Source organism: Cyprinus carpio, chromosome A11 (genome assembly GCF_018340385.1).
Source record: "Cyprinus carpio isolate SPL01 chromosome A11, ASM1834038v1, whole genome shotgun sequence".
Classification (NCBI taxonomy): domain Eukaryota; kingdom Metazoa; phylum Chordata; class Actinopteri; order Cypriniformes; family Cyprinidae; genus Cyprinus; species Cyprinus carpio.
This window is the reverse complement of record NC_056582.1, coordinates 13,701,097-13,845,275: the sequence shown is the minus strand read 5'-3', so window position 1 is coordinate 13,845,275 and position 144,179 is coordinate 13,701,097. Positions and strand designations below refer to the sequence as shown.

Sequence of the window (144,179 nt, the reverse complement as noted above, 5' to 3'; positions counted from 1 at the left end):
CACCAGAAAGACAGAGTGTGTTTTGATCGCTCAAATGCACACAACCCACACACATATCCTCTCCACCTGGGTGGCTGGTACTGCCGAAGATACGAGTCTTACTCTGGGAGGTTTGTAGGCCACAGCTTATCTTTTGTTCACACAAGGCTGACTAAAACACACGGTAGCTAAAAGACTTTTTCCTTTCCTGATACACCACACACACACACACACACACACACACACACACACACACACACACACACACACACACACACAGACATACTCTCTCTGTGATTACCAATTACTTCGCCCCAAATGGAAGTTACAAAATACTTTTAAAATAAGACTTTGACTTTTTTCCCCGACAGAGAAGCTTTCTGACACAGCGGCAAGTATTTTAAATTGTGTATCGACATAGTGAAACTTGTATTAGCATTTATTATGCAGACCTAGTTATAAGTAGGTTGGATATCTAGCACTCCAAGTCCATTTGCCCATCCGTTCGGTGGCTTTTTCTCAACAGCTCTCAGTGGCTTCTTGCTAATTCTGTTTACTCTGTTGGGTTTATCTCCTTTTCAATAGGTTTAAGCTAAAATGCAGGCTCTGGATTTCCCTAAATCAGGTTTAAGCCTCTGTAAAAAGGATGCTTGAGTTTTAGGCACTAGTTTTAATAACAAAAGGGGCTAATTTAGTACAGAAAGTCTTGATATATGAATAAGAGGGGTTTGAATTTATGTAAGAAAGTATAGGGTTACATAAAGTGCTTGGCTCATCTCTCATCTTCTCTGGGTGTTTTGATCTCACAGCAGGCCACCATAGATTTAGTGAGAGAGACAGATTAACCTCAATACATCCATAACATTAAATCCTTACAACAACTACTTGCAACATGGATCCCTGTTTTACACTTCACCCACGTGGCATTAGCCTGGATGCGTATTTTCCAAATTAATTGGAAAATATATACTAGAGGTATTGGGTTGGTGTAGATAGCTGTTTGTTAAAGCAGCCCTCCTGCTTCCCCTTCTGATCAAATGTGGTATGTGATATAAATACAATTTCTGAGACCACATATGGTATTTTTAGTAAGCCTGCATTTAGGTCTAAGATTACTTGCACTAGTGGAGCATGTGTTCTCTAGTTAAAGGAGGATGTTAAAATACTTACTTCAAAGCAATATGATATCAGAATAATTCATATAGTTTTTCTACTCAAAGCATTTGTGCCTGGTTGCTTTGCAGTGTAGTAACTAATGACCTTTATAATAAAGTCAAATAGAAATAACAGAGCAGTTCAATCAGATCTCTTTTATTTGAAAATATAAATTAAAAAGAAAAAATACAATATTAAATTGATTATAACTTTTAAAATTATTATGTTTAGATTTTTATATTACACACTTATATATTATAACATTTCAATAAAATTTCTATTAAAAATTTTATTTAGACGGATAAAACAGACAGATGATGCTTTTTTTCTTTATTTTTTCTTTCTTTCTTTTTTTTTTTACTTAAACATCACAAATCATCTTGCAATAACTAATGATGGTTTGTTTCTTTTTAGACCAGGCACTGCCAAAAGTCATCTTTTTTTCAAACCACATCCCTTCTGCTTGTTGTTCATCTATATGAATTTCCTCTAAGATATTTTCTAAGATATTATCCCAAAAATGAAAACTGGCTGAAAGCGTACTCTAATTTGAAACAATAAAAACACAGGGTGTGATACAAATAAGTCTGTAACTCTTAGTAATGAAACAAGGTCATAGCTTTTAATGTGCACTTAGGAACAAGATTAGCCTTTGTATAATTTCGATTCCAGCATATCAGCCTTGTGACACTGTAACCTTGAGCCCAGGAATGAGGGTGAGGGAAAAAATAAAGATAAAGATGCTATTGGAGCCAGGGATTACGGTTTTCAATCACAGAGCTGCTGAGCGGAACGAGGCCTGAGAAGTGAATTGAAATGTACTAATTGCAAGTGTGCACCTTAAAAACAGGAACACACCTTTTGAAGCAAGGAACAGCTAAAACATGTTGTCTGGAGCAAAAAGGGCTTGCATAACATCAAAATAATGTTTCTGCTCTTTTAGTCATGCTGTTCTGTGCAATTGCTAGATACAGTATCTGCACTGCATCACCGCTCCCTTAGGTGAACTTGCTAAAGTCATTTATCATTCTATCCAAAGAAAGACCATACAATAAATGTGCACTTAATAGTTTCCACAAAAGCCCTGGCAAGCTTTTTGAACTGCCACATATGATTTGAACTTTACAACCAACATTTGTCATGTTTTAGCAACACAGCCATGGCTATTTATGGTGAGAGCCAATCGGTAGCTGACTCACCCATCATGCAACACTGGTGCGTTAATACTTTGTAATTAAACCGCCAACATGGTTTTTGCAGACCTAGCAAAAAGGCACTGGAGATGGGATCATTCCAGTTCATGTTTTCTGAACCAATTTCATGCACAATTTGCTCTGCACTGGAAGGGAGCAGTGTGTGAGCATGCCACTGAATCGCTGGCCTGTCTTTCTGACACAGAAGAAGATCCAGTCTGCTTTAGAATGCCATTTAACTCAATGATGGTGCTCTCAACGGACTGCAGATTTGATGGAGTAGAGAAAAGTTGTCTCTCTGAACTGGATGTAGATTTGGTCTGCTTTAGAATGCCAATGTTTGGTCACTTTAAAGTATAGTCCACCCAATTTACTCCCCTTCAGTTCGATCCAAACCTGTATTTGACAATGTCTGGCTTTCCTTCTTCTGTGGAACATTTTTCATATTTTTACAAATGATTCAAGTGTACCTCATTGACTAATTATATGGATTAAATCATTTTTTTTTTTTTTGTAAAAAATTAAAAAGAGAGATTTTTTTTCTAAATATCTTTGGAATGACATCAGGATGAGTAAATAATGACATAATTTTAATTGCTAAAGTTAATTATCTAATTAACGTTTACACAACACCATTTTTAACTAAAAACTATGCATTTTGGCTGTTCATTTACACAACAATGGCTTTCTGAGTAGAGGAAAACGCAAACTTTTGAAAACGTGTTTCAAAGTGCAACTTTTCAAAAGTTTTGTGAAAACTTTCATAATATGAATGCTAATTATGTGTTCAGTTTATAGGTATGTGTGAATTTCTTTCCAAAGTGACATGGCCTGGCATGCTTTTTCACAGATCTGTATAAATGGTATGAATAGTTTAGACAGTGCTCTCATTTGTACACAATTTTTTAAAAAAGCTTAAAGAAAAAAGATTTTTTGCTTTGTAGTACATCATTGAGGTGTAAACGTACCGAGAGTGTTAATGCTAATGTAGCATGTTAATGTTAATGCTAGCTAGGTTGTTATGGTATTCTGGTACTATAGGCTCAAGTCTATAGGATAATTTTCATCTGTTATCTGTTCTTCAGTCTCTTCACTTAGAAAAGTAATAGCATATCTCTAGAAAGTCTCTTATGCTCACTAAGCCTGCATTTTTTAATGTATTTTTTTGCTGAAAAATACAGCAAAACAGTATTATTGTGAAATAATTTGTAACATTTTAACATGTGATTTGTTCAGCAGTTGTTTCAGCAGCCATTAGTCTTCGTTGTCACTTGATCCTTCAGAAATCATTCTAATATGCTGATTTGCTGCTCAATAGGGGTGTGACAAGACACTTATCCCACGAGACGAGACAAGACACGAGACTGGGTTCACGAGAACGAGACAAGATTTTTAGACTTTTTTAAAGAAATCCTCAATGATGAAATATATAGGGAAAATAGTATTTTATTGAACTGTAAAACACAAAATGCAAAAGATGTAGGTGCATTTTGAAATCACCTTGTACTTTATGAAATTAAACATCTAATTTAATAAATTTTATGCAGTAATAAACAACATGTAAACACTGCAGGTTTTGCCACAAACTCAACTGACAGACAAGTAATTGCACAAAAATTATAAACAGTATAAATAAAAATAAATAACAAACAACACAAATATCCCTTTAAAGTGGAAGTGAAGCAGTCAGTAAACTGATTTCCACTTTAACAAAAAATACATATAATAAACACTATTAATGTATCCATTTAAAAGAATAAAGCAGTGGTTCCCAAACTGGGGGCGCAGTATAGTTAGGGCCCTATGAAATCCATTTTATTTTTTTCCTAAATTTTGTTTTATTTTTTTTTTCTAAATTCTGTTTTTTCCGTTTTAATTGTTCTGTTTTTTTTTTATTTATTTTTTTAAATTAAAATTAACTACTTTTTATTAGTTAAATTGAATTTTATTAATTAAAAAGCATGTCTAATTATTTAAAATCATGAAACGTATACATTTTCACATCAATTTATTAAAAGTTTTTAAAACAATTAAGTTTAGGGAAATATTAAATGTTTTATTTTTTCTCACTATATTATTTATATTTTTTATGGTTACCAAATTCTGTGTTTTAGTATGTCTAATTATTTGAATGTATAAACTTAATTGATTAATATAATTTTTTCTTAAAGTAGCCATATGAATTTTCTTTCCCTCAGAAATTCTGTGTTGTTTGTTTACATTTTTCTGGTTATCAATTGAAGGCATAAAACATTAATTTCATTTATCATTTATCTTTTAATTACTGACAATTACGCAAACTTTATTTTTTGGCAAACAAATGGAATTTACTATTAAAATTAAAACATGGAAGAAATGTTGTGTGATTAATCCTTAAAAAAAAAATAATGTTTGTTTCATTTTAGTTGTAGTGGAAGTAGTATTAGGCTATGTATATTCTACTGAAAAATAGGACCGGACTTTTATTTTGATGGGTTGTGGCGAATACCTTTACAGTTTTGTGTATGTGATATGCTAGTTTTACTCAAATAAAATGGTAAAGTGCTCATGAAGTGACTCTCAGAGCAGTTTTGGAGATGTTGTTCATGTGTTTCTGTCCTCATTTATTGAGACGACAGACGCTGACATCACCAGCGAGAGTCAGGCGCGCTTAGTAAGTTAAATGAAACCACGCCTCTGCGCCATTTATTAATAGAGACACGCAGAACTTGCAGGAATCATATTAAAATCGACGGATTTATATTTACAGATACATATTGTGATTTGATTTAAGTATAATTACTTACTTTTGATTGATTAATTAATTCAAAGTTTGACAAATTCCGTGACATTCCGCATTAAATTGTGAATTCTGTTTTTATGACTGGATAAAGACTACACTGCGCAATTTTACCACTTATCATGCGTCCACTTGCCTGATGTGAACATAAAATATCTTACATAGCCTACTGGTGAAAGGGCCAGTGTAATGGGCCGTACACACCGGGACGAATATCGGCGCGCGTTATTCGCCAGCGTTTTTCAACGCGTTTTTTGTGTTCACACCCAAGCGATTTTCGCTGACGATGAGCCGAGTGAACATGCAAATTCATTCCCTGACATTAGATGGCGCTTAATGTAAAACAGAAATACTAGAAATACTAGTTCTCTTTTATCAAGATTTTTGTAATCGCTGTCGCGTTTGTCATATAGATTCTTTGTGTTCCGACACCAACGAGACCAGCAACTCTACATTCATCTTGCCTTGCATCTTCTTCATCTTATTTCTTCCCGGCAGTGTAGACGCTACTTGGCGTATATCTTCTTCGCCGTTACGTATGTGTGCTCAGCAAGACAGTTTTGTGTTTGAGCGCCCCCAAGTTGTGTTTTACTGTAACTTCAGAAGCTCCAGACACGTGTGCAAAAGCGCCATTCTCATTGGTCTTATAGTTTTTGACGCGGTGCGTCAAACCAAAAAAACGAACCCGAGGCGTTTTTTAAAAAATGACGCTTTTACGCGTGGTTTTTTCGCGTCGATGTGCACACTCACATTGGCGCCCTTTGTTTAGTCACGAGGCGTTAAACGTCGGCGAATATCGCGCGCGAAATTCGTCCCGGTGTGAACAGGCCTTATTTATTGCGTGGGATATTGGTGTGGGGGAGGGTGTAATGGAAACTTGTTTGGTTGTTATGGTCGTGGATATTGTCATGTTATCTCGTGAGATCTCGTGCCACAAGATCTCGTCACACCCCTACTGCTCAATAAACATTTCTTGTTACTATCAGTGTTAAAAACAGTTGTGCAGCTTAGTTTATATATATATATATATATATATATATATATATATATATATATATATATATATATATATATATATATATATATATATATATATATTAGAATTCTTTGATTAAAAGATTTTTTTTTAATTGAAATCTTTAATATAAGTCTTCACTGTCACTTCTGATCAATTTATGACATCCTTACTGAAAGTATTGATTATTAAAAAAAAATCACTGACCTAATAAGAACAGTAGTAACAGTATTTTTGTTAACAAACAGCATTTACTTTTACACTGCAATGTAAAGTAAAATGGTCTCGCTTGTTTTTGTGGTGTGACCATAATATACATGTAAGTGTATGTGTGTTTCAGCTGCATGTCCTGGTTGAGTGTGAAGAGGAGAGGGAGGGTGTGCAGTTGGCCTCTGTGCTCCTCTGACAATGAGGTTAAATCTCTTCTCTCCTCTCCTGTTTAGCAGCTGCAGCAACACAGTGGGGAGCCCACAGGCAATCTGGTCCAATCACACCCTAAAATCCCAGCACTACGTATTATCCAGTACACACACACACACACTGGCCATTAAATGAGCTTCTTCCACAGAGCCCACCCTTCATTTACTGCCTGTTTTATTTATTTATAAAAACAAAAACAGTTGGTCTAAATCAGAACAACTAAAGGGCATCTATTTCCTAAAACATTGCGCTGAAATCTGAACAGCTGCAGAATGAACTCTTTTGAGACTCATATTGAATGCACAAGCTGGTCAGATCATTTCGGACAGTCAGTTTTAGATGATCTGCAAACATATGCTAAAATGTACAAAAGCACACAAGATACATACACACACTGAAGGTTGATTCAAAGGGCAAACAAACTTGCATTTAAAACACACAGGGATGGGGGAATAGAGGAAGACAAACCTACAATTAGGAGAGTTGAGCACAGTTGCCAAGTCATTCCCCTTGAAATCCCCCTTCAATCAATCATAGGGGGAGGGTTGTTGTCGAGAGGTGTTGTCATGACAGGTAATGAATTACCGACTCTCGTTGTTTAAAAAGACCTCACCTTGCAATGTGTTCATGGTTAGTAGCATGTGGGGATGATTTGGACAACAGAAAGAGGCCAAATGCAGATATCAGTCAGGTCACAGATCTCTAGTTTCACATATTTTTTTTTTCTTCTTCTGTCCACTATTGCAGGGGATTAAAATGCAACTCAGTTCCAAATATAAAGCTCCATTATATGTTACCATTTGGTGCAGATTTCTGAAAAAAAAATAAAATAAATGTCCCTATGTATTCAAAACTGTGACCACCTTAAAGGGGTAGTTGTCTCAAAAATCCTGTCACCATTTACTGAGTTGTTCCCAACATGTATGCACTTCATTCTTCTGCGAAACGCAAAAGATGTATTTTTGTTGAATGCTGGTAACCAAACAGTTAACAGCAGCCATTGAGTTCCATAGTATTCTTTTTCTATACTATGGAAGTCACTGACTACCAATAACTGTTTGGCTACCAGCATTCTTCAAAATATCATTTATGTTCAACAAAACTCATACAGTTTTGTATCTTTAATCATTTACTTGTTCCAAATCCAATCCAAATGACTGACTTCCTTCTGCAGAACACACGCCCAGACAGCAAGCAGTTTCGGCCCAGATCCAGCCCACATCTGGCCCGCATGGATTTCACACGGGCCAGATGTGGGCCGGATCTGGGCCGAAACTGCTTGCTGTCTGGGACACAAATGTTTTTTTTTTTTTTTTTTTTTTTTTAAGGTCCCCATTAACTTTCATTATTTGAACGCAAACAGATTTTTTTTTTTCATGTCATACAGCTTTGAAACAACATGGGGGTGAGTAAATGAGGAAACAATTTTTTTTTATTTATTTATTTTGTGAACTATCCCTTTAGCAGTTATGGCCCTGCTTTAAAGTCCGCTTAGGAAACACAATTGATCAAACAACATTGATTTATCTGATTGGGTGTAGAAGACAGCTTTAATCAAACCACACTTAGGATGGGTCAGCCAGATCAATTCAGAATTTCCAATTACTTTTAATTAGTTCCTTTCAATCCTTTAGTAAAAGATATCTTGATCCTAAACAGTATATCCAGAAGAAAGGACCAAAAAAAGGCAGTTATTCAGGAAACGCTTACTTTTACGATTCAGAAAAATTAAGTTGACAGCCTGGCAAAGAAAAAAATATGAATCTCTTCAGTGATTCAGGTCCAGTTCATGTTGTGATTTTAAACTGTTTTAATGTCAGCACACTCTTGACAGTATTTGGCTGGATTCTGCACGATAATCAATTTTCACAGTCACGCTTCCCTGTGTCAGGGAACCATTTGGCGTGGCATTATAAATATGAAAACTATGAAAACTACGAAACTACGAAAAATATGAAACTGCTTATGCTCCTCACTTATGGAAAACCACTCCATGCAGGTGAAGCGATCCAGTGAGCACAGAGATAGATGGAGAAATGAGAGAAAAAATGGGAATGAGAGAGTTTGGTCACAAATAGGCCTTGTCCTAATGACAACAGCATCCTCTAAAGGTCAGAACGGTTACTTCAGTTGAGGAGACTAAGGGAGACAAAAAGCAGAGGGTCATACAATGTGCACTCAGTATATACTTCCAAAGTGGAATAGAATGGCTTCCTGTAAAGAATACTAAACTTCTGCAATGACATTGGCTATTAGCAGTGCTTTCTAAGGCAAGCATCTCTATTGCTATTAGTCATACTTGGGGATTTAATCCAAACTTGATTAAACTAGCAAGTAAGATGAAATAGAACATTATTTTGTGTTGGTGTTGACACTAATAGTTATTGTTATAGTTTTTATATTTGGTTTAAATGGAAAGTATGGTGAAATAGGTGATTATTTTGTGTTGGAAGTGAAACACCACTCATTTAAAAATGTAAAATTGGTCTTATGTTTGAACTTATGAACAAAAAAACATCCTTTTGTTTCACAAAATCCATTTGCAAACAGAAAACATGTTCAAATTCTTGGACCCGAAGAGTGGGTGCTGGTTTAAAATCAAATTTAGCACCAATTTATGGATAAATTGTGGCCTCAGGCCAATGTTTTCATATACTGTATAGTTTTTAATGTTGTACAATGTATATAAGCTGTTGTATATCCCATTTCTTAATTAAACCCAGAGATACAAGATTCATTAAGGTACAAGGAAAACAACATGATTACTAAAAAAGCAGCTTGGAGGCAATAATTAAATAATACAATCATTAAACACAGCCTCATTAACGCAGAGTTGTGACTCTTTATATCATAATAATGAGAGTGTCCTTGAATAAGTGATATTACACGAATAGCACCAATGTCTGTCCATCACCTGCACTGGGGGCACTTGAACCCTCATCAGCATTTACATAGGTAACATCAAAGGTTAATGTGAAGCTGCTTAACTAATTAACTAACAGTTTGACTTCTCTGGCTTGCCTTTGTTCGGCTACAGACCGTCCTCTCACCTCGTGCCAAGGTAATTTTGCCTTCCACACAACTATTGAATGTATAAATGGTTTTTCTTATGTGGAACAGATTGCTTGGTCTTGGTAATGAAGCCATCTTATTTGGCGATAATGGACTTGGGTTTTGAGTTATCTCCAAATATTTATTTTATGTTATCATAATTACTAAGCGCCACCAGGGGAGGCATGGTACCTTTCCAGAACCTTGATGGAAGTGAAGCAAGGTCACACTGACAAATAAACCGCTGGACTCAACATCACTTTCACATCCTGTGTTGTGTTATGAATTACATGTTTAGGCGTTAGGTGTTTGCTCAAGTTGTTTCTTGTCACATCTTACCATGCTGACAAAGCTCTCATGTGGTGAGCTTTTACCATGAGATGTGCTCTCACGCAATTCATCTGCGGAAATAATGTATAATGAGGTCATGAAGAAAAGTTATACTTTAATGTGTCAAATGACCTTTTAAGAACTGCTTTGTCGCTATTGTCAAAATTTGAGAAAACCATATAGTATTTCAGTTTAATGATCCTTAAATTTTTATGGAATTAACACATATTCAGCAAGAATGCATTAAATTGATCAAAATTAACAGCAATTTAATGTTACAAAAAACCTTTAAAAAATGTTCTTAAATTTTCTTTTCATCAAAGAATCCTAAAAATGTATCATGGATTCCACATAAATATTAAGAAGCACAATTGTTTTCAACATTAATAATAATAGGAGAACCAAATCAGCATATTAGAATGATTTCTGAAGGATCATGTGACACTGAAGACTGGAGTGATGGCTGCTAACAATGCAGCTTTTCCAGGAATAAATTACATTTTAAAACAATAAAACATGCACCAGTTATTTTGCATTTTAACAATATTTTACAATATTACTGTTTTTACTGTAGGCTACTTTTAATCAAATAAATGTAGCCCTGGTGAGCAATAACAAAATCTAATTTAAATCTCTTTAAAATTGCACTGTCAAGTAACATAAAAATGTGCCAAAATCACAATTAACTGGTTTTTGTTCAATTCAAATAATAATATAATATGACTGACTGTCAACCTAACAATATTAAATTACACTAGTGAATAGTTTATTATAATAAGGGTTAGATTTAGTAGAAATAGTCCACTTTTTACAGTGCAGTGCCTACAGATTCATTTAAATTTAAGATTAAAATCCCTATCCAATTTGCAAACACAGGCTGTATGTAATTCAAACACATATTACATCAGCATCAAGCAGCTCTCTTGATAAAAATGAGGCTGTAAGCATATGTTTAAAGATTATTACAAAAAACACTCATAAGCACGTTTCTGCATGTTACTGTTCTTAATATTTTTTTTTTTGAGAAAAAACATACTGAAATAATCATGCGTATAATTCAGCCTTACTGTCAAACTGAGTGCTGTTTCTAGCATTCATTCTGCATGCATGTGTACTTGTGTTTGTGTGTGCGCAAGTGCTGTCATGTGTCTAAATGTTCCTTGGGGCTTTATCTAGTGTCACCAGACATCAGACAGACTAGGCCATATACACCCTGATTAGGCTTCCCCCATCTCCCAAATGTGCATACTGACAGAAGGAATTGGACAAGGTCACTGAATGTTACCATGACAACCAGACATGCAAGCTGGAAGGCTTCATAGAGATCTCCTCCCATTCTCCTGCATATCATGTGCGTAAGGCAAGATAAAAAAGCCAGTATTTGAAAAGAGTATTCCCATGTCATATTGTGGTGAATATTTAATATATTCTGTTTTATTAAGACTTGTGCAATAACTTTTAATTTTAACTTTTTTCTCTCCTTTTTGCCATGTAGACTGCTTTAAAATAAATAAGAAGGTATTCTCTCATTCTTTGTTTGCATTATTGTTGACTACCAGTGAAGCGTCAGATTGGAGCTGATGTCTGTGTCAGTCTGATGTGATAGATGGAGCAAATCTGGATTGAGTCTGTCACAGTTTGACTGATACAGCACCATCCACCACACACAACCCCAACATCTGTCACTCAAACTCAAAAACCGCTCCACAAAATACTCTGTATTGTTTTTGCAAATAAAATAGACACTGGCCGCAGCATATATGTCAAAATAAACATTATAGGCCTACAATGTAAAAATGATGTTTCAAAGTAAAACAACATATAACAGTCTTTCTACTTCAAATTTTTGAGTGAAAATTATTTTAAAAAATTGTGAAATTTGTCCAAACTGAAAATCAAAAATTCTAAATTGTTCCTATTTTTAGAACTTGGCTTAACTACAACAGTGTACATTCATTCTGAAAATTCCCATAGAGTTAATTATTATTTTATAATATAATAAATTAATTTATTAACTAAAATGACTTTTCCAGGATTGTTGAAATCATGTTTTTTCAAATGTAAAATAAATAAATAAACACAAATAAGATATTAAAATAATAAAACATTGAACTGAATTAAAAAAAAAAAAGATCCTTATTTTAAGTTGTTTCATGCTTGTTTTGCCTCAATCATCTTAAGGCCCTCTAGAAAGTCAGTAGACCCTGACCCCCAGTTGAGAATCACTACTATAAGCCTATACAGAAAATGACTTTATTCCAATGATTTTCACCAGAGTAAAAAGTGTGAAAACTAGCTTCAGTCTCCCTTACATTCATCAGAAAATACACTTTATCAATATCCTTATGTTGCGTCATAACAAAACACACAAGAATATAAACTCTGGATGTGTGTTAAATCATTACAAATATGAAGAGACAATTCAGCTTGTGTTCATTAAAAGGGAAGTTTATGAATGTGAGGATGTACAACTAGGCAAAGGGTGCACATATGCAAAGCATTTGACTTCTTAAGATTCAAAATCCCAAGTTTCTTTCACCCCAGTGTTCGTGGTTTTCACTGCAAGTTTTCCAGCACGCCTGTTTGGGGACCGGCTGGGTTTGATCACTCCAACACATCCCTGAAGCCCAAGTGGATTTCAGATATAGTTTAAGCTTTAATGAGCCTGTGCCTGAGCTGCTTTCCCTCCCATCCTGCTGCTGAAAAGCATGCTCCATTATTTAAAGCCATTACTTCATGTCTGAAGCACTCGACTAAATGAATACTGGTCTGGAAAGGCAGTCAAGAGTTGGATCCAACAAAATGAGCTATTAAAGCCAACACAAACTCGCCAAAGCTTCAGTAAGTCAGTCTGGTGATAGATATTAACACTAAAACATCTGCCACTAAAAAACAAAATGGCATGCATTGCAGTAAACTTAAAAAGTATGAATGGTCCAAATGGATTTTATAAAGTACAGCACAATGGCCTTGTGGTAAGGTCATTAGTTGCTATTTGAAAGAGTGATCCATGCAGGAAGCCTCAAAAGCTCTCTTTAGCTTACCACATTAAAAAGGTATGCATTACACTAGTCACTGGATTGCACCAGCAAAACTAGCTCAATACAACATTTTACAGGCCTGCCTGAACAATAAGGATGGCCCACTGACCTGGGGTCAGTGTGAGAGTGTTTCGGCCGAGAGCTGTACTGTCACTGAAAATTTTATGTGAGCTGATCCTGAACATGCATTTTTATGCTTTGCAAACTTAAACATTTGGTTTTCTGTGATGTATTTTACAGAGTGGTTGTAAATTCTGCTGATTAATAAAAAAATTAACATAATATCTAACATAGATGAAGGCTTCAAAATAGAAACAATGTCTTGATAGTATTGAAAACATCAATATAAACTACAAACCAACCAGTATAGCACATTTTTCATATTGTAGATGTATTAATTGCAGGTTGTTGGCAATTGCCTTTGTGAAGTATTGCAAATACAATTAAAAATTTTTTTTTAATAGTATACTTTTTAATACATATTAATATAAAGTGTTAAAATCTATATAATATGTTAAAATAAGAAAATGAACATATTTACTATATATTAATTGAAATAAAATGTAAATGTTATTTCTATATAAATACACGGCTAAAAATCAAATTTATCATGCTCTTGTGGTAGGGTCAGTAAAAAAAATTGCAAGTAAAATGAACTACTGCCCTTATTGGCTAGCAGAAGCTGCATTAAAGTGATAACTTTAGTTTAGAGAACATCAAAATGAGTCTGTATAACAAATCTTATTTGTGATGACCCCACAAACAATTTAAGAGGAGATTTCAGAGGTGGAAGTCATTGATAAACTCAACACCTCATAAACATCAGTGCAGTAACTACACCACTCTGCTGCCAAAAGCATCCCAAGGCACCCACATTATATCACTGACAATCGTGATTACTGCACGACTGAGCTATTAAAACTGCTTTGAGGATTTCACAGACAACCTCAACAGGGCTTATTTATTAGTTCATTTACCACCTTATTGGTGCAGCCATTAGTGAACTACAGGTGAACTTATCAGTTGTCTTTGCAGAGACATCTTTCACGGGGTGAATTTGTAAGTTGTGTTTTAAGAAATGACGGAGATTGGTTCCGCCCGGACCATAATTCTCAAACACCGGGAACTCCGGGAAGGGAAATCAGGGTTTTATTGATCGCAGGTGGATAGATGAACGGGGCGATCGTGGATTGGGCAGTATGAAGAGAAGGAGGAGTATAAAGAGGGCCTCAGAAACTGCAGAAGAGAAGGAGGGGAGTTCTTTGTTTTATGTGAGCCGATACGGCGACCCGGACCCTGCGTGAGTTGGAGGGTTCGGGGGAGTACAGTGGAAAGAAGGCAGAGGATATTGTTGGCTGGGCAAAGACGGAGACAAGGGTTTGGCAGAAACAGAAACCGGGCTGAGTATATTGGGATGTATTCTTAACTGTGAAATGCTCCATGGATATGTGTAACAAATTCGGAGTGGTTGAAAACAGGAAGACTCACCGGAAGTATCGCCGAAGGAGGCCTTTTCGACAGGGCACGTGGCAGCAGGAGAAGTATCCAGGAGCTGGAAAGAAGAGGGAAAAGAGACCTCGTGTTAGTAACGGTGTGAGTACCCTAAACCATCGTACAGCAGTATAATCATCTAGAGTGAACCATCTGTGAGCGTTTTGTGAGTTGTGGCATAGTATGTGAGCGGCCCCACTGGGGAGGAGGATTGTGGGTGAGCCGGGACCAGTGAGCGAGAGGATGTTAGGTTGTTGTGGCGGCAACGTATAAATCTGAATATTCGTGGCATCAGTGTCTTCACGACTTCCAGGACGAGTCTTTGGTCAGACGGGGTTTTGACCCTAAATTCACCAGGAGTGTGTGGAGTGCAGTGGGTGAGTCTTTGTCCTTTGCTGTGAGTGTATACACTTGGAAATTGCAGTGTTGTGCGGTGTTGTGTCGTCAACAACCACTTTTCAGGCCCGACGAAATCCTGTGAAGGAAGCGAGTACCGAGGCGGGCGAAGAAAACATCTCCAATTATATGCCGTCAAATGACCTCCTGACCCTTCTTCCCCACGTGACGGTGGTGGGAAACAATTTCAAGTAAGAACAGTGTGGATCTATTGGGAAGTATTAATGGTGAGGAGTTGGCTGCTGTGGGAGGAAATCAGCTGTGCGTGTATTATTACCTGCTGAGGAGTTCTTCAAAGGTCAGCAGTTGGTAGAAGCCTCAGAAAAGGAACGTCTGACGTCTATTCCCTCGAAGGTCTGTGAGTTACATCACTTCCCGTTTCCCTGTATATTCACCGTAAGCTTATGCCCAAAGCTAAAGCCAGCATATTGTGTTGTACACTCGCGTGTATGCCCAAGTGAAGTCCCAGTTACCTTTGATGTACTTACCTTATGCCCAAAGCTAAAGCCAGCATATTGTGTTGTACACTCGCCTGTATGCCCAAGTGAAGCCCCAGTTACATTTGATGTACTTACCTTATGCCCAAAGCTAAGGCCAGCATATTGTGTTGTACACTCGCCTGTATGCCCAAGGGGAAGTCCCAGTTACCTTTGATGTACTTACCTTATGCCCAAAGCTAAAGCCAGCATATTGTGTTTTACACTCGCCTGTATGCCCAAGTGAAGTCCCAGTTACATTTGATGTATTTACCCTATGCCCAAAGCTAAAGCCAGCATATTGTGTTGTACACTCGCCTGTATGCCCAAGTGAAGTCCCAGTTACCTTTGATGTACTTACCCTATGCCCAAAGCTAAAGCCAGCATATTGTGTTGTACACTCGCCTGTCTGCCCAGAGTGAAGTCCCAGTTGTATTGGATGTACTTACCTTATGCCCAAAGCTAAAGCCAGCATATTGTGTTGTACACTCGCCTGTCTGCCCAGAGTGAAGTCCCAGTTGTATTGGATGTACTTACCTCATGCCCAAAGCTAAAGCCAACATATTGTGTTGTACACTCGCCTGTATGCTCAAGTGTAACCCCAGTTGTCTTTCCTACGGACTTACTTGTGCCCCCGAGTGAAGAGCCAGCGGCCCCTCTGTCCACTAGCCGTGTCCAGTCCTGTTACACTTACCTTTATGCTCTTGTGCAGATCTAGCGGGTCCCTTTGAAGCGTCTACCTGCATGTCGACTTGTCACTCAGGATACAGAGACCGTGGAAACCCCCTCCCGTACACTTACCAGTACGGTTTTAGTTGGATCCCGGCAGCCCTTGGGCAGTTCCCCCAGCATCTGGACGACCGGGAGTATAATCCGCTGGGTCGCCTCGGAGTTCGTCAAAAGTAGCAGCAGGTATCCATTGTGCATCCAAACTTTCAATACTTACCACTTGTATCTGTTACGTCCAGGGAAGGAGAGGGCCCTGGACAGTCGTCCTGCAAGCCAGAACAAAGGGGCACTTGTGAATAAGCTGATTGTCGTCACATAGCCAGAAGGAAAGAGGAGTGAAGGACTCACCTGAGATCTCCCGTGACGGAGTCTAAGAGACTCGAGACTGTTACTCTCCAAAAGGAGGGTTGGATTTTAGCCTCCCTTCCCCATACCCTTTTTTTTAGTAATTTAATAAAGTCTGTTTTAATATTTACTTACCGGCTCTCGTGTGTCTGGTCATTGGGGTGTTCTTGGGACCTCCTCGAGGTGGAAATTAGGAAGGGGCGTGACTCACAACATCGGTGGTCAGCTCCGACCTGTGACATTATGAGTTGTCTTTGCAGAACCCTTGGAACAGCAGGCAAAATCCAATTGTAAATCCAATCAAGGCAGTCATTAAACAGCTATTAGTGGCCAGAATTGAGATCTCAGCAACAATCTAATCGGTGACATCTTTCCTTAGATGACCCAAGCTATTACCTCATCAGTGACCCCTCAGAAATCTCCACTGGTCCCCTCACCAGTGACCATATCATTTACCTCACTGATGGTTTAATGTATAAAACCTTACCGCATACCACATTATCAAGTTAACTTGTGGCTTTCTCAGTTGAGTTACACCGTGAATTGAACTGCATGTCAGGTCATATACAAGTAGCTTATATTTGTGATCCTTACCTGAACTTTTATAGATTCAATTTGTGTTAATTCCATGCGATGCGTGCCTGTGGACTGCAGATGCAAACGTAGATGACCCTGATGCTGAGAGGAGCATACTGTATGTGCGGATGCCTGACATCCCAGATGCTGTGGGAACAGTGCCCTCACGAGGACTTCGTAATGTATGCATAGCTGGCTTGTAAATAATTTCTGTTTTTATACGAATTATAAAAGGACATGTAGCCTATATTTCAAAGAACAATGTACTTTGCAGTCATTAAAGCACAATAAGTCAGGTAAATAATACTTACTTCTTACTAAATAAATAATAAAAAAATAAATACTAGCAATACGACAAATCCAATCCAGAAATATTACAACCCAAGTTTTCTATGGTCAATTAAGATGACGTATTTAGCTATTTACAATATAACATGTAGGCCTATTCCTCCATTCCTCACTTTTCTTGCTATTTGTCGTCGGTTACGACCGATGTTTTAGTTTTCTTGCTTTAAATGGGGACTCTTAAAACTGTAGTCATTTATCAAAATGTTTTTTTCTCACCATAAAATTCTTAAAAATGTAGTCCTACAACACGGAGCCAACTTCACGTGGAGGCGGAAGGATACGAGAGCAGCTAAGAATGTAGCGCCGGTCCATAACGCTTTTTTTTCTCGTTCAGGTGGCACACAACAGAATAAAGCCTTCAATATTATGTAAATTTAACTAATCACTACATAACGCAGGAATCTAAGACAGAATATTGGCCTTTAAAAGTCCGAGTTTATTTAAAATATTTGTAATCATTATCAAATAAATATCCATGGTAAATTGGACAGAAGAGTTAAGGATTGACAATGGAAATGTTTAGATACATTTGATGCTTTTAAATAGCATTAATGGCTTCTGTGTGTTTGTGTCATGCAAAGTGTTTATCAGTAGTTTGTGAAATTGTCAAATACCATATTAAACCTAAAAGGATATGCTACCAAGGGTCTTAAAGAAATAAAGAATGATTAAGAACAATAACTTTCCAACTGCATTGAGATTTAAGCAGCAAAAACTTTTTTTTCAAATTTTACTTTAAACGTTATTTAAATAATAATAATAATAATAAATAAACAAATAATTTGACAAGAAAATAAATTAAAATCTATATTGTATACGTGTCCATAGGCTACTGAAGGGATGCAAGGCCATTTAAAGAGACCACTGTTTTCTTTTTTAACCACAAGATGGCAGTAAATGCATGATAACAAGCGCATGATAATGTCAATCCTAGCATATTTTCATTATCAAATAATTTAATGCAAAAGGTTGTAGGTGATGTGGGTCACATGCCCACTATAAAATCCATTCAAATTCAGGATTAACAGGACAAAACCAAGATTAACAGGACACATTTAAAGGCTTTTATATATTTTATAGCATATAAAGTGCTTCAAAATCATTTTTACAAATATAACTGCCTTGGGGATTTGTCTAAAAAAAAAAAAAAACACTAGAAAGTGTCTGCTCTGCACACAGCCCTGATCCTGAGGGTCTGCTGAAGCCTTTTGTAATGAGAGGGAAATGAGAGTGATTCATTTGAAGGGGTCAGTATTGAGTTGAACTGTGGATGCTCATTTTCCCCACTGACTTCCCATGTGAACAGAGAAGCCTCAGAGCTGCTTCTTATAACACACACACACACACACACACACACACACACACACACACACATAACACACACACACACACACACACACACACACACACACACACAACAACAACAACAACAACAACAATTGAACACACACCCCTCACCACGGCCCCCACCACATCCTGCATCCTGCTAAAGCCCAACCGCTCCTGTCAGGAAGTAGCTCACTTATAAGCAAAAAAGCTCCTGTGGATGAGGGTTGAGTCTCTCTAGGGTAAAGGAGGGAGGTTATTGTGTATCTACGGAACTCAGTGGATCATCACCCTGTAATCACGATGAGTTTGTTTCCGCTGGTCTGAGATTAATGTTCTACTCTGCAGTAACAGCTACATCAGGGCTTTGACTAGCACACATGGTCTTGTGATAATAAAATGTCATTAAATAAAAATTTAATAAAAAATATATATTCTTTTTTACATGGAAAGCAAAAGAAGACGTTTCCTAGATTGTTCATAATGCAAAGTGAATGGGGACTAAGGTTTTGAGCAATAAAGTGGAATTTAAAGAACCATAAAAACAGTCTACACGATTTTGATTTTTGTCTGTCCTTAAGTTATTCACTTATTCAATATTAACCAAAAATTAATTACTTATTACTAGATCAAACTGACATAAGAACGAAACTAAACTAATAAAATAATTGTATATGCAAATTAAAATACAGATCTGCATTTATAGGACAAGTATTTATTTTAAATCACTTTAAATATTTTAAATAATTATATTAAATATTTTTAAATAAAACAAAACAAGAAAAAAATTCTACAAATATTCCAGGTGTTTCTTTGTGTTTCCTTAAAAACTTTATTATAAAATTACAGAGATCACTCAAAGGTTATTTAAAAAAAAATATATCAAGATGAACTTAATTTTGTGGCTGGGCCAATGAGTAGGTGACCTTTGTGTATAGCGGTTACTGCATAACAGGAAATACCTTCTTTGTCACTCTCTTCCTCATACAGGTGTGTACAGATGCAATTTCAACATGATGTCCCAACACAAACACTCTCCGTGTCAGGCCTGAATGTGCTGAAGTCACACTTAAACAAAAAGGCACAATAATAGGCCCATTATGTTATGTGTAGCAGTGCAGTGGCACAGGCAGAGGCGAAGAGAGAGTGGGAGGGATGGTGGAAACAAAAATGAGTGAGCGAGCATGTAAATGAGTGAGTGAGGGAGTGAGGGAGTGTGTGTGCTCTGACTGCACGCTGAGGGCCAGAGCTGTACATCCTGTGCTCTGTTCTGCTCACATTTCACATGACCTGAGAGGATGTTGAGAAATCAGCAGGCTCTGCAGAGGTACAGTATAAATACACACGTATTCACATTCACAAGATCAAAAGCACCTTTGGAATGCACATATGCAACAAAAAGAACATATGGACACATTCATCTCCACTAGCCCTTTCACACGCACATGCAAAATAAATAAATAAATTACTTAAAAATAACATCTGGACATTGCCTTGAATACACACCTTCCAATACTATTTTCCATGAGCAACAAACCTGGTGGCATTCCCAACTTAAGACATCCCATGTCACACCAGCCCTCATAAATACACATGCATTATGCTGACTCACCACATATCAAGTGGGTAATTGACATAAAATTTTAAACAGAGACGGCAGAGTCCTGTGGTATAATCTATAGTGTATACACTATATATTTAATCAACTGAAGCTAAAAATTTACTTTCAACCAAATGATTATATCACAGATTTTCATTAAAAATATCTTAATTTGTGTTTCAAAGATCAGCCAAAGTCTTATGGGTTTTGAGTGAGCTAAAAGAGCTAAAGTCTCTGTGTCCATATCTGTAGAAACAAACAAAGAAAAAAAAAGTACATGTGTCCAAGTAATGTTCATTTCACAAATGAACAGTTCAAGATAATAGAATCATACAGCTAAATTAACATTAATTAATTTTGGCCAGATGCTCATTAAAGCGATATAAAGTGATTATTGGCCAATATATCGGTGCATCTCTACTTATCTCCTTCTCCAAAGTGTCTGTTTTTCCTGTTGTGAGAGATTTTGAAAAAAAAAAAGAATTGGACTTAATTGTAGTATACACATAAATGTCTGAGATCAATACCTTAAATAACAACATTATAATTTTCATTAAATTTACGTTAGCTAAATGACAAAACAGAAAAGTTAATTATTTAAATTGGATCAGGTATAAAATGTTCTTTATTTCAAATTTTTGTGTAATTATTAGCTGTGCATGCTTAAGTAAGCATTACTATTGCGCATGCTTAAGGATCAAAACTAACCCCAACACTAAGAAAAGCATAAATCATCCTTCACCATTTATGCCACAGACATGAAAGACACTTCAAATTATGAGGAGAGATGTGTTATCATTTTTCTAAGCAAAAGGATTAGCAATTTTCCCATGGGAGGGGATAACACACACACACACACACACACACACACACACACACACACACACACACACACACACACACACACACACACACACACACACACACACACACACACACAAACTCTCTCTCTCTTTCTCTCTCTTTCTCTCTCACTCTCTTCTCTCTCTCTCTCTCACTCTCTCTCTCTCTCTCTCTCTCACTCTCTTTCTCTCTCTCACACACACACACACACATCCCATTAAGTTACACTGGAGGGTAAAAAAGTAATATATTGAAAATATTTCAGGTACTTCATGTTTTTCTTTTTTTTTAAAGAGAAAGAAAGCAGGGTGATAATATAAAAAAATCAAAGGTTGTTTAAAAATATCAAAATTAACTTGCACAAAATGTTCCATTATGTGCATTCCATAATCATGTTTAGAAATTAGTATTTTAAAAGAAACAACCCATTATAACAGATTAGATTTCATTACCTGCAGCTCTTTATAAGTGCTGTTTATGTTCTATGGAATAAACGAGAGCCTGTCTACAAAGCTGCAGTATGTGCACATTACACAATAGTGTTTGTGCATGTGGAAATTTCTCCAGCAGGCCAAGGGCTGTGTTTCGGTTGACCACAAATAGTTTGCTGATTGTTTCTCAGTGAGAGACTTAACGCTTCTGGCATGGTCCCACACTAAAGAAGGAAATACAAATCATGACCTCACTCACCAGTTATTCCCCAAATGCTATATACATTAAAGGCGAGCATATAATAATGTTGTTTTGTATCTCAAAATGACAGGATGAATGCTTTATACAGCCCTGTGACAACGAACAGGAGAATACAGTCACATTTGTTAAAACTGAAAGTTTAAAACTTAATAAATCATGCTTTATGGATTATGTCAGACAGTTGAATGAGTGCAGACAAAGGCTAGATCCACAAACACGGGAGGAACTTGGGAGCAAGAACATCAAATGAAAAGGACACAACAGCATGACAGCGACAGGGAAATGTGACTGTTGCATTGGGGCATAAAAAGGATAGGGAAGGACAGAGTCTTAGGCAATCCTGACTCAATGGGCCATGACAAAGATGGCTTTGTAAGCATGCAGGACACTCACGTATTGTGTGAACACTATGGAGGGTGCGTGTGGTCTGCAGAACTGAGGTGGTGTTCAGGTTACAGGGGACACCACAGAGAATAAAGCACCCCACCCAAACCAACTTAACCAACTCCATCTTCTTCCCAACCTGTTCCCCCCAATCGCACCCCTCCATCTTCCCCCAACCACCTCACATTTGCACATTTTCAACAATAGCTCCAGTGAAAGCCGCTCTTCGTCATTTTCTCTGTCTTTGCCAGAGGAACAAGGAAATTGAATTGTGTTTATCTCCAGAACAAACAGCAACCTAAAGATAGTCCTTCAAAGGGAACACCCTGTGAAGAACGTACTGTGTACGCTAATTGAGATAATAGCCTAATGAAGGGAACATGATGTCTTATGTGGGAGGACCATCAAGCAAAGTCAAATTAATAAATCTTGTCTTGGAAAACAGATGCCTTCCTGCAGTGGTAACAGTAGGTATATTTTACATGCACTAATATTTTGACAATCGGAATAAAGACAATTCGATTTCAGATTTTGAAAGTTATTTATATTAACCCCAAATGTACACTGTTAAAGTGATTTTTCAAAGGTCCTTGGATTACATTTTACAAGAAAATACTAATACAGTTTTTCTACTTCAAAATTTTACATTTAAAGGTTTAAATGAATGCTGACAAGAAGAAAAAATAATTGGCTGTCTATGCAGTATAAATGCATCTCTGCTACATGGCTAGAGAAAGCAGAGAAAAGGGCTGTGGCAAAAAGGTAGGACAACTTAAACACCCATAATGCACTGATTGATCGATTGACTGATTGATACTAACAATGTAACCATACTGGTTGAAAATGAGTGAATTTACTCTTTAATTCCCTTTAGTTTCTTTGTAATGAATTGTAAAATTTACTAGAAATTTCTGACTATACCAAATTTTTTTCAGTGTATTGCCATGTTCAGAAACAGAGAAATCCAAAGTGATAATGTCAGCAGAGCTACCACAAGTATATTAATAGTTTTTGCCTTGATGACTTTATTTCAAAAGAACTTTTTTTTTTTTTTTATCAAATATTTGGTACATATTCAGTCATCCACTGATCAGTTTGTAGCAGTAAATAAACATACACACTTTCATATAATGTAAAGTGCAGGTAAACATACAAACCACAGGACTGCAATTGTGTGCAAGATATTTTTGAGGTATATTTTTCATTCGGATCAAGCTCCATTGAATCAGTTGAAGGCATTTCATGAAGGCATTTCAGTCCAATTGAGTCATCAATCTGAAAATAAATGGATTATTTGGGTGCATGTAAACATAGCTAGTGATGGATAGGAAAGCACGGTGAGTTACTATCTCTGTACTGCTCCACAGATGGGTCTGTGATGAAAATATAGCAGACAGACATTACCAAATGACTCTCTTGTCTAATGATAGGTCACATGCTGAGTTGTCGCAATCCTGTCATCATATTGCCCCAGTGATTGCAGTATTATCACAAACCAAAATCATGACTGGAATGTCTTTTTTAACACAATCAAAGAAACTTTGTCAAAGAATGTAAAAATGCACTGGGAATTGCAGTTGATTTCAGTCGTTGCTTCGCAATCAGATGATAAATTTTTCAGGTCAGCTACCTTTTTATGCACTTTTCTGTGCGATGTTTACAAAGTCTCAGTGGGTGATAAATGGATTGGGTAAGTCTCCGTTGAGCTCTGGGAACTAGGAAGTCCAACACATCCATGGGGTCAAAGTTTGACGTACTACACACATTCGACCTTCTATGACACAGTGAGAGTGTAGACTGCTCAGTTCCCACTATGGGAAACACAAAGCTTCTTTATTAATAGCCTGGACCGGAATGTGTAAACACTGGCCCCTTCACACTGTGCATGAGCACACATACACGTACAAAATCCAGTCCATAAAATCATCTACATTGTGGTGCATACAGAACATTACATGATCAATACATAACAGGAATAGTTTATTTATACATAGGTAGAATTTCATCTAATTTTTAATGTGCATGTTTTGTGCTGTAAGTTTACCTCCACCTCTTAAATTTTATGATTTCCTTGACCAGTCCAACCATTTCCTGTTTTTAGCTCTTCCTCTTGCCTATAAGAGGTATTTAGATATTAGATATTTTATCATATGTTGTATTATTTAGATCTTTTTATTTGCTTAAAGGTATGCATACACACATTTTTTTTATAATAATGATATCAGGACACAATGACATCTTTACTTTTGTCCTCCCAAAAATATGTATAAAAAAATATGTACATGAAAAAAAGTCAATACTGCATTATTTTAATTTTAGTTTATATTTCTTCCACTTACTTCTTCTATATTTTTCCACCAATGAAAATAGTTTGAAAGCCAAAGCTGAATAAACTGCTGTATGTCTACTTCGTTTTCCTGAATCATAGAGGTTTATTCAAATCATTGTATTTTTAATAAATCATTATATAAAACAAATTATTATATAAATATTAATATGAATGTATTAATATATACAAATATTCAGTCAACCCATCAGCTATCCCTTAAATGTATGTGTTTGTGTGAGAAAGAATTTCAGAATCAAAGAGTAACTACATCTGTATCACCCAGTCAGTGATTAGTTTAGTAAAGGGCATAACATGACGTAACAAGCTGATTTGATGATTGGAGTTTAACTAGATTTGTTTCACCAAGTATTTGATTATTTAAGTTTGGTATCTGGGCTCTGGACATGAATCTCATGAAGAGCTCACCTAAATGTGGAAAGCCCTCTACACATCCTCACTTCCATCAATGTTGGTGTGGCCAAGGTGTACGTCAACATTCCTCAGATGGAGCATGTGGTTGTGGTGCACCTGTGCCTGCAAAACGCCACCACCTGGAGGAACCGTACGCTCCTCCCATCCAAAGCCTGCAAGGTCATGGCTATCCTGCAAGTTCACCAGATCAAGGAGCTTACAAAGCTGCACAAGGGTAATTCTGACCTGGGGTTGATGCAGAAGCTGTGCATGGAAACTGACTTTGCCCTTTGAGCAACTAAGGTTATGACGTGGTCCCTTGGGCAGGTGATCCCTACTATGCTACTATCGCTGGCTGAACCTAGCTGAGATGCGGGATGCTGATAAAGTCTGCTTTCTTGATGCCCCCATCTCCCAGGCTGGCCTCTTCAGTGACAATGCAGAGGACTTTGCCCAGCAGTTCTCGGCAGTTCAGAAGCAGACGGAGGCCATAAAGCACATCTTGCCTCGGCGGGATACTCCGGTTGCCAAACAGCTGAGGTCTGGGTCTTCGACTTTCCATTGCCGAGGGCCACTAACATCTGGGCCCCACCCTCAGGGGTGAGGCAGGGGCATTCACCAACCATTGTTGCCTGTTCCACTGCTGATCCCTCAGTCAGCGGTACCCACATTCTCAAAAAAAAAGAGCAATTTCCTTCATCTCAACACTCTGCTTCCTCACTATCAGTCTCGACACAGTGTGTTCATTTCACAGGTCGACATTACCCCAGTTTGTCGCCGACCTTTTCAGCCGGGGGTTTTGCACTGTATGCAACAGGAACACAGCTTCGGGGTCCTGGATGGGACCTTGACTGCAGTGGCACATCAATTGCCTGAAGTTGCTGGCAGTACTGCTTTCTCTTCACCAGTTTCATCCATTGTTGCAAGACAAGCATGTGCTTGTCTGCATGGACAACACTGCGACGGTTGCATATATCAACCATCAGAGTGGGGTACACTCCCGTTGCATTTTGCAACTAGCCTGCCATCTCCTCCTCTGGAGTCAGACATGGCTTAAATCGCTGCATGCCGTGTCATGTTCAGAGGGAGCTCAATTGTGCAGCAGATGTGCTCTAACAACAGCTTACCCATCCCCAGGTGGTCCAGCTGATTTGAAGTCGATTCGGGGAAGCTTAGGTGGACCTGGTCACTTCTCAGGAATCCTCCCACTGCCAGATATTCTACTCCCTCACCGAGGCACCTCTCGGCATGGATGATCTGGCACACTGCTGGCCCCTGGGGTTTACACAAGTATGCATTCCCCCAAGTGAGCCTCCTTGCACAGACCCTGTGCAAGATCAGGGAGGATGAGGAGCAGGTCTTGTTGGTTTTACCGCATTGGCCTACCTGGACCTGGTTTTCCGATCTCACGCTCCTCGTGACAGCACGTCCCTGGACAATCCCCCTTAGGAGGGACCTTCTTTCTCAGGGGCAGGGCACTATTTGGCACCCATGTCCCAATCTGTGGAACCTGCATGTTTGGCTTCTGGACGTGACTCTGCAGATTTCTCTGGCCTCTCACAGGCTGTGATAGATACTACCACTCAGGTTAGGGCCCCCTCTACCAGGCAGACCTATGCTCTAAAGTGGGGTCTGTTCATTGACTGGTGATCCTCTTGATGAGAGGACCCCCAGAGATGCCCGGCAGCATTGTGCAAGTTCCAGTCATTTAAGACAGCATTCCTGGTTGCACTCACAACCATCAAGAAGGTTGTGGACCTGCAGGCATTTTCAATCAACAAATTATGCCTTGAGTTTGGGCCAGCTGATTCTCACATTATCATTCTATGTTGCATCCTCCTGAGCATTGGCGCATGGTTACTCTCTAGCAGACATCTGCAGCAGAGCTGCAGGCTGGGCTACACCTAATACCTTCACAAGGTTCTATAATCTCTGGGTGGAGTCAGTTTCTTCCCGTGTGTTGGGTACGAACAGGTCATTTGCGGGAGGTCTGGTTGGTGTCTTGCTTGCAGCACCATTCCTCTGGTTAGGATATGTGCGCTTATCTTCTGCCAGTAAGTTCCCAGCCTGGTGAATCCTGGTCGATTCCTTCAACACCCTGAGGCATTCAGACTTAGCACAGGAGTCTGTTGCCATGTCCAGTATTTGGGTTGCATGCCATTACTCACCCTTTTTACTGGACTTGGTGCCATACATAAGATTCCCTTGGCAATCCTGTATGTTTTTTCACGGTATGGTTTCACTTGGTAAACCTGTGTCTTCCCTAACAATTTGTTTACTGTCAGATTCTGTTGTCTTCCCCTAAATTGGGGTCACAACAGTTTGTTTGACTGTTTGTCTTACTATGCACATTCCTATTTGGATGTGTCTCTGCACCCCAACGGTTGCTGAAATCCAGTATTGTGAGAATGTCAGAACAATCCTTTATTTGGCTTCCTTGGTAAGCCCGTCTGCTTGTTATGTGATCTGACTTATGGGGTGTTGGGTAGGTTATGGATTGAGGTGCATCTGTCCTGACACACTTGCTTGTCAGCACCTGCACATTAAATTTTCATAACACAGTTCTGGTTGTGGCGCTTTCCATAGGGACCCCTAACATCATTGTCGACATAATGTCGAACATGACTGACTGAAAGGGAACGTCTTGGTTATGTATGTAACCCTCGTCCTCTGAAGAAGAGAACGAAGACGTTATGTCCCTCATGCCACAACCGTGAACTGCGCTGAATGGCAGGACGCTTTCTCGGCTCCTCAGCACAAACCTGAATGAGTGGATGCACGCCGCCATCTTAAATACCTGTATGTACAGGGAGTGGCTTGGCATGCAAATTCCCCTCGCCAATTGTCATTGGCCATTTCTCGTAATGCTCAGAGGTGATTGGGGCTCCCATGTGAGACCCCTAATGTCAGTGTCGACGTAACATCTCCATTCCCTCCTTCAGGAAACGAGGGTTCCATACATAACCGAGACGTTCTTTATAGTGGAAAGGGTTCTTGAGATTATTTAAATATTCTTTGGACTAAAAAAGAAAATTCACTGAAAGATTGTAAGTATTCTATTGCTTTTATTGAAAAGACCAATAATACGAGAAGTTACAGTGAAGTGACACAATTGACACTGGTAGGTCAAAAAAAAATACTGCATCAGAAGTGTTTCCCTGCATGGAATCAAAAGCTATGTAAAATTGAGATAAACTGATTTAAACTATGTCTCTACACAAAGTCTTTCCTATGTCAGTTTCAACTTGAGTCACATGGAGAGGCAGTGTTTGTGTCTTTGCATGTTTTTATGCTGCATACACCTAGTGACAGAAAAAGCCCTATGGGTGGTGTGTGTGTACTGTCTCATCTGGAATCAAGAGTGTGTTGGCGAACACAGCAGTGCTACATTCTACACTAATATGACATTTTGAAGCCTTTAGTGCTCCACAGATTGTTCATACAGCGACAGCCGGGTCTCTGTGAATGCTTCTAGAATGACTTATACATTTAGGCAATTCTGCACAAATCGCAAGCTGCCATCTTCAGGAAGGAAAGCACAATCTTAGAAACAAAACAAGGCAATAAATCAAAGCACGAGACTGTTGCAAACAGTGTCTGTGATTTGAATTTTAACTCACTCACTTATGAATGCAAACCCAGAGCCAAAATATTCTACTGAGTTGCAGTTAAAGTGTAATTTTAGATATTATCCAGGAAAAAAAAAGTCAATAAAATAGCCACAAATTGCAATGGAGGTCAACTAGGATCATGAAAAAGCCAAAGAGAAACCCAAAGTTATGATTATTCATCCACTATTATGATACTGCGATTCATGGAATGACTAATGCTTTCTGACAGGTTCAAACAGCAGCCCACATAAAACTCCTATGCAACATTTTTCCAGTGAATGTAACCACTAAAACTAAGCCAGCCAGATTTAGACATGTCAGTCTTGATAGGGGAATACCAATCAATGTAAATGTAAAAAAACTAAAGAAAAAAAAAAAAACTTGTTCAGGCATTGCTCATGAGAAGAAGGGAAACCCTGAAAGTTTCTTTACACTTCCTTATTCTGGAAACCACAGGAGCGACTGAAAAGGGCCATGAAAAAGAAAGAGACTTCCACTTTAGCCTGAGGTGCACTTCCTATGTACCTTGTGCTCTTTGAATTACTGTCTAAATTACCTCCTGGTATTGCTTCACTTTCCTACAAAAGCTAAGTAAACAACTGTTCTCTTCTAAAACTTAGTGAGCTGCAGCATTATGCAGCATAATAGGTGCTTTAAAAAACACATAATTAATACATTCAAAATTAATTAATTTAGCCAAAAAGGGCTTGTTACAAAAAAAAAAAGGAAAAAATTATGATGGTGCACATGTTAATAATTAATAAATTAAAAATTTATGCAGTATTTTTTTTTAAGTACAAATTTAAAAAAATAAATAAGGAATGGACATTCAAAAATGGTTATTATGCGCCATGTAGTTGGCTCACTAGGTTTCTGAATGGAGCTCAAGTCATTAAAAACAGTAACTTTGCAGTTATCAAAAATATTATTATATTATGAAAATATCTAATTAATATTAATATTAAAATATTATTTGTTTATATTTTTTATTAAATGTATATTATATTAAATGGAATATTTTATTTTAGCTTTATTTTCATTGTCATTTTATACCACTGCATTTACTGTAGCTCAAACAGTACAGCATAGTGCTAGCAAGGAATTTGGTTTGATTCCCAGGGAGTTCATGAACTGAATCAGATTCACTGATCTAAAATCAGCTTTTCTCAACTATACACTGTTAAGAGCCACACACCCAATCTGACTTCATGTCGGCATCTTGTGCTAACAGTGTCAACATCAATCTCATCTGACTCACATCCTGCAACTCCCATGCAATCACTTAAAAAGTGCTTTTTCTCCCTGTTGTTACGTTTACCACATGACTGACCCTCCTTCATTCATCCGAGTTGGCTCACTTTACATGAGTGTGTGGAGAGGTGAGCATTTCACTGTTGGTCATCGTTGCACAGTGATTGCAGATAGTTACGGAATGGTTAAAGACAGGCCCACATTTATTGCATTGAGAGACAGTGCTATTGCCTGGAATTGCATATGATCATATATTGTACAGTGATATCTGCCTGTTGTGTCATCAGACGAATTTAATGCACACACACTTTGTCACTCAAAGCACTCCGAGCTCTTTTTAGTTTGACATACTGTACAGCAAGGCATTTGCAAGTACTTTTGGGCTTTAAAAATGTCACACTGCTATTTGAAAGTAGAGCATTCCAAGCACGGTGCAAAATTCAATTTCACAAATAATAGCACGTGTATAGCTATTTATATTAATTTCATTAATCTTTTCTTTGTTCTGTTTCTCACCCTCAAGCTTTCCTTTATGCCTTTTCTCTCTTTGATTGACTAATTCCATGACTACCGACTCATTCGCCTAAACCAAGAATTGCCATCTATTTCCAGTCAAGGCATTACTGTGACCTCCTGAGCAGAAGCTTCTGAGATCCACAGAACCGCCTCAGACCGTTGGTTGTGCAAGCCTTCCCCCTCCCCTGCCAAGTCCCCGGGGGCTGGATACACTGTATGTACACAGCATTACCTCACCTCCGCTAGCCGCATGTCTCGCGTGTCTAGAAGAGCTTGACTTACAGGCATGAACTGAAAGAGAGAGGGAGGGAGATCGCACCTGAGAGAGAGAAGGGCAGGGTTACGCAATGGCCCTGGGATTGCTCAACCTTCTCACTGCCTACAGGAACTATGTCGACACATCAGGCTGGGAAAAACAAAGCTCGGTTGAGAGGTGACTATGGCGACTATCGGTACACAAACCTGCCATTAAATATTCCAAACTCCGGTGGGAACAAATGATTGTTATAGCTTTAAAGGAATTGTTCACCCATTATGAGGTTTCTTCTGTGAAACACAAAAGATATGTTTTTTAGAATTTCCTGGTCTCTGTATTTTCACAGAATGACAATGAATGGGAACTAGAGATTCCAGGCCAGACTTTAGAACTAAAGAACTAAAACTATTAAAGGGGTCCTATTATGGTCTTTTACGAAGTCTTGGTTTTGTTTTGGGTTGTACTAGAACAGGAACTCATACTAGGTTGTTCGAAAAACACATTCTTTTTCACATATTTTACATTATTTAAACACCTCTCTCCCCAGTCTGGCATAAACGGCTCGAATAGTTCCTGTCTCAAATGAAGGACCACCTTCTGAAATATGCTGTGATTGGTTAGCTGGGCCAGTGTGTGTTGTGATTGGTTAGCTGGGCCAGTGTGTGTTGTGATTGGCTCCACTCGGCCCCACTCGAAAATGTCATGCCCCTTACCATAGCCACCGGCGAGCTTCAGTGTAAATATTGCATCAAAATCAAATCAATTTGAGTGTGATTTAAACCCGGATGATTGTAACCACTCTAAGCCTGTCTGCCTTGGGAAAGCTAGAAACTCTCCGACAAAGTGTTAACACTCGTTGCCTTCTCTAGTGCAGCTCAACCAGGTCAAGTCCCATTCGTCGATATTTGTGATATCACAAATCCCGGAAAATATATCCGTTGTAGTCCAAACGAGTCGTTCATTGTAGTTTTTGAAAAGCAATTTCTGTTAAATAAAATATCTCCTTTTGAATTGGACTTTGAGCTTTGTAACTTTGCAGATCTTTTTTATGCTCAAACAGCAACATTACAGACTAACTAAAAAATGTAAAAAGTGAAAAAAACAATAGGACCGCTTTAATAACTTTTTTTTTTGTTAAATGAAATGTTAAATGAATACATACATTTGAAAAGTCTGACATAAAATAAGTTTAAGCAGAAATAATAATAAATGAAAGCTAAGTAGAAGTATTAAAAATGGCATAATAAAAATGAAAAAAAAAAAAATAACATATGACAAGATAACTGAACCTTAAACTAAAATCAAAACTAAAAAATATGAAAATAAAAATATGCAAATAAACAAAAATAAAATAATTCAAAATATAAATAAATACTGTAATAATATTAAAATTACAGGTTTTAAAAATTATGCAAAAGCACAATAAAATATCCTAAAAGTACTATATAACATATATAAGCTTTGTAATAGCTTTGTTTAAAGAAAAGATGCAAATTTAAGTTGTTAAAAAAACACACAATTCATGAATTGGACATCAGAATTTCTACAAATTGTACATTTGCACATTTATAAAGCTTGAAAGATCCAGTTCCCATTTACTGTAACTGCAATAAAAAAGTGACTAGTATATTATTAAACATTTAGATTTTGTGCTCCACATACAAAAATAAAAAAATGAAAAATAAAAGTTGAATCTGGATTAACATGAGGGGGAACAAACAGACAGAATTGATATTTTTGGGTGTACTATCCCTTTAAGAACTGATTATGCATAATACCTAATTAGCTGCTTTGTCATGGTGGTACAAGGTGTTTAGTCAGCTGCGGGTCAGTGTTAGGTAAATGTTCTCTGGGTCAAAAGTTGAATGAGGCATTTGCACCAGGTTTGTTATAAACATGTTAGACCTTCACATCCACCTCTGCTTATGTGTGTTGACAGCTCATTGTGAAACCACTCTGGTTGAAATGAGGAAATTACTAGGAAGACAATATCCTGGAAACAGGATTCTGCACAGCACTCATATTTGCAACATCAAAACTGTGTGGGATTTCCATGAAGATTTCACAAATTATTTTTGAATGTAATATAATTGGGAGTTGGGAACTTTTTTAAAGGCATCACATTTTTTGGAGACTAACTTTCCTTGCTAATGGCAAAGAAATGCAGATCCTTTTATATTTTGTTGGTAGTCGCTATCATTTTAATCTAACTGATATGATGATATTAGGATTGCATCATACAAGGCATGCTCTGTTTTTTTCCCAGCTGGAGCTCTGCACTGGAAAAAGTATGTCTTTGAGAGCATGAACCCGCTCAGATGTCACAAGCATGCAATTTTGATGAGCTGCAATGGGAAAGCAGAATCATTCAGTGAGTGACAGAGAGTGCAAGAAAAAAAGTTGCAAAGAGAGTTGAGAACAGAAAGATTAGAAAGAAAGAGAGATGGAAAAGGACAGAACAGGAAAGTAAGACCTTCAGTATTATAAATACCACCGTAAAGCATTACAGAGAGTTTCATCAGAGATAGATACAATGTAGCTTGCTGCCACAACCCTGAGCTAACAAGCTGTCTTTGGATACTGCTGAGCTTCTGTTACATTTGGAGAAAGGATGATAAAAGCCTTCTGTAATACTATAATAGAGTTGAGAGGTGATGCAAAATAGCATAAATCATAACAAGCGTCTTCTTAGCCAGCAGGCATAGACTAACATATAGTAAACAAATTATTTATAAATGTGAAAACTGTAAAAACTATTGTGTCCATGGAGGTTCTTAAAAGTAATAGATCTTCCAAAAAGAATATTTCTGTCATCATTTACTCACCCTCATGTCATTCCAAATTGTTTCTTTCCGCAGTAGCCTACAAGACAGATTGAGGACTCTAGCAGAAAGTCTAAGCTGCTCTCTTCTCGAATAATGAAAGTGGACGGGGACCATAAAATATAAAAGTAACCAATAATCCAAGGAACATGAAATCTAAGATGCTATCTCTACTAAGAGCATGTCGAATATTCTTGACATCAACATGGTTATGCTATTGTTAACAAATACAACATATATATTTAATTGAATTAGCCTATTAATTATGTAGTATTATTATTTTTATTAATGTATTTTTAGTAATAATTTTATATATATATTTATTTATTTATTTAAAATGATTCATTTACATTATCAATTTAACATAAAATAAATACATGCTAATTTTTGTATATATGTTGGATATCCTGTATACATCCTGTATATTCAGCTATAAATTTCCCCTTTTGTGTTTCATAAAAGAAAGATAATCCAAACAACATCCAAAATAAAAAATAATTTAACATGTAATTATTATGTTAAATATGATGTTAAATGATTAATGTAAATGATTGAATGAATTAATAAATAAAATGACATTATTACTAAAAACAATATTAAAATATAATAATACTAATACTATAATAAAAAATAAATTTAATATGTTAACAAAAATGAAACCATGTTGATATCTAAACATCTGACATGCTCTTAGACATAAGGATGCATGTTAGATAATCTAATGTTTGTCTGAGATATCTGTGCTGTTTTTCATTTGTCTATCTCACATACAGATATAAGCACAAACAACATCCTTCCCCTCCTTCCTCTCGATTGGCCGACAGGATCACACTGAAATGTCATGACAGGAAGACATTCCGCAGATACCAAAATAAACAAGAGCAGAGCACCACAACTTACAAAGACATGCTGCTATAGAGGAAGCGAGTTACACACAAACACTCATGTTAAATTAATACTTTAAATTGTTTCCATTTATAATTAAAAGGAAGACACATATTTTAAGCAACTACTTTGTTTTTGAAACTGAAACTTTCTGAGTTGGAAAGTCCCCATGCAACCTTTCATGATGATTATCAACTAAATATTTATCAATCATTGACTGAGATGTCAGCAGAATGTAAGGGCAAAACCTGAAAGTTTTTTTTTTCATTGTGCATGGTGTGATTGAAGAAGCGCTCAGACATGATTATCTGCTTTTCCAGGAAAGAGAGAATATACATGCCTGTCACACTTAACTGTATATTGCTTTGGTTGTGGTTGAATTGTTTGGGTTACAGATAACTTTTTATCATATATTACTGATAAATCAGAAGAAAAAAAACAGAGAGAAAGAGAAAAGAGGAGTGAATGTATACAGGCCTAAAGGAGCTAAAGGACTCTGTGGCTCCCCAACTAGCAGGGAACATTCCCATAACTTTCACTAACCTTCTTTGAAAGTTATGTTAATGTTAGGATAAAACAGTCTTAGAATAATGTTTATCGAATGTTCTTATAATGTTACTGATAGTAATTACATTCTCGTAATGTTGAGAGAAAATGTTCTTAGAACAACGTTCTTGGAAAATCCTTATGACGTTAACTGTACATTGTAATTGTATGTTAATTGAATGTTCTCATAATTTTAAGAGAAAACATTCTTAGAATAATGTTCTATTCTTGCATCTTTATGATGTTATTAATATTTGAAGAATGTTTTTGGAATGTTTGCATTAAATGTTGTGAGAACAGTTTTAATGAAATGTCCTTAGAGTGTTATTTGACAAAGTCAATTTGTTTTGGTATAGTACTTTTCACAGTACACATTGTTTCAAATCAGCTTTACAGAAAACTATGATTTTATAATGCTTATAATATCTTAGAATCTTCATGCCTTATAGTCACATACCCAGCTAACAGGGAACACTCTCAGAACTTTAGCTAACATTCTGGCAAAGTTCTCTCAAAGTTATGAACAAACGTTCTTCTGGTAATATTAATAGAATGTTTGTTGAAAGTTTTCTGGTCTTTAAAAATGTTGGCACAAAAACATTGTTTATACATCATTCATGGAACATATTTTTTAAAATAGTTTAGTTGGATGTTCATCTAACATATTTTAAATGTTACTAATTTGAACATCAAGTCAGAAGACATGCACGAGGAATAAACAATGACTGCATGTTGTATATATGACCCTGTCCTTGAAAACCCAGCTAAATGGCCTAATGTCATGGCCTAATGGTTAGAGAGTCATAGATTCAAGGCTCAGGCCTGGCAGGGATTGTAGGTGGGGGGAGTGAATAACCAGCGCTCTCTTCCATCCTCAATACCACGACTGAGCTGAGACCCTTGAGGAAGGCACTGAACCCCCAACTGCTCCCCAGGCGCCGCAGCATTGGCTGCCCACTGCTCCGGGTGTGTGTTCACAGTGTGTGTGTTCACTACTGTGTGTGTGCACTTGGATGGGTTAAATGCAGAGCACAAATTACAATGATACTGACTTCATCTCAAAACATTCTAAGAACATATTTTTGTTAGCTGGGTCCTTGCTTCCTGTTTCCCACTAACGCCCGTGGAAGTGCGGCCCTAGAGGAAATCCTTGTACTATAAGATGGACCTGTCTGAACTGGAAAGCCTGATAATTGTATCCTGAGTCCTGACTGCTGTCCCAGCCCTGTCTCCTGTGTTCCTATCGACAAGATCTGGTCACTTCCCAAACATTCCTCTGCAGCTGATATATGCTCAGTTGTACCATATGGTCAATAGCAAAGGCTAATAGATCAGATATCTGTACTAATAAAATGCAAGCTCACAGGGGAATCTCCAAGTAAGGCTACACAAGCAACATCAGCAACACAAGAAATGGAAACTTTGGATTAAATCTGTGGATTAGCTCAGCAATACAACAGAATTTATTTTGCAATACTACATATACAAATGAAATTGTCCAGAAACAGAACATGAACAGCCAGAAAAAAATCCCTCTCAAGGGCACATCAGTGTTAGATGTTTAAATACACACAGCGGAAGTCGTGGTTTCCCTACATTTGAAAAACCAAACCACCCACTAAAAAAGTGAGAAAGAAACGGAAAAGCTGCCAAGTCCGTTCCTTGTTTTTACACTTCTCTTTTAATTTCCCAGCATCACTGGTTATCATGTTTAATGATGGTAAAGAGAAGTTTTTTTTTTTTAAAGACCAAACGAGTAGAAACCTGTTGACACTGCACTTTAGCATTTTTTTTTTTTGTCATACAAAATATTTAAACACTCTTAATTTATTAACATTTTGTTATTAATATAAATTTAGTGCCATATATATATATATATATATATATATATATATATATATATATTTGTCTCTTTTTGTACTGTAAATCGTTAACACTTTACTATCTGATTTCATTTGTTAACATTGGTTAAATACATTAGTTAACATGAACTTACAATGAAAAATACTAAAGCATTTATTAATTTTAGGTAAGGTAAACATTAAAATTAAAAACGAAAGGATTTTTTTTTTTTTTTGATGGACCTGAGCTAATTCTTTGTTGATAATGTAAACTAACATGACCTAATAGTAAAGTGTTACCAATAAATCTAGTATATAAACACTTTAATAGAACAAAAACTACATTTTAAACCAAAGTTAATATGCAAATAAAAGACACGTCATGCTAATTTTTTATTTATTTTATTTTTTTGCATACAATAACCCACATTCTAAAAAAACAAACAGGATTTTTTAGGGACTCCCAGTGTAGACTGCTGTCTAAGCAAGAACAATTTCCCTATTTTGTAATGTCACCACAAAAGAATTCCGGCTTTCATGACAGTAACTGCTAAGCCACACCTTCCCTATGCGTCTTTCTCTCCACTAATGCTGGTCACCGGGGCATGAAGAGTAAATCACATGAGCTACGCTGTACTAAACCTTTGTGGTCTCACAGACTGGAATCCAATCCAAAGTTCAGTCAGAAAAACATAAAAGTCATCCTACAGCTGGCATTGGCTAAAGAATATTCTGTGGTAAATGTGTTAATGTTTAAATCCTCCAAAATAAACGTCAAACATTTCAACAATTCATTTCATAATGAAGAAAAGGCTGCACTTTCGGGTTTTTTGCCCAGCTGCATGAGGAAGCAAAAGCACAGGCGGGTGAAAACACAAGAGAAAGTGTCGAGGGACAATGGCAATTAATGAGGATGGGATTGCTTGTGAAAGCCTCTCATGCTCCTGATGTCAGTGGGGTTTAGCAAGGCTGTAACTGTGACAACAATGGCTGCTTCCCTCTCCTGTTAAGGGAAATGAGCATAATCTTTTTAACTTTCCTTCTCTGTTTCTCTTGTTTTGCTCTCTCTCTCTCTACACTTTAATGTCAAGCAACTTTTGACTCATTCCAATTGGCCCCTGGTTTCCTCACATATATTTTGAAAGGCATGTGATTCAGAGAGAAACGGAGCTGACTCAAAAAAGCTGCTTATGTGTCTGGAAGTGGGATGGAATTCGCAATGTGTCTCGCTCAATATAGCATTACAGCAATGGCAAACTGTGAAAGTGGACGAATATGATAAAAACAAGACTGCATTTGTAGGGCTGAAAGCCTGTTTTATCCACAGTAAAACAAGTAATCATACTGATTCCATATGAAGCTGGAAGTATTACACTGGAATCACAATGAAAAGATACTGATCATTGATCACTGATCACACGGACTGCAGCTTTTTAAAACAATTGAAAAGTATTCACTTTTTAAATGCCTTGTAGGAGAGAGTATAAGAAACTGTGGCTGACTCATCCAAGAGTCTGACTATTAGAATAACCCACGCCTGTTCTCTGCAAAGGAGCAGTTTCTTAACAGTACACAGTGTTAAGTTAACAGTACTCATGTGCTAGCTGCTCTAATATGATGGAAGAGAGAACACATTGTTGGATTTTTCAACCCTGTGTTGAGTTCATATCTCGCTCTCTACAAGAAACAGAAACATGGAGGTGCCTCTGGCAAGAGTGTTTGTGATTTCAAGGAAAACCTCACCGCATATACCACACACCAATTATCTTGATCTCAGAATGCTTTTGAAACAGCTCATCTTGATCGCAGGGCTTTTGTAACATCTGGGTTTAACGGTGTCCCTCATTGCACTTTACATAACTATGAAACTCTTATGTAATATTGCCAGTTTAACATGATAAAAATATACACAGTTAATCATGATCCCTTTGACTTGTACACAATTTAAGCTCTTAATTTGTTCCTGTTTTAAAAAGTCATGTTAATGCTATCGTCCCATTTGCTGTTGGAGCAAATATTAACATAAAAAATATCTTCTTTACTCTCCCATTCACTACTACAGCATGCAACACTCGGGTTCTGGCAGTAAAAAAATCCATTCATTTTATCCACAGGGGTATTCATTTTTAACAATATCTTATAGACAGACCTACTGTGAGTTACAAGGTGTGTTAATATCTGTTTAAAAGTGGAATTCCTGGAGAAAAACTACAATACCTATGATTCTGCAGAGAACTCTCCACCAATCAGAGAATCATGCAAAACTGTAAATCTCACTCTACTTATATATTTGCATAATATACATATTTTGCGATTAACGTAAAATATACTGTTTCTATATATAATAAGCATATTTAATTCAAAAGTTTTATATTTCTCAATTTTTTTCATTGAAGTTCTTTTCTTTCTGAAAGTCATTTGGTATACATTTTTATACCTTTGTCTTTTTGAGCAAACTATTTTACAATTTTGGGGGGGAAGTCGTGGCCTAGTGGTTAGAGAGTTTAACTCCTAACCCTAAGGTTGTGGGTTCGAGTCTCGGGCTGGCAATACCACGACTGAGGTGCCCTTGAGCAAGGCACCGAACATCCAACTGCTCCCCGAGTGCCGCAACTGCTCCCCGAGCGCCGCAGCATAAATGGCTGCCCACTGCTCCGGGTGTGTGTTCACGGGGTGTGTGTGTGTGTGTTCACTGCTGTGGCTGTATGTATACTTGGCTGTATGTCACGTCTCTTTCACTTTCACTTAAATACAAAATTACATAATAGTTACGTTCAATGATATTTAGCATATATTGAGACTATTTTTTTTATTACCCCTTTATACCACAGAGAGACACTTTTTCATGTCTCTTTAATGTTTGCTTTCTTGAATTATATTAAATGCCTTGAATTATATTAATTTGAAGGCTTTTCACAGCACATATTTGACCCTGGACCACAAAGTCATAAGGTCAGTTTTTTGAAATTGAGATTTATACATCATCTGAAAGCTGAATAAATAATATTTTAATTAATGTATGGTTTGTTAGGATAGGGATACAACTTTTTGAATATCTGGAATCTGAGGGTGTAAAAAAATCTAAATATTGAGAAAATCGCATTTAAAGTTGTCCAAATGAAGGCCTTGGCAATGCATATTACTAATGATAATAGATTTTTGATATATTTACGGTAAGAAATTTACAAAATATCTTCATGGAACATGATATTTACTTAATATCCTAATGATTTTTGGCATAAAAGAAAAATAGATATTTTTTAATGACCCATACAATGTATTTTTGGCTATTGCTACAAATATACCCGCGCTACTTATGACTGGTTTTGTGGTCCAGGGTCACATATGGGATTAAATGTAATCAGCTCAATTAATTAATCAACTTTGTTAATTAAAATATTTTTTTCATGTATTGTATTTTCAGAAAATGTCTAAAAAGTACAGCTATCAAAAACCTACAAAAATAGGTCATACCACAGAAAATGTGTGACGCTTTTAAAATGACTCAGCAAGAACGGTTATGACTTTCCATAGTTGTTTCGCCCCCTGTCTGATATACTAAATAAAGTTCAAAACCTCTCTGTTTCTCTGGAGAGTTTTGGTTATTTCACACACATATCACTACAGCATCAATGTGGAAGGATTCGATGCTGAGTTGAGAAAGTTTGAGAAAACTGCTAAGGCAAGCAATGTGTCGTCTGCTGGAAGATTAAGTAATCGTCCAGCCTTAATTTCCTCTAAATAGAGACTTTCTACTCAGCAGAATGGGAAGTTAATCAATAAGATACTTTTGTGTCACATTTCTTATATGTAATATTACATAGTGAACAAATTTGTCCTTGCATCCAATCAAACTGCCACATGTTAAAGCTGATACCTCAATTTACACTGATGGGGACAACCAACAGTAATATCCAGTGATGCGAACTACTTGACATTTTTGTCAATTTTTTTCAGTTTTAAAGGGGACATCAGATGCAAATATAAAAGTTTCTTAGCAGTGTGTGGACACAACCACCCTACAATGATAAAAATCCATTCACTCCTTTTTTTATTCTTCAAAAAACCTAAACAGTCTCAATCATCAAGCCGTTTTGATTTTTTGAGCAGTATGACATCATACTGTTTAGGCCCCGCCCATGACCGCTGATGGACAGTCCCGTATTAGCATATCTCCACCCTCAGCCAGTTGCACGCTGTCTGCCATTTTCTCTGCACTCGAGCAGCAGTAGCGAGAACAACGTCTCGTAAGCAATGCAGGTGTATTATAGTTGGATGTAAAAGTTAACATAAGAGTCTTCATTTTCTCCCGACATCAGAGCCACTGAAGATGCAGTGGATTAGTTTGGCTTTTGATGGTAACACGCCACCAAATACCCAAAAAATGGAAGAGAAGGGTGGGGTGAGCAGTAGTTCAGTATCATTTAACCCCTTAGCATTCCAGTAAAAATTTGTCTAAAATGCCTAAAAATGGCATACCCAAAGTAAATTGTATGCTGTTCTTGAACCATTTGGAGTATATGCATGGTTCTGGTCACTTTGAAACGTGACACTCTGAGATTTGTTCCTAAACAGAGCAAACCTCAGAATCACTGTAAGTCTTACTGGTATTGAGAAATAAAACTTTGAACACACTGAAAAAGGGAAAAAAAAAAACATTCTGACTACATTTTCTTTAGTAAACAGATGCCTGCAGATGACTATAGCTGGGAAACATTAGCTGGAAAACACTATGGGATCACAGCATGAAGCCTTGTTGGCGGTCTGACAAAGACACTGACTGTACTGATTGTGTTCATTGTATCTTAAAATTTGCATAATTCGAATCACAAGAATCTCAGCTGTCCAAAGATGTTACATGTTTGCCCTTTTTTTTTTTTTTTTTTGAGGTTAACACGTTAAAGAGACTTGCACCGAAACAGGTCGCTGTGAACAGAGCTGTTTTTGACAAGGTAAAAAGGGTGTTGTTTTACACGACCACTGAGGAATTTTAGGTATGTTACAAACAATTCATGAAGACCCTGAAGAATCATACCAACTTGTGTAAAATGGGCATCCGATATCCCCTTTAAATTGAAAATATAGCAATCATTTATGTAATTCATAACCGAATGGGACAAGATGAAACATTTTGCATTTGACATATTAGGCATACAAATAAGAGTGAATTAATGCCAAGTGTGAAACAAGCATATAGTGTCTTATAGCAAACATTCAGTTCTTCTTGTTTATTGGTTTAGTGCAGTAATTCAGCAGTTTAAAACCACAATCTACCAGTGACTCAGCAAATTATAACACAACCTCAGACTGTTTGTGCAAGTTCAGCAGGTCCACTGAAAACACCTTCATAATCACAATACTTATAGGCCTATATTTGAAATTCACAATGAATGCAACTTTACATAAATATTTTATGGTGTTTAGAAGTGTTACCCTAATGGTTGAAGGTCTGGCCTAATAAAACCAAAGTTACAAATGATTACAATCCTGCTATCATCACTGTGCAAAGATTAAGACTATATGGGACTGACCTCAAAATTAGTGTCCTTTAAGTTGGATGACACTTGCAAAGTGCAACTAACTAACTGTAAATGCTGCTATCAGACTACTAGGAAACAGAAAAGAGATAACAGACAGGCGGATTGAAAATAAATTATGGTTGTTTCCCTCACACACATACACCCACCACATGCTGAACACCAGTTTCTACCCACTCACAAGATTACTGTGCAAATGGCACCAGCGCTTTTTTCTAAGAAGCTCTCTTTGGTATATATAAGTGAAGAAAGCCACAGACAGCTAATAAACAACACAGTGCCCTTTACATTTAGCACAGGCGACACATACAGAGAAACTGCTTGTCACTTGTATTGAGCATGAGTTAAAAGTCTAACAAACAGCACAAAAAAACTCATTCAAGCAAGTTTTGAATTCACTATCTCTTAGGCAAGAGAGATTTCTTTAAAACAAGATCTAACAAAGATCTGATGTGCTCTGTTAAGGAAGAAATTCTAGTCATCCAGAGTGAACATAAACATGTGTGTGCATGCGTCACCATAGTGATATTTTTAATCATGTTGCATATTCAAATGTTCATCCGTGTACAATATGCAATCTACTATTAGCCTGGAGGGTACGACAGCAACGCTACTTCCAGCAGCCTTACAGACTGTGTACACCTATTTTTAGATCCGAAACATAAGAGTTTGATCTATCACTGTGTCAGCAAGCTTGGTTTACAAGCTGAAGTGCCGTGATCATTTAAACTGCACGTACACCCTCAAAATTATTTATTTATACCGCCATTAAAACGCCCGCTTAAAACAATGACGCCCAAGATTACAAGCCAGGACTGTATACTTAATGCTCAGAAGCAAGTGGTCAAGAGTGTGTGAGAGAGGAGAGATGGAGAGAGAGGGGGGGGGGGGCAAAGCCCAGTCCAGACGGAAGTATTTAATTTATTCATGTCTCAGAACAGCTGTTGCCAAAATAACTTCGTGATTAAGAGACCAAAGGCTTAAAAGGACAAAATCTTCCAGAGCAGCCAGACCTGGTGGTTACAGTCAACACACGGCTGGACGGAACAAGCAATATAAACATCCAAGAGGTCATTAATAATAAACCTGTGAGCATTGTTCATTTCAGTCAGCATGGTCTTGATGTTTCACACTGAATCCAGTTCCAGTCTGAGAGGACATGCCAGTAAAAATGTCTTATGTATATATCTATTTTATAAATGAATAACTAACAAAAAATAAATAAACAAACAAACATATAATATATATTTACTAAAATGTTACAAATGAGCTCATTATGCTAATTACACTCCATGTATGCAAACATACATGCTTCAATTAGACCCTTTTCGAGAATTATCTCAAACACAGTTATAACTATATTATCTTATTGTGTCAATGAGATGACTGTTGATTTAAAAAACCAAGAAATGTAAAAAAAAAAAAAAAAAAAAAAGTTATAGCCATATTTAGAAAAGATTTTCTTTCATCCTTTTGTGAATCCATTAATGACCCATTAAGAGGTCAGTAAAGTCAATACACATTTAAGCTTTGAAATCAGATAGGGCTGATGGGCCAAACAACACAGAGAATGCTTAACTGCTGGAAATGAAAAGACTTGCCACTTTACACTTGTGATCTAGAAAGATAGGGTGCAGGTCTGTTTACAGAGGACCGCAGTGGAAACTTAAGCAGAATAAAGAGGATCCCTGAATACACAAAGCAAAATAATCAAATGACTCCACCTTTGGAGTTGATATTATAACTGCAGTTTGTTTGTTTTTTTTTTTCCCCACAAAGCCACTTTAAGACATTTGAAAAACCCAAAACACGAGCACAAAGCCATTCAATGTGCCATTTAGAGCTCTGAGTAACTTGTTCATCAGAAAGACTGCTCATAGCTGAGGAATTCAGAGTTTCACAATCTTTCAAAAACACGGCGGATGATCCACAGTGAGACTTAAAAAAGGAAATAACCTGCTGACTGCTGGCTTTCTATCACTCTATAAACTTCACGTGATTTCATTAAAAGAACTTGCAACAGAGTGACACTATCTTCCAGACATGGCCTTTTAGTAGCTGATTTCTGATCCTGTTCTAGTCCAAGTTGCCCAATACTCTTCTATGCACTTGCTGCTCTGTGATGTATAATTGGGTTTGCTGCTGGGAGAGTATTTTGGTTTTGATTAGAAGTAAAATGAGAATTACCCACCCATACTCTCCAAAAACCACTCTCTTAGTCTTTATAGTGATTACTTCAGGTGTGAGTTTCTTTATGTTTACATTTCAGGATATGCTAATCTTGACTATAGCATCTTTTTCAGCCTTGGCTCACTGGTAAAACGTGTGTCTATACTTAAATTTATTTTAGCAATTACTAAAGACTTTTGCATAGTATTTGCATGGTTCCTTGCAAAATTTTCAACTAAAACAAATGAATACATTTGGTGTTACATAACCAGCTGCATATGAATGGCTTTTCTGACCTAGTAAGCTTGCTCTGTAGCTCATCTGGTACACTTGTCATACAGAGCACTCAACTACTGTAAAAACAAGCCACGATAAAACAACTTAAAGAATCACAGAAGCAGGCTAATATAGCATTGTTGCATCATCAAATACACTTTTACCTCAAGTTTTCTTTTGTTAACATTATCAGTTATTTTTAGGGTAAAGTTAAGTGTATAGATGATACATTATTTTCAAACTTGATAAAGCATTAACCTTTTATCGCCACTCACAGGACGTTTTTTCCAAACTGCCGTGATTTGCACAACAACCAATGTAATAAAAGATTCCAAATTCACATTCGTCCGTTTTGGATAAAACTCAACTTGCTTTTAGCAGCACTTACTGGAGATTTCACTTTAAAATAGTGAAAAGTTTGAGAAGCAACATATAATTTTGCACAAAGTTCTCCACAGGCACATTTTTAAATGTGCCGGGATGATCTTTTTTCTAGTTTCACTGAAATCAAAATGTTAAAATTGTTCAGTACAAAAATTCATCTTTGTGTCTCCTCTTAACTTCCTATAAAGAAACAGTTACAAAGTGAAGTTCAAATAGTCTCTTTTAAGTGTTTCTGTTATGCTAATAGCATTTCTACTAACAAGATTAGCCAGTTAGTTGCGGAAGTGGTGGAGTACGTCCTCTAGAGAGACATCTGTGAGCTTATAGCATAACCCACTCAATCACACAGCTAATCCAATTAGACATTGATATACAGGTCTGGCCCTTTTCGTAAACTAGGCTAATTCAGCAACGTGTCTGTGGCTGAGTGTATTTCTGTCTGCGTGTGAGAAAAACTGATGCAGGACCAATACAAATAGGTCAGCATGTCTTTCATCAAAACTTAGATATAAAGAGAACAAATGTGCCCTTTTTGCTCAAAGGCTGTCATCAGCTGTTGGAAACTGGAAGGAGGATATTCATGACTTCCTGATCACTTTGGACCAGCGCTTCCATGGCGGTAAACCACCATTAGTGTCCATCAAGATCAGACAGAGCCTTTGTGAGGACATTGCTTGTTCCCATGGTGACAATATGTTTCAATCCAGAACTGGTGACATCTGTGTAGACACAGACAGGAAGGAGATTTCTTGGAAATAGAGTCATGTTTGTCCTAACAATTCCCTCTCTGTCAACACGCAGAGAAAATGCTACACTTTTAACATTCAGATGGTGATATATTAAAATGTCACAACTCAGCTGTGGCTGTTAAACCAAATGATTAAATGAAAAGAAATCCCCTGAATATCCATCCATCTATTTAGTGCATTTTGAACATTTGCGTCCGGTGTCTCAATGTGCAAGATTAAACGATAAAACACACCGTGCAGCAGAAACATTTCCATTTTAAGGAGTTGTTGGTCTCCCACTCAGACCTCTGATGGTGGAACAGCCCAGGAAACCTCTTTCCACCCACACACACGCATGAAACCTCTGACTCAACTTGAAACCATGAGCGTCGTGGAGGCATCCTGCTGACTGCCTGGTGCACCCTGCCTCAAGTTACAGAGTTTGTCACAGCAACCTGCTTACTGTAGGTCATCTGTGAGATAAACATGCAGTGTACTAAATAACCAGAACACCAGCAATAATACAGACTGAAATCGAATAACACAAAATGCAATTGCAAAACTTAACATGGAATAAGGTTAAGATTTGTAATAAAATATCATTAGCTCACTGAACAAGGAAAATTACCTCAAGGAGGCTTAAACGAGTTTCATTTAAGTTGTATTTCAATTATTTCAAAGCTCGACTAAAAGTAGGCCTAATTGTTGACCAACAATATAAGTGGTAAAACTTATATGGATACCTTTAAATTCGGGAGAGTTTGATGAAAAATGTTTGAAATTATATCGAAATGTCTGACTTTTGGTATCTCTGCAAATCTGAACACAGTTTGAGGCATTGTTGGCATAAGCATAAACATAAGCTCTCCATTTAGTATTATTATATTTAGGAGAAATTGTGTCCTACATAGGCCTATTTCTTTTCTATGGGTTCGTATTATTAAAAAAAAAAAAAAAAAAAAAAAAAGCTCTCCATTTAATATGATTTCTGTTTAGGAGAATCAACACATATTTCTTTTCTATGGGTTCGTATTTTCTGTCAGCTACCTGCATGTCACCCACCTGACAAACACTTGATGTGCAACACCAACACTGGTATTGAGTCATACACAGGGGTGGGGCATTAATGGCCACAACGGGAAAAATACCAAACTTAACCTATATATAGCAACACATATAGCACGGTTTTCGCACGCTTTCATGTACATTTACACGATCTACCACATCGCTTTGTTTCTTTCCTGCGTTATTTTTCCTCGACGTTGAATTTAACAATAGTATGCTACGTTGAAAGCAAACTACACTGCGCACTAAATATTCGCTGGTTTGGAAACTGTCAGTACTGTGGTCAATTCAGCGGTGTTTACTTTGTAAAACTGGCTTAAATTTTCCATTAAACGCCGTGCTTTGTGTTTGCAATCCATCCCTTGCAAACTTCAACAGTAGTGCGTACTATTGCGAAGCTCTGGACTAGATGTCGTCAGACCCGAGGGGCGGAGCCAAGATGTCGCAATCCTACTAAGAACAGCATCATCGAGTCAGGCTGGTGTAACGCGCTGAGCATATTAGTCGTGCCCAGCCGAAGTGAGACTTTACAGTCGACCGGTCAGGCTGAGGGGCCACGTCTGATTTGTTATCTCATTACTAAAGGGACCTCTATTTCGGCAGCAACAAAAGACCAACTAAAGGACTACTTTTTTATTTCTGTGCTGTCACCAATTCGGACGCGTCCTCTATAGTTCAACTTTCTTCGGACATTTCCTTGTTTGTCGTATCGCAAAACTTAAAGTTAAGTACGTTTAACTGCATCTTATCAAGTTTTATTCGTCTGATACTCAACGTGAATGATAGGACTTCATTGCGACCACTAAAGGACGTCTTACCAACAGTGAAAATCAAGATCCAAGGAAATACTGTCCATGCAGGACTTGTTCATTCAGCGGGACTAAGGAACAAAGACATTCGTGCCAACAACTGGAGACCTCTTGGTGTTGCCGCCAGATTCACAAGTACCAATCTGCTTAATCTACCAGACAAAGAAAAGAACATATTTCACACGAAAAGAGGCTAAATGTGCACGAATATCTGCAAAACACACTGAAGTCGGAGATACTTTTTAAACAATCTGCTGTATAAGGCACGCGCGTCCTTTCAAAGACTCATAATTATTCTGCATTCATTGGAGACGACACTTTCTCTCTTATGCCGAGACTTAACTACCTACGGCTGACAATTTCCCAGTGTTCATTTCATAATATTTAGTGTTTTTCCCCGGTGGAAATGTTCTCTGACAAGTAGACACAACTAACAGCTAGTTTTCATTGTTCTGTTTTGGAGAGGAGCGGGTCCTTTGTCTAAAGCAGCGAGGTAAGTCCTGTAAACCTTTAAGCGTCACATTCATCTCTAGAATTCACTATTTAGTATCTCCAACCAAGAGTCCTTAAGATTAGTTCAATTATTGACCAACTTTACAGTTTAAACCATTATTGAGAAACACTTTAGTGGTTAAGCTTTACATGGAAAGTGTTGTTGTTTGAACTTTGTCAACTTGGATTTCACATCCATCTATTGAGCGTATTACTTAAATGTTTATGTTACTGTGAACTTCGGCGTAACGTTAGTGGTTTACGCATAAACAGCGAATTCTTCGCGATGACAAAAAATATTGAAACTAATATTTCTATTAGGAAAAAAAAGTTAGTTTAAAAATGGTGAAGTGGAAGAAACTAGGCTACGTCATTCTATGACGTATGCTTGAATGTGTAATAACTTAAACACTGTATGACTCACACGCGCCGAGCAGCATTTCGAGAGGAGCTTGAGTCAGTATTATCAAGCAGCACTGCTCATCACATAGTCATTCAACAGTTTTAAATTACCTCCTTTTATTACTCAATATTAATGAACCTCCCATTCTTGTTTAGTTTGTGAGAGATTGTCCCATGGTTACTGAGTGTTTAAGTGTGTGGCAATAATCATATGCACTCATTTTTATCAATTTTTCCTGTTACCTTTGTGCATAGACTCTGCATTCTTTATCCAGTCAGCCTTTATGGTATGTTAAGTCATGCTGTCACAAGGCAATGAACTTACACTGGCTTGTTTTTGTCACAGATGAGTATGAACCTGTCAACTTCTACACCTCCGCTGCGGCTGAAGCGAGTAGACTTTGAGGACTCTCACAACACTGATACCTTCAAATGCAAGCGCCGCAGACTCAGCCAGCCTCCTTCCCCGGGTCTCGCGCCCTGTCTTCACCCCCTGTCCCAGAGCCTTAAGCAGCCGGGGTCAGAGAAGCACCACGTCTCACGCATCGGATCCTACATCCTGCTGGAAGCTACAGAAGGAGCTCAGACGTTCAGAGCTGTTCATCAGGTCACTGAACAGGAGTACACATGCAAGGTGATCATAGATGCTTCATAACAGTGGATTTGAAATATCTTCTATTAATAAATGTTATGGTGCTTTTATAAAATGAACTATCATTAATCATCTTGCTTTGGTATGTTCCCACCAGGTGTTTTCCATTAAGAAGTACCACGAGTTCATAGCACCCTACACTCGTCTGCTTCCACACAGTAACATCTGCAAGATTTCAGAGGTGGTGCTCGGGGAGAACAACATGTACATATTCTTGGAGCGTAACTATGGAGACATGCACTCGTATGTGCGCACCTGCAAGAGGCTGCAGGAGGATGAAGCAGTGCGCCTGTTCGGCCAGATGGCAGCCGCGGTTGCGCACTGTCACGAGAATGGCGTCATTTTAAGAGACCTTAAACTGCGCAAGTTTGTGTTCACCGATCCACAGAGGTCAGTAGCTCAATTTTATTCTTTAATTACTAGTTAGTCAATTCAAATCTGCACTTGATTTTTAGTTATCGGCAAATAGAAGTTGTTGTTTTTTTCTAGAATTTCTCTGATTTCCCGTTTTTAAAATTTCGATTACCTTTGTTGTCATCTAATGCAAACGTGATGTTTATTTTTTAATTTAATAATTTAAGCCTCAAAATTAAAATCCATTTTTATACTGTACATTATATTGTTGTAAGATTATTTTTGTATTCCACAAAGTTGCTGTATTGAGAAATAAACATGTTAATAAAGAAAAGTTTTTTTATATTAACAATTAACTACTATATAATCAAATATATTATATAGCTATATTAAAATTAATTTCTAATATTTAATTTAATATTCTAATAAAAATATTCATGTTATGTACATCATTCCTTAATAAAAGTGGACGTGCATACTGTACAATGTTATATTTACACTAAATACAGCCTGTATGAATTGCATAAGTGTAAGCTTGTCTTGCTCATCAAGCAAATATTTTCCCTTCATAAACGTAGAACCTAGTTTTCAGGTGGCTGATAGATGTTCTTTTGTTTCCTCAGAACAAAGCTGGTCTTGCAAAACCTGGAGGACTCCTGTCTTCTTAGCGGGAATGACGATTCGCTGACGGACAAACATGGCTGCCCGGCCTATGTCGGCCCGGAGATCTTAAACTCACGGCACTCGTACTCAGGGAAGGCTGCCGATGTATGGAGCCTTGGCGTTGTTCTCTACACCATGCTAGTAGGACGTTATCCATTTCAGGACGTGGAACCCACAGCACTGTTCAGCAAAATTCGCAGGGGTGCGTTCACCATCCCAGAGACTCTTTCACCCAGGGCTAAGTCGCTGGTGTGTTGCATGTTGAGGAAATCTCCCTCGGAGAGGCTCGAGGCTGGAGATATACTCTTCCACCCATGGCTCCACTGTAACAACAACATACCCCTCAATCAACACTCCAGCACCAGACACTCGACAGATCAGATGGTGCCTGATTTTGAACCAAATGATAATGGAGATTGTTAATGATCCTTCTTCATTCTGTTTACCCACAGTCAGGGGATTGGAGTCTATGGAGAAAGACCGATTGCCTCATAAGATATGCCGAGTTCAAGAGCATCAAATGGAAGAGATTCCAGAAACGATAGCAGGTTAATAGCAGTGCTGTTTTTTACCCAGTGAGGAACTGTTGAGGTGTTTAGGACAGGCAAGAGACTGACCTTGTAGTCTTTACAAGCAGAAGTAACCGTGTTTCTTACCTCTGAAAATATCCATGTGATTATCTCTCCAAGAAAACGACACCCGGAGGGCAAAAAATGCTGCTTTCCTAGCAGACGTTTGTTCGCCGCACAGCTTTGGTCCTGAAAGAATATCATGAGGCTGGTGCACACAATTTTAACATCAGTGTTGTCTAATCAGTGCATGGATTTCCCATTGTACACCCATGTTGTGTAAATGAAAGAACCTCTAACTTAATTCCTGGTATACTTGATGCACACTTAGTGCCTTTATGTACTGTTTACATATTTTTGCAGTGGAAAATACAGGTTTGACTATTTAAAGTGCCTTTTTTTTCCCAGTAAAACAGCCAATGTTGTTGTTGGACTTGTTAAAGTACCAAAGATTTGAGTTCCCCCCACCAGTCCGAGTGTGTGTATCTGCAACGGGTCAGCACAAGTGCTCCTTTTCATGTGAAGAATTCAAAAGGGTTCTGGGTTTTCTGCGATACTCTTTTGTAAATGTCTTTCCATCTGTTAAACTATGTATTTGTGCTGCAGAGCAGGTTTAACCCTGAAGGGATGTGGGGCACATCATGCGCGACAGGAAACGTCCATATAATGGTTTAGAGGTGTGCCTGTTGAGTGAAACAAAGGCTTTACATACGTTATCGTTTGTTATGCCTGCATGCAATGCTTTGACCCTTTGTTCGTTAAAGTACTTGTCCTTTTGTAGATATCTTTTTGTTACTAGTGAGATATGGACACTACATTTGTTGTTGTTTCAAGGGGTGATGTACCTACAAAAAAGTATTTTGTTGTTGCCAGTACAAATAAAATGAAAATCAAGACTCCATTGTTGCTTATTAATGATTCATTATCAGATATGGCTTGCTTAATAATATTAAAATATTCGCATTTAGCACAAAAATCTCACAATTGTCAGCAGTACTTACTGATCCCAGCACAGTTTTGTAACAAAAATGTTTTCTCAAGTAAATATCGAAATCAGTGCACATTAAGTCAGTAGATATTTATTTGACACAACATTTTGAAAATAACAAATATGCTATTTAAAAGAATATTCATAAAAATATGTTAAGCTGCCAAGAAGGAAGTGTTAATGTATCATAAATGCATAAATCTGCATCCAATGGTGCTCGTCCTTGTTTTCTTGTTTGTTTGTTTGTAGGACTATTACTTTAAAAACATTTGTAGAAATAATCTATGAAATTAACACCAAAAGTGATCTTACATTTCTCTGCTCATATTCTTTTCTTATACTGGTGCAACTCTGTAATACATAAAAGTGCTCGAAATTACATACATTGGTCAGAATCAAATCTTAAACAAAAGAAATTAAGATTGCGACTTCACATATGGCCAGATCTTTAAGAGGTCCTCCAACATATAACAGTGGACAATATGATCTATAGCAGACATTGTAAGTGTAATTCAAGCCAGAGTAGAAAGACTAAGCAACCGCACTGAATCTGATCAAATTCTTTCAGTATCAAACTATATGATGTCAAATGGACAATAAAGTTCAGTAACAGCCACCCAATCAAAGTTTATGGATATCAATATCCTTGCACAGAACCATGTTAGATCTACAGCTATAAACACATCTGCAAAGAATATAAAGAGTAATTTTAGTCAAATGTGTTGTCAGACAATGGAAAACAAGTCACCACAAACAGGTCTTCATGAAAGAAAGCCGAAGTACAATGTTTACTTAACGTTATACACCTCACAAATGTTACAAATCCAAATAAGAAACAGTAATAACAAATCAAAGTTAAAACAAATAAAAGTAAACTTTACAGACCCATCGTGGTTTTCCTTTTACATTTTTATTAGCATTGGGAGCTAAAAAACTAAAAAGGGAAGTTGACTTGTATGTCAAGACACCAATAAATCTACCTACCAGGTGACGTTTATGCTGATATCTGTTTAAATATCATTTTTCCTGAGGCAATAAAGTTACAGGAAAATGTTTTAAGTCCTACAAAACAAAACTATGTTGGGGTTGGGATGCTGATATAATAACAAAAATATAAGTTATGAGCATGTGTAAGCCTAACAAATATGGAAACTCAATTTTAAATGTTAACTGTGACATCTCAAAAAGGTCAAGCAGTAAAATAAACAGTCAAAAATGACCAGAGGACAAGTGACAAAGATGTTGAAGGATGCCACCTAGTGGAAATACTGCTGTGAAGTTCATGGAGCCAAGAAAATAAGTGTAAATAATGAACATGAATAAATAAATGAGGTTTGGGTAACTTGCACTCGGATACAACAAAAAGTGACCTCTTTGGAAATTAAAAAAAAATGACCATAAAAATATCGCGACACATTATCACAGAGGAAAATTAAAATAATGCAATGGAAAGTACACCGAAAAGTAAAGGAAAATGTTAAAGTGCAATGAATAGCACTTGAACATCTCTGGATTACAACACCTCTCCATTTCTAAGAAATGACCAACAGTATATAAAATGAACACATAAGAAACAAAAGGATAACAGGCATTAAAACTCAGGCAAGGGATGCTGGCTTCAAAGGACAGGGACGAGGGCTTCATCAGGCAAACAGTGCACCATACCTGTGGAAAGAGCCATCAATCCATCACTGACTGCAAGGACACCAGCCACTGCTTGTCAGGCTAGTAATATCAGAGTCATTGTTTGCAGTTACACTGCAATGATGCGTCTGGCTGACTGTTGGCCCTCCACTAGCAAATACACTGAAACCACATGATTTATGTGGTTTATGTCATTTTTCTGTCACATCTGAATGACGATAAAGCATGTGTGGGTGTTCGCAATGCAGTACTTCCTGGAGAAGTGCTGACAAATAATAAGGGTGCAGTCCGTTTAGTTCCTCACCTCTCTTCATCCATGTTTCCCTCTTCCTCTTCCTCATAGCTGCCTTCATCCAACTCCAGATCCAGTTCAGTGCCGATGCCAGAGTCTCGTGGAGCCATGAAAAGACTAAAGGACCACAAATACAAAAAGTTGTACCTGCTGATTTTTTATAAGATATTTCATAATAACAATATTAATTATAATAATGTAAAATATATCGTATAAATAGACTTCCATTCAAAAGGTCAGTAAGATTTTTTTTTTTTTAAAGAAGCCTGTTATGTTCACTAAGGCTGCATTTATTTGATCAAAAATGCTCTAATGAAAAATTAATACTATGAAATATCACAACAATATAAAATAAGTGTTTTGTTATATATGTATGTATTTATTTTTTAATTGATGCTGAAATCTTTTTTACATTATAAACTAACATAATATACATTATAAAAATTATAAAAAGTAAAGTATAATAATACATTATAAAAAGTATTCTTCCACCCAAACATAATACGCAATCTTTAATAAAGTCATTATCTCTATCATTAAAAAAGATTGTTTTATATGTTTTTTCATCTTTATATGTTGATGCTGAATTGCTTTCTCCCTGACCTACAGATCCTCACCTGACAGAACGGCATGTAAAGAACACAATCCTCTTCAGTCTTTTGTTATAAAAGAAGTAGTTGAAGGACCACAGGTTGCCTTCTTCCCCATAAGGGTCTGAATCCAGGTCTGGATTGTAGCTGTCACAGAATGCAATCAGAACTTTTTAAAAGCATGCTTAATAAATTCAAAATCACTAGGACCAGAACTATTCAAAATCAAAAGGATTCAGCGAATTCTAGGCAGGCATTAATGTATTTTTTTTTAGAATGATTATTTATATTTTTATTTATAAGATTCAGCAAGACTGATCTCCTTGTCTAGGGCCTCCCATAACTGAGGCTGTAGGTGACTGTAGGCCTCCCCAGCAGCAGCAGACAAACTGCTGTTCACTGCATTAAACACCTGTGGAAATCATGAACCAGTTAATAAACCTGGGTTTTAAAATAGTTTAAAATAGCTTATAATAATTATTATTATATATATGTATATTTTATTTATATATCTATTCTCCAAACCACTTATCATCTGGGTCCCAGAAATTCTTATTATTAATAATAAGAATAAGTATAATTTATTTACATTTTTACCGTCAATTGCTAGTTAACATTGTGTTAAATTAGTGCATATGTTGTTTCAGAAATTGTAACCATTATATGTCAAAATTACCCAGTTAACACTGGGCTCCTTGCTGAAATCGTGGCCTCTGGTGCGACTGAAGTCGTAGTCCGGCCGGAAGGATTCATTGAGAGTGGCAATCAGGTAAAAGAGCGTCTTTCTGCTGCACTTGTCAGAAAGTGGACCCTCCCCATCATCCAAACTCTGACTCAGTCTGAAAATAAAACATATTTCAGTGAATGTGCAATGACCTGCTGGAAGATATTTGTGCTGTGTTTATGTAAGGGGGTTGATGACAGTGTCTTTGACTTACTTGTTGGGGCTGATTCCTGAGCTCTGCGGAGGAGACAGAGCCTCCAGCACGTGCGGCTGCCCTTCCTGACAAAACTGCTTAAACATTTGTTTGTCATCACCGGCCATCTTACAGGAGTAGCTCTCAATACTACAGAAACATCACAACAGTGTCAGTAGTCACATTGAGAAAAACAAACAAAAACACTGCACATAACACCAGAACAGTGTGAATAACACGTTCTTTCCTCTTTATGTGATCTGATAGTGTTCAGATATGAATGTCTTAATTTTATCTTATGAAAACAAGCACTGAGCACTTACCGTCCAATTATCTTACAGTCTCCTGTTTCAATTGTGAGCAGACTGTTTATGGCCTCAAAACTTGAGTTTTCCAGGAGCTTCATGGTTTATTCAACTATATTATATATTTATTGACAGAACTGCAATGACTCTTTACCGGCCCTAGATGTCAGTCTCTTTGATAAACAACCATCGGCCAGTTATTCTGCCGTTACACCAAACCAAAACAATGTTTATAGCGCGTTAGTTTGGAGAATAAACGGCACAAACAGAAAATTATCAATAATAAACAACTAGCCAATACTGGGTTATAACCGAATAACCACTAACCTCGATGTCTCCTACAGAAGCCCCTTTAAAAATCTATCAATTTCGACAACAAACGGCTCTCTATTATCTTCAAATGTAAAAATAAAAATATAAATAAATAAGCCTCCCTTGCAGATTCTTACGACCGCGTGAATAATCTTCTCCGGTTGCTTATTGCACTTCTATGTCTAATATATATCTCTTCCTTTTTACTGTGAAATTTCCAATACCTGCCATTAAACAAGCTAAAATTTAGAGGGAAATTATGCATCCCAGCTATTGAATCAGAACTTGAGGAGAACTCCAAGGCTTATAAAAGCCTTAATCCTCGGTTTATGGTTGTCTATTTGTGTGGAAGAATGACAACAGCAGAAGACGAGCGTTTGTGTAGCAGTTTTCAGTCGCGATAATACGCAGTTGTCTTTTTCCTGTTTTTTTTTTCGGTCAGGATGTCAGTGATGCAGGTGTTACATGTTTACTGCCACCTGCTGGCTTGGGGTTTAATAGCGCTTCTCTTTTTCTAAAAATTGAAGAAATACATAATTATACATTTCGAGGCTTCCAATGACAAACCAACCAAACCAAAACCAAGGTAAAATAAAGTATTAATACAGACTATTACTATACTTTTGTATTTCTAAATTTTGGAGTATTGTGAAGCATACAAAGGCTTTTTGTACTGTTCTCATATTGTGGAAATAAATAAACCTGGGGAAAAAAAGTTAATATATTTAAACACACAAAATAAAACATTAAAATATATTATGCGGTCTGAAACACAAAAAAATTTAAAACTACAATGCATAGCAAAGCTTGGTTAACCATGTTAAAAACTGAAACTAGTATTTTCTCATAAAGACTTTTTATTTACATAGATGATTTTGAAGAGGTGCAACTCAAGTGCAGGCAGCGTCGCAGCACAAATAACGCTCACGTTACATACCCTCAATGCATGATGTCACTGAGTTAAGGTGAGTAAAAACAAAGATGAGGAGACATGGGTGTGCAGGACATTTCCAAAGAAAACACAAAAGATACAGGTAAGCAAAGCTGAAGTATTTCCCTGAGAGCACTGCTTCATATTTATGCATTCAGAAGTCTGAGAAGGAACTTCCCTGCTAAAATTATGTGATATTAATTTCTCAAGCTGAAAAGGTGTAGATGGTCCTCAAGGGAATTTCTTTTAGCATGAAATTTGTGACAGAAATTATGAAGAAATGAAAAAGGAAACCATGCCCTTCAGCTATCTGCCAGAACGTTAAACCATAATACCATAAAAAAAATTTGTCGATACTAAATCAAAGGTGAGCGAAATGACCTTTTCAAACAATGTTGATAATGACGGCCAAAGAACATTTAATGGATCATAAATACACATGACTCAAAATGAAGACTAAGTAAGGTGTGGCCTTGATGTGCCGCTCTAATAAAAATAATTTTTTCAGCATACACAGTACACAACTGAAAACTTCCTGTCTCTGTAACACATAATGAGGGATAGTGCTATAACACAACTTCCAACACAATCATTATACCTGAGGCTGTCTTATAATGGCTTGTTAATACCTGCAACAGCCAAATAAGATTTTTCCCTTTTTTTGACAGTTTTAAGAAGTCAACTAAAATAAAACTATTTGAGAAAGAAATCATATTAACATCAACAAGAAAAAAAAAAAAAAGTAAAAAGGAACATTAAAACAGATTTATTAGAGTTTGAAAATATAAGTCTTAATTTAAAATGCAGTGGGTTAAATGATGTCACAGTCCTTTCAAATTCAAAGTGGCAGTGTTTTTGTAAAGTAAAGGGATGACGTCGCTCTTGTCTAACTGTCAATCATCTCTGAGAGTTCTAAAAGAAGGTCGTCCTCTCCTTTGCCCGAATCCAATTCCAAGTCATCCTCAAGCCGGTCATCAGTAAATTCACCTAACAGTTCTTCAAAGTCATCCACTGATGAACTGGTAACAGCAGGAGCACGGCCAGAAGTGGTGCTGGACCGCCGAGAGCGCTGCATGCTTGGTGTTTTGATCACAGGGCTACAAAGGAACATAACAGAAGAGAAAATAAAAATCCCAAAAAGTAATTGTGTGTGTGTGTGTGTATTAAAAGTATAAGTATTAAGTCTGAAATACATAAGAAGATTTCCCATACCTTTGGGGGACCGCATCAATTTCAGGTGATGTAGTACTGGCTGGCTCAACGCAGCTCAGAGGCACCATTTGAATATCCTCTGTGTTGGAAGGCACCCGCTGAGTGTCGGACTGAACATCTTGAGAGGCAGGTGACGCCACCTGAAAGAGTATTTTTACAATACAATGACACCAGACTTGGCTAAAAAAAAAGAAATTACATTTACTTTAGAAATAATTAACTACATTAACTCTCACCTTAAGACGCTTGTTGGGAATAACCAGTGAGGAAGGTGTATGACAGACAGTGTTAAGAGGTTTCACTTCAGCAACAGCAGAATGAGTTTTTGCAGCTTTCCTCTTTTGGGTGGGCTGGGCTGCCAGCTTCACTACTGACGGCTTCACATTCACCTTGGGCTTCACTGAAATGCAGAGAAAAACAGCAAATTGAGTAGAACATTTGGAAGAGAGTTCATTTTAGTTTATAAATACATGAATTTCAGATTATATTTTATTAGTACTGCTGTAAACATTACTGGCATTTGATAATTAATTTCATTTTGTCATCACCATCAATTCATGTTAAATTCATACCCTTGGCCTCTGTTTGAATAGTTCCCTCAGCCAGCTGGATAGGTATCACAGGAGAGCTTGAGGGCTTTGGTGTGTTTGTCGATGGAGACCTGTCTCCAGAGTGCTCTGGGGAGCTTTTCTGGGGCACTACAGCAGCAGGGAGTGGAGAGCTCTTGTGTTTGAGGGCGATCCGCTGTCTCACTGTGGTTTGGGGCTGGCTAGAGGGTTCAGAGGCTGGCGGTGAGGCTGCAGGTGCAGACAGTCCTGCATCCTTCTGGGTGGTGGAGGTGACTTGCTCCTCTTGTAGCTTGCGGAGTCTCTTCTCTCGCATGATCTCCTCAAATGTTTTCACTTTAACAGTCTCACTGGAGGGTTTGCCTTTTCCATTTGTCTGCGAGTTAAACAGTGCAAACAATAATGAATTAATCCAGAAACAATAATATTCTCTTAGGCCTGTTGTTTTGTGTCTTACCTCTGCAGGAGGTTCTAGTTTCTTATCAGGCGCATCTGGTTTCGTCTGACCCACAGTGTATGCAGTTGCTGGAAAGAATTGACAGCTATGTGAACACACTTCTTTTCACATATGTGGCCATTTTTTAGACTAGAAAAACATGAATGTGTCTGACTTACGAGAGCTTTTATTAATGCGTAGAATGCGCTTCTTTGGAGGCCCACTTGCCTCAGCTTCAGTGGAGGTTTGGGTTTTATCGTCTGTGGGCTCTTGAAGCTGTGCCTGCATCCGGGCTGTCTTTTCCCTGCGTATCTCCTCCAGCGTTTTTACTCGTACCTCCCCAACTGTCACAGGAGCCTTGACTGCAGCTCCGGTAGTGGAAGGTCCTTCATTCCTTTCTGGGCTTTTGGCTGTTGTATTCACTTCCTGGCCTTTTTTCTCTTGATTTTTTTTCTTTTCGTGCAGGATTTCAGAAAAGGTCTTAACCTGAAGTCCGCCAGCGGGTCTGACACTTTTTTTGGATGGGCTCAGCTCCTTTGCCGGCACAACTTTACTCGTGTTGAGGTTTCTGGCTGCCTTCTCTTGCCGTATCTCCTCCAGAGTTTTTATATGAATATCTCCAGATGATTTCGGCTCGCTGTCAGTGCTAGGTGGCGCGCCAGTCAATCCAAGTCTTTCACGCACTGGTTTCTGAGCTGAAAATAGTTAGTAACAAATTATTTTAGATTAGATTTTAAACACCTACACAACCACAGCTGGCACTGTGATTAGCAAACTAATCTCTCACCTTTCTGTGGTAGCACGTCTGTGGAAGATTCAACAACTCTACCAAGACGTTCAGCAAGGCGTCGTTTCAATGGTAGGTCTTCCTCCACAGAAGCATCTAAATTAAATATCATCTGTCAGTTTTTATAAAAAGGGACCACAGATACATAAATGTACACCCACAATGTGAAGCAAACCGTTTCCATAAACTTACCTCTTTTCAAAATTCTTTCCCCAAGTCTGTCTGTAATTTTTCTTCTTCCAATGTCATTAACAGATGAATCTGCAACCGATTTTAAAAGGGTTTTTAAATTATTAAATGGTTCAATACTGCAAAAACCAAAGTTCAACCTTATGGACAGCTTACCGATGCTGGCATTGTTAACTTCCAGACGTGAGAGAGATTGAATGTTTTCCTTTTCAATAGCAGTTCCTTTGTTTTGGGCTGAGCTTTGCATGGTGGACTGCCCTGCAAACAAACGAAAGAAGGGAATATTAAAACAATCCTTCAGATGACTTCACAGATTACCCAAAAGAAATAGTGCTGAGGGTTCATTTACCAGATTTCTTTAGACTGGCCATGAGTGCTTTCCTCAGTCTGATCTCCTCTAGTGTCTGGATACCAAAGTTCAGCGAATCATCTGCATGACAGATGATGATTTAACGAAGCTCTCAATAAATAAAAGAAAATATGTACGGAACATAGAAACTGTCTTTACTTTTGCCTGTGATCATTTTCCAGGGTGATCCTCCAAGAGATTCATCTCCTTCCTCTGAGAATTGATCTGCAAATATTGAAATAAAAGGAATTTAGTATTTCTAGAGGGATGCTAAACTCTGCCCTTAAAGGTCCACCTGCAGACCAAAGCTCCAACTCTAATTAAACACCAGAACCAGCTAATCAAGGACGAATTAAGGGTCGGAACCAACAACGAATGGGATTGGACATCCCGTTCTAGTTAAAACATCACAGAAATGTAAGCTTACCATCTTCATCATCGTCATCCACAGGGTTGATAACCACTGGAGGATGGGTGGGGCTGGGGACATTCTCTTGGGTCTCAGTTCTAATGACCCCTCTTAACTGCGGGTTAGTGGGGTTTGCAGTGGGCACAGAGACTTGGTTGACTTGATCCTCGTATGGGGTCTCTTCCTTCTCCTTTCGCACTACTTGCCCTGTTAAAAAGGACAATTTATATTATTTTTATATAAATAAATAATAAAAACCAGTATAGTCCAAAACACTGTTAAGACAGTCAGATACCTTTGTCTGGGGCAAAATAATTCCCATCGATGACGCGTGGCTTCTCATGATGGAAAGCACAGTGAGCTTTCTGGCAGCCAGCTGGCTGGTTCTCCCAATAGCATGCAATTTCTTTGCGGTTTTTCTAAATAAATTAAATAATAATAACAGGGTGGATCATTATTGAGGTCCCATTTCAGAAACAATGGAAAGATCTCAACAGAAAGGGGTTTTGGAAGTGGACACCAACCTTTATTTCCATATGGCGAAACATGCAGATGTTTCGGAAGCACCTTTGCTCTTGCCAAAGGGTGCAGACCGTCTCGCTACCCATGGCAGCCTCGCAGTGTCGAAAAGGGCAGCTGTCACCTTAAAAGGCAAACCACAACACAAAACATTCATTTTTAATTATGATCATTATCATGTGAAAAGTGAAAATGACGTGACATACAGCCAAGTATGGTGACCCATACTCAGAATTTGTGCTCCGCATTTAACGCATCCAAAGTACACACACACACCGTGAACTCACACCTGGAGCAGTGGGCAGCCATTTATGCTGCGGTGCCCGGGGAGCAGCTGGGGGTTCGGTGCCTTGCTCAAGGGCACCTCAGTCGTGGTATTGCCGGCCCGAGACTCTCTAACCATTAGGCCACGACTACCCCACTTGTTTTTTGTTTTGTTTGTTTTTTTACTTAAAAACTCAAAATCAGCTTTCAACAACAGGGAAATTTCAAAATGCACAGCATATATGACTTTTTACACTTACCTTAGTACAGGTGGAATAATAGTAGAAATAGCAGTCATCTCCTTGCATGGTCATTCTGGCACAAGTTGGTAGTCTTCTAGGTGGAGCTCTTCAGTGATGCTGCGATCTCGTCCTGGACGCCTGCGACAGGGTCCACGTGAATCTCCCTATTTAGAGTGTTACAAGCCTATTCATGCTCCTGTAGATCCTTTCACATTTTCACTTTCACATTCTGTCCTGAATGATGCAAAATGGCCGATATTTTAATAGTGGAGAGAGAATGCGTTGCAAGAACTTCATTCACCTGCAGTGGCTGAGACGTTCCCTGGTGATCTCAAGCGCTTCTTGAAGGGTCGCTCCGCACTGTGTGGATCCTGAAGGAACACTTGACTGATGAGTAAAAACTGAACATGGGGAGGATGGGGCAACTTTTGCCTCTCTTAGAGACTTGTTCCCTTCAGACTGCTGTGTTAAAATTGGCAGGTGGTGGAAAATGTCTGTTTTTTTTTTTTTTTGTTTTCTCCAATATTGTTGATAATTGAGTGGTGAGTGGGTTTGGGGGACTTTAAAAATCCTCAAGCAAGACGTTGTCAAAAAAGGAGAGCCGAGGGCAAAACATGGGACTGGATATCTTGGAGATGTTGGAAAGAAAAAACAAAAAGAGGGGATCTCTTCTACGTCTCCTGAAGGCGGGAGGAAAATTTAAAGGGGGGTAGACTGGAACTTTAAAAAAAAAAAAAATGCCCAATAGAGGAAAAACAAAAACCAATGGTGAGATTAAAAAAAGCAGCAATCTTCAGGGAAGCTAAATCATTATCCAAATCCAGTTATCCTCTGGAATGAAGGACAAGATCTTGCATAACCTACATTTCAAAAAAAGAGACAAAAACACTCCCCATGTGCTGAACAAATCGTTATTTGAATAAGGAACACAATATATTTTAATACATGGAAAATATTTTCAGAGGAGACAGAACATGTTTTTAGATTTATATAACATGTGATTTCATAGTACATAAACAACCTGAGATTGTGTAACTAGACAATTCAGTATTTTAACAAATGTTGGTTCTTGGTGTCTTTTAAGAGCATGATGAGCCACATTTCTCAAGTTTTAAAATTGGTATTATCTGAATAAATATTTCGCAGATTTTGCGTCCGCACCTGTAAGTTTAGGGTGCAGTTTACAAAATCCGCGTTTTTAAAACTTAAATATTTTAGAAACATTTTTACAGATGAAAAATATATTATTACATAATCTAAAAGCTTATAAATAACCCCAAGCGAAAGGACAGCAGAAACAATTGTGATTCGAATTACTGAAAAACGCTTTTGTTTCCATTTATTTTTTCAAACGTTCGAATATGACGTAAAGTTACATTTTGAATAAAACCCACTGTTCACAAGATTTTTTTTTCTTCATTCGTCATGTTAGGCCTTAGTGTCGTGTTTGGTCTGACTCGTTTAACAATAAAGGTTGTCAGATTATAAACACTGAGACAAGACACGTTTAAAGAACACATAATTTGTATATTATTAAGCCTAAAAGCTGTGTACGTTAAAATAACACAGCGTTCTATGACTTTCGAATAGCATGTTGATAACTTCGGGTAGCATGTTGTTAACTTGAGCACGACTACTACACTTAACGTTAACTAAAATAAGTAAATGAATGAATAAATACAATGTTCAATTACTTCAAATAAAGCGTATGAATTACCAGTTTATACCGACTGGAATTAAGTATGTTCGGTTTGGTGCATGTAGAGTGGTCGACGCTCCTGGACAGGATGTATCCCTTCTCTGCTTCTCAGGCGAACAAAATGGCGCGCGGCTGTCCAGGCAGGAAAGTGCTCGCGGAGACGTCAGTCTGACGGACAGATTCGTTAAAGGGATATTTCACCAAAAAAATTACCCCTACGACTTTCTGTATTCTACACAAAGAGTGAAATTGAATTCTGACAATTGGGTCAAACCAGACGAAGAGATTGTGTGAGGAATTGCTGAAGACTTATTAAAAATAATATTTATTTTGTGTTAAGCGGAATAAATATATACATATTTGGAAGAAAATGAGAATGAGTAGAATTAATTATAATTAGATTAAGAATTACAAATAAACATGAGTCAGTGTTTAAAAAAAATAGTCCCACTATATAGTAGGCTACTGTGGGATAAAATACTCTAATGAAAAGAATAAAAGCAACATTTTGTATGATGTAACTGATTCTAAAATCACACAGGGGTGCGTTTCCCAAAAGCATTGTTAACCAACTATGGTGGCAAGTTCCACTATTGGTAAGAACAAAACTTGTTACCATGCTTTCAGGAAACACACCCCTGATCAGAATAACAAAAAGGTCACCTATAGACTACAACTGATATAAAATACACAGACAATGTTGCTCTCTTAGATTTTAATGTATTATTTTTAATGACACCACCGATACAATGATTAAAAATACAAAGAAAACTAAAATAATAATTATCTACGTTTTCCCATAGATGCATACTATATATTCTATTTCACATTACATGTGCAAAGGCAATTTGTCAAAACAATTTGTTTTAGGAACAATTTTGTTTTAGCATCCACTCTAAAAAAATTAGTTGCTTGACTATTGACTAAAATAGTAAATTAGGCAAATTTTTAAGAATTAAGAAACAATTTCACAGTAACTACTCACAAATACTCCACATGCATCCATATGTAGGCTACGACCTGTCGTACATTAAGCTAATACAGATTTTTAAAAATTGTGCTGAGCTATCTTTCCATATGTTTTATATTAAATCAGTACATTAAAACAGGCTATGCCACCTGGCAAAGAGACTTGCACTTCCTAATGCAATAAAAATGATCATTTGTGATGGTTGTGCTGCCCCAGAATTATTTGAAATGGAAGTGGTGCACCAGGTGATGTTTGTCATTCCTCCAGTACATCTATAAAACGAGTTAAGGGAATCCATTCTTTGATAAAGTCCATCTGATCTGTTTGCACAGAACTGACTTGTCAATGCTGGAAGAGAGCTGAGAATCTTCACACATGTTGGCGGCGATGAAGTGCCCTTCCCAACTGTTGCAAAAGAGCTTGTAGTCATAGAACCATCCAATTCATCTTTTGCTCCTGTAGCAAATAATCATATATCAGAATCTGAAGATATATAACCATTCTAAAAATCAAAACAATGTACTCATGCAAATCTCACCAAGTATTAACCATTTCTTAAGATGGTTGATTAAAGGGTAATTGCCTTGTCCACAGAAATATCCAGAAAAGTCATCCAGGTCTAAAGCCCATACAAATGCACCCCCAAAGCCATGTTCCTGTAAGTATTTCATTTAACAATAAAAAGCAGAGCTGTTATTTTTCATGTAACATAACCTATGAATTTAAACATGAGAATATGTGACAGAATGTACCTTAATCTCAAAGCTCATCAGATTATCAAAGCCCACCCAGTCACTGCCTTTAATAGAATAAGGAACTTTCTGGTCTTCTATCCACTGTACTACACCACCATTGAGGAAAAGACAAATCTTGAAAAAAGAAAATATTTCTTAACTTGATATCCCCAACAAGCATTTGCAATGAATATGAAAAAATATCAAACTAAATATTTTGTCTAGAAAATGTTTTTCTTTGAGATTTACTTCAAAGTAAGACCACAGGCCCATCTCTTGTGTATAAGGGCCAGGAGAAGCCAGCTTATTAGCTGGGGCTCCAGCTCCCGTCTGAGAGGAGGTGAGGATGAAGGAACGTCCATACGTGGCAAAGCCCATCAACAACTTTTCAGCAGGAGCTCCCTGGACTCTCCAGTATTGCAAAGCAAAATCCTGCATCAAAGATGAAAACATGCAAACTACCCAGTAGCAAATTAAAGTCGAATTAAAGCCTGTGCTCATTAAAGAGTCAGTCTGCTTACGGTGTTTGAGTTAATGTCCTCCTTGTCAAGAATGGCACTGTACAACGGGCTGTGATGTCTTGCAATGCCATCTTTAAATGTATGAAAATCAAATGTCTTGACGCTAATAAGGTCCAGGTACCTAAAAAAAAGTTTTTACATTTTAAAATAATTCGTTTTTCTTGTGTGATTTTTGTAACTAAGACAGCACTGATGCTGAATGACATGCTGCTCTTACTTTGAGATCTCAGGAATATTGTAGCTCCTTTCAATAATTTCCTTCTGTGCTGAAACAGTTGCTGTTAAAATCAGTCTTGCATTTTTGGTTGACTGGCCTTCAGCTAGAAAGGCTTCCAGAAGTTCCTGAAGTTTCACAAAAGTTTATTTAGTGCTTTAGTAAATAGTTTTATTATTATTATTATTATTATTATTATTATTATTATTATTATTATTATTATTATTAATACACAGTTTATTTTATTCTAGCATAAACCTGAAGGATCATGTGACACTGAAGACTGGAGTAATGGCTGCTGAAAGTTCAGCTTTGCCATCACAGGAATAATTAAATTTTTTTAATATAAATTGAAAATGTATTTTAAATATTCACAATATAACTGTTTTCACTGTATTTTTGCTGCCTTGGTAAGCTTAAGAGACTTATACTTCAAAATATATTTAAAAAAAAAAAATCTTAAAAACCCCTAACTTTTGAATGGTATTGTATATATTTACGTGACCTGTCCCACTAAAATTTTACACAGATAAGGTTTCTCTCACATCTTATGATTTAATGGAAAACTTTTGGAGCAACATATTAAAAGGTACTTTTAATTTTAACCTTGCACAGTAGAGTGAATTTCAGCTTTTCCTCTGGACGCGTGTCTGAAGAGCCTTTGTGTTCCCAGTCCAAATCCAGCCCATCAAAGCCATGCTTCCTCAGAAATTCTATAGAAGACTTGATGAATGTCTGACGGTTTGTCCTGTTGGACAGCATAATGGAGAATCTGGTGGAAACAAGTAAATTCATGACTGTTTATTTCACTATAACTGGTAATGTGACTTAGAAATATTTCAGATTAATTGCAAAATACATTCATTTAGGAATAATCATAATCTTTGTTGATAAGCCATGTTTTTGTATAAAACAAACAAAAAAAGTTTTATAAGATATAAAAATGGTATGTTACCAGTAGAGGGCGACATTTATTCAGAAACAGAAAATGAACACTTACTGGTTTGAGTCCTGGTCTCTGATGGACAACAAGGTTATCAACTGAGGATTTCTGAAACAAACATTTATGTCAAGTCTTTGTCACGCAGCAGACATTTGACGAATCAAATATAAATACAAAACTAGAAATAGGTGTCTCTGAGCTACAAGCATCCTTACTGGTTCTTAAGTGCATTGAAGGTTGAGTAAAGGGCCACATCATTCCATTCGCTGCCCGCTATGTTATTGGCATAGTTTATAATGGCAAATGCATAGATCAAATGAGTACACAAGTTTGGGTCCACATTCTCAGGAAGGTATTTAGCAGTTCCTGCTCTGTACTGAGACCAGTTTGTAAAGTAACACACCAGTCTTGAACAGGTTACTGAGCAAAAAGGGAATGAAGATACATACAAACATGTCAGCAGTAATTTGTTTGTAATGTAATTTGAATGAATAATTCTCAATCTCACAATGCAGAAAAAATAAATAAATAAATAAATCTCTTTCATGCAGTGGATAGAAATTCACCTTACCTAACTGAAAGAGCAAATTCAGGCCTGATAAAAATGGGAAAAGATCATTAGTAGATGCTTTTATTTGAGATTAATGTATTTACCCTCCTGTTGTGTTCAGAAACATAGTAAAACTTTTGTATCAGGTGTCACGTTGGTTTCCATGCAATTTGCCCAAAATAAACACTGTGAAAAACACTAAAGATTCATGTAATAACAAAAGACATCTATTGTAATAAAAATATAAAATATGTGAGAAATGTAATAATTCCCATCATTTTTATTGTGTTATTTCTATTGTGTTATGGATCAATTTGACTCACATGTTTTATGTTCAAAAATTATTTGCAAAGGCACAAAATAATGTTCTAATGTTTTTGATGTCTTGACTACTTATAATGAATATTTGCACACTGAGGTGCAAATAACTATAAGTATAAATTATATCTAATATTATTTGTATTTATCTATTGCTGTTTGTTCTTCCGCTGCTTTTTAATTAATTTTTTTTGTTTTTTGTGTGTATTATTATTTGTATTTATCTATTGCTGTTTGTTGCAACAGTTTAGTAATTGAGATCCAAAAAAAAAAACTAACAAGCAAAAACATCCTTTGACAGACTTTTCGACTATGAAATTCAAGCAGATGAAGAAACAGCAAATTTTCCTGCCGTGTTTTAGAACACGTGTCTCAATTTCAAGTAAACTTTCGAGTCTTAAATTTTATAAGTTATCATGCTTTTCATATTTTAGTGTTTACCAAGTTACAGTAAAGTTTTCTCTTTGTTGATTTTTGGCAAATTCCATGGAAAACAATGGGAGTCAATGATTTCTTTCAACACAAAGAAACATTTTTTGGACAGCTTTTCTAAAAACACACATACATAACTGTGCAAAAGTCTTAGGCCATTAGTATTTTACCACACAAAAAATGGTTTTAAGCCTGTTATGTTTATATCTTTTGCTGTAGTGTGTCAGTAGGAAATATCAGGTTACATTTCCAAACATTCCTTTTGCCATTAATTGTAATAATCCAGTTAGATTTTTGTATGCACAAGGAGTCTGACAACAGCCAGTGCTCCACACAGAGATTTGATTTCACCATCATCCAGTTTGCCATTAATTGTAATAATAAAGTTAGGTTTTTGTGTGAGATTGGTTTCAGAAGAACTGTGGCAATGTCTCCAAGACACCTCAAGAAACCTACCTACGAAGAAGCAGTACTGTGGAAAGTTTTAGACACTGTGACTACCCTTTTTGCATTTAAAACAGCTTTTGTCCTAGGTACACTTGCACATAGTTTGCAGGTAGTTTCTTCAAGAATCTTGATTGAGGTGTCTTGGAGTCTGGAATTAATCTGTCTCAGTTTCTTCTGTTTCTTCTTCTAATCTCAGATGGACTGGATGATGGTGAGATCAGATCTCTGTGTGGAGCACCGGCTGTTAATGTGTCTCAGTTTCTTCTGTTGTGGAGCACCGGCTGTTAATAATCTTACTGGATTATTACAATTAATGGCAAATCGAGTGTGGTTCAAATTGACCCCAACACAACAGGAGGGTTAAAGAAACATTTAAATAAAAATAGAAAAAAATACCTGTTAAATGTGTTATTCCCCTATTCATTTTGTTGCTGCTACATGTCCCTTTTGTTTTGTGTGGGGAACTCCGCTTAAAGTAAAATGAGGGGTGGGGAGAGAGAAAGGAAGGGCTACATATGTATAACATGACACTAAATGTCAGCTTTGATTTTTTTCTAGCCTATTAATCAGAAATTTAGTCAGATTTGACCAGTCAAGATTTACCTGATTGTAGTAACAGACCAATCAAGATTTATTTCTTTCCTAATTTATTGTTTTGAATAAAGATTTTTCTTACTTTGACAGACAGTGAAGATTTAGTGTATCTCTTATGGTGGAATCAATGGTGTGGATGTCCATTCCCTTGAGGCTGTTCACAATAGAATGGAATGATACGCTATTCAAAACACTTGAGAATACAATGACAACTGCAAGACACTTTATTTTGAGATTGTGTAGAGATAAATGCTCATGCATTTAAACCTTACACATTTATTTTACTGTAAATAAAAGTCTGCTATTAAATGTGAAGCTCTTCAGATTTAAACACAAACATCATAAATTAATATCCACACATTTTATCTTGTCGGAAAGTCTTCTTGTCTTATCTTAAAAGAAGAAAAACAGATCTGATTTGACCTATTTTCAGTTTTACCTCAAGCTCTGTACCATTATTATTTCTTTTTTTTCTTCTTTTTTTTACTGAAACTAGAAACTCTAGTAGTGTAACTAAACAGCAGTATTGTTGCTGAAGTCACAAAGTTTGTCATCACAAACATGATATGTTTTGGTGACTTCAGGCCTGTAGAAATCTAGCATGTGGACAGACAAAGATTCATCACATTATCTTCAACAGCCTTAGGATGAATCTAAGACACACTGATGCTGTAAGATCACACAGGGACACTATAGATTTCTAAGCTATTATTTATGATAATATATACCCAGTGTTACACAAGAAAGTTACATTTAGTTATTGTTCAGTCAGATAGGGGTACATTTGCCCTTATAGTGTACCTTATTTTCGGTGGCAGGTGCGTTTAATCTAGACAGGGACAAGGGTCAAGGTCAATCCTGTTATAAAAAAAGAAAAAAAGCAATTAATAACACAATCACCTGCACTTGCACTCCAACACATCATCTTTGACGTGTCCAAACACCTCCAACAATATTAGTGAGACATTACAAAGGTATTAATTACTAAAAAAAAATTACTGTATATTTTGATTGTTTGATATTGATTTAGTCAAGTCTTTATATCGTAATGTAATCATAAATCCCTCTTTATTTTAATTTGTGCACTACCAGTCAAAAGGTTGGAATAATTAAGATTTTTAATTGTTGTTAAAAAAGTCTCTTATCTTCATATATAATTTTAGCAGATATTACTCCAGTCTTCAGTGTCACATGATTCTTCAAACATTTATTATATATTTATTTATTGCTCATGTCTTCAGTGTCACATGATTCTTCAATATTTACGCTAATTTCTTCTCTCACAAGTTCACTTGCCCATCCGAAACCAGTATAAATTAGGTTGCTGTTGTTAAAGGATAAGCTTGATTCTGTTTAGAATCTGTTTAGAATTTTGAGTCTGTTTCTGTTTAGACTCTACGCTAACCCGAATAATTCTTAGTGCAGAATTTGATCAAATTAGGATGCTGAAAAGGGAATACCATCTCTACAGCCGTTTATGAGCACTATTCATTCATAGCACACCTTTAAGCTGAGCTTTTAAAAACTCATGGTGTGCACTCCGGTCTTCAGTCTCACAGTGTCCCGGACAACAACATTTTAATGATTCAGAAATGATTCAGTGTGGTCAACTGAGATTTGGTAGCTATGCAGATAAAGGTTGGGATGATTATTTTTTCGCCATCATATCTCATCAGAAATAATAATAATAATAAATAATAATTATTATTATTATTATTATTATTATTAATAATAATAATAATAATAAAAAATATTTTGTCCAGCATTAAGAGCCACCAAGGCCAGCTATCTTGTTTGAGTTTCAGTTTAACTGCAGTTTGAAAAAAAAAAAAGTAACACAGAAAGGGGCATTCTGACCTCATAGTTTCACCATGCAGTCATGAATGAAAACAAGTAGACAAAAATAGTCAGTGCATACAAACACTCATGGTGGTTATATTTAGATTTTAATACCTGAGGAAAAGTGGCCTACCAGTGGGAAGTCCATGCATTAAATGAAGAATTCTCTCCCATAAAACAAGTCAGATGACAAGATTGACAAATGTGTTGGGTGACAACCTAAACTGTGCAATTACATTCATGTTAGCTGTTTGTGAGGGTCTGACCCAGGTTCAGAGCTTGATTCCTTGCTCATCACCATACAGAAATAGGTTGGTGGGCTTTCCAAAAAATAATCTCTTTCCAAAATTAGTAGTTTCTGTAACGCAAGTGACTTGTTTAGGTGTGGTTGAGGTTCTCTTGGGAGTGATATTGAAAGTGGTGGCGGCAGGAGGATAAGCATTTTCAATGATCTAAGGATCTTATCATCCATCCAAGGTCATCCACATCAAGGGTGCCAACAAAATTTTATTAGCCACCCTTGGCAACTTGGTCCAGACTGTTAATTAGGCTCATTAAAACATTCCTAAGTTCAAAAAGTTATTTGTCATCACACTGGTAAAGTCTAATCGATAATTGCCTGGAGACACTTAATGTGTCTTAATTGTTAATTGTGGAGACACTTAATTGTTAAATGTGAGCCAAAATCATCACAATTAAAAGAACCAAAGACTTAAACTACTTCAGTCTGCGTGCATTGAATTTATTTAATACATGAGTTTCACAATTTGAGTTGAATTACTGAAATAAACAAACTTTTCCACAACATTCTAATTTATTGAGATGCACCTGTATATATATATATATATAGATGTTTCTTTTCTCTGACTTTTAGTTTTTATTTTATTACTCCTATTTTTATTAAATATGTCTACAATTTTATGTTTTTAGTTGTTGTTCTGTACTTGTCACAAGTTCACGTTCAAGCTGTTTGGCATGAATAAAGAAAAAAAAAGTTCCAGTTGATTATTAGCCAGTTTATCAAAGTGTATTTGGGTAAATACATGTTTTGGAAAACTAGATTTTTTTGAACCCTATTTAAAGCAAGACCCTGGGATAGGCTCAAGACCCCCGCGACCCTGCAGTGCACACGCAGTATGGAAATGGATGGATGAATGAAATTGTAAATTCTACAAATCTGGTTTGAGCTGAACATTTTACCACATTAAAATGTAAAAACTCAATTGTTAAAAACTATATTAAAATAACAGACATGTTGTCATTCATGGTCGTTTTACTACAGCAGACCCAATTTTTATCTTATCTATGTATTAAGCTTTACACAAATTGTGCTAAGCAGTCCAAAGGTATTTTATTTTCTACGTTATTGTCATTTCAGTTCATAGTTTACTTCAGATACCATATCTTAGACCATCCTCATAAATTCTCACATGATGGCATATAACAAACTCCTATAAAAACCCAGGGGTTTTGATGTTCGTCCTCTCTTTTCTCTTGAGGTTCCCCAGGTAAATAACCACCAGGGATTTCTATATTGAGAATTCCATTTAAAATATTAGTTTTGGCATTTTGTTTATTCTAATTGAAGAAACTATTCTTTATTTCTTATAGAAAATTGGGGGGAAAATGGGGAGACTTACGCTTATAGCAGGTAAGAAATAGTACACACTACAAAGTGCAATCTAAAATACACTAGTGTGTTTTACTAATTCTTTTATATTTGTCATTTACATAATATCATTGTATATTTTAGGATTGGGCTTGGTGCTCTGCCATGTTGGTGAGTCATTGAGTATTTATCAGATCACATTGTCATATCAAACCTCTCTTTTTAATGAAATATCTGTATATGATTGCAATTTTGAGATGAGAGAGACAAGTTTAAGGAGTGCATTTTAGTTTGTAAACGTATTGTCTAAGAGCTTCTTTGTGTATCAATATCCAGCTTTCTCCATGGAAATGGGCTGTTATTTCACCAACTGGTCTCAGTACAGACCTGGAAGTGGAAAGTATACACCTGCAAATGTCGACCCTTTCCTTTGTACACACCTAATCTATGCTTTTTCAATCATCAACCAAAAGAACGAGCTTGTCACCTATGAGTGGAACGATGAGACTCTATACAAGGCCTTCAATGAACTCAAGAACACGTATGTATTAGTTGAAATATTATGTAAAAAAGACGTTGAAATACCAAAAAAGTAACACTGCAGTTAGACATGCTAACATGAAATCATTATATATTGTTATATATTATAAAAATATCCTAAAATATCTCCATCAACCTCACAGAAATCCCACTCTTAAGACTCTTTTGGCTGTTGGTGGATGGAACTTTGGTTCTACACAGTAAGTATTTTCATTAGTTTATCACATTAGTTTGGTGGTCAACTGAAATGCCTCAACATCTAAGATTTTTCCAAAATTTCATCTTAGGTTCTCCATCATGGTGTCCACTACTGAAAACCGTCAAACATTCATCCAGTCTACCATCAAGTTCCTGAGAACTTATGGATTTGATGGTTTGGACTTGGACTGGGAATACCCTGGATCAAGAGGAAGTCCACCTGAAGACAAACGAAGATTCACACTGCTGTGCAAGGTGGGTCTGATTGTAATACAGTGTCTTTTAGGCAGGTATTGTGGAGAACTTATTCTATTTTAATTTTTATTTATCTATGTTTGTCTTTGCAGGAACTTGTTGAGGCCTATGCAGCTGAGGCCAAAGCTACTGGCAGACCTCAGCTGATGCTGACTGCTGCTGTATCAGCTGGCAAAGGGACAATTGATGATGGATACGAGATTGCTGAAATTGCCAAGTAATCCATTCATCCATTTCCCAAATCTCTTGGCCCATGTATGGTCATAGGATACTGTTTTTGATCGCTGATAAAAAACTAATTTTTTATTTTATTTTATTTTTGTCTCAGTTACCTAAACTTCATCAATGTGATGACTTATGACTTCCATGGAACTTGGGAAAGATTCACAGGACACAACAGCCCCCTGTACCAAGGCTCAAAGGATGAGGGAGACTTGATCTATTTCAATGCCGTAAGAATTTATACACTGTAAAATAATTTGCCATGAGATTTTCAAACTTCCCAAATGAATGCATTTTAAAATGACAACTCTCCTCCTCATTTAGGACTATGCTATGCGCTATTGGAGGGACAAAGGTACCCCTGTGGAGAAACTTAGAATGGGATTCGCAACATACGGTCGCACTTTCCGTCTGACATCTTCAGATACTGGCGTCGGAGCCCCAGCTAGTGGACCTGCTTCAGCTGGAAGCTACACTCGCGAGGCTGGATTCTGGTCTTACTATGAGGTGGGAGATTTGAAAAAGTAATTTTCTCCTAAATAATGGAATTTATTCTTTAAAAGTGCCTTTTGAAAATTTCCAATATCTAATAGTCAAAATCTGTATAGATCTGTGGATTTCTAGAGGGAACCACAATCCAGTGGATTGAGGATCAGAAGGTGCCTTATGCCACGAAGAATGGCGAGTGGGTTGGATTTGACACCAAGGAGAGCTTCGAAACTAAGGTGCTTTTGAGATTTGAGACTTTACTGTAGTTAGGTTTCATTGTCAACATTTGTCAGCAACGGACTAGCAGCTCACTACTTTTCTGTCAATTTATAGGTCCGTTATCTGAAAGATCAGAACTTTGGTGGAGCCTTCGTCTGGGCGCTTGATCTGGATGACTTTGCTGGACAGTTCTGTAATCAGGGGAACCATCCTCTCATGGGCCATCTGCGCAATCTTCTGGATATCGGTAAGAATTTTCACGAGATGTCTTTGCAACACTGGTTGTATTTGAAAAATGTATTTGATGTATTTTTGTTGTATTGGATTTGCTTTTTCCAGAGTTGCCTCCAAGGCCTTCAACCACCACCCCCAAACCTGGCCAAACCACAACACCCACCACAACAACCACCACCACCACCACCACTCATGCTCCAGGACCAGGATTCTGTAATGGAAAGCCAGATGGACTCTATCCTCACCCTGAAGACCCTAACAAATATTATAACTGTGCAGGAGGTCATACCTTTTTGGAAAACTGTGGCAAAGGCACCGTGTTTGATGACAGCTGTAAATGCTGTGTTTGGCCCAAGCCCTAAGGGATCACCTTCTGAGAGACAACTGCAAACAGTGAAACAGTGCACAAATGACACCAAGCATCAATTGTTTTATGTAAAGTAACATTAGTGTAAACTGAACGTTTCTTGGTCATTTTCTCCTCTCTTTAAAGAAATTAATAAACTGACTTGTCATCTGTGGAAATTGTGTGTGTGTGTGTGTGTGTGTGTGTGTGTCTATATATATATATAGAGAGAGAGAGACTGGTGCAAGTAAACTGCTCCACATCCACAATCTCACTCAGATGAAAAACAACACTCCAAAGCAACCAATTTTCAAAGCAAAACAGAAAATACTACTACTAAATAAATAAATAAAAATAGGCTACATAAGGAACAGCCAAATTTAGAAACAGAAGTCTGAAGTCTGATTATCATTTGATGGCTCAAGTAACTGACAAAACTATTCAGAATCATTTATTATGTAGGAAAGATAGTAAATCTGTTGCATGTGCAAAAGATGAAATCACATTAATAAGGTCCATAACTGGAAGCATGACAGGATCAAATAATAATAATAACAATGAATAAAAACATTGTTCAATTTGTGTGAAGTGCAGTTTTATCACTAATGGTGGCTTTACAGTGATAAGCTGGATGCTCCAAATATAATCTACCATACATATTTTTATGGTCTACCTATAAGTAGTCCAATGAGAATATTATATTAAATTATATTATATTATATTATATTATATTATATTATATTATATTATATTATATTATATTATATTATATTGAGAATATTATATTAAATTATATTATATTATATTATATTATATTATATTATATTATATTATATTATATTTAGTGGTGTCAAAATTAGCGCGTTAACGCAGGCGATTCATTTTTTTCAGCTTAACGCGTTAAAAATATTTAACGCAATTAACACAGGGGCGGGGCTAGAGTTGGCCACCCCACTCACAATGGCTGCTTCTGACACTTTTTCTCTTGACAAGAAGTCATTTATTGCATTCATTCAGTCGTAGAATGACTGAGAACGGGAGACTTTTTAGACGTGCACTCCAACTTCTATGGCAAGCCAAAGTATTCATAAACGCCTGCTCGGGCGTCTGATTGCACACTGACACCTCAAAAGCGTGCGATTTAACAGCAAAACGCGTGTCCTTGACAGACGATTTATTACCGTTCGCCCAAACAGGCGAAAGGAACGTGCTCTCTCATAGTGTTTTCAAAATGGCACATTGAAAGCGTGTGCTCACTTCATAGGGCAGGAGTCTGTACTTTGTCCGCTATATATGGGGTATTACGGTAAGGCATTGCTGCTGCATACATATTATTATATAATCATATCATATAATTTCTTAATTCAAAATAAAACATTAATGAATCCAACTCTGACAATCCCGTGTTGCTATGGTCACGCAGGTTTGTTTACGCATGAAACTCGTGGCCATGAGGAAAATATGTCATTCCCTCAACATAAGAAGTTGTGGCCACGAGAAATGGATATCGTTGCCTCAACATAACATCTGGAGGCCATGACATAAGGATGTCGTTACCTCGACAAAATGATCTCATGGCCACGACATAATATCACATTCCCGCGAGTTATGATGTCGTGGCCATGGTGGTCATCTAGGTGCTACATGGTGCTACAGAGGTAACATTAGATAGCAGCTAAAATGAACAACAACTTACATCATGTAAACTGTACCACACCACTGATCTATAATAGAGAGTGTATCAGACCCATTTCTTTAATGAAGCTTAACCACATAAAATTAAAATGTGTCGTTTAAATGACATAACATCCCTCATTTTGACCGAGTGGAAAAAAATAATATGTATGCGGCAGCATGCCTTACCGTAATACCCCATATATTGCGGACAAAGCATTACAGACTCCTGCCCTATTAAGTGAGCACACGCTTTCGACGTGCCATTTTGAAAACACTACGAGAGAGCACGTTCCTTTCACCTGTTTGGGTACTTAAAAAGATGTTTGCACTGCCAGTTTGGTTTACCCGTTTACATGTTCAAAACATGTGTTTTGTCCGACTCAAAACACACGTATTGGACGGCCGTTTCTATTATGATAAAAACACGTCAAAAACGTGCGTTTTCAGTGACTCCAAAGCACGCGTCAAGAACGCTCGTTTTTACAGCAAATCACACGTCGGGGAGGCACGTTTTGATATACAAAAACGCACGTTTCTCATGTGCGTTTTTTGCAAATCCCAAAGTGCACGCTAAGAACGCGTGTTTTTATGGCAAATCGTTTTGCTGTTAAATCGCACGCTTTTGACGTGTCAGTGTGAAATCAGACAACCGAGCAGGCATTTATGAATACTTTGGCTTGCCATACACTTCAGCGCCAGGCACGAATTAAAGCAGCGCGTGCTCTTCAAATGCACTTACAAAGTCGCCGGCGCACTGTAGACTGTATCCTTTTATATCAAAGCGTGAAATAAACTACGTGCATAATGTAGTGGTTAGTTAAGTCATGAAGTTACCAAAAAGGCGATTAAAGCTGCTTTAAAACTGTGCATGCATGTAATGTATTTTATATGAGTCACATTTAAGAACATGTTTCCAAAATGGTTTTCAAACCTGTCCTGGAGCAGCCCAGCTCCATCTCACTCATCTAACACACCCTATTTAACTGGTCAGCTCATTAATAGAGACTTTATGACTTGAAGTGGGTCAGAAAAGGTTAAAAGAGTTGAGAGAAAATATGATGCCTGTCAGATCAGCGTCATGTTCAGCACAGGTGTCCTGACATTTTTTCCTACCCCTCAGATTTTCCTACCAGGGTTTACTGCGCATGCGCACAGGTAGCGTTTTTCGTTGTCGTATTGTACTACCCACTGTTTTAATGGGAGGTAGCAAAATCTGACAGGGTAGCACAAATCGACAGAACACCGGCAGCTCTTAAAGAAATAGCAGCCAAAACAACCAAATAAACAGCTGCTGTAATGTCTATTAATCAAAGGACAAGGAAACAAAAAAAAGAGGAAAAATAACTTTTATAGCTTTAAGGATTCAGCTATATTTATTTTAGAATTTAGTGTTTGATAACTTCAATATCAGTTTCTGTATATTTCTGCTAAAGGTCACAGGCAAATATGACATTTATTATAATGGGTTTATGTGAAGATTGTTTTAGGTTCACTTAAAGGCACAGTATGTAAGATTTTTTTATTAAAATATCCAAAAACCACTAGAACAGTGTTATATATTTTGCTGACTCATGTGCTTACATTATCCCAAACGTTTCGAAGAATCTTTAAATCAGGAGAAATAAGCAATTTTAACTAGTGACAAGGACCATGTCCATAGTGTTATTGTGTCGCCTGCCAATGACGCCATAACCCCTCGATTTCCTTGATTTTTTTGTATAAAACATATGGAAACACCAAAGACGCTTTAATATGTTGTGCGTTTTAATAGACCAGTGTTGACCACACAGAGTAGCATTATAACAGAACTCTCAAAAGTATCTAGTATGATAAAACTCCGCTGCTTTCGAGCTGTCGCACTCGTTCAGTGGCCTCGTTTCGCTTCAACGGCTTTCAGCCTCACCCTGCTCAGTTCTACTACGGTAATAAATCATAAGCTCATCCATGAACATGATTTCTGCCTGAGTCCCATAAGATTGCATCGGCTGTGGGGATGAAGGCGACAACTCCCATGATTCCACACTCAGTCACGGCGTCATCAAACTGCGCTACCTGGTCTTTGTTTATTTTTAATACGTGCCCTCTAGTGGCGAAAAATTACATATAGTGCCTTTAAATTAAAAGTTATTTTTTTAAGTCTAATAAATGTTACAATTGATAGTTCTCAGTTATACTGTGATGTTGAATGGCTATAGTCAATGGTTAAATATTGGGGGGGGGGGATTTTTATAGAGAAATCAGTATTGGTATAATTGATACTGGCCTTCAGTCATAAAAAAAGATGCCATTAAACAAATATTAAAAAATATACTGTATGTTGTTTGTACATTAATTTGAAGATTGAGTGTAAAATTATTGCAATATAAAAGTATATTTAAAAACTTTAATGTTAGGTGGGATTAATCACGATTAATTTCAGAAAAAATGTGCAATTAATTAGTTAATTTTTTTTAATTGATTGACAGCGCTAATTATATTATATTATATTATACTTGTTGAAATCTAACATTAAAATAAAAAAAGAACATATAAATAACTACATATGTAACATTATTATTAAATGTATAGAAATGGACTGAAACTTATAAAATGCTGTATAAATATTGATCATTGCTATTTAATTTGTTGCATTATTTCATCTTTTACAAAACAAAATGTCATCTTTCATCTCATGTTGCCTGCAATACATAACAAATACAGACATTATTTAGTTGCAAAAAGAACAACATGAGAGTGTGTAAATAAAGACATACTGGCTACCAGTTCTGTATTGATTATAAAATATTGCTGTTTACTTTTAAAGCCTTAATGGTCTAGCTCTTTTGTAGTCAGTCAATCTTCTACCACACTACAATCCATCATGCTCTGTCAAAAAAACGTTAAAAGTAATACCATCTAAGTCTACTAAAGGATGTAGAGGTTTTTGTATTTTGCTCCTTAACTCTGAAAAAGCCTTTCTGATAATGCCCGGGGCTCAGTCACACTCTCTCTGTTTAAATCTAACGTAACACATCTCACAGCTTTGTACTCCAATTATATCTGGTTAAATTTGTGCATCTGATTAAACCTTTTTGTTTTCCTGTTTCTATGTACATGCTACATGATGTTACTAACGATATTACTTGTATTATCTCATAGCAGTCTATTACTACCATATGGATATTACTTTGACAGTAGTAACCCATCTCTGACTGATAACAGAATACTTCCTTATTATAACACTGAAACATGCTTTATCTGTGAATGTGCTTTGAAACGATATGCTCTGTGAAATTAAAACTGAATTGAACATAATTGTAAAAAAAAAAAAAGAAAGAAAAAAAAGAAAGAATAATTTATACATTTGAAGATTAATTTATTGCAATTAAATGACTTTGATATGGGTGACGAGCATCAATTCTTTAATATATTTTAGACTACACTAAAATGTCTAATTAACTCAGAAACCTCAATTCATAACATCCATTTGCTGCTTTAGATTAAACCTGATTAAATTCTTCATTCACATCACTTCATAAGTATATTTTTTTCGCAATGGAAGGTGACATTAATATGGATATAATTTACTCAGTGAAGACATGAAGGGATCATTATAAGTGAACAATGGTTATTACATAGGATAAGCTGATATAAGGCAATCAGTAGGTCAATAAAAGTAACACACAGTAGGTAAATGATCAAAGGTCTTAGTCACCAGATAAATAGCGTGTTTCTGCATAAGACATAAACTGGAGATGTAACAGGCAATAAATTAATCTCACTAGGGTGCTTATTACTTCAAATTTGTGAGGGTCAGCTTGGCCCATTTAGCAAACTAGGTTTATGACATAAAGTCTTTTGATATTTATCAGCAGTCTAAATATCAGCAAGTATAGTAGGGAGTTTTAGGAGGTTGTTGGGTGCTTTGGATTTTAGTTTCTTTGCATGCTGTTTCTGTTTATCTGTGTTCTAATAGTGCTGTTCAGTAAACTAACTACATGTGGTGAGGTTTTTTTTCATGCTTGAAGTATAGTTTAAGTATGACTGTTTGTAATGGACCACATTTCTGGAGTTCTCAGAAGCAGAAATTGTCATAGTTTGGTAAACTTCTATAGTGGTGAGTGGAAACTACAACAGATATAATTTTTGCATTCCAATTTGCTCCAAGAGCAAAAGAAAAAAAAAATCATAATAGCAATTCTATGCCTTACCAAAAGAGGAAAAAATATCAAGAGATTGATCACAGTGGCCAGAAGAGAGAAATATGTCAAATTTGTTGTATAAGAAACACTCATGCAACAGCATTAACTAGTTTTCTGAAAGTTATTGCCAGTAATATAACACAAAACATAGTGTTATGAATGTGTAATACAATCTTTTTAATAATGAAAATATAAAAAACGTGATAACTCTGGAAACTCATTTGTGAAAAGGGTCTATTTATGTGAAATGTCAAAGTCTTTTCAAGTAATAACAGAAACATAAACAAAAACAGAAATTCTATCAATGATTTCCGCAGAGTTTGACTGTTTTGCTATTGCAGGGGATTTTAATATTCACATAGATAATACAGAAAACAAAACTACAAAATACATTTTTGACCTGATCCAGCATGTGCATGGACCCACACACAAACGTGGACATACTCTAGATTTAATCATCAATAGAGGTCTAAATATTTCATCCATTGTTATTAAGGACGTAGCACTATCTGATCACTTCTGTATACATTGATCTCTGCTACCACTGAATCTAGATCGGTCTCTTTTAGAAAGAGATGCATTAACGAAAACACTAGTGTGCTGTTTATGGAGGCTATATCTCTAAAACCAGGCATTTCTGCAGACTATGTTGATCTTCTCCTTGACTCCTTTAACTCAAAAGTTAAAAATGTTATTAATGACATTGCTCCTGTGAAAGTCAGCAAGAAGACTGGCAGACAGAAATCATCTTGGAGAAAATCAACAGCAGTACAGAGTATGAAAAGACAATGCAGAAAAGCTGAGCAAATGTGGCGGAAGACAAAACTCACTATAGCATCTACAAAGACAGCCTTTATGTTTTTAATGTAAAACTAGCCACAGCTAGACAGACTTTCTTCTCAAACCTTAGAAACAGTCATTTAAACAACACTAGCACTCTTTTTGCTACTGTTGAGAGACTGACAACCCCCCAAGTCAGATTCCTAGTGAAATGCTCTCCACTACAAATGCAGTGGGTTTGCTTCCTTCTTTTCTGAGAAGATCAATAACACAAGGGAGGCGATTAGCACATCCTCAAGTTACGCAGAGGTCAGACAGATTCAACCGCAATATTACAGAAAAAGATACTATGTCTGCTTTTGAAGAAATTGATAGGAAAATTTGGGAAGATTATTGAAAAGGTAGTCTTTAATCAGCTGAACAAATACTTAAACTCAAATGGATACCTGGACAATTTTCAATCTGGTTTCCGACCGCATTACAGCACAGAGACAGTGCTCATTAAGATAATAAATGATATTTGCTTAAATTCTGATTCTGGAAAATTATCAGTGCTGGTACTACTAGATCTTAGTGCTGCATTTGACCCTGTTGATCATAACATACTACTAGAGAGACTGGAAAACTGGATCGGGCTTTCTGGGATTGTAATCAAATGGTTCAGGTCATACATAGAAGGGAGAGGTTATTATGTGAGTATAGGAGAGCATAAGTCTAATTGGATGTCCATGACATGCGGAGTCCCACAAGGCTCAATTCTTGCACTGCTCTTGTTTAGCCTGTATATGCTCCCACTAAGTCAAATAATGAGAAAGAACCAAAATTGCCTATCACAGCTATGCTGAAGATACACAGATTTACCTAGCCTTATCGCCAAATGACTACAGCCCCATTGACTCCCTCTGCCAATGCATTAATGAAATTAACAGTTGGATGTGCCAGAACTTTCTTCAGTTAAATAAGGAGAAAACTGAAGTCATTACATTTGGAAACAAAGATGAAGTTCTCGAGGTGAATGCATACCTTGACTCTAGGGGTCTAACAACTAAAAATCAAGTCAAGAATCTTGTAGTCATGTCAAAGCAGTAACTAAATCAGCATACTATCATCTAAAAAACATTGAAAGAATTAGATGTTTTGTTTCCAGTCAAGACTTGGAGAAACTTGTTATGCCTTTATCACCAGCAGGGTGGACTACTGTAATGGTCTTCTCACCGGCCTTCCCAACAAGACCATTAGACAGCTGCAGCTCATCCAGAACGCTGCTGCCAGGATTCTGACTAGAACCAGTTATATTCAGGATTGATTTTAAAGTACTTTTGATTGTTTATTAATCACTCAATGGCCTAGGACCTAAATACATAGCAGATATGTTCACTGAATATAAACCTAACAGAGCATTCAGATCATTAGGATCGAGTCAGTTAGAAATACCAAGGGTTCACACAAAACAATCTGCTTTTAGTTATTATGCCGCCCGCAGTTGGAACCAGCTTCCAGAAGAGATCAGATGTGCTAAAATGCAGACCCAAAACTCATCTGTTTAGCTGTGTATTTATTGAATGAGCACTGTGCAATGTCCAAACTGATTGCACTATATGTTTAATCATTTTCTATTCTTAACTGTTTTAAATTCAATTTAAGTCAATTTTTAAATCATTTTCAAAGTTTTTAAATTCCTTGTTTTACTGTTGTGATTATTTTTTATTATTTTCTTTTCTTTTATGTAAAGCACTTTGAATTACCATTGTGTATGAAATGTGCTATACAAATAAATATGCCTTGCCTTGCCTTGCCTTGCCTAATAGTATGACAGACTTGACAGACTTAAGTCCAAAATTGCCATTTTAAAAACCAGTAGGAAATTCCAGAGGAAACCTACGGCTGGACAACACTGATTCCATTCCTGGTTTTTGGACTACAAAATAAACAACTGTTCTTCCCCTCTCCTAAAATTTGCTTCAATTTAGCATATCGAGAAAAATATGAAAAATGCACTCTTACTAAATTTCCTGGTTTTTGGACTACAAAATAAACAACGAAGAGCAGTAGGCCTACTGTTTACACAACTCAAGTTCACTTCCCACGCTTGAATCAATGAATGAGCGATATCACATGTGGTTCTATTTTTAGTTTGTGATTTCACTTGGTTAACTTGACTTCAAACATGAACTTACATCTGTTCTTCACATAATCTCATCATGAACTGTTAACATTACCAGAATGTTACCAAAAATTCAGCAGAAAGGTAAACTTAAAGATAATTAATGCATGAACAGTCATAATGAACCAACTAAAATTTGCTTCAATTTAGCATATCGAGAAAAATATGAAAAATGCACTCTTACTAAATTGATTTGCCATTTTAATCCTCTTATATGTATGATGATGTAACCAGATGTAAAGAAAATCTCTTTTAATGATGGTTGCATGTTGTTTTATTCATATGAGTTTTTAAATCTTTTTAAGTGGTGAACACTGTTTATAAATGATGCGCTGTAGAGCAGTTGTACTAACACCAATCACATGAATATATATACTGGGGATTTATTCAAAAAACAAGAATTATACAGTTTCAAAATACACTCAAATGGGAAAAAAGCACATTAAGAAATTATGTTCAGTCCACACTAATTTCCTTTAAATAAAATAGTCATAGCTGAAGATGTTTAGTTTTGATTCTTCTTGTGTGCTTATGCAAATATGCAGTGTCCTGTTCCACTTTTTTCACATTAGTGATCCCTTAGTGTTTAGGCCAGTCACAGCACTTACAGCTGTAATCAAACACGGTGCCTGGGCCACAGTTATCCATGTAAGTATAGCCTCCTGCACAGTTATAGAATTTGCTGGGGTCTTCAGGGTGAGGGTAGAGTCCATCTGGCTTTCCATTACAGAATCCTGGTACTGGAGCATGAGTGGTGGTGGTGGTAGTTGTGGTGGTTTTCGTTGTTGTTTGTCCGGGTTTGAGGGTGGTGGTTGGAGGCAGAGGAGGCAATTCTGATAAAAAAATAAATAAAGGCATTTTAGCATTAGCCACGGAGCTTTTAAATTTTTCTTTTGCTTAAAACTTCAACAGAGCTGTGTTTTACTGAATCCCAACATGGCTTGTGTAATTGCCATCTTGTAATCTAAGTTTGTCTGTGAAGCCTGGTGGCACTGCCTCATACTGGTTCTACAAAGCATATATATATATATATATATATATAATATATATATATATATATATATATATATATATATATATATATATATATATATTATATTATTATTATTATTTTTTTTTTTTTATATATACAACTTTCCATAAATTCAGCCTGGTCTAAAGATTCCTTGATTTATGTATTAACTGAAGAGTACAATGCTGACAATTTTACCAACATCAGCCATAATAGGTCTACTTGTCTGCCGTTTTGAATTTTACCACAAGCTACCTGAGCAGATTGAGGTGAACAGCACCACCTAGTGATTAGCAAAGACTTACCGATATCCAGAAGATTGCGCAGATGGCCCATGAGAGGATGGTTCCCCTGATTACAGAACTGTCCAGCAAAGTCATCCAGATCAAGCGCCCAGACAAATGCTCCACCAAACTTCTTGTCTTTCAGATAACGGACCTATAAATTGAATGAAAAAGAGTGAGTTGCTAGTCAGTTGCTGAAAAATGCTGACAATAAAACCCAACTACAGTAAAGTCTCAAAAGTCCGAATTACCTTAGTTTCGAAGCTCTCCTTGGTGTCAAATCCAACCCACTCGCCATTCTTCGTGGCATAAGGCACCTTCTGATCCTCAATCCATTGGGTTGATGTTCCCTCTAGGAATCCACAGATCTATACCGATATTGACATTAATTGTCAGCATTGTTAGGTTTTAATGAATATATTCCATTAGTTTTACTTGTCATTTCGGACAAAATGGCTTTTTTAAAGCTCCCACCTCATAGTAAGACCAGAATCCAGCCTCGCGAGTGTAGCTTCCAGCTGAAGCAGGTCCACTAGCTGGGGCTCCGACGCCAGTATCTGAAGATGTCAGACGGAAAGTGCGACCGTATGTCGCGAATCCCATTCTGAGTTTCTCCACAGGGGCACCGTTGTCCCTCCAATAGCGCATAGCATAGTCCTAAATGAGGAGGAGAGTTGTCAATTTAAAATGAATTAATTTGGGAGGTTTGAAAAGCTTGTGGTAAATTATGTTACAGTATTCAATTCTTACGGTATTAAAGTAGATCAGGTCTCCCTCATCCTTTGAGCCTTGGTACAGGGGGCTGTTGTGTCCTGTGAATCTTTCCCAAGTTCCATGGAAGTCATAAGTCATCACATTGATGAAGTCCAAGTACCTGGGTAAAAATAATTACACAAATCAAGAGGGGTCTAAACCATCTCATGCAAGTGTTTATTTTCACCTCAATTTTCTGCCAATTTGTAAATGGCATGATTCAGTGTCATCATACTTACTTGGCAACTTCTGCAATCTCGTATCCATCATCAATTGTCCCTTTACCAGCTGATACAGCAGCAGTCAGCATCAGTCTGGCTCTGCCAGTAGCTTTGCCCTCAGCCTCATAGGCCTCAGTAAGTTCCTGCGAAGACAAACATAGATAAATATACATCAAAAGAAGTTAAATGAATCAACACTGAACTGACTTGAGCTGAATAATGACACTACTGTCTTCAGCTGAGCTGCCCATCGCTGAACTGATTTAACACCTAACTGACTGGAGCTGAAATGCAATGTATAAACTATTGTATAAGGTTCTATATAAATAAGGGTTACTTGACTCGCACCACTATACTTGTTTAAAAAGACACTGTATTACAGTCAGACCCACCTTCAACAGCAGTGTGAATCTTTTTTTGTCTTCAGGTGGGCTTCCTCTTGATCCAGGGTATTCCCAGTCCAAGTCCAAACCATCAAATCCGTAAGTTCTCAGGAACTTGATGGAAGACTGAATGAACTTCTGACGGTTTTCAGCAGTGGACACCGTGATGGAGAACCTGAGATGGATTTAATGAACAATCTTAGATGTTTTTGTAGTTCATTATATCATTATATCATTTTCAGCATACTTACTGTGTTGAACCAAAGTTCCATCCACCAACAGCCAAGAGAGTTTTAAGATGAGGGTTTCTGTGAGGATAATAGAGATATTATAGGATTTTATGATATATAGTCATGACAATATATTGATTTTAGGTTAGCATGTGTAACTGCATTTTTATTTATTTATTTCATTTTTAAACTTGGTAAATTACCTCAAAGTCTCACCAAAAAATCATAAATGATTTGAGAAATTGAGCATCTGAAGTGTTAAACAATATTCTGTAACTAATACATACCTGTTCTTGAGTTCATTGAAGGACTTGTATAGAGTCTCATCGTTCCACTCATAGGTGACAAGCTCGTTGGCATAGTTGACCATTGCAAAAGCATATAAAAGGTGTGTACAAAGGAAAGGGTCGACATTTGAGGGCATATACTTTCCAGCTCCAGGTCTGTACTGAGACCAGTTGGTGAAATAACAGCCCATTTCCATGGAGAAGGCTGGATATGGATACACAAAGAAGCTTTTAGACAAGACATTTTGAATTTCCATGTACAGTGATAGCCATCTTTTTGATTTGAACATCAGTTATTAATAGTTTATTAAAATGAATGCAATACAATTATATGATGCAATGAACACTCAGTGACTCACCAATGTGGCAGAGCACCAAGCCCAAACCTATAGAAAATGCAATGATATCATATAAATAACTTGTATGAAAGAATGAATAAAACACACTAGTATTTCACTTATTATTTCAACATATTACCTGCAACAAGTGTAAGCTTCCCCATTTTTTTTATTTCCAATTCCTCTGCAAATAACAAAGGAGAGCTTTATTAATTACATTTAAACTAAAAGCAGAAATAAAGATTTTAAGCTGAATTATGATCGGACATACCTGGGGTACCTCCAGCTAGAAAAATGTACAGAGGAACTCCAGAACCCCTTGGTTTTTATAGCAACTGGGTGTTGTTTAAGCCATATGGGATGATTTATTAGGATGGTGTAAGATATGGTATCTCTTGTAAACTATGGACTGAATTGACAATAATGTGCAAGTAAAATACCTTTGCCCTTTTCAGCACACTTTGCGTGAATCTAAAATCATAGATAAGATGAAAAATTGGGCCTGCTGCAATAAAATCTGTGCAACATGCCAATATGTTTGCTACACTTGTATGAAATTAGCAGGGGATCTATTAACTTATACATATTGAAGAATATTTAGCTGTTGCCAGATATGCATTTACTTTTGTAAAAAGTAATTGTAAAGGGAAATGACAATGTGCAATAAATATAAGGGACAATAACTATTCTATAACTGCTCCTCTGAGCCAATACTTTAATAAAAGTATAAAGAGTTCTGCATCTATATGTTAGCCCTTGTATGAAGGCATTGCTAAATATAAGTATTTCTATTAATAGTAATTATTATCCTAACTATTCAAAATGTTACTTAAGCAGTGATATCTAATACATATTTGGTATCTGCATGAAAGGTTTCCGTGCAGTTTTCAGCACACCAAACGTTTATGGGGTCATTATTATTTAAAGAGGATTATATAATTTATCTTTACAAGGATATCTTGTCTTATATAAGATTTTTGTGCTATCAGTGCACATAATAAAGTGCTGTGATGCCTTCAAGCTTATCACTTCAGAATCACCATAATATTCCCACCAAACAGACAGTTATGCCCTTATCGATAAACTTTCGCAGTGTCACATTTGTCCTCATATCGTCATAAACCAGGAATGTATTAAACTGTGTACAATCTTACCATTAAATTAAAAATATCAATGAAGTGAATAAAAATAGAGTCAAATATTTATAATAAGAACTAAGATGTGAAGATGTTAAAAGAGAACATCAGTGTTGTATAGCTCATATCTTATCACTGCTATATTGCCATGTGATGACTTCAGTGTGAAAAAGAAGAAAGAACATTACAGAAGACAGAAGATATACAGAAAATATGCCATAAAACAACGCTTTGTGACAGTATGAAAGAAATCTTTAAAATTAATACTTTAAAAAGTTATTTTAGATTAAAAAGCTTTCCATATTATACTTTTATTCAGCAAGAAAACATTAAAATGATCAAAAGTGACATTAAGGACATTTATAGTGAAATACTGGTCTTTTCATGAAAGAACCCACTAAAGATTGAAGGGATTGCATCTGAAAATTCAGCTTTACCATTACAGGAATAAATTATATATTAAAATATATTAAAAAAGAAAACAGTTATTTTTAAATTAATAATAATAATATTTCACAATATAACTCCTTCATTGTATTTTTGATTAAATAAATGCAGCCCTGATGACCATTAGAGACTTTCAAAATGCTAGTGTATGTTTATTAATTGTTTATTTCAGTGGTAAAATTACATTAAACCTTACATGTATAGCTAACAATAAATGCATACTTTTAATAATGAAATGCATATTCTTTATTAAACTATTTTACTGTTTTGTCACTGATATATCAAAGACACTTGAACTGGATTTACTGAAAAATCTGATTAAAAAAAAGGCCAAAGGTTTCTACACCACGTATGTATTACAGTTAAAAAAAATCTATCTAAACTAGTGCCAAATCAGGTGTCCCAGATATCTGCCGGTAGTTTATCAGCTCAGGGTGTAATATAAGAATAATAATAAAAAATAATAATATTTCACAATATAACCCCTTCACTGTATTTTTGATTAAATAAATGCAGCCCTGAATTTGTCACTGAAATATCAAAGACACTTTGTGCATTAGGAATTACTGAAAAATCAGATAAAAAAAAGTTTCTACACCACATATGTATTTACAGTTAAAAAATCAAAACTTATGCCAACTTAGGTGTCCCAGATATCTGCCAGTAGTTTATCAGCTCAGCTGTGTAATATAAGAATAAAAAATCTAGGTCCTTGTGTAACATTATCAGAACAGTAAGTCATTATGACGTGGCAGGCTAATTTGTAATTTTATAACTGTGGTCTTCAAGTTCTTTTGGCAAGCAGAATTACACCAGAGGGCACAACAGGACCTTATAAATTTGAGAAGGATACACAGTTCACTGAACATTGTATTGTTTGGAGTACTAATTGAGAATACTGTATGAAGATGTGGCCTGATGGGTGGGGCTCATAATATGATGGCTCTTCTTCATATCTTTCAAGTTTATAAGTATCCTTTACTATGTGTGAAACCTCACAGTTTCATAAAGCAAGTCATACATTAGGATTGTCACTATGTTTACTTTATTTTATTTTCAGATGATCAGTTTAAGGAAAAGGAAATAAGTCAGACTGCTATAAATATTTTTATTGAAAGTGAAAAGATAAAAAGGGGACACTGCTTTTGCTGCACAACGAGAAGAGAAAACTAGACTGTACTGAACAGGACATTATGATTTTTCATTAACTAAATGTGAGGGAAAATATGACCAGAACCTTAACAAGACACAACTCTATACTGTTATGCATAAAATAAAAATGTCTGTCACTTTATTTTATTTATTTTTTCAAATGATGAGCTTGGATAGCAGAGGTAATACATCACAAAAATAGGAGACTGGACAGCTGTATTGAACAGGAGGAGTGGATTTGAACTTCCGTTCAAGGCCAATCACAACATTTACAAGCATCAGAATAGACCAGACCAGGCTGGCATTTATGCAGGTATGTGTTTCCACGGAAACATTGGAAGTAAGTGGTTCCGTCAGAAGGGTTGGGGTACAGCCCATCTGGTTTGCCAACACAGAAAGAGGCAATGGGGTCAGCAGTAGTGGTGGGACGTGGCGTAGTGGTGGGCTTGGGTGGGAAACCTGTGAATAGAGATTCAATTAATGCATATAATAGAAGACAGAATAATTTTTGTGTTTTTTTCTGCATTATAATCACAAAGTGTTTACCTAGTGCGTTGCGCAAATGGTTGACAAGAGGATAAGCTCCATTGTAACAAAAACGGCCAGAAAAATCATCGAAATCTAAGGTCCACACAGAGGCTCCGCCCAAGCTCAAGGAGTTCAGCCACTGCGCCTGTTAAAGCAATTAGGAAAAGTCTGTTGGAAATTCATCAAACATCTCACTGCGTTCTGGAAACCAGCAGCTGATTTACCTTAGCAGTAAAACTTTCACGGTTGTCAAATCCGACCCAAGCCCTTCCTTGAACTGCATAGGGCACCATCTGCTCATTGATCCATTCAATAGTGACACTTGATTCCATGGGGCAAATCTGTGAACCAAAAACAATCATCAACCTTCATCACCCAAAGCTTACATAGATTATGCAAACCACAGTGTGTTTTCTGAGAGCATAAAATCCTACAAATTTGAGATACATTTACAAACCAAACACTCATCATATTGCAGTTACTTTTTCTATTTTTGTTATTCCAATGAAATTAGTTCCACAAAACCAAAACGGAACTGCAGTCTCTAACCAACAATGTAACGTATTCCTGAATGATTTTTTTTTAGCCTGTATGATTCAGTGCCTCACTTATAAAGGTGGTTACTTGTCGCCACCTAGTGGCGAATCAATGCAACATGCAGAAAAAGTCTCTGACTAAAGAATCACAATAGTTTAATAACTGTTGTATAATAAACATTGAACCTTGATAGTAGTGATTTACATAATGCGGTCTGAATAGATGTTATATAGTAATAGTTCATAAATATATATAATTTTTTGCATATAATGTACCACTTGATGTCTAATGGAAGACCTATTTTTTAAAGCAAAACCAGTTGAGAACACTTGTTTTAGATCATATGTATAAGTAGCGTGTTAAAACCTCATAATAGGACCAGAATCCTGCTTCGCGTGTGTAAGGGCCGGCGTCAGCAGGGCCATTGGCTGGCGCCCCGAGACCTGTTTGCGATGTGGAGAGCAAGAATGTGCGTCCGTATGTGGGGAAGCCAAGAAGCAGCCTCTCAGCATGGGCTCCACTGCTCAGCCAGAATTCCACAGATGAGTTCTGGAGAAAAGAAACATTAATGTGCTAGGAGATCTTGCAAATGACACTTTGAATTTCTGACACTAGTTTTGATCTTACGATATTGTGGTGAATTATGTTTCCAGTGTCCAAGGAGCTGCGGAAAAGGGGGCTGTTGTGCCCTGTCACAGGGTCCCAGTGGCCATGGTAGTCATAAGACATGATGGTCAAGAAGTCCAACAGACTATAATGACAGAAAGGAGGAGAAAGTAAAAAATAGGCAGATATATGTTACTGTAGCTGGATTGTAATACAGCAATACTTACCCTGAAATTTCAGCAACCTCATAAGCATGCTCAATAGTGTACTTGATGCCAGAAACTTTGCAGGAAAGAATCAGAGGAGTTTTCTTTGTGTCTATGGCATCCAGTTCAACAGCTTCTCTCAGTTCCTGAGAATTTTCATACAATAGGAACACAGTCAGACCCCAAGTCATATTTTAATGGAAATGAACATGCCAGATTTTAACACTCTTTGCTCACCTTGAGGAATGTAGTAAACCTCTGTTTGTCTTCTGGTGGGCTTCCATTGTGACCTGGGTACTGCCAGTCAATGTCCATACCATCAAATTCATGGAGACGCAGGAACAGCAATGCAGAACGGATGAAAGTCTTGCGGGTTTCTGGAGTCGACACCATTCTGATGTATCTGAAGTCCAAATAAAGGCATACAGTACATGTGTTATATGATTCAGTAAATCTTGTTTAATGTGTTGGCAGCCCAAGACTTATACGATTTAAATGACAGTTTATATATAATTTGTGTATGTTTTTCATATTATAGTGTAAAGTTTATGTAACATATTTATGACTTGCACAGATATATGTTTCACTTACGGACTGACGCCATTGACCAATCCTCCAACAGACAGCATGGTCTTCAATGTAGGATTTCTATAAAAATAAATAAATAAATAAATAAATAAAATCAATACGAAAAATCAATGTGTCAAATTTTTCAATCAGTGTAAAAAAGTGCATTATCAAAAGGTCTGATTTAAATTGTGTAATTAATCAAGGTTTATAACACACTGTGTTGATTGTATTGCTATAGAAACAGCTTTTGATCAAGGTTTATAACACACTGTGTTGCACACAGAGAGGAGCTTACAAAGCCCTCCCCCTCCCCCCACCTCGGTGCCTCAGACCACATCACTGTCATGCTAATGCCTGCATACAGACCGCTCGTTAAAGTCGCCAAACCAGTTCAGAAACAGATTCAAGTGTGGCCAGAAGGATCGTCTGAGGCTCTTCAGGACTGCTTTGATACAACTGACTGGAATATTTTTTTTGTGTTTGTGACTTATAATAACTCCACTGACCTCCAGGAGTACTCGGAGACTGTCACTGCCTACATCACCAAGTGTATTGAGGATGTAACAGTCACAAAAAACCATTACTGTCCGGGCCAACCAGAAGCCGTGGATGACAGGGGAAGTCTACAGACTCCTGGAGACGCGGAACGCTGCCTTCAGAGCTGGAGACGAGGGGGGCCTGAGAACAGCCAGGGCCAACCTATCCCGCGGCATCAGAGAGGCTAAGAGACAGTACTCCAGGAGGATAGCCCATCAATTCAGCGACAGCAGAGACACTCGGAGCCTGTGGCAGGGGATACAGACCATTACGGACTACAAGCCCCCACAGCGGACCTGTGACAGCAACATCTCTCTGCTGAACGAGCTGAACACCTTCTTCGCTCGCTTTGAGGCACAAAACAGCTCCACTGCACAGAAGACATCTGTTCCTCCCAGTGACCAGGTGATGATGCTGACCCCGGACAGCGTGAGGAGATCCTTCAGCAGGATCAATGCACGCAAAGCTCCGGGTCCTGACAACATTCCTGGGCGTGTACTGAGAGACTGTGCAGCAGAACTCACTGATGTCTTCACAGACATTTTCAACATCTCACTTAGTCAAGCTGTTGTTCCCACATGCTTCAAAGCTACCACCATCATTCCAGTCCCGAAGAAGCCATCTCCATCATGCTTCAATGACTACCGTCCTGTTGCACTTACTCCCATCCTCATGAAGTGCTTCGAACGGCTAGTCATGCACCACATCAAGTCTGCCCTCCCCCCCTCCCTGGACCCATTCCAGTTTGCATATCGGTCCAACCGGTCGACCGATGATGCCATCTCAACTACCCTCCACTCAGCACTCACACATCTAGAGGAAAAAAGACTCATACGTCAGAATGCTGTTCATAGGCTTCAGTTCAGAATTCAACACAATCATCCCTCAACAGCTCATTCACAAACTGGTCGAGCTGGGGCTCAACACTTCGCTGTGCAACTGGGCTGTTGGACTTTCTGACTGGAAGACCTCAGGCAGTACGTGTCGGCAGCAACACATCTAGCACCATCACATTGAACACTGGGGCCCCCCAAGGTTGTGTGCTGAGCCCCCTCCTCTTCACTCTGCTGACCCACGACTGCACACCGTCACACAACTCCAACCTCTTCATTAAGTTTGCGGATGACACGACTGTGGTGGGTCTCATTAGCAACAGAGATGAGACAAACTACAGGAGCGAGGTGAGCCGCCTGGCCGGGTGGGTGCAGTGACAACAATCTCTCTCTGAACGTGGAGAAGACGAAGGAGATTGTTGTGGACTTCAGGAGAGCGCACACTCAGCATGTTCCTCTGACCATCAACGGTGCGACTGTGGAGAGAGTGAGCAGCACCAAGTTCCTGGGTGTGCACATCACAGAGGACCTCTCCTGGACCGACAACACTGCAGCACTGGCCAAGAAATCACAGCAGCGTCTCTACTTCCTCCGCAAAACTGACGAGAGCCAGAGCCCCACCCCCCATCATGTACACCTTCTACAGAGGCACCATCGAGAGCATTCTGACTAGCTGCATCACTGTGTGGTATGGCGCCTGCAACGCGTCCTGCCGGAAGACTCTGCAACGCATAGTGAGAGCAGCTGAGAAGATCATTGGTGTCTCTCTCCCCTCCCTCCAGGACATTTATGGAACCCGTCTCACTCGAAAAAGCCCTCTGCATTGCAGGTGATCCCACTCACCCGTCACACAGCTTCTTCAGTCTGCTGCCATCAGGGAGGAGACTGCGAAGTCTCCAGGCCAGGACCAGCAGACTGAAGGACAGCTTCATCCATCAGGCTGTCAGGAAGCTGAACTCGCTCCCGAACTTACCCCCCCGTCCCTCTTCTGCCTCAGGCACCACTGAACTATGAACCCCCCCTCCCTCTAACATACGAATGTCATGCACCAGTCACTTTGTGCAGCAGTGGTCTGCTCACTACCTCATTCACCATGGATCTGACATCATTCTACCTCCTCATCAGTCAGTTTAATAAAATAACTGCTCTGAGCCCTTTGTCACTTTGTCACTTTTAATCAGACTGAATAAGCTATTTTTTTATGCACTAAAAATCTTTTTATCTGCACTGTTTGTTCACTGGTTTGCACTCTATCTGCCATGTGCCTTGCGCTGCTTTTATTTAACCTTATTTTTTATTTTATTTTTTCTATTATGTTTTTTTTACGTTCCCTTATTGTAAAGTTTTTATCTTATATTTTTATATTTGATCTAGATTTTTAGGCTCTACTGTTAGTGTTATCTGTATGCACCGGGGGTCTGAGAGTAACGCAATTTCGATTCTCTGTATGTATGTACTGTACATGTGGAAGAATTGACAATAAAGCAGACTAGACTTTATATTTGATGACTTGAAAACAGCTTACACTTTTTTCAGGTCATTCAGTGACTTGTACAGCACGTCGTCATTCCATTCGATGGTAGTGATTTGATTATCATAGCTGATGGATGCCAGAGCATAAACCACATGTGTGCAGAGGAATGGATCAATGTTTTCTGGCAGGAACTTTCCATTGCCAGGTCTGTACTGAGACCAGTTGGTCATGTAGCACACCAGCTTTGTAGAAGCCACTATCAGAAATTCAGATATTATTAACAGCTCACAAATACACTTATATATAGATTTTTTTCGCATCATCTTGGAATATTTATTATGAATGTTGATGCATTTATTTTATAGACTATATATCTGACATATACTGTATTTTGGGTAATAAAAAAGTTATTGAATGTTCTTACCAATCTGCACTGTAAGCAAGATGCCCAGTGCTATGGAAAAGACAACATGGTTATGCATAAAAATAAACTACAATATTTATTGATAGTAAATAAATCAAATTCAATTAACAAAAATATATGAAAAATACCTGCTAAAAGAGTCAATTTAGTCATTTTGGTCTTTGGAGCTGGAAAACAAAACAAATAATACAATTAGCAATTTCACCAGCATGGCTTAGCAAGTTTTTCTCTAGTCAAAGCCTTTCCATAACAGAAATGGTTAAAAAATTAAAAGTAAAAAATTTATAAAAATACTAAAGAATGAAAGAGAAGCTGAGAAGCTGCTGTCTTTACCTGTATCAGCTGCACTCAGAATGCCCAGTTTGGTGAAAATCTGTTCATGATCATGTATACTTATACATTATTAATAGTTCCAAAGTACAGGTGATAAGTGCTAATCTCACCAGAATTGGGCAATAAGATTAATAACGAGTTATGTAAATGGCATGTTATGGTCAGGTTTTATTATATTTGAGATTATGACATTATGAGCTAACAGTCAGAATTATTATCATAAAGTGAAATCCCTCAATTACACTACAATTCCATAAAAATATTCACGTGAACAGTTTTGTTTCTTATATTAAAACAATCTTTTCTAATATTAGAAATAAATGCATACCCATGATAAACATACCCAGCATGATAGTTAGGAATCTGTGCATTTCAATATAAATATACATGGAGGTTTTTATTAATATTTCATGCCATTGCACTCGATGTATGATTCATATTACCTTATATATTCCATATGCATAAATACAAGGTGCATTTTAGCCAGCTGTGTACCTCTGTATGTATGTGTGCATTATCTTAATCACTGACAACTGAACATAGTTTCAAATACAGTTGAAATGTTTTTTATTAATTTTTTTATTGAAGAATATTTACAAGTGCTGCGTTATTCACATTCAGTCCACAGTGGACAGGCTCAACCCTTACAACAATTGGGGTACATGGTATTTCGAAGAGACAACTTGACATCACAACCTGAGTGCCCTTCAGAGTGAAACTACTAGTGTGCCATTCGATTCCTGCAAACGTACATACAGCCACTTCGGAAAGCTGTTAGCGGCTATCGGTGTTGAGTTGTGACTGACGAAGCCCTGATTCAACACAAGAGGGCAAACTAGACAATGTGACACAGCTGAACAACTGCAGAATTAAATAAATGATTAGAGAAATGAAAGTTGTGGAATTATATATAGTGCACTAAAAATGTAATGCAAGGACAAGAGGACACTAGTTTTGGTTTTGTAGTCCTAATATGACTTATGAGTGCTTCTACATTTAGAAAGTGTAACATTTACTTGACTGCTACTAGGGTTTGGGACTAGAACCACTAAAGAGCTACTGATGATGCTGTTATGTGTTTTTGGCTAACACTGTTTTAAATGCCACTGAGTGATCACGAAATGTAATTTACAGTTAACATCCCTATGACAAAATATGAAATTACTGGATATAATTTTAAGGAACTCAAACAATCAAGCACTCCTCACAAAAAAATGCGATATATTTACAGTAAGAACTTGATAAGAACAGTAGGTTAAATAGAAAATTAAACATTAAATACAAACATTAAATAGAAAAAATAAATAATTCCAATGAAATCATCCCATCGAACAGGCACAAATGAAAAGCAATGCGGGGAAGAGAAAATAAATGTTCAAAAATTCATTTTGATCTGAAGGTACGAGTGTCAGACTGAAATCCGATGCAAAAAGTCTGCGTGCACATCAAATGAATACTGTCAGATTTCACCTGCTACACTGAAAGTGCAATTTCAGTTTGCATTTCATTAGTTGATGTCATAGTTCTGAGAAACAATATGTAAAAAGCACAGCAGAGCATCTCTGAAATGTTTAATTTTGTCCTCATAAATAAAATAATAACATAAAAAAAAAAATTAAAAGGATAACAAAAATATATCTATTTTTTTTTAAATCTATAATTGTTTTTAAACCACAAATGGCAGGTTTAGGCTTTTGTCCAGGACAAGTGTCCTGGGGCCTGTTAGGGCCCTCCAAGCAGACAGCGTGATGCGAGAGCCCCAGAACCCTCACAATCTTATGGTAGCCATCCAAAAAACATGTCTCCTAATTCTTTCAGCCAAATGGCCCTTGTCACTTAAAGTATGATAAGGTGTACACATTTAGGGAAAGTTTCCAAAGACTGGACCATGAGTCAGTCCTTGAAAGAAAACTATACCTCATAATAAATGATGATATTATAGGATAATGATTAACTTATTTGTGCATGAATGTTATCTTCAGTATTGTTCAATGTCCAGTGTCTCGCTCTTGTAGTGTGCCAAGAAAGAAAGTAACAACCCATGGGAGACAATTTCATGTAATCCATGAGGAAAAAAAGACAAAGCAATAATAATGAGATAATGAGAGAATGAGATAATGAGAAGATAATAGTGTAATAAAACGTTGGCAAGCCAAGCCCACTTCAACAACCACACAAGAATCACCTTCTGTTGTACCGCTGCTTTCCTGAGACCTTTCATCTTTAAAAACTAGAACACTGAGGGAGGCAGAATGTTAAAATCATTCAACACAGATACAAAACACTGTTAATAAAAATCATGATCTGCTTTTGCTTCTAATTACATTATCATGAAAAAACTAAAAGATTAAATAAAAAAGGTAAACATTCATTTGGATCATTCTGCAGTCCACATGCTGCCATGAAGTAGCAACAAAGTATTAAAAAAAGTTTTGTTTTATCCATTATGGAAATGTCACCAATACATCCATGTGTATTTACACCAAATCAACAAGTCAGAGCTGTTGCTGAATTTTAGAAACTACAACCAAATGCTGACATGACCACCGCTCAAGTTTGAGTTTCCGTAAGGCAAGCGTCTAAAATGATAACGATCAAAAAATCTCCCACAATGACTCTCTTTGACCAGTCATCCTTGTAAAAAAGCCTTTTTATACAAAAGAATCTTCCACTCCAGATTTCCAAAACTTTACACCCCAAGCATCCATTCCAAAGTCCCTCATCAAAAACCCCCACCACCCACAGCCCTGCCCATTCTGAGGAAAACCTGTTCAATTCTCTATGATGTTAATAAGAAATGCCTCATCAGTGGCTAACATCACAGTCCCGATGAGCCAATGAGAACGAGTGCAGTGAACGCCAGAACAGATGTGCAGAAGGATCCAGAAGTGCCAGCGCTCTTCTGGACCATCATTCCAGTGCCTGTGGATCAAACACACAGATATTCAGAGACAACATTTAGCACTTAAACACTGGTTCTTTAGTTACTTTTCTAAAACCAGTACTCCTAGCTACTTTTAGTAGCACATACCTGAGTCTCGAGACACTATGGTCTCATGGGCTGCTCCATCTCCTCCATCTCCCCAAGAGCGGACTTCCAGAACCACATAACCATTGTCCTTGGGTAACGGCAGAATTACGGAGTTCTTGCTTTTGTCCAGTATTTTCAAAGCAGACTGCCCTTCATGTTTGTAAAGGACCTACACAATTAATAGAGAATACATTTGTGTTAAAAATTACATTATCGCCCTACTACACAATTAATTTATGTATGCGGGATATACTGTATGTATGCAGAAAAGTTGACAAAACCAGTCAGTTCTCACTATGGACTACATTTCCCACAAGCCCTGTATCTGGAACTAATTACACGCACACCTGTTCTCCATCAGGAGCACTATAAATGCTGCTTTCTCATACACACTCACTGCGAAGTATTGTTTGCTACTGCTACTTACCTAGTGTTTCTTTGCATTCTAGTTTAGTCTGTTCCAATGTTTTGACTCACTGCCTGTGTTTGGATTACTCTTTTGTCTTGCCCTCCTGTTACTGTTCGCTGGTGATTGACCCTTGCCTGTGTTTGACTACACTGATACAATAAAGCTGCATTTGGATCCTACCCTGCCTACACGACCCTCATCGTTACATATACATAACTTTACAGGTGATTTTCTGACAGATGTTACTTTGTCAATTTTTTTTTGTCCTGGAGGGTTTCCCGAACTGTGGTTTGTGAGGAAACTACAGCGGTTTTGAACATACTATAAAGATTAACAAATATATTTTACAAAATAAAAAATACAAATATGAAACAAATACAAATAAAATATTATTATTATTATTCCGATATTATTATTATAAATATTATAATTTTATAATATTTGTTTACCTACATTTGACCATTAACCAATTTCACACAGAACAGTGACCATACAAATGTGTTGTTAAATTCTTTTGAAATTTTTACTTAAAAAAATGAACTAAAACAAGTTCAGAAATCCCTAATGAAATTTGGCAGACGTGTTTTGAAAGCAACTTGCATTTTATCACCGTGCATTTTATCTGTTTCTGAGAATCAGCATATGTTATCTTGATAGCCATCTTGACAAAAGATGACCTTGATCCTATAGCAGGTCAGATATGAGATATAAACAACTGGTTAAAATGTTTATTCACTGTTAACGGGCTCAGAAGGTCGTTGGCCTGGTTTTCCATAAGGGACGACACATGTTCTCTTCTCACACGACATTAGGCCGCTCATTTATTAAAGTCTTACCTCAGAGGTATGAAAAGATATGATATCTTTGACTTAAATGACTGAATCTAAGCAAATATTCTGGTGACATACAGATGGGAATAGTTAATCCAACACAAACACACATCTTAAGAGACAGCCGTAGTGTTGGGTGGCAGAGTGTGTCACTCACTTTGTAACCGAGAACAGTAGACTCATTGTCCATGGATTTAACATGATCCCACCTCACAGTAACCCAAGAACCATCAACCTTCCATGAGATGTTACCTGGAGGACGGCTGGGGGCTAGTAATGAAGATACAAGCAAAGGTAAGTCCACAAAGTACACTGGCCTTCACACCATTCTCAGTGACAAAGACAGGAATTGCGAATGTGCATGTAAGACTGTTGGTGGCATTTGAACTGTAATGGAAGTGACAGAATGTTCTAGTTATATTTAGTAGCAAAATCAAAAGTATGTACATTAATGTTACAATATTATAAATGTTATAAGTAGGTACATAATTTACATAAGTATATAACCTATTTGTACACATCAAGAAACAGTTTATTTTTTCCATGAAGGAGAATGAAAATGAATGTAAGTGGTTTTGAACCAACAGCAAAGATGGTGGATTGAAATTATTTTTTTTTTTGTTAGAAAATCTTTACCCAAAGCAATTGAAATAAAAGTTATCACAAAGTTATCTTGTAAAATATCATGACAATGTGATGACGCAACAAGATCTTTTATATCTCTCAACTCTTCCGCCCTTAGGCTACCAACTAACGCAAGTTGGACATAAATCAGCCTTTGTTGTTTCATGTAACAACATTCTTATCAACCAAAAACTGCTCTCTGATTCAAAGAGTACCCAGCTGGCATTTCAATGTTTTTTTCCCATAGGTGAATCAATGTCATGGATCGAGGTTCAATTTTAAATTTTGCGAATTGAATCAATGTTGATATCAATCTGTATCTTTTTCATGCAGATTTTTAAAAGTTCAGCAATCATTTATGTTTTTTGTTAACCTTTTTACATTAAACATTCTTTGAACATTGTTTCAGCATTTTTTTTTCAACGTTAAAAACCACTGACATTCTTTCAATCACCTTTTAACAGTAAAGTTTGATCATGTGATCATTTGGAGTAGGAGTTTGGGTGAGGATTGGTGGGAAAATTATTCTAGAATTGCAAGAAGCATGTTTTGCTCATGTAAATCACTTTTTAGCTAGGCTACCAGCACTCCCTGAGCCCGAAAATGAGGTCTTACGAGGTTTCTTGGTGATGACAGTGGTTCTTGGGGAGGGTGGCCCAGTGCCTGCACTGTTGTAGGCCAATATGGTGACGTGATAGAGAGTGTTAGGCCTCAGACCAGTGACTCGTGCCGTGTTCTCCAGCCCTGCCGTTCTTACTCGGTCCGCAGCTGCCTCACGTTCATGTTGTCGCCAATAACGAATCTGAAACAAGAGGACAGCTTGTTCATTCTGAAAACAACCAGAATGTGAACTCTGTATTGAGAAAAATTAAAATGTTCACACTTCATTTTAAGTTCAAATTCTCAATATTCACTAACTACGAACTATGACTTTTGCCTCAATAAACTGCTAATTTGCTGCTTGCTAATAGTTAGTAATATGTGCTTTATAAGTACTAATAAACAGCCAATATACTATTATAATAAGCAACTAGTTAATAGTGGTCCCTAAACTAAAGTGTTACCATTCAAATAAAAATGGGTAAACAAATAATGGATTTTTTTTTTGCTTCTGAAAGACACAAAATTATGAATTGTTTTAGCATATTCAATTAAATACAATCTGCAATAAACACCCTTTGATACCAATTAATTTTAAAGCATGGTTTTATCTAAAAGGAGGCGCCTTATCTAAATAATGTGTTCCGTGTTCCTTGATATGATCTAGACATTCTGTTTATAAAAATGAACTAATGAGATAACAGCCCCTATATTAGTTCATCATCCAACGGGGCAAAGCTCACATATCCTCAGTGGCCAACAATGACCCAGAATGGTCAACAAAACAACCATCAACTCTGTCATGCCATTCACATTTATCAATCCACATAGCAAATACAAAAAGAGACGTAACAGATATTAAAAGAAGAATGGGCCTGACCTCGTAACCCCGAAGAACTCCATTTATGATCAAATGTTGAATGGGGTCCCAGGACACCTGAATCTCAAAAGCTGTCAAGGCAGTGGCATTAATCCTTCTTGGGGATATGGTAGGTTCTAAGGTAGACCGGAAAACATAAAGATCAATGTCAGTTAAGAAGAATGAGGGATTAAAGAGGTAACACAATACATTTGTTTATCATTTCATCTTTTTATTTCATTTTAGATGGCTGGTAAAATTTTCATGTCAAATAAAAAGTCATAAAAGTCACAATCCCTCTGGAGTTTCTCCACTGTCTTCCCTCTAGTGGTTAAAAAATGTCTAATCAGAATATAATGAAAATTATAATCTTTCATAATGTTTCTCACCCTCTTCTGCAGAATGCACCACAGCAATCTGGCTGAAGGGACCTTCTCCTTTCTTGTTGTAGGCCTTGATTCTGACCTCAAAAGGGCAGTAGGCTGACAGACTCTCATTGCTGTAGACATATCGTGATGACTCCACGTGTGGCACCCTCACCACCGTCCATGTTGGCATGCCTTGCTTTCTGAATGCCAGGATATAACCAAAGCCATCTCCATTCTGATACTCCCTGGCCATGGGCTGCAGTTCATACCAGGATAAAAAGTTTTTTTTGTCTCATTATGTAACAGAAAGTGAAGGTTGAGAAATAACGACACATTGATCGCCCATCTGTAAGCAAATCTATATACTGATTAAAAGGAATAAGGCAAATCTAATATGCAATTAAATCAATAGAGGTACATGGCACTTACAGTCCATGTAATGATAAGTTCATTACGGTTTCCTCCACCTCCGCCAAGTCCGCTGGGAGCCACAGTGGGTGCTATAAGGCAAAATAATAACACGCTTATATAAAGGGGGAAAAATCTACTATTAACCAAACATATTTCTATGTGCAACCACACTTATATTTTATGGCAATTTGATTTTCATTTGGTTTTATTTGTCTTCAACACTTACAACTTTGTAATGGTTCTGACCTGCTTGCTTGGTTCGTACAGACTGGGAGGCCATGCTTGGTTCTCCACTACCCAAAATGTTACTGGCAATGACCTGGAATTCATAATCCATCCAGGGTCGAAGATCTATCACACGTGCAGACTCAGCATTTCCTTCTATGTTCGCAGGGTCTGAAGGAACCCATGAGAGGTACATTTTGAATCATTGAGAATAACATAATGTATGATGCTCTAATACAGCAGTTCCCAAACTGATTTTGATCTGTGTGCAAACATGCATGTCCATCCACCTCACAAAACAAAATATAGGAAGTAATATTCTTTTTTACGGTGCCCATAAGGTGACATGTTCAGTTCACTTAGTTTTGTCGTGGCCATGACATAATGACTAGTGGGAGCGTGATATTATGTCGTGACCACGAGATCATTTTGTCGAGGTAATTACATCCTTATGTCGTGGCCTCGAGACGCTGTGTTGAGGGAACGCCATCCATTTCTTCAATTTAATGCGTAAACAAACCTGCCTGGATTATCAGAGTTGGATTCATTAATATTTTATTTTGAATTGAGAAATTATTATATTATTTATCATAGAAATTATTTCATTATTAAATAATTATATTAACCATAGGCCTTGGTTTCCGGGCTGTATTACGTGCCATAGTCAGCATTCAAATGAAGTTTATCATGAATAAATGTTACATAAAGTGCATAATAGAAAATAGGATTTTTTGCTGCAATGCAGTTTAAATTTAACATATATTTCATTTTATTTCGGCTAATTAATAGACCATAATTATAAATACTATAGTGTTTCGTTGAGGAATTAATCATTCACGTAGATTCATTTGTAGATTCATTTTTTATCACACATGGCGTAAATGCAATCATAAAGTCAAAACTTTATTAGCATAATTGTCAGATAAATGATAAATGAGCGTGTTGTGTTTTCATTTACAAATGAATCTACGTGAATGATTAATTCCTCAACGAAACACTGTAGTATTTATAATTATGGTCTATTAATTAGCCTAAATAAAATGAATTATATGTTAAATTTAAACTGTTAAATTAAAAAAATTAAAGCTTTACTGGAATGTTGAGCATTTACAGTAGGCTATTATTTACAAAAGTATTCAGAACGTTAAGTAAAGAGATCGAAAAGAAGGGAAAAAATTAATATAAATGAATATAAAAATATAACCAATAATAATAGGCTAATAATAATAATAATAATATACAGATATTAAGCTAATAATAATAATAATAATATACAGTTATTGTTGGTATGATGGGTTAGGTTAATTTTGTTTTAGTCATGATTTATATTATGCACTTTATGTAACATTTATTCATGATAAACTTAATTTGAATGCTGAATATCGCACGTAATACAGCCGAGTACAGCCAAGGCCTATGGTTAATATAATAAATTATGAAATAATTTCTATAATAAATAATATAATAATTTCTTAATTCAAAATAAAATATTAATTAATCCATCTCTGATAATCCAGGGTTGCTATGCTCACACAGGTTTGTTTACGCATTAAACTCATCGTTCCCTCAACATGAGAAGTCATGGCCACGAGAAATATGTAATTACCTCGACAAAATGATCTTATGGTCACGACATAATATCACGTTTCCACGAGTTAATATGATGTTTTCACAAATTAATATCTCGTGGCCACGACATATTATCACGTTTCCACAAGTTATTATGTCGTGGCCACGACAAAACTAAGTGAACCGACCATGTCCCGGGCACCGTACTTTTTTATTTATAACTGAAATTTTAATGTCTTGTAATATACAGTCAGGGCTTAACACCACTCACCAACCTTCCAAATGCGGGTCGACTTCATCAGTGGCAGGTAACACGGTCACTGCCTCTAGCTACTTTAGTGGGATGAATTTTATATACAGTAACAGAGCTTGCCATTAATGCCTGTCTGGGACAAGTGGATTTTTTGAAGGGGCACGTGAAAGGGAATTTTACTTGCTCGACCAGACAACTGACCTGATTAAAACATCTAACTAGGGTAGCACCGAAAAATGGCAAGAATTATTAATTTTTTGTTATTACTGATTTAATTTGCTTGGTAACAGCCCTATAGTGTCATATATTAAGTAAAATTATTAATAAAATGTAAGAATTTTATATGATGTTTGTTGTGTGGTTTTTATGGATTTCATCTTATTTGTAATTTATATAGGGTGTAATTGTATTTTAAGTGAGTTTATTAATATTTTATTGTTTATATGTTTTTTTTGTGTTTAATGTAATTTTCCAGCAACAAAATTGTGGCCAGTGAAGATACTGAGTGGATAGTAATTTTGGAAAAGCACTAGCCACAGTGGCTGGTGAGCAAAATAGTTAATGTCAAGCCCTGTATACAGTGAATATTTGTATTTAGTTATTGCAGTTAAAAATGTGGTGTTTAACCGGAGTAAGGTGGTGGGGGTGCCTGACACATGTCAAACGATAGAAAGGGGTGAACGCTGCAAAACATTTGGTAACCACTGCTCTCATACATATAGATTTCTCAAACCTTAGGTCCTGGGTGCCTTTTCTCAAATAGCAAGGGCTGGGGTACATTATGAATTCTTAAAACATTATTAAATGAAAAATTACATATTATACATTAAAAATGACATTTATTATAATATATTATAAATAATCAAAAATATTCCACTAATATAAAAAAGCTTATGCTTAGAATGCAAGATTGCAAAGTTGATTAACAATGTAGCAAGAGTGATTTAAATGTTTCATTTACAATGTTTAATTTAAGATGCTTCATTAGCTTTATGCAAACGGGGGACTGTGAACAAATTCAGGGTTATGAATACAAAAACATTATAGAAACCCTGCTATAATATATATATATATATATATTCATTATTTTCAATACTTTTCATTATAAGCATATTCGTAATAATATTGATGCAAGAATGTTAATTCTAGCATTATGCGGGAAGTTGTGTTTGTATGACACCAAAATGAAGCATAACCTCACCTGTCCTCATCCTCTTCCAGTCGTGAGTCTGTGAGGATCTGCCCAGGATGACATACTTGCCAATAGGACTGTGGTTGTCATATCCATGGCTCCATCTCAACTCAACCGATGTGTCATCAACATTAGTCACCACTAAACCTCCAGGAGGTCCTGGTGGGCCTGTAAAGAGAGAAACCATCGACTTTATGAAGAATCTACAAGAGTTTTTTTTTTTTTCATAAGTTCATATTTTTCCCCATACATTCATATTCAAGCACACACAGCAAAAAACATTATTAAAGTGGTTTGGCTGGGCTGCTTTCTTTACAAAATCTGTATCAAACAGGCTTATGGGACCCAAACCCCAAGGATACAGATCTACTAAATTTAGATTTCATGACTCTACATTTCATTCATTCTCACAGAGCTGAGTTTTGAGAGTAGTCTGTATAAAAAAACGATCAAGCTGAGGTAAAACACAAGAACGCTGCTGTGGAACAGCCAAAGGCTGCAAGCTGGTAACCTAATCTTTAATAAGTTCTCTGTCATTGCTCAGCCAGATGGAAGCCCTCACCCCTCACGACCAGTTTGGCCGAGGCCACCGCGCTGTCCACCACCGTCTGGGCCGTGCAGGTGTATGTGCCAGCGTGACTGAGCTGTCCATTCACTATCACCAGGTCACCAATCGTCTCTTTCTATATAAAATGACAATGAAAAGAAAAGTAAACTTTATTAAAAAGGAGTATTAGCCCACTTCAACTTCATAGGAGCATTATCATGTTTTTTATTACATGCTTAATCTGGCGAGGTTTCAAATTTGGGATTTTAAAATTGACTATATATAATATGTCTAAAAGGGATTTACTTTGAAGTGAATCCTATTAAAGCTAATCTCAGAGTGTGTGAGGAGCCTGCTGCTATTGGAATACAAATTCAGATGGTTTTACTAATCTTGCTGATTTTAAATATTAAGAACATAACTAGATTTTCACATTTTTTTTGAAGAAAGTGTAAGTGGTATTTGGTTGCATGCTAGAGTGTTGTGGGTGGTTGTGAGGTTGACAAGTTGTTTTTAGCATACTGCTATGCTGTTGCTATGGCACAGCAAAGTGACAAATCTTTATGACCTTGGAGAGCATAAGAGACTTCTTTAATAAACATTTTTATATTTTTTACTGAATGATAATGTAAAATAACAGAATTAATGTATTAATGTTTGTGCTTTTTAAACACCCTTTCACGTCAAGTGCTTACCCCCTCCATACGCCGATAGTGTCCATTTGGTTCCTCTAGGTCCAACGGAACTCCATTGAGGGACCAGGTGAAAGTGAGATCCATTGTAGGGTCATGTGACGCATGGCACTGCAGACTGGCATTTTCACCCTGATTGATATCAGCATTAGAGGGTGCTAATGTGATTTTTGTGGCATCTGTTTGAGAGAACAAGGTGTAAAACATAACTTTGATACACTGATTTTATACATAGATTTCATACACAAAGCATTTGCGCCCACAATAAAATGCTGATGACTACTAAAATTAGCATTTTAGAGATTTACACTACATGCAGATCAATAAGCCAAAAATGCACTAAGGCTTGAAACTGAAACATAACAGAAGATATGTGCACAATGAACATACAGCTAGAGAGTTGATAAAGGTGTTTACATGCAAAGCAAGCTAGGCTAAAAAGTCTGTAGGTGTGTCGAGAAAAGTCCAGTTTGTGCTTAACCGTTAATGACTTTTGTTTATGGGTTTTACGTGATCTTACACTTTCAAGCGTAATCTGTGTAAAACTACATGTAAACACTCACACTGCTGTTACAATATTTAGTGCTAAACAGATAACCTGAGACCTTTAAACTAGATAAACAAAGAATTAGGTTTTGTTACCTCTGACAGACAGGTGTCCTGTGCTGTTGGCTTTGCCAAGGTAATTTTCTGCAAAGCAGGTGTACTTTCCCTCATCAGAACGACTGATGTTATAGATCCACAGAACCCCATCTGGAGTGACTGTTATCCTGGAGAGAGTTCATTACATTGACTTTTTGATATCACTGTAAGCATCTACAAAACAGGTAAACAGCTCCCCGTACCTCACCAAACAGCTTTAAACAAACTCACAAGGCCATTTTTCATTACTGGATTACCTGGTACTATTGGTGAGTAGCTCTGTGCCACGGCTCCAGAAGAGAGTTGGTTTAGGAGCTGCCCGAGGTTTACACTCCATTTTCACCTGTCCGCCACGTGCAGCAGGAACCAGCCTCCGCACTGGATTTAACCTAAAGTCTGGGGCCTGGACTGAAATAGGGTGACAGGATGGGAGATAGGAAACCACACAGAGGATTTAAAAATAATCATACAATAACTGGGGTTCAGGCATGACTGGGTAGGCAGACGGGGATATGAAGTACATTAAGGTAGATAACAATAGAAACATGTCAATGTTTATGCAGTGATATTCTGATTTATTTTCATGTCCAGATTCAGTTGTGCTTACCTTGAACTCTGAGCTCAGCGTTTGAGTAAATGGTGCCGTGTTTGTTTTCGGCCACACACTGATACATCCCGGAATCCTCCAGGGCGAGGTTACTGATCCTCAGTCGGCCGTTATTCACTTCCACACGGTCCTGCACACAGGTAAGTGTCAGACTTTGTAAGAGACATAATGCACATGCACATTAACACCAGCAGAGGGCTACACAACATTTCTCTTGTCAATCTACCTCCAGCTGAAAAAAATAATGAGCAGGTTATTCACTGTCACATCTCACTGCCTCTAAGACATGAATAGTTTTCTAAAATTGAGTAAGCATATGAGTTTAGTCTGAGTCTTGACAGCTAGAGGTCCTGTTTATTTCTGATAACACACACATTGTCAGATGACAATCCAGCTACAGTTGTGTGTGTGTGTAAGTGTGTGTTTGTGTGTGTGTGTGTGTATGTGTGTGTGTGTGCACGTATATGGCTGACCTGTGTGATGAGGGGCTGTCCGTTACGGAGCCAGTGAATGGTGGGTCTTGGTTTGCCTGCAGCAGCACAGCTCCACTGCAGCTCCGAACTGATTTCCACCTCAGAGTCACTCATGACCTGAAGCCACTCAGGCTGGGCTGGGGAGCCAGAAGACATACAAACCAGCAGATTTTTCTTTTTCAGTTAAATTTTATAGGTTTCAGTCTATTTCTCATACTTTCATGAATATTCTTATGTATTTTATGTTGCATATTTTATTTTATTTCAGCTTTACTCTAATAAACAATTGTAAATAATTTTAGTTAACAATAACAACACAAAGTTTTATGTCACATCAAACTTCTACCAAAGGTAACAACAGGAAAATCTTGTAGAAAATATCATTCTAGTGCTGTCGTTATCTTACCTTGCACAGAGATGCGTCCCTGATGTGTCTCACGGCCTTCTGAGTTGTAAACCTCACACTCATACATGCCCTCGTCATCAAAATTCAGTTCAGGAATAATCAGGATGGGTCCTTCTGCACTTGCTCCGACCTTAGGTGGTAAAATCCCACCCACTTTCCTCCAGTGGATTTTAGGAATGGGACTTTGGGAGGAAAGTAAAGAGCTTTGCTAGAAAAAATGTTCAATTTTTATAGCTGACTGAGTTATGGATTATGTTCTACCGATGTAGAAGTGATCTCTGAAGGGGAGTGGGGAGCTAAGGGGGACTTACTTGCCATAGGCAAAGCATTCTAGCTGTGCAGTTTGTCCCGTTAATGCGTACGTCTCAGCGGGAAAACGCACTCTGATATTTGGACTGGCTTTCCTTGGGTTTGCTGTGGAACCAAAGGGGGTAAGAACAAAATATAAGATTACTATTTTTTATATATATAAAATATTATTTTGATAGCAGTATGTACTTGAGCTTGTTTCTTGATTTTGAGGGAAACTAACAAACCATCAGGGTAAACAGTAAGCTGGACAGCTTTGCTGAAGATGCTTTTGGTGCTGATGTCCATGTTGATGGTGGTGAAGCAGAAATAGTTGCCTGTGTCATTGGCTTTTGCGTTAGCAAGGTATAAGTTACCCGTCACCTGAGAAACAAACCATCTGCCGGCCTCTGGCTGGATGAAGTTGGGGAACTCATTGATGAACCAGCGGTAGGACAAAGCTGATGGCAGCAAATGAATGCAAGATATTAACATTTGGGGAAATAGATATAATGATCAGGTCAAATACAGAGTGAAATGTTTTGCTAACTGATTGTGTGTAAGCATACCTGGGTAATGAGCTGGTGGCTGGCAGGCAAGAAAGGTTCCTGTACCCTCATGGACCGTCTGAGGGCTTCTACTCTCAGGGGGGAAATCATGGAGGTCTAGAATGCAAACAAACATTAATCCGTAGCAGTAGAGTGTGATTTCAGCTGCTGCTGCTTTTATTCAGAAAGGCCTAATTTTCACACTTTGACAACAAAATAGTTTGGTTTGTACTCACAGCCAAATTTGAGGTTAGCCACTCGGCTAACAATGGTGCCACAGCGGTTGATGGCGAGACACTGGTACGACCCACCATCTCGCCCATTCTGTGGGTTATTGATCACAAGGTTTCCAGCGACCTGTGTGTATTGCGAATCCTCAGCAAATGCTATTTCAGTGCCATTCACACGCCACCTGTGAGAAATCACATACAAGATCTAACTTTAACAGATTCTAACTGCAAAAAAGTGCATAATTAATGATTAATTTAATTTAGTTTAGATAAAAGTAGTCTACTTTTTATTGGGACAACATGCATTATGTATTTCAAATGATTCCATTTTTGCCTAGTTTTCCTGTAAAACTATGTTTAACCTCCTTTAAATTAAATTTTTAAATGCTTGTGAAGCAAAACTGTATATTGAAACATGTTTTCAGAGAATATACAGTATCTAAAAGTTTATTTTTCATGCCACAATGACAAAGTGTTTTTCTAATTATAAATACAACTAATTTTAGTGAAATGAATGTATATAACTAGAAAAGTCTTATTATCTTAAAGACTTGCATTATTGTTGAAAAGTTTGGGGTCAGTTAATATATTCAGCAAGGATACATCAAATTTAGCAAAATTACAATAAATACATTTATAATATTAAAAAAAGATTTCTATCAAAGAATCCTGAAAATATTATCGTGGTTTCCTCAAAAACATAAGGCAGCACTTTACAATATTGATAAGAAGAAGAAATATTTATTGAGAAATTAAAACAGAAACAGAAAACAGTTTTTTTAAATTGCAATAATATTTCACAGTATTAATGATTTTACTGTATTTTTGACCAAATAAATGCGAAATTAAAAATAAGAGATTTTTTTACAAAAATCTTACCGGCCCCAAACATTTGAACTGTAGTGTATTTATCTTACAGAAATTATCTTATCTTGTTTTTGGGATGTTTACATTTTTTAAATCATTTATATTTTGTAAAAATATTTTTAACAATGTTTGTGTTTAAGGATAGGTCATACCAATTAAACTAAGGTCCTGTATTGCTCGATAAGGTGTAAGTGCCAAAAACCTGATCTGAGTACCGGTAAATAGTAGCAGGGATGGCGCGAGCCTGGCAGCTCAGGGTCACCTTGCCTTCTGGCATCCCCTCCGGGTAAATCAGACTAGACGGCTGCTCCTCAAACACAGGCCCACTGTCGTGACCTGACACACACACATCCCCACCTACAAAAATGTGCCCACCATTACTGTCTGTGAGAAACATTTCAATAAAGATTGTCACAAAATGCTTTTGAGTCAAAAAATGGTTATTTATTTATCTAATGAGAGTCTTAATGCATTAATTTTAACATGGTGACCCCCTGAATCACTCATCAAAGGGTTTGAACCAACAGCCTTCTGGTAACCAGATGATTACCTACTAGACAACAGCACACTAAATGAAAGTCAAGGTTATGGTAAAGTGTCTGTGAGGTAATGTAGTTGCAGTAGTCTTGTCATGCTCAGGTCTTTTGTACTGTCTCCTTTGACAGCTAGTGTATTGTGCAAAACAGACAGATACGGGGGGGTCGTGCGTGCCTAACAACTACAGCGTATTTGCACTCAGATTGGGAGTGTACTCCACCCAGGGGAAAGTCAGCAGGGGATACAAGCTGTCAGATATAATAGCATGCACTCAGATATTTTGACAGAACAGAGGGGAACAGGGGAGTTTGAATACCGTAAAGTCTCGCGAACGCATATGATGCATTACGAGTTGGGTCAAGAATGAGTTTGGATTATATGGGACCGTGTGTGTATTTGTGTCAGTGTGTGCATCTGTGACTAGGATTTTGCTTTTCTACTTTCATATAAATTGGTGTTTCTAATGGACTGTGTATTAAAATGCAATTTGTGATGGATAAGAATACGGTAAAAAAAAAAATCAGTATTAATCAGTTGTTGTTTTTTAGTCGTGTTTTCCAGTAAAAATATCTAAACATTCTTAAACAAGACACACTAATTTAAGAGTAGATATACTGAACTGAAGAGAATATACTGTACTGAATTAAGTTTAATTTTCTTCCCCATTGGTATGTAGTGATTAAACAAGTAAACAATTCTTGAGAAGAAAAATTAAGCAAATTCAAGATATATTCTCTAAAAATAAGTTTTATTATCTTATGCATATCATCTTGTTTTCCAGTAAAAATATAAAAATACACAAAAATACTGATTAATAATTAATTTTTTTCAGTGTCGTGTATGTGCCGACTTTTTGTTTGATTTTTGAATTTGTAATTTAGAATTCACTGGGGTTCTGCATGCACAGGCGTGTATATATATTCATGTATGTGTACAAATCAGTGCGTGTATGCCGTTCTGGTGAGAGCCACAAGAATCTGGGTCAATATGAGAGAGGCAGGGGAGGAGAGATGAGTTGAGAAGGGGAGCCGGCTCCCCGGGAGGTTTTCTGCTCTGAGATTACAGTGAATTTCAGTGGTGTGTTGGCTGCTTCCAGTAATGGGGATAAACAGCTCCAAACTGCCACTTAAGTTCTTTTTTTCCACTAAAGTCTCTATGTATATTTACTTCTGTGTACTAGACTAGAGAAACAGTAATTGTTTAGTTAGCCAACTCCTTCTCAATGCCTGTGATGATACTGTACATCCAAACCTGGACAATGAATATGAGAATTGTATCTCAAACCATTTGTTCCTTTCCTTGTCCATGTTTTTCTGTTTACACATTAGAGATTTTTGAAAGAAATTACATTCATTAAATTGAATAAAAGACAATAAAGGCATTTATAATGTTACAAAATATTATAAATTGTGTTGTTTTGAACCTTCTATCAACTGAAAGAATCCAGAAAAAAAAATTTAGTACAGTTTCCACAAAAATATTAAGCAGCACAATTGTTTTCAACATTGATAATAATAAAAAAATGTTTCTTAAGCACCAAATCAGCATACTGTATTGACTTCTGAAGGATCTTGTCACACTAAAGACTGGATAAATGGCTTATAAAAATTCAGCTTTGCCATGACAGTAATAAAGTACATTTTAAAATATATATTAAAATAGAAAAGTCCAAAGTTCAATATTGCTGTATTTTTTATTAAATAAATGAGCAAACAATGAGCAATGCAGGTCTAGGAAACACCGGGCAGAAACTGTACTCTGATTGGCTGGCTGCACCTGTCTGTCTTGAAACAAAGTCTGATTTAAAAGAAGGCACATTTGAAGAAGTGAACAGATTTGCTGAAGATCAAATATCTGTGAAATAACTTGGTACTTATAATTTTTGTATAAACTTTAATTCTGATTACAAAGTCTACAAACATTTCTGCATCTTCATTGTTTCGTATGCAGGCAGTTGCATACCAAAATTGCTGGGGCATTATTTTGCTTGGTCACTTATGTGGGTCTGATGGTGGCTCCTGGCCAGAATTTGCTGCAAAGTGGACCAGATTTTATGCCTGTGAGACTAGTACAACTTTTACTAGAGTACCATTTGCCAAGTTAATAGCTCTATGGACAAAAGCACATTTTTATCAATGTTTAATGGAGCCTGGATTACTTCAGCCATCAAAAACACCTCTCAAGTAAATCAAATCCCTTCTGCCCACTGAACTAAGATAACACAATAAATAATTAATCTGAATTTGTGAAACCCCCCAACCCAAAACCACACATCCCAGACATGATCAAAGTGACAATGTACATTTCAATTATGTTTCAACAAGAAAATGCTGGAGCAGAGGGAATACAGAAAAAAACAACAACCACGGGTGAGTGGTAACGAAGTTTCACTAATGGGGGAAGGGCTGAGCGAAACTTACTAAGTATATTTGCAAATGGGATCTTGAATGAGATGAGATGATGGGAGACATCAGATCAGATAATACTTACCCAATGCGTAGCTCAGAGCCAGAGAGCTGAGAGAAAGCAGACACAACAGAATCCTCATCCTCCTACTGCAACCACACCCAGACGAGAGACGGAGGCCTTTCAGCTCCTGATGAAAAACGAAAATCCAGATGACTTACAAAAAAAAAAAAAAAAAAAAAAAAATCATTCAGTTCTCACTATTAACTCTGACTTTTGCACTGGTAAACTCTTAATTTGCTGCTTATTAATAGTTATTAAGATAGTTGTTAGGTTTAGGTATGGGGTAGGATCAGTGAATCTAAAATATGGTCATGCAGTATAAGGCATTTATACATGCTTTTTAAGTATTAATAAACAGCCAATATGCTAGTCATATGTATGCTTACATACATATGACATATGCCCTACCCAACCCAACCAATGTGCAGAGACAAGGCTGTGTGTTTTCAATTGGCAACAAATTCTGAGTTATTCTGACTGTATTCCTCTGACAGCCTGAAAATCTACTAAAATCTATCGTCATATTCACCGCTCCCTCGCCCTTATGTGTCACCTGCTGATGCACGGCTCAGAGCCAGGTCTAATAAAACAGAGGTACGTGAATCCAATAGTCTTGTGACTAAATTGACAAGAGAGTGCTGGGGAGCAGCTGTTTTGCACCGTTCGCCATCCTGTCCTCACATCTGCTTTGAGTGTGCAGGATTGTTTCCTTCACTGTGCAGCATAACTCACCCTCAGTTCTGTAATGGCAATTGCACATATTTTTCCTGAACCCAAATAACGAAAATTTGCAGCAAAGGCCACTGTTCTACAGTTCCTGGTATGACTGCAGGAGAAGCTAACCACAGATGTGCTATTGCGATGAGAACGGCACTTTGGAAGTTTGTAGAGGTTTGAAAAAGACAGAAAGGGGCTTTCAACAGATAATTTTTTTAATTACACCAAACAAGACTCAGATTGCCACCTGACTACACTCAAATCCTTGTTTTATCAGCACTGCTCCGGTGTGTTGTCACAGTCTTTTCAACTGCACTCTACTTAGCACGGTATAATGTGCTGGCTGCCAGAATGTAGCTGACAGGATTTTTCCTCACGCTGCAGTAGATGTACTGTATGTATGAATTTGAGAGGGCTGTTTGTCAAGGAACACACAAATCATCAATGCTACAAATTTACAGTGAGTTCTGTTATGCTTTGATTTATCGTATAAGGACTCAAATACATAAATAGCTAATAACATTTCTTCGTAGTTGATCTACCATTCTCTATCATCAGGGATAGTCTGGGATTCATGTCACAAAATTCAAACTTGTTAAATACATAGATTTTACCTATACTGTTTTAAATAAAATATTTATTAAGTTATTTTTAGTACTTATACATTATTTATTTATTTTTTAATATTGCAAGAGCAACACTTTAAATAACAAAATATATAGGACTACTGATGTTAACTATATTATTTCACATTTATACAGTACATTTTAAATAAATGTTTTTCTCAAATTGTTGTTTTCACATTGCAAAAGCAACCCTTTAATTAACAAAATTATACACAACATTTTGATTGCACAAGATCTTTGTGTATTTTTCAGGTTCACAGCTTTTTACAGTGAATCATGCTTCTTCAAACACTGTTCTGTTAAAACCCCTTGTTTTGCTGTGTCCATTTCAAACGTCAGAGCTGAGGAGAATCATAACAACTCGTCCAGCCGGTATGAGGGCATACAGCTGAGTGATTTCTGTTGGCGACAAATTCTACAATTATCTGTACTATCAGCCTATTTAGTTCTGTCCAGGTTAAAGCAATAATAACGCATTAACGCAGCACCGTTCACGCAAGTTCTATTTGACCCCATGAACCAACTGTAGTTCAAGCCACCGTTTTTGTTTTTTCTATTTTAACGCATTAATCAACTGTAATTGCAGCTGTAATTGGTTTCTATGTGTTTTTTTGGTGTGTTGTTATGTGGTGTATCTTTTTGGGATGAAAGCAAATTTTGCATGTCATTAGAATCAAGGTGCCAGAGTCTGGAGGAAGACTGGGGAGAAGGAAATGCCAAAATGCCTGAAGTCCAGTGTCAAGTACCCACAGTCAGTGATGGTCTGGGGTGCCATGTCAGCTGCTGGTGTTGGTCCACTGTGTGTTTTATCAAGGGCAGGGTCAATGCAGCTAGCTATCAGGAGATTTTGGAGCACTTCATGCTTCCATCTGCTGAAAAAGCTTTATGGAGATGAAGATTTCGTTTTTTCAGCACGACCTGGCACCTGCTCACAGTGCCAAAACCACTGGTAAAATGGTTTACTGACCATGGTATTACTGTGCTCAATTGGCCTGCCCACTCTCCTGACCTGAACCCCCCATAGAGAATCTGTGGGATTTTTTTTGTATTAAAAAACACTTTTCTTTTATTGGTCAGATGAAATATGCTAATTTTTTGAGATAGGAATTTTGGGTTTTCATGAGCGGTATGCCAAAATCATCAGTATTAAAACAATAAAAAGACCTGAAATATTTCAGTTGGTGTGCAATGAATCTAAAATATATGAAAGTTTAATTTTTATCATTACATTATGGAAAATAATGAACTTTCTTCCACAATATGCTAAATTTTTTGAGAAGGAACCTATATATATATATATATATATATATATATATATATATATATATATATATATATATATATATATATTTATTTATTTTATTTATTTTATTTTTTAACATCCTGTGCAATTTTGTCCAATAAAACAATGTTCATATTAAAGGCAATGAAGACAAATATAGTGAAAGTAGGCTATGCTATCGATTATGAGCAAAAAGGGGGCTAAAATCACATTACATTGTAACATTAAAATATAAAAACAAAAATACTGCTTTTTAATGCAGAAATTCAGTTCACTAAACTAAAAATGAAAGTAAATAAACAAGAGCATAGCTTAATTGCATTTTATTATTGATTACCCTATTACTGCTATCTGCTATCATTAAATACACTTACTTGTAGGTTTAAAATTCTACATATGACACATATTCCGCTCATATTCTATTGCATTCTGTCTGTTTGGCACAGCACATGAGTCTGTCAGAGCATCTGACGGGGCGAGCTGCTTTAAACTAGACATGTTAACTATATCTTACCAGATATTTTAAAGCCCATAATATAAAGTATGTCTTATGTTTAGGATAAATTGGATTATGCACTTACCCCACAGAAGTTCACTCTATGTCCACTGCTATTATTCAGATGTGCTCATATCAAACTATACTGTATATCGATATAGGCGGTATTGCCTCCTTCCATATAGCCTTTTAAAAATATATCGATATATCGTGCAAACTTGATATACCGCCCAGACATAATTGCTAGGTCCATGATTTTCCCTGCACAAAACATTATCTGTAATGTGCCTCGAATCCATTTATCACAAAGACCTTTGTGCTTTGTGACTTCTGATAAGAAACAAAGTCTCAGCTTTTAAATCCTGTAAATTTTATCACAAAATTCAAACAAAAAAATGTTGTTTAGACAGTCTTAGATGTGGCGTGATAGATCACTGTAAAAGCTTAAGTTCAATCACCAGCGTGGACTGCAAGTCTGTTCCACTTTAATACAATTTATAGCATGAAATATACTTGAACATAAGAAAGGTATAGATGCAGTACAACTTACCGAAATGTATCATGTCTCATATAATCTCAGCATTTCAACCAAAAGAAAGATGTCAAATAAAACAGCTTGTGAACTAGGGGTGGGTGATATGACCAAAATCTTATTTCATGGTATGAGATATTTTTTCACAATAACAATATGTACCTCGATATAGCTATTTTTATTTTATTTTTGTTATTAAAATTAAGAAAAAGAAGCAAATTACAAGCACAACAGAACAAATAAATATGAAATAAACTTTTAATTTATTTAGCTACAGTAGGCTAGGTTTATTTAACGTAGTACTATATATTACAGAAATTGAATAATGTGTAAAAATAAAACACTGCATAGTCTTCACTGTATCAATCAAACATGATTAACATTAATAATGACAGACAGCAGCAGGTAAATAAGGCTGCTGTCCTTTTAAGACCGACTGCACAGGTCCAATATACTGAAACACATCTGGTTTTCACCTAATTGGTTTACATTTATTTAAATGTTAACCGACTGTGTTTACTCCACACAATGACTCAAAAGGTGTATAACATTTAAGCAGTACTGTGCTAAGCAGATATATTTGCATATCGCAGAATACACAATATAGCAAATTCTCCAACAATAGTGCTTTATTTCGCGGCAAGGATATATACCGTCATATTGCCCAGCCCTATTGTGAAAGATGTCACTTAACATTGCATTTACCTCAGGAAAATTATCCACTGTTCACAGTTGGTTAGTTAGTTATAAGAACAGTAAAGGATGCTTATTTACAGTTAATTATATATGTATGTTTAAAAAAAAAATCTGTCACGAAGACGTTTTTTTATGAAAACTTTTTTTTGAGTGTGATTATTTTATTTGAAAATAAATAGCATTGAATATAATAATGTGTTGTTTATTTTAACTTCTAATGTATCAAATACTAGCGATATCGGTATCGGCTGAGGAATTTTGTATCAGTGCATTTCTAATAAAGTACTTTTTATTTTTTTCTAAGTAACTAAGTAACAGGATTGCATTTAATTAACTGGATTTATATCACCTCTACTTCATTTTGTGCAGGGAGATGCTGCCATCATTGTGGCTTAGATGGGCCAGTCTGTGAACTTTTCCCTCCCATTATACCAGATTAGCCTATATATTTGCTTTGTATTGGTTTGGACATTCAACACAAGAGGGCCCATCATAATAAAGTCAGAATAGTGTTTCCTATGGCCATTTCATTCCTGCCTAGTGCTTACCATCATACATTCATCTCTGAGTTCTTCCCTTTCTTTATAGAAAGTCATGTTTCTTGTAGGACTCAAGGACTGCCTAGGGCAATGACGCTTTACTGCTGCCCTGACATCTACTAATGGGACTAAGTCCCCCAGAATGGATCTTTCCCAGCAGGTGGCCTGTTTAAGTCAGGTGTCCATGTAGAGGCTTCACAAAAAACATATCTAAGGAATTTTTATCAACCTAGATACCTTCATCTACATACCTTCAGGTTCTGTTGGACACCCACTTAAAAATGAAGGGTACTGCATCTTCAGAAAAATGCTTTGGTCTACAAACTAAAAATCAAATTCCTATACTTTACAGCTGATACAGCAAGAAACATCTTGCGGGTCTGAATATTCCTAAAGTGAATCAAATTGGTATTCACTGAACCGATCCAAACCTGATCTAAAATGTATGGCTTAGTGTCCCCAAGTCATGGCTTTGACACTGAATAAATATTCAGTGTTTGCAATCTGAGTTTGCTGATAAAGTTAGCACTTGATAGCCAGAGCTAAAACAGCAGCAGTGGGGAGGAATTATAATGATTATTCATGCAAAAAAGGCACATCTATATGTTCTTGCAAAAAACACGTCAACAACGCTTATTTGAAAACTACAAATAAGTTTCTGGTTTACGGCTTTGCATTTGCAAGTGCCAGAACTGTCTTATGAGTCATCCCACAGCAAATCTAAGTACAGGTCTGTGGATTCAACACCATGTGCATCCTTTAATGAGTATTCATGCCATGACTAGCTATTTGTTGTGATTGTTTGCCATTCTACATGTTTGCTCAGAGCAGTGAATCATCTCCTCAGTGTTTGAACAATGACACAAAGCTTGAGGTTACTGTTTCCAGACTGAAAGTCTTGGGTACATTAAAACCAATCATTATAATGACTATGCCATTACGCCTAGAATCTATGAACCGTGACAATAAAGAAGAGCAGAAAGCATGATTAAAGCGTAAATGGCAATGTGTAATTAACAGATACTACTGAAAGCTTTCAGTGGCATTATTATGTTTCTATCCAGCCATGTACTGAAATGAAGCACAAGGGCAGCAGGCTGTTTATTAGGTCATTTTGAACTTCCTCAATGGGATACATGAAAGCTAATTTTGTGTCCATCATTGTCTGTTCATATTCAGATTTATATTTCACATTTTAACCATAACAATCACTTAAGCACTTTCAATAAAGCCTTTAGTTTTGTTATTTTTCATAGTGGTTCCCAACGTAGGCCTAAGTCTTGCCTTTCATGATATTTCACAAAGCTGCCATTCACTGAGGCAGCAATAATCAAATGTCAAAGACCAGATGATTTTTTATTACGTCCTGATATGGAAAACCATGGAATTCAATAGGGTGCCCTTTCTCTTTCACATGACAGTATGAGTGTGGTAGATTTTATTCAGAATACTATACCAGGAATTTCATTTTGCTTGTATAAAACATTGTGTGGTTGTCCATGGCCCATATATTGAGTGGTCACCTACATTCTCCTGTAATACACCTCAGGACTACTGTCACACTAATTCTAATTGGTGCCACCACAATAGACAGGAAAGAACAGATGCTGGGAAAAGTGCTGAGGCTGGGTACAGCCTGACCTTAGACAGCAGCTTGTGTGGATATCTGAAACCAGATCTCTGTTCAAATTGGAATGGCTCAAATTTCACAGATCCAAAGACCTGTGCTAAAGTCTATACAATGGTATCTTTCATTTGGGTTAAGCAAAGCTTGAGTCCTCCAAATTGTGTTTAAGCTGCACTGTGGCGCCTCTAAATTTGAATATATTGTGAGAAGTCTTTCTAATGTATACTGCAGATTTCAAATGCTAAAGACAGGATGCATATTCAAGACTGGGTGATTCAATTCGGACTCCTACATTGATTTTATATAAGAATTATTATTTTTTTAAACATTCTAGTTTTAAAGGATATTTTATATTAGCATTCAATATTTAATTCTAATATTTTTGTTTTTTTAAACATTCTAGTTTTAAAGGATATTTTATATTAGCATAATACTTTATATTTTAGATCACACTGGTGGTTGGAAGTTGCAAGAAATGTCATTAATTTTGAGATTTCTACATGATGATCTGAGAGTAGCTTTATTTATTGTTATAAATTTGATCATCTCATTTTAATTAAGCTTTATATTTTATTATTTTTAAAAGGATATTTTATATTAGCATTCAATATTTAATTCTAATATAATATGCAGGATGCATACATTCAGTACATAAATCTAATGCAGCAGCTTGTGCACCACCAGTTTCAATTGTCCTTATGCATTCACACATTTAACTGAAAAACAGCCAGAAACTCTTGTGTGAAACCTTCAAAATCATCCAAACAAGGTGCGTAGACCAAAAAGATTTCCAAAGGGTAAAATACATAAAAAAAGTCTGCACACTCCACCAGAAATCAAATGCAAAAAGTTTACTGAAAGAAACAGGGCCCTGTTTCTGGTGGAGTGTGCAGACTTTTTTCATGTATTCCACACATTTAACAAAACCTCATTGCCTCCCTGTGCCCTAGAGATGTAGCTATCCAACTCACAAGAGAAAGTGTGTGAGGGTGAGAGACCCAAGAAGACAAACTGCCTCATGTGGACCCACTAGCCCTCCTATAACTGAAATATCAACATGATAGTCTTTGAGAATTGAAAGCCTGCCAGGATGAAATGTCCTGTAATAGCTTTGGCTCACTTCACAGAGGACGATGATATACTTGTCCTTTTTGAAGAGGAAACAATCTGAAATCTGGTGACCTTCAAAAGGTAGATTATAATCTTTTTTCCTTTCTCATATCTAAAAAGGAGAATTCTTTGACCATTTTAATTCAAGGAATAAAATGTTAAACACTGATAGATATCAATCTCGATTTGTTACTCTTAATCATGTGTACCCACTACTACTGTATCAGTTTTTTTTTTTTTTATGTATACTTGTTGGTCAGTGGTGGATATTTAACTGTGAATGCTTATGTCCCCAATTTTATATTTTGATTACCTTTGCCTCATCTAAAACTCACTTAAAAAACACTTTAAAACCACTAATAATTTAATTACATTGTTTAGTGTACCTAAAGTAAATATTAAAAAATATTTTTTTCATACTGTATTTTTTAATTTTGTGATGCCTAAATTCACTGTAGCATTTACAACAGTGTTCCTCAAATAGTTTTCGCTGGGGTCCGAATTCTGCCAACGATACCAAGCCAAGGGCCACTGACCTATATATATATATATATATCATACTGTATATATATATATATATATATATATATATATATATATTTTTTTTTTTTTTTTTTTTTTTTTTTTATTATTATTATTATTATTATTACAATTATTATATTATTGTTGCTTTTGTTAAAATAATCAAAAGATGGTCACAAGATAAATATTCAGATTTTTCCCCCAGTAGTCTGTTTTATTCAAACAATGGCGGCGCGCCACATTGAGTGCAGACAGCATCACTGATTATAATGGGCCTGTTTTATTTTGTTGCTCGCTGCTCACGTCCGGTGTAGACACGATGTAAGTTAATGTCACTTTCTGATGCTGCGTTTGAATTTTCATGCAACTTTATTTGAAATTAGCGCGGGCCAAACATTTTTATCTCGCAGGCCGGATATGGCCTGCAGGCCACCTATTGAGTAACCCTGATTTACAATGTCTGATTTTAAAATTTGTTCATTTTTTTTAGATAAAATTGAATGTTATGTTAATATCAGCCTTTAATAATAATTAATCAGTTATCACAGGAAAATAAATTATCAGCTTATACACAATAAAACAGTAAAGGCCCCGATATACGCGAAGAATGAACTGATATGACGTCATTTCAAACAAAATCAGGCCTAAACGATGTTTGTTTTGAGTTTGTTTCGGCAGTTCGAAACAGCTGACCAAAGCGAACTTTCTGGGGGGGTTTGTTTTCACTCCTAAACACCTTTGAGCTTCCATTGGTCCGTGACAGTTACACAATCGCTGGGTGTGTTCTGAAACTCCACCTTCTTTGACGTGCGATTTTTTTCCCCGTTTTTGTTTCTCATTCACTCATACAGAGGTCCGAGAGGAAAACAACATCTCCTGAATACACTAGAGTGTCGAATAGCTGAGCTGGCACAAATATATCCGCACCTGTACAATCGCGGAGAGACTTTAAAGATTCAGAGAAAGCATTTAATTCCTAGAAAGAAATTGCAACGAAGCTTGGTGTCAATGACCCGGGGTTATGCAAAAAGCGACGTAGAGAAACATCCAAGACCAGTTTTCCAAAGCCATGAAAAGAATGAAAGGATAGAGTAAAGATAAGGTAGCAAGAACCAAATACATGTGTTTTAAATAAATGTTACACTATACTGCTGCTGTTGTTGTTCTTTCAATAAGCGAATTTAAAGGGTAGGCTAAACAATAAATGAATTGCCAAACAAACATACAATAATAAACATTTGTTTTTATCAAAAGTAAATCATGACACCACATAAAATATAAAAAGGTGTAACAATTTATCCAGTTTAATAAAATAAATGAACATAATAAAATAAAGTAACAAACTAACTCCAACATTTTTTTCCACATCATTCTAAAGTTTTCAGACTATGAGCCATTCACACTTCCCATAAAGGACTGATTATGGAAATAGAATGGTTCTTTTGTATTGCAAACATGATACTTGACTCTGAACTGCTGCTAATCATAATTATTTTGTCTATATTATTCTGACCACTGGTGCTCATCTCACACCTAGATTGCCTACACTTCATCATTTCATCGTTGTTTTGTTTAGGGGATACGCGAGAGTGTCGCGACACACGTTTACATTAATCTACACCCCGCCTCCAGCAGAGTGGGGGTGTTGGAAAGATCGGAAACAGTATACCGTTGCTCTGCCTTTTCAAACTTCTTTTTCCCCTTAAACAAAGAACAAAAACAAACTTCGTTTGAAGTATACTGGGGCCTTAATACTATGAAATATTATTATCATTTAAAATAACTCTTCTATTTTAATGTTTGCTATTTTACATTTCCTAAACATTTTAAATATATTTTAATGCATTCATTTATTTTAATTTATTATTTGTATTTGTAATTTATATACTGTGATGGCAAAGCTGAACTTTAGCCATTACTCCTTCAGAAGTAACATTTTGTATTATTATCAATGTTGATAAAAATTGCTTAATATTTTTGTGAAAAACAAACATATTGCTTTAATGAATAGAAAGTTCAAATGAACTCTACTGAACTGTAAATGCTTTTACTGTTACTTTAGATTAATTTCATCCTCCCTGTGTGCTTGCTGGATGAAAGTATTAATTTCTTAAAAAAAAAAAAACTTACTATCCCACAACTTTTGAACAGCATATAATCTTGTATAATATATTTTAATCAATTCACGTCCCTTGATTTCATTAATATTATAGCTGACTGTTCCACTATTCTTTTGACTGAAACAAATGTTACTGATGTCTTAGTGAAGAGACCAGCAGAGACTCCACATAGAACTCTCTCTGTTACACATTTACTGTGATAAGACCCATTAAAACATGACACAGTGCCGGATGGCCGTACCGAGGGAGAGACTGGAATTACGATGCCCAGTGACTTCAATTGGAGCATGGCATGTTATCACTGACAGATACAGCATCTGCAGCAGCAATGCCTGGAGTAGAACAATGACCGCTCTATGTCCCAGATGTGCTCATTGCAGAACACAAAACAGAAGCTCATCTGTACTTGAGCACTTCACAGCAGAGATCAGAGAACCGAGAAACGCCCCACTCTTCCTCTTTTATCACCTCCGCCCTCAAAAACAGACCCATCCATTCTCTCGAATGGCCGTATCTCAACAAGACCCACATAACCCAACAGATGTGGTGGTCCTTGACCTTTATCACCCTCTGACATAGACATCTGAACTGTGGTCTCTGACCTTCCCAGTGAACTATCTGATCAGACATTTTTATTAGCACTCCAAGTGAAAGGTTGAACTGCTGAAGGCACTCATGACCTGGATGTGTGCAGATCAGGGTTAAGTGAGTACATGCTCTTATGGATGAATGAGTCGTTCAAATATATGTGACGCTTCAGTTCATATTCAATTGGCTTCAATTAAAACTTCCCTTCAGTAAGCACATCATCCTGAGTTCATGGCTTCAATGCTCTCTATAGGATCATTTTTCAGAAGCTGGACAGGAATGCATTTCAGCTCCCATACTAATCTAATTTCATCTCACATTAACATAGATCCTCATAGCGCTGTGGATGCATCTCATTCTCACTTCATCCATGACCTTTGAGAGGATTACTGGGTCACTTTAAATTTCTAGAAGTGTCTTTTAGCTATATACTGAAATGTGAATATGGAAAGAAGCATTAATGAAATTATATTTAAAGCAAAAGTGTATAATTAATTAATTATTAAAACAGAAGAGTGTTCATGAAACCAGTTTGAAAACAGCCATGCGTGGCCTTGCTGAGCTATTTTCTATAAATTTTGCCATCTTAAAAAATACTTTTATTGATGTAACTTACATCAATTCTGTCATCTGAAATAAATGATTTGACTTGAATAAAAACAGTTTAATCAGATGTTATCATTTGAAATACATTTTGAGGTTATTTGAAAAAACATATCGGTTTGAGCCATGAGTCATTCAAACAATTGTATTTACTCACTTCACAGCATAAACAAATTAATCATGTGGACTAGCTACAAGTTTGCCCACTGCCCAGATTCAGAAATAGGTTTATTGATCGGAGCTGAATCACAAGTCCTAACCTTGACATTCCAGTAACAAGGCAGCATAGAAACCATAACGTTCTGAGGCACAGAATCTGCCTCATTTCCTTCAAGCTCTTGGGAGTAAACAGCATGCAGTGTAGCAATAGATATGATGGAGACCACTGCTTAAAGCCTACAAGTAGAGCCTGACTATTAAAGTGTAAAGAGTAAGTGGATGATTTAGGGATCAATTACTAGGGCCCTATGATTTCCACGATGGATTGAATAGCGCAATTCAGTCATAAAAATGAAATTTGCCAAATTTTGGAATAATAAATCAAAAGTAGCTCAGTACAAATATGGATTAGTGTCTGTGAATATTAAGCCGCAACAATACTACTTAAATATGAATTTTTGTTAAACTTTTAATAAATTGTTCTTAAATTTTGTAAGTTTCTAAGTTTCGTGATTTAAACACCATTGGCTAGTACATTTTTTAGTTTACTCGCCAGACTGATATATATATATATATATATATATATATATATATATATAAAATAAATGTTTGTAAAATGGCACAGTTTTTAAATACCTGAAAGTACACTCTTAACATCAGTCAGTCAAACATTATATTAATCAAATATTATTTAATAGAACTTTAGTAATTAGACATAAACTTAATAACCATGTTTGAATGCATATTAGTCATTTTAACTGAACATTTTAATTGTACTGGTGGTGGTGCTTTTTTTGGTCATTCAGTGTTTCTGTAAAAAAAAAAATAATTAAAAATGGGAAAAAACACTAATGAAAATACTGATAAGATGATGATACGAATTCTACTAATAAGAACTAAAGGATTACACTAAGGATTACTAAGGATTATTGAGCTGCTGGATTCATGAATATTAATCAGGTTTTGTGCGTTCGCTCAAACTGATTTGCTGAAATCAAAACAGGGACGATAATACGTGAGCGCCAGCCAATGAGATTGCCGTTTGTGCATTAGCTCCACCCACTACCGGAAAACCCAGCAGTTCTTAAAAGATGAAGAATTCCAAAGGAATGCCGTTATTTTGACAGGAAAATAGAACTAAGAATATTGTTTACATGTAGCATGTCAATTCTCTCTCTCTCTGTATGTGTGTGAGACAAAGCAATGGCGAGTTGTGCGCTTTCACACTATAGTTTACAGTACGTCAAATACAGGTGCGTTGCACATCCATTGAGATGAACTAAAAAATTAGCACAGATCGCTTGATGGAGAGTGAAACTCTGAAGCACTCAGTTACGTGTTCGGCGAGTTAACATTTAACTTTCAATAAAAAATCAAATGTTTAGGGCCAGTAAGTTTTTTTTTTTTTTTTTTTTTAATTAATACTTTTATTCAGCAATGATCCAATAAATTGATCAAAAGTGACAGCAAAGACATGTACTGTACATAGTTAAACTAAATGCTGGAGAATCCTGAAAAAAGGTATAATTTCCACAAAAAATATTAAGGAATATTAAGCAGCACAACTGATTTCGACATTGATAATAATAAGAAATGCTTCTTCAGCATCAAATCAGCATATTAGAATGATTTCTGAAGGATCATCTGACTGAAGACTGGAATCTGACTGAAGACTGGAATAACGGCTGCTGAAAATTCAGTTTTGCCATCACAGGAATACATTACATTTTAAAATATATTAAAATAGGAATTGTTTTAAATTGCAATAATATTTTATCTTTAAACATTTTAATCACATAATTCCAGCCTTACATATTATTAAATTACATATTAATAGTTATAAATATATGTATTGTTTTTAAAAGGGTAATCCAAAATCATAAACAGTCCAGGCAGGGGTCAAAACCAAACATAAACAGTCCGAAACACGAAACACGAACATCCACTAGGGAACCAGGAAAAAGCAGGGTGACATGCAACAAGGACTCCGTAACAATGACAGAACAACCAGGGTATTTATACACAGGTGCAAACAATGTAAGTGGTGACAGCTGAATACAATGAACAGTGATCAGCAGATAAGGCTATTGGGAAATGTAGTTCTGAAGGGGGTGACAATAAGGGGAAGTGAGACCTCTAATGGACACCCAGGGATACACAAAACAAGGACACCGTGACCTTTAAACATTTTAATCACATAATTCCAGCCTTACATATTATAAATTGGATGTATAATTTTTTATAAGAGATAGATGCCCCCACATGAACAACACCCATCAAAAAAGAACTGGACCACTAGTCCTATCCAATCGCTCACCCTCATCTGCTTTTGAAAGCATAGGGGTTTTGTGAATGTTTTATGAGGCTAGTGGATATAGCACACGCCCTCATTCCAGTAGATTGTGAAGCTATATTTACATGAATTATTTTATAAAAGTTCTAGGTCATAAATCTGCCAAAATCAGAGTCTGCCAGAATCAGCAGCATCTTGTCCAAGTTCTTGCGTACTACTGTTTTTTCTTTCTCAGTCTCTCACGGTTTCTTATTTTTGGTTCTAGCCACACACCTGAGCACACTGATGGGGCTGCTGCAGGCCGGCATTAGCAGTCCGTGATGTACTTTTCCACAGTGCTTCACTGAGCTTTAATTTGCTGCCGCTGCCTGGTCTGTCACTATCAGGTTTAACCCTTGGCCATGGCTGTCCCCAGCCTCCAAAATGCCTTCGAAATGCTCTCTCTCCCTACAAATGCCACCAATAAACCTGAGTCACTGACCATTTATATAGGCCTACCTTTATTGTTTTGCGCAAATTACGTTTTCCAGTTTTCTAAATGTGGTTGGGCTAAAATCCAGAATCATTTATGATGTGAAAAACCAGTCAAGTTCAGTTTTTTGTCATGTTCATCAGATCTAACTTCTCAACAATACTTCTGGTGATTCAGATAGCATGAAAGAGGCAGGAAGAGATTAAAGAGCTCAAAGCGCCTACAAAGAGTGCAAAACTGAGTGAAGACTGATCACAAAACTCAAAGGGAAACCCACTGAAAGGCATGGTGCAAAAAAATGCACACATTAATAACAGATAGGACTGTGACAAGCATAATTCAAAGTTTTGTATACAAGTGTCATAACAGTAATAGTTGCAAATTGTTTTATTTAAACTATAAGTCTATGGAAATTCACAAATTACCTTAAAGGCCATACACAGCGTTTCCTTTAGATTGTCAGGTTTGAGCACAGGAAAATACAGTTTATGCATTCAGTTAATTAATTTTGTGTTGGGCGATGGACCTTGTTGGGAAACCAAATGGTACTACATGGCCGATCTGAAGCCATCTCCATTCATGTCACCCATCCGCGTTTTTACAAGTGTCTTCAAGTTCCCATGATCGCAAATGCTTGGCTGGTCAGGTTTGGTGTTGAGGCTGAGTAATTCGTGGGATAATTTTATTTTTATGTTAGGATTTATTGTGGCTGGGATTACTATTTAGAGGAGTTAACGTGCAGACGAGGAGTTAATGCGCCCACTTGCTTGGCAGCAGAACAGTGAACCGTGTCTAAACCGGACGCGACACTGCTGCGTCGCAGCAGGTTTAGTCTGTCTAGTGTCTACACAGGACATTTGAACTATGTGTCAGTACCTCATAAATAGGACGAGCCAGTTTACTGTCGGAGTTCTATAGTATTTTGTCACACATTTGCACGCAATAAACACGCACATTTGTTTATATATGTTTATGACTGAAATATATTTTTTTTATTTTTGTTTATAGATGATTGAGCTTCGTTTATTATTTGTGTTTCAAAACTTATTTTATATATATATATATATATATATATATATATAAATTATAATTTTTTATACAGAAATTATATAATTGTATATAAACTGTATATAGGCTATATCAACACTGCGCCACCGCCACAGCCCTCATAACAGAGATGATTCAGTGGCTGATTCAACTAAATGATTCAGTCGCTTCTCAGTAACAAGACAGCTTTTCTAAAGTCCTACAGATTAAACTGATAAGAACGGAATAAAACCCAACACATGAGGCGAGAATTTCGTTCCACAGGGCTGAGTCACAGAACAAGGCTGTTAGTGCTGGGGCATACTGACCTTGGTGAGCTTTTGTGTATGATGAGAATTTATGAACTGAAGCAGTTTGTTCAGACTCGGGTCTGCATTCTTTACAACATGTTGCTGAAGATGACTTAATTGAAAATTCCTTTATTGGTATCCTTTTAATATTTCAACTTAATGAACAATGCTTCAAGGTTAGTACATTCCTCTATAAAGAAATGTTCTATTTAAACGTATTGCTTATTTAAGGGTTAATTTTTTAGTATTAAATTTATAGACACACCTTATAAACAAACACAAACATAATTCATAAAAAAAAAATGTTTTGGCCAACAAATATCATAATAAATAAATACATTTATAATATTTAGATTAAACTGTGTGACAGCTTGCCCCAATAGTAATTTGCCAACATAAGCAGTTTCACATAATGTGCGTGAAACCAACATACAAAACATCTGCTAGAAAAAACACACATCTGTCTAACAGGACCTTTGACTCTAAACTTATCTTGTGACAACTAGCCCCAGTCTCCTCAATATACAGTATGAGTAGGTCATAGGCTCCTCTTTAATGCATTATAAAACGTACAACGAATCTCTCCTATAACATCACTTCTGGTGTAGCCTATAACAGACTTCTCAAAAAGTAATTTATGTCTGTCTTTGGCCAGCAGTTTGCACAGGTGTTTAAGGGAAGACTCGCGCTTATCTATCAGTCGCTATGATTTCAGTGAGGGTCGTCACCTCGCGTAAACAAAACTCCGTTATGCCGTTCACACCAGAACGTCCCACTATTTGATAACAGACGTGTTTATTTCATATAGGCCTCCTAATAACTACAGTGTTGCATAGTTAACCGAAATATTCCTAAATATATTTCCGCTAGACTGTATTGCGCAATCCCTTTCTAAGAGATGGGACGCTTCAATTCTCAAAGCAGAATATAAACACAGCGCGTGTCGTCCGAGACTGTGTCACAAAAACAGGCAAATTGCGAAGAGAATGCCATATAAATGAAATTGTGAAGTGGATCATTAAGTTTCGGAAGATGAAGGTTTAAAAGCGCTCTCTTACCTTTGTAAAACAGCTTTGAGTGAGGACGTGCTCGCGTCTCTCTGCCTCCTCCAATGACGCTGCAGGTGCCGCGCGCGCTCTGCGTCAATAACCTTTTCTAATTTTACGAGATTTTTTCTCTCTTTAAGCAACTGCAGCTCCCTGTCGCAATAAGGATGTTGTCGTCTGCACGACACGATCCCTCTCCCTTACTCTCTCTATATCTTCCTCTCATAATAGCCTCAATCATTCCCCTCCTTCCTCCTCCCACTCCCCCTCACTCTCTCTCTACCTTCCTCTCTCCTCCCTCAATCTACATTTGATACAAATGAGGGAATACGATTAATGCAATGCATTTAACACAGTGAATGTACACAAAGAAGGTAGGTTTCCTCAAAGGAGGTAAAGTGTGTACCCTTCCCCCACTAGTCCACACACAAAAATACACACCCCATTCACACCTCTCTAATGAAACACCAATGGCACAATATATGCACACCCTCACATCTCAAACCACAGCGTCTTTGTTCACGTCGTTATTCCCTCCACCACTGATTCATAAAGACTGGGAATGATGTTTGAGCAAACTACAAAACTCTGCTGCATACAATGTTTCTCTCTGAAAGTAGTAAACCACAAAAAGGCAGGCCATAGCCTACTTATTTAATTTAATTTTCTTCCCATATGACAGAAAAATCACAAATGAGATTCCTTTAATGTGTCAATCAAGCTAATCTCATGAGAAAATGTTTTGGGATGTGGCAGTTTTGTATGAATTTGTACAATGTGAATCATACGAAAAAGTGTGATTTTTAGAGAGAAAAAAAGGTAAGCATGATGGTCCACCATCATAAAAGTGTATCATAAGAGATCTTTACAGTGTCTTTGCAATAAAAATCATGATATCTCAATATTAAGACCAAACAATCGATTAATTTAATAGTTCTAAACTTTTATTGTGTGGAATTCAAGGAGAAACATTTGAAATAAAGCTGATTTTCTTGAAACTTCTTAAAAAAAGCAATAACTTCTTAACATTTTTATTGGTAATAGCCTAATTGTAGTCAAGTGAGATCTATAGGAAAATATATATTATTAATTGGAAAAATTAATGACTGAGAGAACATTTCTTTTGAAGGACTTTGTTTTGGCTTAATAAATCTACTCAAAACTTTAGACTAAAAAGCCAAACTTAGACTATCACTCATTTTATTAAATGCCAAAGGATAGTTTCTTTAGAACAGAGATACACAGCATATATATGACATCCAATTTCTTCCTTTTTTAATAATTGCTTGTGAAAAATTGGACAGTAGAGCACAAATATACAAGACATAATATGATTACAAAACTAGTTTCAGGCTAAATTTGCTCAAGGGCCTAATTCAGTAATAAACTAATCTTGAAATTGAAGTTTGTATGCGAACACAAAATGCAATGAGAGATGCCTGGCACAGATGAAGACAAAGAGATTTGTTAATTGATCTCGTTGTCTCAGCATGAAGTCATGAAAGTATAGATTAAATGGCTGTCAGGCCGTGGCAAATGATGCTGGAACTCAATGGTTTAAAATTCATTTATTCTACAAGATTCCAGGAAGTTCCAGACTCCTCATTCTCTCCTCTCTCTCTTGTACCCAGACAAGAGGATGTGATCATTTTTCAGTGCCCTTGTCCCCAGAGACTGACACTGCCCATCTAAACCGGACCTCACTAGGCCAGTACTAAGGGCCTAGACCCTGACTGACTATGCGTGCCGGTCCCTGCTGTCGTATTAATTTTCATTTTGACTGCTGGAGTCACTACAAATCTCATCAGTGCTGTCACAGACTGTGGCAGCGTGCATGTGAATCAGGCACTGAGCCTGTGTGTGTGTGTGTGTGTGTGTGTGTGTGTGCGCCTGCCTGATGTTATACGTATTCTGATTCTCTTTGCTCAGGCCATGTAATGAATAGCTATTGATGTAAGAAGAAAACCTGTCACTCAGTGAATGTTTACGTGTTGCTGAAAGAACAGAAAAGGCACAGCTCTTTATGACCCTTTGTCAAAATAAAACTTGAGTTTTAGGCTGCTAAACACAAAACAAAGACTAAATCTTGTCTTAAAGATACACAGTTTAAAAAAAAAGTTGTGACATTTTAGAAAAGTATAATTTTGACCTCCTTTTGATACATAAAAAGGCATTTTCTTAAATCACTATATATATATATATATATAATTTTTATTAAATCACATGATTTGCTGAATGAAACCTTTATTAACATCGTGGCGAGGTGAGGAACTACACGACAACCGATGGACAGAGAAAATCCCCGAAGGGTGGATTTATTGATGACTTTGTGCTCCGAGTGAAGACAGTGCTCTCCGTAGTGCTCCAACTCCCTCGTGCTCTCTGGGTCTTGAGTGGTGGATCCCGTGCGGTGCTCTCCTGGTTGGGGCTGACGGTCACACGCTGCTCTCTGTGACAGAGGAGGAAAGAGTTAGGCTCTGTGTCGGGAGACATTGCTCACCATACTGCTTTCCTCCCCGGCTGAAGTAGACGCCTCTTCATGAGCTGCAGGTGCGGCCGCCCAGCCCGTGACGAGCTAGTGCCGGTGATTTCACTGTGTTGCCAGGGCGACGCTGACGAGCGCTCGGGACACACGTCACATAATTTTTATTAAATCACATGATTTGCTGAATGAAACCTTTATACTTATATATATATATTTACTTACTTAGTTTTAACTTTGATTTTTTTGTTTATATTTTTCATGGTTGACATACTGCAATTGCACCAAAAATGTCTGCTTTTCCATGATGCTTCATGCACGCCAATAGTCGTATCCACCTGCAACATAACAAAAACCAACTTAAAAAAGCCAGATGAATTGAATATTATGCCGATTGTGTTTCTGTCTGGTCATTCCTGGCTTACTGTATCAGCTGGCTCCAAACCCTCCATCTGTTGCTTTCAGAAGGATCAATAGTTGTGATTTCTAATGATGTCTAAAAGCTCTGGGTAACTTGAGCATTCTGCCCAAGGCCCCATTGCTTGCCTTCAGCTGCCACTGAAGAACAACCCTCGTGCCCATCGTGAGGTCACCCAATCTACTAGACTGATTAAATGCTCAGTTCTGATTGTGTATTGCTAATATGGGAGATTATAGAGTCATTCCCAAGTGTTAACTCCAGTGCAAATCGACTGTATACAAAATTTCAAATATATCTAAAATAACATAAAAAAAATTAAACATCCCAGGTGTTTCTTGATGTTTAGCTTTCTATAATTCCTGTTCACATTCTTGTCAATATGCAAACAATCACGTTAATAATTATTACGTGTAAGTGCCTGAGCTTGACTAAAGCATAATTCTGAAAGTCTGGCATTAAAAAATAATAATAACTTGATAACAAAGTGTTCTGTCCTGTATACATCCAGTCGATGGAGCCCTTTTGTTCTGTTTCCCTTTCCTCATCTCCAGGCAAAAGGGACAATTAGCATTTAGATAGGGCGTACTCTCATATAGCCCAGACACTGCATGGCTGGCCTTTTCTTGAAAACTCTTCATACCCTGGGGACACAGAATCAGTGGCGACAGCCTAAAACAGCACTGCCACTCTTACCTGAAGGATGGCACCTGCACACAATCCTCTAGGGACTGTCTGTCATATCTCTTAAATTGGCTTCATGGCCCCCAGCTGTATACTGTATGTACATGTGAGTGTGTGTGTGTGTGTGTGTGTGTGTGTGTGTGTGTGTGTGCGCACATGACTTGAGCATAAACAGACTGAGTTGATCAGAGGTCCGGCTGGGCTCTGCCTGTCAGCCTGCAGCAGTCTGTAAACACATTCCCTGAGCAGCTAGACATGCACACCAAAAAACATGGTTCATTAGTCGTACTAAGAGTATCATTGAAGAGAGGCAGATTTGTTTTTTCTTTTTTTTCTTTTTTTTTCTTTATATATTATTATAATTATAATAATAGATATATGATGTTATATATTTATAAAAAATATTTACTTATCATTTATTTATATTTTTTTATAATGTTTCTATATTTGAATATGTGAAATAATATTTGAAAATATATATTGTAATAATTTATACATTTATAATTATTTTAACAACACATAATAAATTAATAAATTGAATAGAATACAAATATCAAATGATATAAAATAATACATAATATAAATATAAACTGTGTGTGTGTATTAGTTGTTCACCATGGAGTTTGACTATTAAATAAAATTTTTATTTTAAGTTTAAACAATGACTGATGACTTCAACAAAAGCATACATCATCGATTAATTATAACTTCGGAGCTCATGGTAGGTCTGTCTTAAATACCACACATGAAAGTGGCACAACAGTTTACTGAATTACCCCCATAGAGTTTAACTGTGCTGCTGAGATATTTGGGCTTCAGAATAAGACATAAATATGTCTGACATGAATCCACCAGTGATCACCAGTTGGTTTTTGTACATCTTGCTCTTGAGTTGTACACTGTGCTCTATTTCTTGAACACAACATCATTCTTACAGCACACATCAGAGGGGTGAGGGCAAGCTTGCCAGTGAAGAGCTGTTTATCCCTGCCACCCAGGGACAAAAGGAAAACAAAAACATAAAGCTCAGAGCAGTTGCAGCGTCTTTACCTTTAGAAAGTGTCAGGCCAGGCTGCCTGCTATAGAGCAGCAAATCCCTGGACTGGGAATTGAGGATGTGCGGCAGCAGTCGTAATGCCATCTGCCTGAGGGGCATATTGTGACGGCTCGCCGGGGCGCTGCCAGTGTGGAGCATGTGATGTGACGTGGACTCAGAACACACCTGCGTTAAAACAGCTGGGATGTACAGCAATAATTTGGGTTCTACTAACAGGCACACACGTGGTACTCTAATGCATTTATACTGACATATTGACAAGTGCTCATTGCTGTTGTGCAGAGTGTCTTGGATACAGACAAGTTACGGGATTTTGTATTTAGGGCATTTAAGGTAAATATTCCTTCATATAAAAAAACTTTTCAATAAGTTTTCAAAATCATACTAATTGAATTTAAATCAAATAAATTGTTTTAAGTAAGCAACCAAAATTAGATCTAAAATAATTTAACAAGCTTGTTTACTTGACATGGCTGTAATTTTAATAATAATAATAATGATAATAAGAAGCAGCAGCAGCAGAAGAAGAATATAATTTCTTATAGAATATATATTCTGTTTTTTTTTTGTCACTTACCGTGCAAGCCTAATATTTGTTTTTACTCTGAATCGTAATAGAAATTATAAAATGGTTTGATTTACTTTAATTCTGTGAAAAGTAATGTTTGTATAATTATTTAAATATATACGCACAATATATTCATGGATATATTAGACTCTGCTAAACTCCATGGCACACTTGGCTTTCTTCATTTTACCACTGGCTCCAGGAAACACAATGGATTATAATCAAAATCTTCTGTAGAGAAATGTGTGTTCATACTGAGCTCTAGATAGATTAGAAAATTAGCCATGCAAACAGAATTAATCTTTGTCATTTGAAGCAGCATGTGCAGATGGTTGCATATGTAATTTGAGTCTGATTAATTCTTCAGTCCTGGTGTGCGTATTGAAAATGTAATAAAATTCTGACATGAAAAGGATGACAGTTCAGTGATGTCCACAAGTGCAGTAGACCTGCAACAAATGAGCCACCTGGACCCTAAAAAGACCACGGCCCTCGGCTCTTATCACAGTGGATGAATCCCACAGGACACGACCCATTAAACCCATTATCTAGATAGAGAGAATATGAGAGAGCAGGACCATTGATCCATCAAAGGAGGGGGGAGGAGAGATGGCTATCATCTCTTGTCTGCTGGCTGATCTTCCTGGGGAGGCTGACATTTTTGGAGGTCCTCAGAAGTCTGGAGGTGACACCGCTTTGTATAAGACAGCTGCTTTGTGTCCATCTGACGTGGGGCTTGGCCAAAACCTCGGAGCATCGACCATTTCTCAAATGAACATCGACTTTAACCGGGCCAGATGCCCTTTTCCTGATCTCCACCACTAAAGAGAAGACTTTTAATTGTAGAATGAGATGAAGTTCCTTTAAGCATGGTGCCATGCGAGAAGCTTTCCAAATGAAAGTGATGTGCAAGCTCCATGAACTGTGTATTCGGAGGAGAGATGTGGTTCAGATGCCGAGATAAAAGAATCCCTCTGCGTGGCGATTAGTGAGATTGACAGAACTGCTTTCCATGCACATTACTTCAATTCACAACTTCTCTCTAGAAAGAGTAAAGCTGGTGAATGAGTTAACCTGCAATTTTTCCTCATACTTTATTACTGTACTTTGGTACATTACCATTCAAAAATGAAAGGCTAGAGTTTTTGAAAGAGATTAATACTTTTATTCAGCGAGGATGCATTAAATTGATCAAAATGTCAGTAAAGACATTAATAATGTTACAAAAGATTTCCATTTCAAATAAATGCTGTTCTTTTAAACTTTCTATTAATCAAACAGTCCTGAAAAAAAAAGTATCACGGTTTCCAAAAAATTATCAACATCGACAATTGTTTGAAATGATTCTTGAGCACCAAATCAGCATATTAGAATGAAAGGATCGTGTGACACTAAAGACTGAAGCAATGGCTGCTGAAATTCAGCTTTGCCATCACAGAAATAAATTATGTTTTAAAATATATTAAAATAGAAAGGAGTTATTTTTTAATTCTAATCCCTAGTAAAAAGGTAATATTTTTTAAATACATTTATTTCATAATGAGTATAATTCAAATCTATTAATATATTTACTGACGTTAATATACTTTGTGACATACTGATATCATACTGATATATTTAAACTTTATTTGGAGTACAACTTGTGTACAATACATAAATATTAAGCCTAAAATGTGTATTAATGTCCCTACTGATGAGGATTGTATGATCTTTGAATAATATCGGGCTTTAAATGCAAGATATTTAAAGTGCACCCTGAAGTATACTTGCAATAGTTCAGTACTTCAGTATATCTTTAGTTGCACTTCAGCACTACTTTAAATAAACGTTCATTAACAACTAAATTAGTTGTTCCAATTTAGCAGACTTTCAGTTTACTAAAAGTACAATTATTTTTATTGGTATTTTTATTAAGTACATAAATATGTTAATGAAATTGTAGTATACTAAGCCTGAAATAAATGTATTTATTTTTCATTAGGGATATTATTTCACAATATTTCAGTTTTTACTGTAATTTTGGCCAAATAAATTCAGTCCTGTTATAATATTATATTACTATATTTACTATGGCACAAATAAATCCAAAGATGAATTTGCCTTCATGTCTTACTATCTTCAGATACTTCCTGATAAAGTGTAATTTTAATGTTTCAGATCCACCGTACACCATTGCTCTTCTAAAATTGTTCAAGTGATCTATTACCCAATTTGTATTGCCTACATTTTGTAACAGTCTATAAAAATAATTCACTGATAATAATTAAAACAATTTAATGTGCAGTTTAAAAGTGAAACAGGTAGAATAAATGGCCCGGCTCACGTCAGAAAACCCAATTATCTGCTGACTTAGAAAACACCAGATGACAGCAGAAGTAATGAAATGCGTATCTGAAAGATTAATATCTCTGACTTTGAGGACCTTAAATGAATTATTAATAGCATATGTATTTATTTAGACCCCCTTCCCTTCAGTGGGGCGATTAGCTACTCTTCATTTCTTCATGCTCAGTGGCGATGGCACCACAGTGTCAAGAATGTGAAGAGTGAAGAAAGGTGTGTGTCTGTGACATGCGAGCTAATTGACTTCCAGTGGCATCCACCCATTGTGCCAGCTGGGGCTGTTCAGTCTGATCTGCTTTCATTTGGCCTCAGGGTGCAGAAACCCCCCTCTTCTGTCCTCCTTTGGACGGATGGACAGAAGGATGGAAAACATCGTTCCGTTGCAGTCTTCCACCGCGCATAGCATTAGCGTTATATTGGTCTACTGCTCTGTTCAGATGCCTTAAGTGGCATTAATTATTGAGAGCTTGATGAGTGATGGAAGCTGTAGCTTTTAAGCACAGAGTGCCGTCTGTAATTCAGACCAGGCCCGTTTGACAAATGAACAGTAATAAGATTACTCACGACTGCTTTTTGTTTTTCCTCCTTGATTAATGATCAGTGGGTGACAAATTTTACATGTCTCTGATTAATGTTGAAAGGCAGAAAGACACATTTATCACAACACAGTATCACTAGAATCTCTGGCAGTTTCGGAATGTCTTTATTTATTCTTCTTTGTTTGTATACATAAAGGTGGAAAAACCATGATTCAGCGGTTTAATGGTAAGAAGTAGAAAGTAGAAAATGATTAGAAATCTAATCTTTGTGCTCATGTTGTATTTTTTTTTTACATATTAAAAAACACCATCAAGCTGAAAGTGTTTCCTTTGCACATTTAATATACTTTAATGCACATAAAAACGTTTAATCATGTCTTTCAAGATGTTCATATCTGTTTGTTTGTTTGAATCATGCAATGAATATAATAAATATGCATTTGAGCTACTCCATTTGACCAGAACTATGTTGTCTTTTAATAGAGGGGTATATATATATGTATGTATATGTATATGTATATGTATGTATATATATATGTATGTATGTATATATATATTAGATAAATAAACAAGATTATACAATTTGCAGTTTTAGGCATGATTTACAAAAAAATATTTTTTAACAAAAAAAAAAATTATAGTAGGCTATAATATAATATTTGAGTACTATTACTATTATATAATAACAAAAACAAATAAACATAAGATGTTTGTTCAAGTCATTGTGTAAATTACATTTTTTATGTAGCTTTAGTTTTGGGCAAAAATGACTGACTGTGATGTCATTGACCCATATATGTATCGAATATATCTAAAGTGACATTGTGTTTGATGTATGTCATACCTGTACACACACAAAAGCAGGCATTTCATTTAGTGGACGGAGAATGCCTGATTGCATATGGTGCACTCAGAAAGATTGAGTCTGGAACAGATGTCACACGACAGACAACTGTATGTCCATCAGCGAGGATCAATACTGGTCATGTATTTTAAGAGGGACAGAAGGAGAACAAGGCATGTTTATAGCCTTTCCAGTATAGACAACAAAAACTAGACATTATCACCAATAACTGTTTTTCAGTCAGGACCACTCTGTTTGATTAAGATTATTGTAGAGGACTTGGAATGTTTTTTTTTTTTTTTTTTTTGTGGCAGACTTTGCTCTGAAGGGTTTAGATTCTGAGCTGTCCACAAGCAAACCTCACTGAGGTTTGAAACCCCAACACAATTATGTAGTTTGTTCAATTCTAAGATCAATGGGGGAGTGTAGAATGGTTTATTATTTAAAGGGAGTAGCGCCATTCTCTACCTCTGTCCCTTATCAGTGACCACTATACTCACAACTTGGGTAAACTGCTGCACTTCCTCAATCAGCTGTCCTCGAACCGTGAGTGGAACATTGGTCTGTGCACCTCCTACTGGATCAGTCTTTGTCTAGGGCCTACAGATTCTCTTAACTTTTGTGGATGTTTCTTGTCTCAGCACAGTGGAGATATATTTCAATTATAATTGGGAATCCTGTTCTCTGGTATGCGATTGGTGACGGTATGAACAGAAAACGGATTTGTTTGAAAATTTTGAATAGAGTCCATGAGAGCGAAGAATAATGCTCAATTCATTATTTGTCACTCAAACAACATTTCTCTAATACTGAAAAAAACTTTTAGTTTCACAGAGAGACTCTTACCTCATTTCTGTGATCATTCACCCTTACCATTCACCACATTAATTCTATTTGTTAGTTTTTAATTGCAGAAATTTGTGATGGGGGTTATGTGTTTGTATTCTGAATTTGAATATGTTTGATGTATTTTAGCATGTGTATTTTGATTTTTTTTTTATACATGTGGACCTGTCATCATGTGATATTTGGTCATGGGTATTTAGGGGCTTCTAAATACTAATTTAGTAATTTAGTCATTATTTTAATTTCATGATTTAATTATTTTATTCTTTGTCATTATCACTAAATTGTTTTAGTGAAGAGATTCTTGCACTTCTCTGTGGTGTGAATCAACTTAAGAATGGTTTCAGTTGCAATTCAATTCCATTATTAAACATTCTAAAAAATGCCACGACAAAACTGAATGAATCAGTCGGGATTTTGGCCATGGTTTCTCAAGTATAGCCCCTTGCTGGAGGGAAAACTAAATGGGGAAGTGAGTTGAAATGCAGGGAGAAGTGTGTGAGCACTCTGAATGATTAAACCAGGCTGGAAGATCAGCACAGGGTCAAATGTGACGACTGCCATGAGTTTCTATCACAGGAGCATCCACCTGCATTTATCCTAATTATCTCAGAGACCTTCATCGTAATCTTTTGATATCTCTCTTAGGGTTCTAATAATGAAGATTCTGAGCATCCTTTTGGTTTCCTGAAACTATGAAATGAGCTACATTGATTCTAAAGGGAAGCTCAGACATGATTGACATGTGCTTAAAATGTTGTCAGCTTAAAGGAATAGTTCACCTAAAAATTACAATTTGCTGAACATTTTCTTAGCCTTAGACTATCCAAGATGTAGATGAGTTTGTTTCTTCAGTTGTTTGAACTCTCATTCTGACGGCACCCATTTACTGCAGAGAATCCATGTAATGCTACATTTCTCTAAATATTTTCTGATGAAGAACATCTTGGATGGCCTGAGGGTGAATATTCAGCTAATTTGTAATTTTTTTGGTTGACTATTTTCTTAAATTGAAAAAAAAAAAAAAAAAAAATAATAATAATAAAAAAAACAACAACTCTGTTTTCATTTGCAAACTACCAATTTAAACCAGTCTCAGGTTAATGTTGCGCCACGCTTTCATATGAATCATTTGATTGAACTTTGTCACTGCATTCGGAGAGTAACATTAAGAGAGTAAATTAACCCCTTATAAAGAAGTAATTACAGGATCCTATCTGGTACTGAGAGGTGGCTTGAAGCTCTGGCCGTGGATATTTTAGTTAATGGTGTCCCTGAGAGATATATGTGACAGTCCTGGCTTTTCTCTCAGATGGCGGAAGGCAGAGGGCATTAATATTTACCAGTCCCAGGGGAGTCAAGGCAAAATTTATTCATCTCTCCTAAATAAAATATGTCTATGGTGCACAACAGATTTATTGTCACTGGCTTGTTATTTATTTCACCACTTGTTTTTGTGTCTCTTGCCACATGGGTAAAAGAAAGTCGTTGTATCGGCTACATTAAGCTGTGGAAGTCATTGTAGTCACCCGGATATGGGCAAAATCAATGCGGAGAACTGTGCTGATGTACTTCAGTTCAAGTTTGAATCTGCCTGTTTTCTACGTAAATTCAAATTCAAGAACTGAACTGCAAAAGCATTCTCAATCCAATTCTGAATAGTTAACACTTTCTCTTTCCTTTTATAAAATCATCAAAATATTCAAATGTCTTCCTATATAAAGATGAATCAATGGGAATGTGTAAAGTTCACAAACTAAAACAGCAGGTGTTTAAAAAGTGGAACTATTTTGTAATCAGAGGCAAGGAGAGATCAGAAGTTTGAGAAAATGACACAGCTTTACTATAAACAAAGACGTCTCGAGCAGATTAAGTTGCAGCATCTTGTCATACACGCATACAATAATGATTGACCATTTCTATGGCCAGATTTGCAGAAAAACAAAACAAAAAAAAAACATTAACCTGCATGATAAGCATTTAAAAAAGCTGCTCCGATGCACAAATGGCTAAAAATACAATAATGATGGATGATGATAATAATCAATGTATGAAAAAAATCAAACGTGTCATGAGAACAGCTGTGGGAATTATTGTACTTTTTGTTTTATGCATGGTAACTAGATTATGCATGTTACCAGTTCACAAGAACACAGATGATCCGACATCGGGAGAAAGACAGAATTAGCAGTTTACCAACAAATATATAGTTGTATATATTTTATGAACATCACGAGCCCAGTACAACTCATGGACAAGGGAACAATCTGTGAAGACAATACAAGTGGCTGCAGAAGTTCAAGGCAAGACTGGACAAAATAAGTTCAAGCCGACTCTGAATTGCCATGATGTTAAACTGTGTGACTCACAAAGCTACAGCAATGCAACGTGTTCTAAAGAGTTGTCTGTGCATGTAAGTCTCTACAAAAACTGGTAGACTATGCTTACTGTGCAGAAAGCAGAACAGAGAAAGGCAAACGAGGAAAGTATTGCTTTGAGGTACTGGAGAGAAAGCAGATCTGATGGATCCATTGAATTTCATTAACATGTATTTCTTTCCTGCAAAGGCATCATATATGACACTGCATACCTATCAGGAACTTACGACCTGATATTCAGCCCTTTCAAAGAGCATGATAGATCAGATGGGCCGTGTCACAGGTGAAAGGCATTATGGGAGCCTGTGGTGAAGTAATACATGAACAGGAAATGACAAACCATTTTCTCTGGCATAACACAATTCAAAAGTTTACAAAAAAGGTATCCTCGGTGCAGAATGCTACAATGGTACAGCTTTTAA

The 144,179-nt window shown here is 36.7% G+C and overlaps 8 protein-coding genes and 1 long non-coding RNA gene across 14 annotated transcripts; 3 read left to right on the top strand and 6 right to left on the bottom strand.

Moving 5' to 3' along the window:
- Positions 1-14,045: 14,045 nt before the first annotated feature.
- Positions 14,046-16,530, top strand: LOC122146604. The gene is made up of 2 exons (XR_006161124.1): positions 14,046-15,204; positions 16,039-16,530. It is a non-coding gene; the product is annotated as an uncharacterized LOC122146604 (long non-coding RNA).
- Positions 16,531-47,255: 30,725 nt separating this feature from the next.
- On the top strand, positions 47,256-51,637 carry LOC109110010 (tribbles homolog 2-like). The gene is made up of 4 exons (XM_042766352.1): positions 47,256-48,099; positions 48,847-49,134; positions 49,250-49,542; positions 50,130-51,637. The coding sequence occupies exons 2-4, from the start codon at positions 48,847-48,849 to the stop codon at positions 50,590-50,592; spliced, it is 1,044 nt and encodes a 347-aa protein (XP_042622286.1). The 5' UTR covers positions 47,256-48,099; the 3' UTR covers positions 50,593-51,637.
- A 164-nt stretch (positions 51,638-51,801) lies between these two features.
- On the bottom strand, positions 51,802-56,227 carry LOC109110011 (repressor of RNA polymerase III transcription MAF1 homolog). The gene is made up of 7 exons (XM_042766353.1): positions 55,493-56,227; positions 55,191-55,319; positions 54,929-55,091; positions 54,568-54,664; positions 54,280-54,421; positions 53,675-53,779; positions 51,802-53,391 (listed from the first exon to the last, which is right to left on the bottom strand). The coding sequence occupies exons 1-7, from the start codon at positions 55,573-55,575 to the stop codon at positions 53,370-53,372; spliced, it is 741 nt and encodes a 246-aa protein (XP_042622287.1). The 5' UTR covers positions 55,576-56,227; the 3' UTR covers positions 51,802-53,369.
- A 398-nt stretch (positions 56,228-56,625) lies between these two features.
- LOC109110014 (zinc finger CCCH domain-containing protein 11A-like) lies at positions 56,626-63,560 on the bottom strand. Of its 4 annotated transcripts, none has more exons than XM_019123051.2 (17): positions 63,408-63,560; positions 61,992-62,061; positions 61,709-61,854; positions 61,190-61,309; positions 60,961-61,084; positions 60,684-60,872; positions 60,416-60,481; positions 60,257-60,337; positions 60,064-60,165; positions 59,911-59,979; positions 59,719-59,814; positions 59,111-59,626; positions 58,953-59,020; positions 58,502-58,871; positions 58,166-58,329; positions 57,930-58,069; positions 56,626-57,814 (listed from the first exon to the last, which is right to left on the bottom strand). In XM_019123051.2, the coding sequence occupies exons 3-17, from the start codon at positions 61,760-61,762 to the stop codon at positions 57,604-57,606; spliced, it is 2,370 nt and encodes a 789-aa protein (XP_018978596.1). In that variant the 5' UTR covers positions 61,763-61,854; positions 61,992-62,061; positions 63,408-63,560; the 3' UTR covers positions 56,626-57,603. The 4 variants fall into 4 exon arrangements, with proteins under 4 accessions (XP_018978596.1, XP_042622285.1, XP_018978595.1 ...); XM_042766351.1 differs by having other exon boundaries at positions 61,709-61,828; XM_019123050.2 differs by having other exon boundaries at positions 61,992-63,530.
- Positions 63,561-65,081: 1,521 nt separating this feature from the next.
- LOC122146555 (acidic mammalian chitinase-like) lies at positions 65,082-68,974 on the bottom strand. Its single transcript, XM_042765782.1, has 9 exons — positions 68,915-68,974; positions 67,343-67,366; positions 66,987-67,191; positions 66,829-66,879; positions 66,435-66,600; positions 65,832-65,956; positions 65,615-65,735; positions 65,343-65,525; positions 65,082-65,228 (listed from the first exon to the last, which is right to left on the bottom strand). The coding sequence occupies exons 1-9, from the start codon at positions 68,940-68,942 to the stop codon at positions 65,082-65,084; spliced, it is 1,050 nt and encodes a 349-aa protein (XP_042621716.1). The 5' UTR covers positions 68,943-68,974.
- A 3,404-nt stretch (positions 68,975-72,378) lies between these two features.
- On the top strand, positions 72,379-75,242 carry chia.3 (chitinase, acidic.3). The gene is made up of 12 exons (XM_042766349.1): positions 72,379-72,459; positions 72,563-72,602; positions 72,705-72,731; positions 72,897-73,101; positions 73,244-73,300; positions 73,388-73,553; positions 73,646-73,770; positions 73,882-74,005; positions 74,100-74,282; positions 74,384-74,500; positions 74,598-74,730; positions 74,823-75,242. Exons 2-12 carry the CDS (start codon positions 72,578-72,580, stop codon positions 75,077-75,079), a joined length of 1,419 nt encoding a protein of 472 aa, XP_042622283.1. The 5' UTR covers positions 72,379-72,459; positions 72,563-72,577; the 3' UTR covers positions 75,080-75,242.
- Positions 75,243-84,232: 8,990 nt separating this feature from the next.
- LOC109110500 (acidic mammalian chitinase-like) lies at positions 84,233-87,725 on the bottom strand. Its single transcript, XM_042766347.1, has 12 exons — positions 87,645-87,725; positions 87,513-87,557; positions 87,395-87,421; positions 87,036-87,240; positions 86,770-86,826; positions 86,528-86,693; positions 86,154-86,278; positions 85,912-86,035; positions 85,636-85,818; positions 85,413-85,529; positions 85,183-85,315; positions 84,233-84,698 (listed from the first exon to the last, which is right to left on the bottom strand). Exons 2-12 carry the CDS (start codon positions 87,535-87,537, stop codon positions 84,445-84,447), a joined length of 1,416 nt encoding a protein of 471 aa, XP_042622281.1. The 5' UTR covers positions 87,538-87,557; positions 87,645-87,725; the 3' UTR covers positions 84,233-84,444.
- A 2,325-nt stretch (positions 87,726-90,050) lies between these two features.
- On the bottom strand, positions 90,051-96,248 carry chia.1 (chitinase, acidic.1). 3 transcript variants are annotated; one of them, XM_042766346.1, is made up of 12 exons: positions 96,157-96,242; positions 95,952-95,990; positions 95,824-95,853; positions 95,451-95,655; positions 92,577-92,633; positions 92,223-92,388; positions 92,007-92,131; positions 91,801-91,924; positions 91,540-91,722; positions 90,861-90,977; positions 90,655-90,781; positions 90,051-90,567 (listed from the first exon to the last, which is right to left on the bottom strand). In XM_042766346.1, the coding sequence occupies exons 2-12, from the start codon at positions 95,974-95,976 to the stop codon at positions 90,359-90,361; spliced, it is 1,368 nt and encodes a 455-aa protein (XP_042622280.1). In that variant the 5' UTR covers positions 95,977-95,990; positions 96,157-96,242; the 3' UTR covers positions 90,051-90,358. The 3 variants fall into 3 exon arrangements, with proteins under 3 accessions (XP_042622280.1, XP_042622278.1, XP_042622279.1); XM_042766344.1 differs by having other exon boundaries at positions 90,051-90,781; positions 96,157-96,248; XM_042766345.1 differs by lacking the exons at positions 95,824-95,853; positions 95,952-95,990; positions 96,157-96,242 and having other exon boundaries at positions 95,451-95,737.
- Positions 96,249-96,701: 453 nt separating this feature from the next.
- On the bottom strand, positions 96,702-131,865 carry cntn2 (contactin 2). The gene is made up of 23 exons (XM_042766343.1): positions 131,611-131,865; positions 114,855-114,960; positions 112,043-112,184; positions 110,967-111,142; positions 110,752-110,847; positions 110,431-110,643; positions 110,206-110,308; positions 109,895-110,076; positions 109,489-109,625; positions 109,016-109,145; positions 108,666-108,816; positions 108,409-108,536; positions 107,770-107,945; positions 107,090-107,210; positions 106,537-106,695; positions 103,535-103,684; positions 103,307-103,377; positions 102,899-103,133; positions 102,531-102,646; positions 101,666-101,852; positions 100,584-100,696; positions 99,188-99,356; positions 96,702-99,078 (listed from the first exon to the last, which is right to left on the bottom strand). Exons 2-23 carry the CDS (start codon positions 114,910-114,912, stop codon positions 98,975-98,977), a joined length of 3,117 nt encoding a protein of 1,038 aa, XP_042622277.1. The 5' UTR covers positions 114,913-114,960; positions 131,611-131,865; the 3' UTR covers positions 96,702-98,974.
- Between the last annotated feature and the right edge of the window lie 12,314 nt (positions 131,866-144,179).

Coding starts and splice junctions, on each gene's coding strand:
- LOC109110500 (XM_042766347.1), bottom strand. CDS start 87,537: ATGGGGAAGCTTACACTTGTTGCAG. Junction 86,694..86,769: donor TGGAACTTTGGTTCAACACA/GTAAGTATGCTG, acceptor AATCCATCTCAG/GTTCTCCATCACGGTGTCCA. Junction 84,699..85,182: donor GCGCAATCTTCTGGATATCG/GTAAGTCTTTGC, acceptor TTTTTTTATCAG/AATTGCCTCCTCTGCCTCCA.
- chia.3 (XM_042766349.1), top strand. CDS start 72,578: ATGGGGAGACTTACGCTTATAGCAG. Junction 73,554..73,645: donor GATTCACACTGCTGTGCAAG/GTGGGTCTGATT, acceptor TTGTCTTTGCAG/GAACTTGTTGAGGCCTATGC. Junction 73,771..73,881: donor GAGATTGCTGAAATTGCCAA/GTAATCCATTCA, acceptor TTTTTGTCTCAG/TTACCTAAACTTCATCAATG.
- cntn2 (XM_042766343.1), bottom strand. CDS start 114,912: ATGAGGATTCTGTTGTGTCTGCTTTCTCTCAGCTCTCTGGCTCTGAGC. Junction 110,077..110,205: donor GAATGCTTTGCCTATGGCAA/GTAAGTCCCCCT, acceptor TTCCTCCCAAAG/TCCCATTCCTAAAATCCACT. Junction 99,357..100,583: donor CTACTGTTCTCGGTTACAAA/GTGAGTGACACA, acceptor TTAATTGTGTAG/GTCCTTTACAAACATGAAGG.
- LOC109110014 (XM_019123051.2), bottom strand. CDS start 61,762: ATGACCATGCAAGGAGATGACTGCTATTTCTACTATTATTCCACCTGT. Junction 60,873..60,960: donor TTATTTTGCCCCAGACAAAG/GTATCTGACTGT, acceptor CCTTTTTAACAG/GGCAAGTAGTGCGAAAGGAG. Junction 58,872..58,952: donor AACTAGAACCTCCTGCAGAG/GTAAGACACAAA, acceptor TTTAACTCGCAG/ACAAATGGAAAAGGCAAACC.
- LOC109110011 (XM_042766353.1), bottom strand. CDS start 55,575: ATGAAGCTCCTGGAAAACTCAAGTTTTGAGGCCATAAACAGTCTGCTC. Junction 55,320..55,492: donor GACTGTAAGATAATTGGACG/GTAAGTGCTCAG, acceptor ATGTTTCTGTAG/TATTGAGAGCTACTCCTGTA. Junction 54,665..54,928: donor AGGAGCCCAGTGTTAACTGG/GTAATTTTGACA, acceptor TGATTTCCACAG/GTGTTTAATGCAGTGAACAG.
- LOC122146555 (XM_042765782.1), bottom strand. CDS start 68,942: ATGAATAGGGGAATAACACATTTAACAG. Junction 65,957..66,434: donor AATTCACTCTACTGTGCAAG/GTTAAAATTAAA, acceptor GTGAAACTTCAG/GAACTTCTGGAAGCCTTTCT. Junction 65,736..65,831: donor AATATTCCTGAGATCTCAAA/GTAAGAGCAGCA, acceptor ACTTTTTTTTAG/GTACCTGGACCTTATTAGCG.
- LOC109110010 (XM_042766352.1), top strand. CDS start 48,847: ATGAGTATGAACCTGTCAACTTCTACACCTCCGCTGCGGCTGAAGCGA. Junction 49,135..49,249: donor AACAGGAGTACACATGCAAG/GTGATCATAGAT, acceptor TGTTCCCACCAG/GTGTTTTCCATTAAGAAGTA. Junction 49,543..50,129: donor GTGTTCACCGATCCACAGAG/GTCAGTAGCTCA, acceptor TTGTTTCCTCAG/AACAAAGCTGGTCTTGCAAA.
- chia.1 (XM_042766344.1), bottom strand. CDS start 95,976: ATGACTAAATTGACTCTTTTAGCAG. Junction 91,723..91,800: donor ACATAATTCACCACAATATC/GTAAGATCAAAA, acceptor TCTTTTCTCCAG/AACTCATCTGTGGAATTCTG. Junction 90,782..90,860: donor GTGAAAGTTTTACTGCTAAG/GTAAATCAGCTG, acceptor TTGCTTTAACAG/GCGCAGTGGCTGAACTCCTT.